General features: G+C 44.0%; 1 protein-coding gene across 2 annotated transcripts; it reads left to right on the top strand.

Moving 5' to 3' along the window:
• The first annotated feature begins 37095 nt into the window (after window positions 1-37095).
• On the top strand, window positions 37096-94272 carry LOC112240277 (high affinity cationic amino acid transporter 1). Of its 2 annotated transcripts, none has more exons than XM_042309531.1 (11): window positions 37096-37241; window positions 46160-46402; window positions 57726-57908; window positions 60468-60626; window positions 60755-60920; window positions 61216-61349; window positions 68149-68371; window positions 87122-87330; window positions 87689-87840; window positions 91754-91862; window positions 92213-94272. In XM_042309531.1, exons 2-11 carry the CDS (start codon window positions 46216-46218, stop codon window positions 92407-92409), a joined length of 1719 nt encoding a protein of 572 aa, XP_042165465.1. In that variant the 5' UTR covers window positions 37096-37241; window positions 46160-46215; the 3' UTR covers window positions 92410-94272. The 2 variants fall into 2 exon arrangements, with proteins under 2 accessions (XP_042165465.1, XP_042165464.1); XM_042309530.1 differs by having other exon boundaries at window positions 46215-46402.
• Window positions 94273-112770: the final 18498 nt, after the last annotated feature.

Raw genomic sequence — 112770 nt, forward strand, 5'->3', positions numbered from 1 at the left:
GGAAGTCTATACACTACTCTCAGCTCTACAGAGATGAATACCCAACAGGAAGTCTAAACGCTACTCTCAGCTCTATAGAGATGAATACCCAACAGGAAGTCTATACGCTACTCTCAGCTCTATAGAGATGAATACCCAACAGGAAGTCTATACGCTACTCTCAGCTCTATAGAGATGAATACCCAACAGGAAGTCTATACGCTACTCTCAGCTCTATAGAGATGAATACCCAACAGGAAGTCTATACGCTACTCTCAGCTCTATAGAGATGAATACCCAACAGGAAGTCTATACGCTACTCTCAGCTCTATAGAGATGAATACCCAACAGGAAGTCTATACACTACTCTCAGCTCTATAGAGATGAATACCCAACAGGAAGTCTATACGCTACTCTCAGCTCTATAGAGATGAATACCTAACAGGAAGTCTATACACTACTCTCAGCTCTACAGAGATGAATACCCAACAGGAAGTCTATACACTACTCTCAGCTTTATAGAGATGAATACCCAACAGGAAGTCTATACACTACTCTCAGCTCTATAGAGATGAATACCCAACAGGAAGTCTGTACTCTACTCTCAGCTCTATAGAGATGAATACCCAACAGGAAGTCTATACACTACTCTCAGCTCTATAGAGATGAATACCCAACAGGAAGTCTATAAGCTACTCTCAGCTCTATAGAGATGAATACCCAACAGGAAGTCTATACACTACTCTCAGCTCTATAGAGATGAATACCCAACAGGAAGTCTATACGCTACTCTCAGCTCTATAGAGATGAATACCCAACAGGAAGTCTATACACTACTCTCAGCTTTATAGAGATGAATACCCAACAGGAAGTCTATACACTACTCTCAGCTCTATAGAGATGAATACCCAACAGGAAGTCTGTACTCTACTCTCAGCTCTATAGAGATGAATACCCAACAGGAAGTCTATACGCTACTCTCAGCTCTATAGAGATGAATACCCAACAGGAAGTCTATACACTACTCTCAGCTTTATAGAGATGAATACCCAACAGGAAGTCTATACACTACTCTCAGCTCTATAGAGATGAATACCCAACAGGAAGTCTATACGCTGAATACTCTCAGCTCTATAGAGATGAATACCCAACAGGAAGTCTATACACTACTCTCAGCTTTATAGAGATGAATACCCAACAGGAAGTCTATACACTACTCTCAGCTCTATAGAGATGAATACCCAACAGGAAGTCTGTACTCTACTCTCAGCTCTATAGAGATGAATACCCAACAGGAAGTCTATACGCTACTCTCAGCTCTATAGAGATGAATACCCAACAGGAAGTCTATACGCTACTCTCAGCTCTATAGAGATGAATACCCAACAGGAAGTCTAAACATGCAAACACACACACAATATAATTAAATTGATCCATTTCAAATTATACGTGCCTATAAATATTGACTTGCTGTAAATCAAATCACCAATCCCTCTGTTTCCCGCTATAGATCTAATGCATAAATAAAACACAGCCCCCTCTGGTGGTTATAGTGCGTGTGTGTCTCAGTCGTTTGAAATGGTACCAGACTGTCATTTTGTGGTTCTGAAGGTCACAGAACAGAGTGTAACCCTCACCAAGGGCCCCACTGGACTGAGGGGCAGCTCCGGACTGAGGGACAGCTCGGGACTGAGGTAGCTCGGGACTGAGGGGTAGCTCGGGACTGAGGGGATGCTCGGGACTGAGGGGAAGCTCGCTCAGGACTGAGAGGAAGCTCAGGCAGGTTGATGGCTCTGGCAGATCCTGGCTGGCTGGTGGTACTGGCAGATCCTGGCTGACTGGCGGATCTGCAAGATCCTGGCTGACTGTCGTATCCTGGCAGACTGGCGGCTCTGGCTGCTCCATGCTGACTGGCGGCTCTGGCTGCTCCATGCTGACTGGCGGCACTGGCTGCTCCATGCTGACTGGCGGCTCTGGCTGCTCCATGGTGACTGGCGGCTCTGGCTGCTCCATGCAGACTGGCGGCTTTGGCTGCTCCATGCAGACTGGCGGCTCTGGCTGCTCCATGCAGACTGGCAGCTCTGGTGGCTCGTTGCAGACTGGCAGCTCTGGCAGCTCCTTGCAGACTGGCAGCTCTGGCTGCTCCTTGCAGACTAGCAGCTCTGGCAGCGCTGGACAGGCGGGAGACTCCGGCAGCGTTGGAGAGGAGGAAGGCTCTGGCAGCGCTGGACAGGCGAAGCGCACTATAGGCCTGGTGCGTGGTGCTGGCACTGGTGGTACTGGGCCGAGGACATGCACAGGAAGCCTGGTGCGGGGAGCTGCCACCAGAGGGCTGGTGCGTGGAGGTGGTACTGGATAGACCGGACCGTGCAGGCGCACTGGAGCTCTTGAGCACCGAGCCTGCCCAACCTTACCTGGTTGAATGCTCCCGGTCACCCTGCCAGTGCAGCGAGGTGGAATAGCCCGCACTGGGCTATGCAGGCGAACCGGGGACACCATGCGCAAGGCTGGTGCCATGTAAGCCGGCCCAAGGAGATGCACTGGAGACCAGATGCGTAGAGCCGGCTTCATGACACTTGGCTCGATGCTTAATCTAGCCCGGCCGATACGAGGAGCTGGTATGTACCGCACCAGGCTATGCACCCGCACTGGAGACACCGTGCGCTCCACAGCATAACACGGTGCCTGCCCGGTCTCTCTAGCCCCCCGGTAAGCACAGGAAGTTGACGCAGGTATCCTACCATACTCCCTGTGTGGCCCCCCAAGACATTTTTGGGGCTGACTCTCGGGCTTCCATCCGCGTCGCCGTGCTGCCTCCTCATACCAGCGCCTCTCCGCCTTCGCCGCCTCCAGCTCTTCTATGGGGCGGTGATATTCTCCAGGCTGAGTCCAGGGTCCTTTACCATCCAATATCTCCTCCCATGTCCAGAAATCTGGATTACGCTACTCCTGCTGCCGCTGCCTGTCACCACGCCGCTTGGTCCTGTTGTGGTGGGTGATTCTGTTAGGGATTTCCTCCTCTTCTTCAAAATACTAAGACCAGGGCGTGACAGTTAAAATGTTTTAATCCCACAGTTTGTAGTACAAACATTCTGTAACTGTAGTTGAGAACCATTAAGAGGTGTTCAACTAGCTAGTAAAACATGTCAAACAAGTAGTCCCAGTCTTGACCAGAACCAAAGTCCATTTTTGTAAATAATATAAAATGAACCTACATTTCGTTAAGAAGTTACCTGCCGATCGAGCTTGTCAAGGACATCTTCCATCTCCTGTCGAAGAGCTCCCCTTCTGGCTCTGTATAGTTTGAGGTGAGAGGTGAGTGGTGAGAGGTGAGAGGTGAGAGGTGAGAGGTGAGAGGTGAGTGGTGAGAGGTGAGTGGTGAGAGGTGAGAGGTGAGAGGTGAGAGATGAGAGGTGAGTGGTGAGAGGTGAGAGGTGAGTGGTGAGTGGTGAGAGGTGAGTGGTGAGAGGTGAGAGGTGAGTGGTGAGAGGTGAGTGGTGAGAGGTGAGTGGTGAGAGGTGAGAGGTGAGAGGTGAGAGGTGAGTGGTGAGAGGTGAGAGGTGAGTGGTGAGAGGTGAGTGGTGAGAGGTGAGAGATGAGAGGTGAGTGGTGAGAGGTGAGAGGTGAGAGGTGAGTGGTGAGAGGTGAGTGGTGAGAGGTGAGAGATGAGAGGTGAGTGGTGAGAGGTGAGAGGTGAGAGGTGAGTGGTGAGAGGTGAGTGGTGAGAGGTGAGAGATGAGAGGTGAGTGGTGAGAGGTGAGAGATGAGAGGTGATAGGTGATAGGTGAGAGGTGAGAGGTGAGAGGTGAGTGGTGAGTTGTTGATGCGCTTAAACTCAGAGATCTGTTGATGAAAACAAATCAAAAAGTATTTGTTAGTAATGTTTTATCAGTAACTCTTTGAACAGGACCATCGGCAATCTGTATGTTTCGTTTAGCAAGTATCTTTGATATTTCGAAGCATATGAAATTTGTTACTGTGCAAAATATCTTGAAATTCTTCAATTATGTTCAGTGTTGCACTTTTAGAAACTTGTAAAATGGTTTGCATACATAAAAACAGAGATGTTCAAGTATTTCACCATCTACCTTCTCTCTGCTCCTCTCCTCTGACTTGAATCAGACCAGGAAGTCCCTGCCTCTAGATCAGCGGTCAATGTTGTTTGACAGTTTCTGCTGTTATAGATGTTCGAAAATCTATAAGTCTGTGAATTGTTATGGTTTCTAATTCTATGACAGCTGAAGCTTGAACATAAAGGCGAGACCCAGATACAAACACAGGAGGCTTCACTGCAGCCGACGTGAGTAAAACATTTAAATGTGTTAACCCTCGCAAGGTTGCAGGCCCAGACTTCAGGAAACAGCAGCCTCTTCAACCTCAGGAGGCCGAAGAAATTCGGCTTGTCACCAAAAGCACTCACAAATGTTTACAGATGCTCAATCGAGATCATCCTGTAGGGCTGTATCACCGCCTGGTACGGCAACTGCTCTGCCCACAACCGTAAGGCTCTCCAGAGGGTAGTGAGGTCTGCACAACGCATCACCGGGGGCAAACTACCTGCCCTCCAAGACACCTACACCACCCGATGTCACAGGAAGGCCATAAAGATCATCAAGGACAACAACCACCCGAGCCACTGCCTGATCACCCCGCTATCATCCAGAAGGCGAGGTCAGTACAGGTGCATCAAAGCTGGGACCGAGAGACTGAAAAACAGCTTCTATCTCAAGGCCATCAGACTGTTAAACAGCCATCACTAACATTGAGTGGCTGCTGCCAACACACTGACTCAACTCCAGCCACTTTAATAATGGAAAGATTGATGTAATAAATGTATCACTAGTCACTTTAAACAATGCCACTTTATATAATGTTTACACACCCTACATTACTCATCTCATATGTATATACTGTACTCTATATCATCTACTGCATCTTTATGTAATACATGTATCACTATCCACTTTAAACTATGCCACTTTGTTTACATACCCTACATTACTCATCTCATATGTATATACTGTACTCGATATCATCTACTGTATCTTGCCTATGCTGCTCTGTACCATCACTCATTCATATATCTTTATGTACATATTCTTTATCCCTTTACACTTGTGTGTATAAGGTAGTAGTTGTGGAATTGTTAGGTTAGATTACTCGTTGGTTATTACAGCATTGTCGGAACTAGAAGCACAATCATTTCGCTACACTCACATTAACATCTGCTAACCATGTGTATGTGACAAATAAATTTGATTTGATGGTTAGAGTCAAAGATGTTTATTAACAATCCAAAAGGGGAAGGCAAGAGAATGGTCGTGGAAAGGCAAAAGGTCAAAACCAGTTCAGAGTTTGAGGTACAGAATGGCAGGCAGGCTCAAGGTCAGGGCAGGGCAGGCAGAATGGTCAGGCAGGATCGAGGTCAAGGCAGGGCAGGCAGAATGGTCAGGCAGGCTCGAGGTCAGGGCAGGGCAGTCAGAATGGTCAGGCAGGCTCGAGGTCAGGGCAGGGCAGGCAGAATGGTCAGGTCAGGGCAGGCAGAATGGTCAGGCAGGCTCGAGGTCAGGGCAGGCAGAATGGTCAGGTCAGGGCAGGCAGAATGGTCAGGCAGGCTCGAGGTCAGGTCAGGGCAGGCAGAATGGTCAGGTCAGAGCAGGCAGAATGGTCAGGTCAGAGCAGGCAGAATGGTTAGGCAGGCTCGAGGTCAGGTCAGAGCAGGCAGAATGGTCAGGCAGGCTCGAGGTCAGGGCAGGGCAGGCAGAATGGTCAGGCATGCTCGAGGTCAGGGCAGGGCAGGCAGAATGGTCAGGCAGGCTCGAGGTCAGGGCAGGGCAGGCAGAATGGTCAGGCAGGCTCGAGGTCAGGGCAGGGCAGGCAGAATGGTCAGGCAGGCTCGAGGTCAGGGCAGGGCAGGCAGAATGGTCAGGCAGGTGGGAATGGAGTCCAGAAAACAGACAAAGGTCAAAACCGGGAGGACTAGTAAAAGAGAATAGAAAAGCAGGCGCACGGGAAAAACACACTGGTTGACTTGAAGACAGACTGGCACAGAGACACAGGAAACACAGGGATAAATACGCTGGGGAAAATAAGCAACACCTGGAGGGGGTGGAGACAATCACAGGGACAGGTTTAAACAGATCAGGGTGTGACATTGAAAGCTTGTTTATTTAAACTCATATGCTCGAAAATGGCACCACCTGTCAAGCCCTGACCATAGTAAGCTGTTTATTCTCTGTGTTGGTTGGGGCGTGATTATGACTTGGGTGGGTCATCTAGGTGTTTTGTATTTCTATGGTAGCCTGGTATGGTAGCCTGGTATGCTAGCCTGGTATGGTAGCATGGTATGGTAGCCTGGTTTGCTAGCCTGGTATGGTAGCCTGGTATGGTTCCCAATCAGAGACAACTGTTTATCGTTGTCTCCGATTGGGGATTATATTTAGGCAGCCATTGTACACTGGTCTACTGTATTCTGTTCTACTGTACTCTGGTCTACTGTACTCTGTTCTACTGTACTCTGGTCTACTGTACTCTGTTCTACTGTACTCTGGTCTACTGTACTCTGGTCTACTGTACTCTGGTCTAATGTACTCTGGTCTACTGTACTCTGTTATACTCTACTCTGTTATACTCTACTCTGGTCTACTGTACTCTGGTCTACTGTACTCTGGGCTAATGTACTCTGGTCTACTGTACTCTGTTCTACTGTACTCTGGCCTAATGTACTCTGGTCTACTGTACTCTGGTCTAATGTACTCTGGTCTACTGTACTCTGGTCTACTGTACTCTGGTCTAATGTACTCTGTTCTACTGTACTCTGGTCTACTGTACTCTGGTCTACTGTACTCTGTTCTACTGTACTCTGGCCTAATGTACTCTGGTCTACTGTACTCTGGTCTAATGTACTCTGTTCTACTGTACTCTGGTCTACTGTACTCTGGTCTAATGTACTCTGTTCTACTGTACTCTGGTCTACTGTACTCTGGTCTACTGTACTCTGGCCTAATGTACTCTGGTCTACTGTACTCTGTTCTACTGTACTCTGGTCAAAAAAGGAATAAGGCCACAACACACATGCCAGAAACAGACATGAGACAGAGAGAGGGAGGGGAAGTGTGTTTATAGTAATGTGCATTTTCTCATTACTTTGTTTGTCTGTCAGAAAACTTTGAGAGGGAGAGAGAGAGGGATAAATGAATACCAGTTGACCTTATGGTAATAGCAAAATATTTTACTGTTTTGGACAACATATTTTGCATTCGGAAAGTTTTCAGACCCCTAGACTTTTTCAACCAAAAAATATGTTACAGCCTTATTCTAAAATTGATTAAATAGTTTTTTCCTCTCATTAATCTACACACAATACACCATAATGACAAAGCAAAAACAGGTTTTTGGCAATAAAAAATAGAAATCTCAAATGTGCATAAGTATTCAGACCCTTTACTCAGTACTTTGTTGAAGCACCTTTGGCAGTGATTACAGCATCGAGTCTTCTTGGATATGACGCTACACACCTACATTTGAGGAGTTTCTCCCATTCTTCTCTGCTGATGCTCTCAAGCTCTGGAGCAGGTTTTCATCAAGGATCTCTCTGTACTTTGCTCTGTTAATCTTTCCTTCAATTCTGACTAGTGTCCCGGTCCTTGCAGCTGAAAAACATGCCCATAGTATGATGCTGCCATGAACATGCTTCACCGTAGGGATGGTGCCAGGTTTCCTCCAGACGTGATGCTGCCACCACCATGCTTCACCGTAGGGATGGTGCCAGGTTTCCTCCAGACGTGATGCTGCCACCTCCATGCTTCACCGTAGGGATGATGCCAGGTTTCCTCCAGACGTGATGCTGCCACCTCCATGCTTCACCGTAGGGATGATGCCAGGTTTCCTCCAGACGTGATGCTGCCACCTCCATGCTTCACCGTAGGGATGGTGCCAGGTTTCCTCCAGACGTGACGCTTGGCATTCAGGCCAAAGAGTTACATTTTGGTTTCATCAGACTAGACAATCTTGTTTCTCATGGTCTGAGAGTCCTTTAAGTGCCGTTTGGCAAGCTCTATGCCTTTAACTGAGGAGTGGTTTCCGTCTGGCCACTCTACCATAAAGGCCTGATTGGTGGATTACTGCAGAGATGGTTGACCTTCTGGAAGGTTCTCCCATCTCCACAGAGGAACTCTGGAGCTCTGACAGAGTGACCACCGGGTTCTTGGTCACCTCCCTGACCAAGGCCCTTCTCCCCCGATTGCTCAGTTTGGCCGGGCGGACAGCTCTAGGAAGAGTCTTCTTCCATTTAAAATTTAATTATGGCTGCCATTGTGTTCTTGGGGACCATTAATGCTGCAGCAATGTTTTGTCTATCCTTCCCCAGATCTGTGCCTTGACACAATACTGTATCAGAGCTCTTCGGACAATTCCTTCGACCTCATGTCTTAGTTTTTGCTCTGACATGCACTGTCAACTATAGACAGGTGTGTGCCTTTCCAAATCATGTCCAATCAATTTAAATTACCCTAGCTTGTCTCCAATCAAGAGAGGGAGAGAGCGAGAGAGACGGAGACAGATTTGTTGATCCTGCGGTAATACCAACGTTTTTGACTGTTTTGATCAAGCTACGTTAATTCATGTATAATTCCAATCTATAATTCTCTACCAAGGGGTCACATCAGCGACCTTGTTATCAATGATTTACTCTGTGCTCCCTCATGTAAAAAACATGAATGAGTGAGATGGGGGTGCAGAGAGAGAGAAAGGGCAGGTGTATAAAAAGAGGGAGATGAATAAAGACAGACAAAAAGAGAGGGATTGAAATAGAGACAGAGAGAGACAGGGATAAATCCTAGTTGACCCTGTGATAATACCAACATATTGAACTGATTAGGAAAACCAGGCAATGATGACCAATGCCAATCTACCAATGGACCACCAATTCAGAGACCTTTACAAACACAATCACTTAATTGGGTGTTGAAGGAATTTTGTCAATAATGACTAAATAATGTATACATTTGGCATAGAGTTATAACTAACAGAGTTATATGTTGTCTGTTAAATAATATGTTGGTACATAGGCCAAGAGGAAGGGTCAACAGACAACTCGTGATCACAGTGAAACTAATAACAGGAAATATGTCTTGTCCCCAACCAGGGAGGGGAGAAACCCGTTGGGTGTGTAGTAGATTGTAGAACATATGGTAGCAGAAGATAAGCAATGTGTTGGAATGGAATTGAAAAACGGCGTTGTCATGGTCCAGGAGGAGGAGGGACATTTTCGCAAGACATGACGCAATGTGTGTTAGATAAACTAACTGTACTTTGTGATTATGTTCAGTACACGCGAGAATAAACGCTATTAATTGATTTTGAGACTGGTCTCTGTCCATTTTATGCAAATAAGTATCTTATAAATTCTTATAAATGGACAGAGTGTTAGGAGTAGGAGTTAACACTGGACCTCTTATACATGTATATTATATATGTGGTGTTCTGGTCCACTGGACCCCCCTATACATTTATATTATATATGTGGTGTTCTGGTCCACTGGACCCCCTTTACATTTATATTATATATGTGGTGTTCTGGTCCACTGGACCCCCCTATACAGTTATATTATATATGTGGTGTTCTGGTCTGGACCCCCTATACATTTATATTATATATGTGGTGTTCTGGTCCACTGGACCCCCTATACATTTATATTATATATGTGGTGTTCTGGTCTGGACCCCCTATACATTTATATTATATATGTGGTGTTCTGGTCCACTGGACCCCCTATACATTTATATTATATATGTGGTGTTCTGGTCCACTGGACCCCCTATACATTTATATTATATATGTGGTGTTCTGGTCCACTGGACCCCCTATACATTTATACTATATATGTGGTGTTCTGGTCCACTGGACCCCCTATACATTTATATTATATATGTGGTGTTCTGGTCCACTGGACCCCCTATACATTTATATTATATATGTGGTGTTCTGGTCCACTGGACCCCCTTTACATTTATATTATATATGTGGTGTTCTGGTCCACTGGACCCCCTATACAGTTATATTATATATGTGGTGTTCTGGTCTGGACCCCTATAATATATTAATATATTAATGTTATATATGTGGTGTTCTGGTCTGGACCCCTATACATTAATATTATATATGTGGTGTTCTGGTCTGGACCCCCTATACATTTATATTATATATGTGGTGTTATGGTCTGGACCCCCATATAATATATTATATATGTGGTGTTCTGGTCTGGACCCCCTATACATTTATATTATATATGTGGTGTTCTGGTCTGGACCCCCTATACATTTATATTATATATGTGGTGTTCTGTTCTGGACCCCCTATACATTTGTATTATATATGTGGTGTTCTGGTCTGGACCCCCTATACATTTATATTATATATGTGGTGTTCTGGTCTGGACCCCCTATACATTAATATTATATATGTGGTGTTCTGGTCTGGACCCCCTATACATTTACATTATATATATGGTGTTCTGGTCCACTGGACCCCCTATACATTTATATTATATATGTGGTGTTCTGGTCTGGACCCCCTATACATTAATATTACATATGTGGTGTTCTGGTCTGGACCCCCTATACATTTATATTATATATGTGGTGTTCTGGTCTGGACCCCCCTATACATTTATATTATATATGTGGTGTTATGGTCCACTGGACCCCCTATACATTTATATTATATATGTGGTGTTCTGGTCCACTGGACCCCCCTATACATTTATATTATATATGTGGTGTTCTGGTCCACTGGACCCCCTTTACATTTATATTATATATGTGGTGTTCTGGTCCACTGGACCCCCCTATACATTTATATTATATATGTGGTGTTCTGGTCTGGACCCCCCTATAATATATTAATATATTAATGTTATATATGTGGTGTTCTGGTCTGGACCCCCTATACATTAATATTACATATGTGGTGTTCTGGTCTGGACCCCCTATACATTTATATTATATATGTGGTGTTCTGGTCTGGACCCTCCTATACATTTATATTATATATGTGGTGTTCTGGTCTGGACCCCCCTATACATTTATATTATATATGTGGTGTTATGGTCCACTGGACCCCCTATACATTTATATTATATATGTGGTGTTCTGGTCCACTGGACCCCTATACATTTATATTATATATGTGGTGTTCTGGTCCACTGGACCCCTTTACATTTATATTATATATGTGGTGTTCTGGTCCACTGGACCCCTATACATTTATATTATATATGTGGTGTTCTGGTCTGGACCCCCTATAATATATTAATATATTAATGTTATATATGTGGTGTTCTGGTCTGGACCCCCTATACATTAATATTACATATGTGGTGTTCTGGTCTGGACCCCTATACATTTATATTATATATGTGGTGTTCTGGTCTGGACCCCTATACATTTATATTATATATGTGGTGTTCTGGTCTGGACCCCTATACATTTATATTATATATGTGGTGTTCTGGTCTGGACCCCTATACATTTATATTATATATGTGGTGTTCTGGTCCACTGGACCCCTTATACATTTATACTATATATGTGGTGTTCTGGTCCACTGGACCCCCTATACATTTATATTATATATGTGGTGTTCTGGTCCACTGGACCCCCTTTACATTTATATTATATATGTGGTGTTCTGGTCCACTGGACCCCTATACATTTATATTATATAGGTGGTGTTCTGGTCTGGACCCCTATAATATATTAATATATTAATGTTATATATGTGGTGTTCTGGTCTGGACCCCTATACATTAATATTATATATGTGGTGTTCTGGTCTGGACCCCTATACATTTATATTATATATGTGGTGTTATGGTCTGGACCCCCATATAATATATTATATATGTGGTGTTCTGGTCTGGACCCCCTATACATTTATATTATATATGTGGTGTTCTGGTCTGGACCCCCTATACATTTACATTATATATGTGGTGTTCTGGTCTGGACCCCCTATACATTTATATTATATATGTGGTGTTCTGGTCTGCACCCCCTATACATTTATATTATATATGTGGTGTTCTGGTCTGGACCCCCCTATACATTTATATTATATATGTGGTGTTCTGGTCTGGACCCCCCTATACATTAATATTATATATGTGGTGTTCTGGTCTGGACCCCCCTATACATTTACATTATATATGTGGTGTTCTGGTCCACTGGACCCCCCTATACATTTATATTATATATGTGGTGTTCTGGTCTGGACCCCCCATACATTTATATTATATATGTGGTGTTCTGGTCTGGACGCCCCTATAATATATTAATATATTAGCCTATACATTTATATTATATATGTGGTGTTCTGGTCTGGACCCCCCTATACATTTATATTATATATGTGGTGTTCTGGTCTGGACCCCCTATACATTTATATTATATATGTGGTGTTCTGGTCTGGACCCCTATACATTTATATTATATATGTGGTGTTCTGGTCTGGACCCCCTATACATTTATATTATATATGTGGTGTTCTGGTCTGGACCCCCTATACATTTATATTATATATGTGGTGTTCTGGTCTGGACCCCCTATACATTTATATTATATATGTGGTGTTCTGGTCCACTGGACCCCTATACATTTATGTTATATATGTGGTGTTCTGGTCCACTGGACCCCTATACATTTATATTATATATGTGGTGTTCTGGTCCACTGGACCCCCTTTACATTTATATTATATATGTGGTGTTCTGGTCCACTGGACCCCCTATACATTTATATTATATATGTGGTGTTCTGGTCTGGACCCCCTATAATATATTAATATATTAATGTTATATATGTGGTGTTCTGGTCTGGACCCCTATACATTAATATTACATATGTGGTGTTCTGGTCTGGACCCCTATACATTTATATTATATATGTGGTGTTCTGGTCTGGACCCCTATACATTTATATTATATATGTGGTGTTCTGGTCCACTGGACCCCTATACATTTATACTATATATGTGGTGTTCTGGTCCACTGGACCCCTATACATTTATATTATATATGTGGTGTTCTGGTCCACTGGACCCCCTTACATTTATATTATATATGTGGTGTTCTGGTCCACTGGACCCCCTATACATTTATATTATATATGTGGTGTTCTGTTCTGGACCCCCTATAATATATTAATATATTAATGTTATATATGTGGTGTTCTGGTCTGGACCCCCTATACATTAATATTATATATGTGGTGTTCTGGTCTGGACCCCCTATACATTTATATTATATATGTGGTGTTCTGGTCTGGACCCCTATACATTTATATTATATATGTGGTGTTCTGGTCTGGACCCCCTATACATTTATATTATATATGTGGTGTTCTGGTCTGGACCCCCTATACATTTATATTATATATGTGGTGTTATGGTCCACTGGACCCCCTATACATTTATATTATATATGTGGTGTTCTGGTCCACTGGACCCCCTATACATTTATATTATATATGTGGTGTTCTGGTCCACTGGACCCCTTTACATTTATATTATATATGTGGTGTTCTGGTCCACTGGACCCCTATACATTTATATTATATATGTGGTGTTCTGGTCTGGACCCCCTATAATATATTAATATATTAATGTTATATATGTGGTGTTCTGGTCTGGACCCCCTATACATTAATATTACATATGTGGTGTTCTGGTCTGGACCCCTATACATTTATATTATATATGTGGTGTTCTGGTCTGGACCCCCTATACATTTATATTATATATGTGGTGTTCTGGTCTGGACCCCCTATACATTTATATTATATATGTGGTGTTCTGGTCTGGACCCCCCTATACATTTATATTATATATGTGGTGTTCTGGTCCACTGGACCCCCTATACATTTATACTATATATGTGGTGTTCTGGTCCACTGGACCCCCCTATACATTTATATTATATATGTGGTGTTCTGGTCCACTGGACCCCCTTTACATTTATATTATATATGTGGTGTTCTGGTCCACTGGACCCCCCTATACATTTATATTATATAGGTGGTGTTCTGGTCTGGACCCCCCTATAATATATTAATATATTAATGTTATATATGTGGTGTTCTGGTCTGGACCCCCTATACATTAATATTATATATGTGGTGTTCTGGTCTGGACCCCCTATACATTTATATTATATATGTGGTGTTATGGTCTGGACCCCCATATAATATATTATATATGTGGTGTTCTGGTCTGGACCCCCTATACATTTATATTATATATGTGGTGTTCTGGTCTGGACCCCCTATACATTTACATTATATATGTGGTGTTCTGGTCTGGACCCCTATACATTTATATTATATATGTGGTGTTCTGGTCTGCACCCCTATACATTTATATTATATATGTGGTGTTCTGGTCTGGACCCCCTATACATTTATATTATATATGTGGTGTTCTGGTCTGGACCCCCTATACATTAATATTATATATGTGGTGTTCTGGTCTGGACCCCTATACATTTATATTATATATGTGGTGTTCTGGTCCACTGGACCCCCTATACATTTATATTATATATGTGGTGTTCTGGTCTGGACCCCCATACATTTATATTATATATGTGGTGTTCTGGTCTGGACCCCCTATAATATATTAATATATTAGCCTATACATTTATATTATATATGTGGTGTTCTGGTCTGGACCCCTATACATTTATATTATATATGTGGTGTTCTGGTCCACTGGACCCCTATACATTTATATTATATATGTGGTGTTCTGGTCTGGACCCCCTATACATTTATATTATATATGTGGTGTTCTGGTCTGGACCCCTATACATTTATATTATATATGTGGTGTTCTGGTCTGGACCCCCTATACATTTATATTATATATGTGGTGTTCTGGTCTGGACCCCCCTATACATTTATATTATATATGTGGTGTTCTGGTCCACTGGACCCCTTATACCTTTATATTATATATGTGGTGTTCTGGTCCACTGGACCCCCCTATACATTTATATTATATATGTGGTGTTCTGGTCCACTGGACCCCCTTTACATGTATATTATATATGTGGTGTTCTGGTCCACTGTACCCCCCTATACATGTATATTATATATGTGGTGTTCTGGTCTGGACCCCCCTATAATATATTAATATATTAATGTTATATATGTGGTGTTCTGGTCTGGACCCCTATACATTAATATTACATATGTGGTGTTCTGGTCTGGACCCCTATACATTTATATTATATATGTGGTGTTCTGGTCTGGACCCCTATACATTTATATTATATATGTGGTGTTCTGGTCCACTGGACCCCGCTATACATTTATATTATATATGTGGTGTTCTGGTCCACTGGACCCCTATTACATTTATATTATATATGTGGTGTTCTGGTCCACTGGACCCCTATACATTTATATTATATATGTGGTGTTCTGGTCCACTGGACCCCCTATACATTTATATTATATATGTGGTGTTCTGGTCCACTGGACCCCCTACATTTATATTATATATGTGGTGTTCTGGTCCACTGGACCCCTATACATTTATATTATATATGTGGTGTTCTGGTCTGGACCCCCTATAATATATTAATATATTAATGTTATATATGTGGTGTTCTGGTCTGGACCCCTATACATTAATATTATATATGTGGTGTTCTGGTCTGGACCCCCTATACATTTATATTATATATGTGGTGTTATGGTCTGGACCCCCATATAATATATTATATATGTGGTGTTCTGGTCTGGACCCCCTATACATTTATATTATATATGTGGTGTTCTGGTCTGGACCCCTATACATTTATATTATATATGTGGTGTTCTGGTCTGGACCCCCTATACATTTATATTATATATGTGGTGTTCTGGTCTGCACCCCCCTATACATTTATATTATATATGTGGTGTTCTGGTCTGGACCCCCCTATACATTTATATTATATATGTGGTGTTCTGGTCTGGACCCCTATACATTAATATTATATATGTGGTGTTCTGGTCTGGACCCCCTATACATTTACATTATATATGTGGTGTTCTGGTCCACTGGACCCCCTATACATTTATATTATATATGTGGTGTTCTGGTCTGGACCCCCATACATTTATATTATATATGTGGTGTTCTGGTCTGGACCCCCTATAATATATTAATATATTAGCCTATACATTTATATTATATATGTGGTGTTCTGGTCTGGACCCCCTATACATTTATATTATATATGTGGTGTTCTGGTCCACTGGACCCCTATACATTTATATTATATATGTGGTGTTCTGGTCTGGACCCCTATACATTTATATTATATATGTGGTGTTCTGGTCTGGACCCCTATACATTTATATTATATATGTGGTGTTCTGGTCTGGACCCCTATACATTTATATTATATATGTGGTGTTCTGGTCTGGACCCCCTATACATTTATATTATATATGTGGTGTTCTGGTCCACTGGACCCCTATACATTTATATTATATATGTGGTGTTCTGGTCCACTGGACCCCCTATACATTTATATTATATATGTGGTGTTCTGGTCCACTGGACCCCCTTTACATTTATATTATATATGTGGTGTTCTGGTCCACTGGACCCCTATACATTTATATTATATATGTGGTGTTCTGGTCTGGACCCCCTATAATATATTAATATATTAATGTTATATATGTGGTGTTCTGGTCTGGACCCCTATACATTAATATTACATATGTGGTGTTCTGGTCTGGACCCCTATACATTTATATTATATATGTGGTGTTCTGGTCTGGACCCCCTATACATTTATATTATATATGTGGTGTTCTGGTCCACTGGACCCCTATATACATTTATATTATATATGTGGTGTTCTGGTCCACTGGACCCCCTTACATTTATATTATATATGTGGTGTTCTGGTCCACTGGACCCCCTTATACATGTATATTATATATGTGGTGTTCTGGTCTGGACCCCCCTATACATTTATATTATATATGTGGTGTTCTGGTCTGGACCCCTATACATTTATATTATATATGTGGTGTTCTGGTCTGGACCCCCTATACATTTATATTATATATGTGGTGTTCTGGTCTGGACCCCTATACATTTATATTATATATGTGGTGTTCTTGTCCACTGGACCCCTATACATTTATATTATATATGTGGTGTTCTGGTCTGGACCCCCTATACATTTATATTATATATGTGGTGTTCTGGTCTGGACCCCTATACATTTATATTATATATGTGGTGTTCTGGTCTGGACCCCCTATACATTTATATTATATATGTGGTGTTCTGGTCTGGACCCCCTATACATTTATATTATATTTGTGGTGTTCTGGTCTGGACCCCCGATACATTTATATTATATATGTGGTGTTCTGGTTTGGATCCCCCTATATATTTATATTATATATGTGGTGTCCTGGTCACTGGACCCCTATACATTTATATTATATATGTGGTGTTCTGGTCTGGACCCCTATACATTTATATTATATATGTGGTGTTCTGGTCTGGACCCCCTATACATTTATATTATATTTGTGGTGTTCTGGTCTGGACCCCCTATACATTTATATTATATATGTGGTGTTCTGGTTTGGATCCCCCTATATATTTATATTATATATGTGGTGTCCTGGTACACTGGACCCCCTATACATTTATATTATATATGTGGTGTTCTGGTCTGGACCACCCTATACATTTATATTATATATGTGGTGTTCTGGTCTGGACCCCCCTATACATTTATATTATATATGTGGTGTCTGGTACACTGGACCCCTATACATTTATATTATATATGTGGTGTTCTGGTCTGGACCCCCTATACATTTATATTATATATGTGGTGTTCTGGTCTGGACCCCTATACATTTATATTATATATGTGGTGTTCTGGTCTGGACCCCCCTATATATTTATATTATATATGTTGTGTTCTGGTCTGGACACCCTATACATTTATATTATATATGTGGTGTTCTGGTCTGGACCCCTATACATTTATATTATATATGTGGTGTTCTGGTCTGGACCCCCTATACATTTATATTATATATGTGGTGTTCTGGTCTGGACCCCCTATACATTTATATTATATATGTGGTGTTCTGGTCCACTGGACCCCTATACATTTATATTATATGTTGTGTTCTGGTCTGGACACCCTTACATTTATATTATATATGTGGTGTTCTGGTCCACTGGACCCCTATACATTTATATTATATATGTGGTGTTCTGGTCTGGACCCCCTATAATATATTAATATATTAATGTTATATATGTGGTGTTCTGGTCTGGACCCCTATACATTAATATTACATATGTGGTGTTCTGGTCTGGACCCCTATACATTTATATTATATATGTGGTGTTCTGGTCTGGACCCCCTATACATTTATATTATATATGTGGTGTTCTGGTCTGGACCCCTATACATTTATATTATATATGTGGTGTTCTGGTCTGGACCCCCTATACATTTATATTATATATGTGGTGTTCTGGTCCACTGGACCCCTTATACATTTATATATATATGTGGTGTTCTGGTCCACTGGACCCCCTATACATTTATATTATATATGTGGTGTTCTGGTCCACTGGACCCCTTTACATTTATATTATATATGTGGTGTTCTGGTCCACTGGACCCCCTATACATTTATATTATATAGGTGGTGTTCTGGTCTGGACCCCTATACATTTAATATATATGTTATATATGTGGTGTTCTGGTCTGGACCCCTATACATTAATATTATATATGTGGTGTTCTGGTCTGGACCCCCTATACATTTATATTATATATGTGGTGTTATGGTCTGGACCCCCATATACATATATTATATATGTGGTGTTCTGGTCTGGACCCCTATACATTTATATTATATATGTGGTGTTCTGGTCTGGACCCCCTATACATTTATATTATATATGTGGTGTTCTGGTCTGGACCCCTATACATTTATATTATATATGTGGTGTTCTGGTCTGGACCCCTATACATTTATATTATATATGTGGTGTTCTGGTCTGGACCCCTATACATTTATATTATATATGTGGTGTTCTGGTCTGGACCCCTATACATTTATATTATATATGTGGTGTTCTGGTCTGGACCCCCTATACATTTATATTATATATGTGGTGTTCTGGTCTGGACCCCTATACATTAATATTATATATGTGGTGTTCTGGTCTGGACCCCCTATACATTTATATTATATATGTGGTGTTCTGGTCCACTGGACCCCCTATACATTTATATTATATATGTGGTGTTCTGGTCTGGACCCCCATACATTTATATTATATATGTGGTGTTCTGGTCTGGACCCCCTATAATATTTAATATATTAGCCTATACATTTATATTATATATGTGGTGTTCTGGTCTGGACCCCCTATACATTTATATTATATATGTGGTGTTCTGGTCCACTGGACCCCTATACATTTATATTATATATGTGGTGTTCTGGTCTGGACCCCCTATACATTTATATTATATATGTGGTGTTCTGGTCTGGACCCCTATACATTTATATTATATATGTGGTGTTCTGGTCTGGACCCCTATACATTTATATTATATATGTGGTGTTCTGGTCTGGACCCCTATACATTTATATTATATATGTGGTGTTCTGGTCTGGACCCCCTATACATTTATATTATATATGTGGTGTTCTGGTCTGGACCCCCTATACATTTATATTATATATGTGGTGTTCTGGTCCACTGGACCCCTATACATTTATATTATATATGTGGTGTTCTGGTCCACTGGACCCCCTATACATTTATATTATATATGTGGTGTTCTGGTCTGGACCCCTATAATATATTAATATATTAATGTTATATATGTGGTGTTCTGGTCTGGACCCCTATACATTTATATTATATATGTGGTGTTCTGGTCTGGACCCCCTATACATTTATATTATATATGTGGTGTTCTGGTCTGGACCCCCCTATACATTTATATTATATATGTGGTGTTCTGGTCCACTGGACCCCCTATACATTTATATTATATATGTGGTGTTCTGGTCCACTGGACCCCCCTATACATTTATATTATATATGTGGTGTTCTGGTCCACTGGACCCCCTTATACATTTATATTATATATGTGGTGTTCTGGTCTGGACCCCTATACATTTATATTATATATGTGGTGTTCTGGTCTGGACCCCTATACATTTATATTATATATGTGGTGTTCTGGTCTGGACCCCTATACATTTATATTATATATGTGGTGTTCTGGTCTGGACCCCTATACATTTATATTATATATGTGGTGTTCTTGTCCACTGGACCCCTATACATTTATATTATATATGTGGTGTTCTGGTCTGGACCCCCTATACATTTATATTATATATGTGGTGTTCTGGTCTGGACCCCTATACATTTATATTATATATGTGGTGTTCTGGTCTGGACCCCTATACATTTATATTATATATGTGGTGTTCTGGTCTGGACCCCTATACATTTATATTATATTTGTGGTGTTCTGGTCTGGACCCCCTATACATTTATATTATATATGTGGTGTTCTGGTTTGGATCCCCTATATATTTATATTATATATGTGGTGTCCTGGTACACTGGACCCCTATACATTTATATTATATATGTGGTGTTCTGGTCTGGACCCCCTATACATTTATATTATATATGTGGTGTTCTGGTCTGGACCCCCTATACATTTATATTATATTTGTGGTGTTCTGGTCTGGACCCCTATACATTTATATTATATATGTGGTGTTCTGGTTTGGATCCCCCTATATATTTATATTATATATGTGGTGTCCTGGTACACTGGACCCCCTATACATTTATATTATATATGTGGTGTTCTGGTCTGGACCACCCTATACATTTATATTATATATGTGGTGTTCTGGTCTGGACCCCCCTATACATTTATATTATATATGTGGTGTCCTGGTACACTGGACCTCCTATACATTTATATTATATATGTGGTGTTCTGGTCTGGACCCCCTATACATTTATATTATATATGTGGTGTTCTTGTCTGGACCCCTATACATTTATATTATATATGTGGTGTTCTGGTCTGGACCCCCTATATATTTATATTATATATGTTGTGTTCTGGTCTGGACACCCTATACATTTATATTATATATGTGGTGTTCTGGTCTGGACCCCTATACATTTATATTATATATGTGGTGTTCTGGTCTGGACCCCTATACATTTATATTATATATGTGGTGTTCTGGTCTGGACCCCTATACATTCATATTATAATTGTGGTGTTCTGGTCCACTGGACCCCCTATACATTTATATTATATATGTGGTGTTCTGGTCTGGACCCCTATACATTAATATTACATATGTGGTGTTCTGGTCTGGACCCCCCTATAATATATTAATATATTAATATTATATATGTGGTGTTCTGGTCTGGACCACCTATACATTTATATCATATATGTGGTGTTCTGGTCTGGACCCCCTATACATTTATATTATATATGTGGTGTTCTGGTCTGGACCCCCCTATATATTTCTATTATATATGTGGTGTCCTGGTACACTGGACCCCCTATACATTTATATTATATATGTGGTGTTATGGTCTGGACCTCCCTATACATTTATATTATATATGTGGTGTTCTGGTCTGGACCCCCCCATATATTTATATTATATATGTGGTGTTCTGGTCTGGACCCCCTATACATTTATATTATATATGTGGTGTTCTGGTCTGGACCCCCTATACATTTATATTATATATGTGGTGTTCTGGTCTGGACCCCTATACATTTATATTATATATGTGGTGTTCTGGTCTGGACCCCCTATACATTTATATTATATATGTGGTGTTCTGGTCTGGACCCCCTATACATTTATATTATATATGTGGTGTTCTTGTCCACTGGACCCCCTATACATTTATATTATATATGTGGTGTTCTGGTCTGGACCCCTATACATTTATATTATATATGTGGTGTTCTGGTCTGGACCCCCTATACATTTATATTATATATGTGGTGTTCTGGTCTGGACCCCCTATACATTTATATTATATATGTGGTGTTCTGGTCTGGACCCCCTATACATTTATATTATATTTGTGGTGTTCTGGTCTGGACCCCCGATACATTTATATTATATATGTGGTGTTCTGGTTTGGATCCCCCTATATATTTATATTATATATGTGGTGTCCTGGTACACTGGACCCCCTATACATTTATATTATATATGTGGTGTTCTGGTCTGGACCCCCTATACATTTATATTATATATGTGGTGTTCTGGTCTGGACCCCCTATACATTTATATTATATTTGTGGTGTTCTGGTCTGGACCCCCTATACATTTATATTATATATGTGGTGTTCTGGTTTGGATCCCCTATATATTTATATTATATATGTGGTGTCCTGGTCACTGGACCCCCTATACATTTATATTATATATGTGGTGTTCTGGTCTGGACCCCTATACATTTATATTATATATGTGGTGTTCTGGTCTGGACCCCTATACATTTATATTATATATGTGGTGTTCTGGTCACTGGACCCCTATACATTTATATTATATATGTGGTGTTCTGGTCTGGACCCCCTATACATTTATATTATATATGTGGTGTTCTGGTCTGGACCCCTATACATTTATATTATATATGTGGTGTTCTGGTCTGGACCCCTATATATTTATATTATATATGTTGTGTTCTGGTCTGGACCCCTATACATTTATATTATATATGTGGTGTTCTGGTCTGGACCCCCTATACATTTATATTATATATGTGGTGTTCTGGTCTGGACCCCTATACATTTATATTATATATGTGGTGTTCTGGTCTGGACCCCCTATACATTTATATTATAATTGTGGTGTTCTGGTCCACTGGACCCCCTATACATTTATATTATATATGTGGTGTTCTGGTCTGGACCCCCTATACATTTATATTATATATGTGGTGTTCTGGTCCACTGGACCCCCTATACATTTATATTATATATGTGGTGTTCTGGTCTGGACCCCCTATACATTTATATTATATATGTAGGTGTTCTGGTCTGGACCCCCTATACATTTATATTATATATGTGGTGTTCTGGTCCACTGGACCCCCTATACATTTATATTATATATGTGGTGTTCTGTTCCACTGGACACCCCTATAATATATTAATATATTAATATTACATATGTGGTGTTCTGGTCTGGACCCCCTATACATTTATATTATATATGTGGTGTTCTGGTCTGGACCCCTATACATTTATATTATATTTGTGGTGTTCTGGTCACTGGACCCCCTTACATTTATATTATATATGTGGTGTTCTGGTCTGGACCCCCTATACATTTATATTATATATGTGGTGTTCTGGTCTGGACCCCCATTTATATTATATATGTGGTGTTCTATACATTTATATTATATATGTGGTGTTCTGGTCACTGGACCCCTATACATTTATATTATATATGTGGTGTTCTGGTCTGGACCCCTATACATTTATATTATATATGTGGTGTTCTGGTCTGGACCCCTATACATTTATATTATATATGTGGTGTTCTGGTCCACTGGACCCCTATACATTTATATTATATATGTGGTGTTCTGGTCTGGACCCCCTATACATTTATATTATATATGTGGTGTTCTGGTCTGGACCCCCTATACATTTATATTATATATGTGGTGTTCTGGTCTGGACCCCTATACATTTATATTATATATGTGGTGTTCTGGTCTGGACCCCTATACATTTATATTATATATGTGGTGTTCTGGTCTGGACCCCTATACATTTATATTATAATTGTGGTGTTCTGGTCCACTGGACCCCTATACATTTATATTATATATGTGGTGTTCTGGTCTGGACCCCCTATACATTTATATTATATATGTGGTGTTCTGGTCTGGACCCCCTATACATTTATATTATAATTGTGGTGTTCTGGTCCACTGGACCCCTATACATTTATATTATATATGTGGTGTTCTGATCCACTGGACCCCTATACATTTATAGTATATATGTGGTGTTCTGGTCTGGACCCCTATACATTTATATTATATATGTGGTGTTCTGGTCTGGACCCCTATACATTTATATTATATATGTGGTGTTCTGGTCTGGACCCCTATACATTTATATTATATATGTGGTGTTCTGTCCACTGGACCCCCTATACATTTATATTATATATGTGGTGTTCTGGTCTGGACCCCTATAATATATTAATATATTAATGATATATATGTGGTGTTCTGGTCTGGACCCCTATACATTAATATTACATATGTGGTGTTCTGGTCTGGACCCCTATACATTTATATTATATATGTGGTGTTCTGGTCTGGACCCCCTATACATTTATATTATATATGTGGTGTTCTGGTCTGGACCCCTATGCATTTATATTATATATGTGGTGTTCTGGTCTGGACCCCTATACATTTATATTATATATGTGGTGTTCTGGTCCTATGTCTGGACCCCTATACATTTATATTATATATGTGGTGTTCTGGTGTCTGGACCCCTATACATTTATATTATATTTGTGGTGTTCTGGTCTGGACCCCGATACATTTATATTATATATGTGGTGTTCTGGTTTGGTGTCCCCCCCTATACATTTATATTATATATGTGGTGTCCTGGTACACTGGACCCCTATACATTTATATTATATATGTGGTGTTCTGGTCTGGACCCCCTATACATTTATATTATATATGTTGTGTTCTGGTCTGGACCCCTATACATTTATATTATATTTGTGGTGTTCTGGTCTGGACCCCTATACATTTATATTATATATGTGGTGTTCTGGTTTGGATCCCCTATATATTTATATTATATATGTGGTGTCCTGGTACACTGGACCCCCTATACATTTATATTATATATGTGGTGTTCTGGTCTGGACCACCCTATACATTTATATTATATATGTGGTGTTCTGGTCTGGACCCCCTATACATTTATATTATATATGTGGTGTCCTGGTACACTGGACCCCTATACATTTATATTATATATGTGGTGTTCTGGTCTGGACCCCCTATACATTTATATTATATATGTGGTGTTCTGGTCTGGACCCCTATACATTTATATTATATATGTGGTGTTCTGGTCTGGACCCCCTATATATTTATATTATATATGTTGTGTTCTGGTCTGGACCCCTATACATTTATATTATATATGTGGTGTTCTGGTCTGGACCCCCATACATTTATATTATATATGTGGTGTTCTGGTCTGGACCCCCTATACATTTATATTATAATTGTGGTGTTCTGGTCCACTGGACCCCCTATACATTTATATTATATATGTGGTGTTCTGGTCTGGACCCCCTATACATTTATAATATATATCTGGTGTTCTGGTCGGGACCCCTATACATTTATATTATATATGTGGTGTTCTGGTCTGGACCCCTATACATTTATATTATATATGTGGTGTTCTGGTCTGGACCCCCTATACATTTATATTATATATGTGGTGTTCTGGTCCACTGGACCCCCTATACATTTATATTATATATGTGGTGTTCTGGTCTGGACCCACCTATATATTTATATTATATATGTGGTGTTCTGGTCTGGACCCCCTATACATTTATATTATATATGTGGTGTTCTGGTCCACTGGACCCCCTATACATTTATATTATATATGTGGTGTTCTGGTCTGGAATCCCCTATACATTTATATTATATATGTGGTGTTCTGGTCCACTGGACCCCCTATACATTTATATTATATATGTGGTGTTCTGGTCCACTGGACCCCTATACATTTATATTATATATCTGGTGTTCTGGTCTGGACCCCCTATACATTTATATTATATATGTGGTGTTCTGGTCTGGACCCCTATACATTTATATTATATATGTGGTGTTCTGGTCCACTGGACCCCCTATACATTTATATTATATATGTGGTGTTCTGGTCTGGACCCCCTATACATTTATATTATATATGTGGTGTTCTGGTCCACTGGACCCCTATACATTTATAGTATATATGTGGTGTTCTGTTCTGGACCCCTATACATTTATATTATATATGTGGTGTTCTGGACCCCCTATACATTTATATTATATATGTGGTGTTCTGGTCTGGACCCCCTATACATTTATATTATATATGTGGTGTTCTGGTCCACCGGACACCCCTATAATATATTAATATTACATATGTGGTGTTCTGGTCTGGACCCCCCTATAATATATTAATATATTAATATTACATATGTGGTGTTCTGGTCTGGACCCCCTTATACATTTATAATATATATGTGGTGTTCTGGTCGGGACCCCCTATACATTTATATTATATATGTGGTGTTCTGGTCTGGACCCCTATACATTTATCTTATATATGTGGTGTTCTGGTCCACTGGACCCCTATACATTTATATTACATATGTGGTGTTCTGGTCTGGACCCCTATACATTTATATTATATATGTGGTGTTCTGGTCTGGACCCCTATACATTTATATTATATATGTGGTGTTCTGGTCCACTGGACCCCCTATACATTTATATTATATATGTGGTGTTCTGGTCTGGACACCCTATACATTTATATTATATATGTGGTGTTCTGGTCCACTGGACCCCTATACATTTATATTATATATGTGGTGTTCTGGTCTGGACCCCCTATACATTTATATTATATATGTGGTGTTCTGGTCTGGACCCCTATACATTTATATTATATATGTGGTGTTCTGGTCTGGACCCCTATACATTTATATTATAATTGTGGTGTTCTGGTCCACTGGACCCCCTATACATTTATAGTATATATGTGGTGTTCTGGTCTGGACCCCCTATACATTTATATTATATATGTGGTGTTCTGGTCTGGACCCCTATACATTTATATGATATATGTGGTGTTCTGGTCCACTGGACCCCCTATACATTTATATTATATATGTGGTGTTCTGTTCCACTGGACACCCCTATAATATATTAATATATTAATATTACATATGTGGTGTTCTGGTCTGGACCCCCTATACATTTATATTATATATGTGGTGTTCTGGTCTGGACCCCCTATACATTTATATTATATTTGTGGTGTTCTGGTCTGGACCCCCTATACATTTATATTATATATGTGGTGTTCTGGTCTGGACCCCCTATATATTTATATTATATATGTGGTGTCCTGGTACACTGGACCCCTATACATTTATATTATATATGTGGTGTTCTGGTCTGGACCCCCTATACATTTATATTATATATGTGGTGTTCTGGTCTGGACCCCCTATATATTTATATTATATATGTGGTGTCCTGGTACACTGGACCCCCTATACATTTATATTATATATGTGGTGTTCTGGTCTGGACCCCCTATACATTTATATTATATATGTGGTGTTCTGGTCTGGACCCCTATACATTTATATTATATATGTGGTGTGCTGGTCCACTGGACCCCCTATACATTTATATTATATATGTGGTGTCCTGGTACACTGGACCCCCTATATATTTATATTATATATGTGGTGTTCTGGTCTGGACCCCCTATACATTTATATTATATATGTGGTGTTCTGTCTGGACTGTGGTCTGGTCTGGACCCCCTATACATTTATATTATATATGTGGTGTTCTGGTCCACTGGACACCCTACACATTTATATGTGCACATTTTAGACCAGCCCATCAGCAACCAGCCCCAGGACCAGCACGTCAGCAACCAGCCCCAGGACCAGGACCAGCCCCAGGACCAGCCTGTCAGCAACCAGCCCATCAGCAACCAGCCCCAGGACCAGCCGTCAGCCCCAGGACCAGCCCGTCAGCAACAAGCCCCAGGACTAGCCCCAGGACCAGCCCGTCAGCAGCCAGCCCCAGGACCAGCCTGTCAGCAACCAGCCCATCAGCAACCAGCCCCAGGACCAGCCGCCAGGCCCCGGACCAGCCCGTCAGCGACAAGCCTCAGGACTAGCCCCAGGACCAGCCCGTCAGCAGCCAGCCCCAGGACCAGCTCATCAGCAGCCAGCCCCAAGACCAGCCTGTCAGCAACCAGCTCATCAGCAGCCTCCAGGAGGAGAAATATGGATGTGGAATATGGCAGTGGTACTTAATGAATATGATGTCAGTTCGGTTGTCATCTGAGACATTCTCATCAATGATAAGATGACATAAACTCTACAGTGGAAAGTCTACACATCAGAGTTATCGGATTCACATGGACTTGTAAAATGATTTTGGTGTAAAATTCGGTGTCCTGAGTTCATACCATTTCACGTGTGGAGCAAGCTGTCACGTTTCCTGGACTACGTTTCCTTGTTCTAGGTCCCAAGAAACAAAGAGATCTTCTGTTGAATCTGACAATTAATCTTAATGGTTGTACAGTCGTCTCAAATAAAACTGTGAAGGACCTCGGCGTTACTCTGGACCCTGATCTCTCTTTTGAAGAACATATCAAGACCATTTCAAAGACAGCTTTTTTCCATCTACGTAACATTGCAAAAATCAGAAACTTTCTGTCCAAAAATGATGCAGAAAAATGAATCCATGCTTTTGTCACTTCTAGGTTAGACTACTGCAATGCTCTACTTTCCGGCTACCCGGATAAAGCACTAAATAAACTTCAGTTGGTGCTAAATACGGCTGCTAGAATCCTGACTAGAACCAAAAAATTTGATCATATTACTCTAGTGCTAGCCTCTCTACACTGGCTTCCTGTCAAAGCAAGGGCTGATTTCAAGGTTATACTGCTAACCTACAAAGCATTACATGGGCTTGCTCCTACCTATCTCTCTGAATTGGTCCTGCCGTACATACCTACACGTACGCTACGGTCACAAGACGCAGGCCTCCTAATTGTTCCTAGAATTTCTAAGCAAACAGCTGGAGGCAGGGCTTTCTCCTATAGAGCTCCATTTTTATGGAACGGTCTGCCTACCCATGTCAGAGATGCAAACTCGGTCTCAATCTTTAAGTCTTTACTGAAGACTCATCTCTTCAGTGGGTCATATGATTGAGTGTAGTCTGGCCCAGGAGTGGGAAGGTGAACGGAAAGGCTCTGGAGCAACGAACTGCCCTTGCTGTCTCTGCCTGGCCGGTTCCCCTCTTTCCACTGGGATTCTCTGCCTCTAACCCTATTACAGGGGCTGAGTCACTGGCTTAATGGGGCTCACTCATGCCATCCCTGGAAGGGGTGCGTCACCTGAGTGGGTTGATTCACTTATGTGGTCATCCTGTCTGGGTTGGCGCCCCCCCCCCCTTGGGTTGTGCCATGGCGGAGATCTTTGTGGGCTATACTCAGCCTTGTCTCAGGATGGTAAGTTGGTGGTTGAAGTTATCCCTCTAGTGGTGTGGGGGCTGTGCTTTGGCAAAGTGGGTGGGGTTATATCCTTCCTGTTTGGCCCTGTCTGGGGGTGTCCTCGGATGGGGCCACAGTGTCTACTGACCCCTCCTGTCTCAGCGTCCAGTATTTATGCTGCAGTAGTTTATGTGTCGGGGGGCTAGGGACAGTTTGTTATATCTGGAGTACTTCTCCTGTCCTATTCGGTGTCCTGTGTGAATCTAAGTGTGCGTTCTCTAATTCTCTCCTTCTCTCTTTCTTTCTCTCTCTCGGAGGACCTGAGCCCTAGGACCATGCCCCAGGACTACCTGACATGATGACTCCTTGCTGTCCCCAGTCCACCTTGCCGTGCTGCTGCTCCAGTTTCAACTGTTCTGCCTTATTATTATTCGACCATGCTGGTCATTTATGAACATTTGAACATCTTGGCCATGTTCTGTTATAATCTCCACCCGGCACAGCCAGAAGAGGACTGGCCACCCCACATATGCTTTCTCTAATTCTCTCTTTCTTTCTCTCTCTCGGAGGACCTGAGCCCTAGGACCATGCCCCAGGACTACCTGACATGATGACTCCTTGCTTTCCCCAGTCCACCTGACCGTGCTGCTGCTCCAGTTTCAACTGTTCTGCCTTATTATTATTCGACCATGCTGGTCATTTATGAACATTTGAACATCTTGGCCATGTTCTGTTATAATCTCCACCCGGCACAGCCAGAAGAGGACTGGCCACCCCACATAGCCTGGTTCCTCTCTAGGTTTCTTCCTAGGTTTTGGCCTTTCTAGGGAGTTTTTCCTAGCCACCGTGCTTCTACACCTGCATTGCTTGCTGTTTGGGGTTTTAGACATGGGTTTCTGTACAGCACTTTGAGATATCAGCTGATGTACGAAGGGCTATATAAATAAATTTGATTTGATTGATTTGATTTGACTGTAGAGTTGAAATTAGAATGAGCCTTTTTAAACCCTCACGGTATTTGGAACTGAGGTGACTTTTCGTCACGGAGGCTTTTATTCATGAGTGGAAAAGGGGTTGGTTCCTCATGTCTAAACAATGTCTATTCACTTGGGCGTGGCTACTGACTTAGTTAGAATTTACCTTCCATGTAAAGTTTAAGTATGAAGTATTTTTAGGTTAATTGTTATAAAAACCCAATAGTGATGTGGGTCCATCAGAACATTGGGTGAACAAAAAACATGAACACCACAATGGTTAATGGGGGGAGATGTCTGATGTCCTCTGGAAGTGTAAAAACGTAGACGAAGATTCCAAAGTGGTACCAGAAACTGTTCTTGTCACTCCCTGATCTGTTTCACTTGTCTTTGTGCTTGTCTTCACCCCCCTCCAGGTGTCGCCCATCTTCCCCATTATCCCCAATGTATTTATGCCTGTGTTCTCTGTTTGTCTGTTGCCAGTTCGTTTTGTCTGTTAAGCCTACCAGGGGTTTTCCCCTTGCGCCTGTCTTTTCTATGGTTCCTGTTTTCCCGGTTTTTGATCATTCTGCCTGCCCTGACTCTGACCCTGCCTGCCATTCTGTACCTTTTGACTCTGATCTGGATTACTGACCTCTGCCTGCCCTGAGTCTGACCCTGCCCCTGCCTGCCGTTCTGTACCTTTTGACTCTGATCTGGATTACTGACCTCTGCCTGCCCTGACTCTGACCCTGCCTGCCATTCTGTACCTTTTGACTCTGATCTGGATTACTGACCTCTGCCTGCCCTGACCCTGAGCCTGCCTGCCGTTCTGTACCTTTTGACTCTGATCTGGATTACTGACCTCTGCCCGACCTGACCCTGAGCCTGCCTGCCGTTCTTTACCTTATGAACTCTGATCTGGATTACTGACCTCTGCCTGCCCTGACCCTGAGCCTGCCTGCCATTCTGTACCTTATGAACTCTGATCTGGATTACTGACCTCTGCCTGCCCTGACCCTGAGACTGTCTGCCGTTCTGTACTTTTTGACTCTGATCTGGATTACTGACCTCTGCCTGCCCTTGACCTGTCACTCTGCCTGCCCCTTGTTCTAAGTAATACACTTTTGTTATTTCAACACTGTCTGCATCTGGGTCTTCCCTAAAACGTGATAGTTCTACCACTTTGTCGACATTACAGTGGTGAACAGCTTTATCCTGCACAAGAAACGGCACTGGAAAAGAAGAGAAAGCCCCTGAAACAACAGTTGTACGGCGAGAGGACCCCTGCATGCAGCTGGCTGACTGTGATGTGGAGGAGGTGCGTATATTGCTCCGTTGCTTACTGATGATAATGAATTGCCCCTTAGTGATGAATAACGTATTAATCTAGCTCTCTATCCATCTGTTTAGGAGGAAGAGGAGGCTCGTAAAGGATCATTGGCTGCCGTTGCTGAAGAGGTGGACTGCAAACCCCATTACAATCGTGGACCTACTCACCACGGCCTACTTCAAGTCCACCAAGGACAGGCTGTGTGCAGAGGAGAAGAGGAGATATTTTTGAAGTTCAGTGTCGATTTGAAATGTCAGTTTTTCTGTTTCCTTAATAGTAAAACAAGAAACAGTACTTTAGAAACAGAAATATGCAGTGTGTGTGTGTGTGTGTGTGTGTGTCCGCACCTTTGATTGTTGATGTAATCTAGGGCTGAGTGTTGTTGATAGCGGATGTAATCTAGGGCTGAGTGTTGTTGATAGCTGATGTAATCTAGGGCTGAATGTTGTTGATGGCTCTATGTAATCTAGGGCTGAGTGTTGTTGATGGCTGATGTAATCTAGGGCTGAGTGTTGTTGATAGCCGATGTAATCTAGGGCTGAGTGTTATTGATAGCTGATGTAATCTAGGGCTGAGTGTTGTTGATAGTTGATGTAATCTAGGGCTGAGTGTTGTTGATAGCTGATGTAATCTAGGGCTGAGTGTTGTTGATAGCGGATGTAATCTAGGGCTGAGTGTTGTTGATAGCAGATGTAATCTAGGGCTGAGTGTTGTTGATGGCTCTATGTAATCTAGGGCTGAATGTTGTTGATGGCTCTATGTAATCTAGGGCTGAGTGTTGTTGATAGCTGATGTAATCTAGGGCTGAGTGTTGTTGATGGCTCTATGTAATCTAGGGCTGAGTGTTGTTGATGGCTCTATGTAATCTAGGGCTGAGTGTTGTTGATGGCTCTATGTAATCTAGGGCTGAGTGTTGTTGATGGCTCTATGTAATCTAGGGCTGAGTGTTGTTGATGGCTCTATGTAATCTAGGGCTGAGTGTTGTGTATGGCTCTATGTAATCTAGGGCTGAGTGTTGATAGGAATCCATCAGGTCCAATCCCATTGCTGTCTTTCTCCAGGCCGTACATCAGGATTTTGTAATGACCTGAGGGTGCTGCTACCACTCTCACACCTAGCAATATGATTGGACAACAGCAGACCAGCCCCCTTTTCTAGGTTGGGGCTCACACACACACACACACGGAGAGAGACACACACACACACACACACACACACACACACACACACACACACACACACACACACACACACACACACACACACACACACACACACACACACACACACACACACACACACACACACACACACACACAGAGAGGGAGACACACACACACAGTTATGAGTGTTGTTGGGTGATGAACATGTGATGGCCTGCTCTGTACCTCCGTTACTAGGCTCTGACTCACACACCCAGCCATCTGATTGGACCACACTGGACCTGCCCCCTCTCAGACCACAACATGCTTTGGTTTGGGGGTGGGAGGGTGAGCTGGAGGGTTCTGTGGAGGCCTGTGGGAGAATTCAGACCCCATTACTTAATCTCATTCCTCCCCCGTCTCTCCTCCCCCTTCTCCCCTCCCCCATCTCTCCTCCCCCGTCCGTTCTCTCCCCGTCTCTCCTCCCCCGTCGCACCTCCCCCTTCTCTCCTCCCCCGTCGCTCCTCCCCGTCTCTTCTCCCCCTTCTCTCACCCCCTTCTCTCCTCCTCCCTTCTCACCCGATTTCTCTCCACATCTGCTATGCATTTTAACCCCCCACACACACACACACACTCCCACCCCCTCTCCCCATCTCTCGGGGCTGTAGTATATCACTAAGTGTTCTACTTTATCCAAACCAGTGGCAGGTCTCCAGATTCCTGCTTCAACATGTGCCTCTGCCTGTCTCACTGGCCGATATAGACAGACCCTTTAACACAGGAACTAATGCCAAGGCAGCAGCTACTCTTCCTGGGGGTTATTATGGATCCCCATTAGTTCCTGTCAAGACCGCAGCTACTCTTCCTGCAGTTTATTATGGATCCCCAATAGTTCCTGCCAAGGCAGCAGCTACTCTTCCTGGGGTTTATTAGGGATCCCCATTAGTTCCTGTCAAGGCAGCAGCTACTCTTCCTGGGGTTTATTATGGATCCCCATTAGTTCCTGTCAAGGCAGCAGCTACTCTTCCTGGGGGTTATTATGGATCCCCATTAGTTCCTGTCAAGACCGCAGCTACTCTTCCTGGGGTTTATTATGGATCCCCAATAGTTCCTGCCAAGGCAGCAGCTACTCTTCCTGGGGTTTATTATGGATCCCCAATAGTTCCTGCCAAGGCAGCAGCTACTCTTCCTGGGGTTTATTAGGGATCCCCATTAGTTCCTGTCAAGGCAGCAGCTACTCTTCCTGGGGTTTATTATGGATCCCCATTAGTTCCTGTCAAGGCAGCAGCTACTCTTCCTGGGGTTTATTATGGATCCCCGTTAGTTCCTGTCAAGGCAGCAGCTACTCTTTCTGGGGTTTATTATGGATCCCCATTAGTGCCTGTCAAGACAGCAGCTACTCTTCCTGGGGTTTATTATGGATCCCCAATAGTTCCTGCCAAGGCAGCAGCTACTCTTCCTGGGGTTTATTAGGGATCCCCATTAGTTCCTGCCAAGGCAGCAGCTACTCTTCCTGGGGTTTATTATGGATCCCCAATAGTTCCTGCCAAGGCAGCAGCTACTCTTCCTGGGGTTTATTAGGGATCCCCATTAGTTCCTGTCAAGGCAGCAGCTACTCTTCCTGGGGTTTATTATTACATTCACAGATGTCACAACACACTGTGTGCCCTCAGGCCCCTACTCCACCACTACTACTTATCTACAGTACTAAAGCCATGTGTACGTGTGTGTGTAGTGTTTATGTTATCATGTGTGTGTGTGTATGCATGTGTCTGTGCCTATGTGTTGCTTCACAGTCCCCGCTGTTCCATAAGGTGTATTTTAACCCCATCAAACACCTTTGGGATGAATTGGAACGCCGACTGCGAGCCAGGCCTAATCGCCCAACATCAGTGACCAACCTCACTAATGCTCTTGTGGCTCAATGGAAGCAAGTCCCCGTAGCAATGTTCCAACATCTAGTGGAAAGCCTTCCCAGAAGAGTGGAGGCTGTTATAGCAGCAATGTTCCAACATCTAGTGGAAAGCCTTCCCAGAAGAGTGGAGGCTGTTATTACAGCAATGTTCCAACATCTAGTGGAAAGCCTTCCCAGAAGAGTGGAGGCTGTTATAGCAGCAATGTTCCAACATCTAGTGGAAAGCCTTCCCAGAAGAGTGGAGGCTGTTATAGCAGCAATGTTCCAACATCTAGTGGAAAGCCTTCCCAGAAGAGTCAAACGTCTATGAATCAAACGTCTATGAATCAAACGTCTATGACGGATGCCAAGGGAACCCAGACCCCCCCCCCTCCTCCCCCAAAAAACAAAAAAATTACCAAGACAAAAATATGCAAAATAATCTCTCTTTGTGTTTCATAAATGTCCTTCATTTTTCAAGAAGCTGAATGTATCTCACCGGAGAAAACATCTGATGAACAAAACAGCGTCTGTCTATCCGTATCTATCCAATGCTGTCTGGTCAGAAAAGAGTATGACGTTGTTGCCCCATGTAGCATTGAATGGAAGGGAAGCCAGTGAGCATTTGACCTCCTAAAAAAAAGGGTAAAATAATAGCCAATCAGCATTGAGATATACTGTGTGAGCTCAGCTGTGATTGGTCCTGGCGCACCAAAAAAAATTGTCAAGGGAAGCCGGTTTGGATTTGGCTTCACACCACTCACATCACATCAGAAGCCAAACGTCATTGACAGAAAACAACTTGAATTGTTGCATCTCGTTGTGTTGTCCTCCGGTGGCTAACTAGCTAGCTAAAATCGTCCCTTGCCTAAATTAACCACGGATGAGGATGAGGATTTGTGGTTTTGCTTAATTCTCTGTACTGGCTAATGATTATAACAGCGATTCTGATCCAACCATTAATTCGTACATAGTTTTGTCCCTGGTCTGAGAGGATGGAAGTTCAATGTAGCTAGACGTAGAAGGCTAATGTTAACCAGCTGGCCTGGTGTATCATTTCCCATGAAGGGAAGACAGGCTAACGAGCAAGTATTTTATCCAGGTAGCCTAGGACAACAAAAACTAAAAGTGTGTACTGTATGACGGAGTCATAGACCGTTTGGTCAACATGAAAGAGAGGAGGATGGATTGGCGTTCCTCTACAAGTAGGGTGAGTCAACATGTTTTCTCTACTTGCACGCACACACACGCACACACACACACACACACACACACACACACACACACACACACACACACACACACACACACACACACACACACACACACACACACACACACACACACACACACGCACAGATAAGTCAGTACCATGGACAACCATGTCATATTGTTGATTGGACTAAATCATTTTCGGTATAATTTAGTTATCTCTGTATGAGACTAAACATACAGTAGGTGATTTGATGATGTTGAAATGTTCAAGTTGAAAGTGGAGGCAGCTCCTGTTGTGGAAATGGTGCTGGAATAGTGGAGGCAGCTCCTGTTTTCTCTGGGACTTGCAGGAAATCTCTGTAGTTCTAAATCAATAGTTGTTTAGTAGTCATTAACATTAACTTACTTGACCATGCTATAGGTCATGTCTGTTACATGCAGTATGCTTAGTGGACTTCACCGTACAGAGGTTGCTCTCTGGTTCTGTGGACTTCACCGTACAGAGGTTGCTCTCTGGTTCTGTGGACTTCACCAGACAGAGGTTGCTCTCTGGTTCTGTGGACTTCACCAGACAGAGGTTGCTCTCTGGTTCTGTGGACTTCACCAGACAGAGGTTGCTCTCTGGTTCTGTGGACTTCACCAGACAGAGGTTGCTCTCTGGTTCTGTGGACTTCACCAGACAGAGGTTGCTGTCTGGTTCTGTGGACTTCACCTCTCCGGTTCTGTGGACTTCACCAGGCAGATGTTTCTCTCCCCTTTCTTGCATTTTATACCGACTGGCATGAGGGTTTGTGCATCGCAGCGTTAGTTGTTTGTCACAGCCTTCCAGAGGGATTGGGACGTGTAGAAAACACTGATGATAGCACACAGCATGTTCGTGGGAGATTTGTGTGTATGTACTTTTGTTTCCGTGAGTCTAGGAAATGTGGGTCAGTGGGTGAGTAGTCAGTGTAGCTGTCTGTGTGTGTGTGCTCCTACATGTGAGCATGTGCCTATATGCCTCTTTCTGTCTGTGTGTTAGACAGTGTTAGAGTGGGGAGGAGCAGTAGCCTTACAGTCAGAGGAGCTAGCTGCCTGGAATAGCTGTGCTGCCATGTGATTCCTCATGGTTCTATTTTAGAACAGCACTGGTCTCTACACCACAAGCACTCCAACTGGAGGAGTTAACAGATATACCTACTAATCAATCTACTATGCTCTCTGTCCGTCTCTCTTCCTTTCTCTCTCTCTCTCTCTCCGTCCTCTCTTTCAAGTATAACTCCTGGCGGTTGGTTGTGAGTGAGTAAATGCTTCCCTTCTGTTAATCTGTGTTTTAAGGAACTTGTTCTGTTAATCTGTGTGTTAAGGAACTTGTTCTGCTAACCTGTGTGTTTAGGAACTTCAGAATAGTCACTACATAGCTGTAGTCCATGGTGTGACAGAGCTGTAGTCCATGGTGTGACAGAGCTGTAGTCCATGGTGTGACAGAGCTGTAGTCCATGGTGTGACAGAGCTGTAGTCCATGGTGTGACAGAGCTGTAGTCCATGGTGTGACAGAGCTGTAGTCCATGGTGTGACAGAGCTGTAGTCCATGGTGTGACAGAGCTGTAGTCCATGGCGTGACAGAGCTGTAGTCCATGGTGTGATAGAGCTGTAGTCCATGGTGTGACAGAGCTGTAGTCCATGGTGTGACAGAGCTGTAGTCCATGGTGTGACAGAGCTGTAGTCCATGGTGTGACAGAGCTGTCATCCATGGTGTGACAGAGCTGTAGTCTATGGTGTGACAGAGCTGTAGTCCATGGTGTGACAGAGCTGTAGTCCATGGTGTGACAGAGCTGTAGTCCATGGTGTGACAGAGCTGTAGTCCATGGTGTGACAGAGCTGTAGTCCATGGTGTGACAGAGCTGTAGTCCATGGTGTGACAGAGCTGTAGTCCATGGTGTGACAGAGCTGTAGTCCATGGTGTGACAGAGCTGTAGTCCATGGTGTGACAGAGCTGTAGTCCATGGTGTGACAGAGCTGTAGTCCATGGTGTGACAGAGCTGTTGTCCATGGCGTGACAGAGCTGTAGTCCATGGTGTGACAGAGCTGTAGTCCATGGTGTGACAGAGCTGTAGTCCAAGTCCATGGTGTGACAGAGGTGTAGTCCATGGTGTGACAGAGCTGTAGTCCATGGTGTGACAGAGCTGTCGTCCATGGTGTGACAGAGCTGTAGTCCATGGTGTGACAGAGCTGTGGTCCATGGTGTGACAGAGCTGTAGTCCAAGTCCATGGTGTGACAGAGCTGTAGTCCATGGTGTGACAGAGCTGTAGTCCATGGTGTGACAGAGCTGTCATCCATGGTGTGACAGAGCTGTAGTCTATGGTGTGACAGAGCTGTAGTCCATGGTGTGACAGAGCTGTCGTCCATGGTGTGAAAGAGCTGTAGTCCATGGTGTGACAGAGCTGTAGTCCATGGTGTGACAGAGCTGTCGTCCATGGTGTGACAGAGCTGTAGTCCATGGTGTGACAGAGCTGTAGTCCATGGTGTGACAGAGCTGTAGTCCATGGTGTGACAGAGCTGTAGTCCATGGTGTGACAGAGCTGTATTCCATGGTATGACAGAGCTGTAGTCCATGGTATGACAGATCTGTAGTCCATGGTATGACAGAGCTGTAGTCCATGGTGTGACAGAGCTGTAATCCATGGTGTGACAGATCTGTAGTCCATGATGTGAAAGCTGTCATAATATAACATGTGTTAGGTTGTGGTCCTGGTGATAGCTGTTTACTCGGGGTAAGGTCGTTCAGTTCATATTCAACAAACGCGTGTTTGTGTGTGTATGTGTGTGTTTGTGTGTGTGTGTGTGTGTGTGTGTGTGTGTGTGTGTGTGCGTGGTATACTGTAAGAGTTTTGTGATTACTAATACTTGGTATTTTAATATCTATTATGGGTGTAATCTGTTTTTAATGGTCTTTAAAGATGAGTAGAACCCCGGTTTCAGCTTGCACATGATAATCACACAACCACGTGACCTCTGCACTTACATTCAAGTGATTGGTTGTCTAGCATTCACACTCTATGTAGGGTGTGTGTGGTGGGGTGTGTGTTTTGAGTACTGTATGTAGGGTGTGTATGGTGGGGTGTGTGTAATGGGTACTGTATGTAGGGTGTGTGTGGTGGGGTGTGTGTAGTGGGTACAGTATGTAGGGATGTATTGGGTACAGTATGTAGGGTGTGTAGTGGGTACAGTATGTAGGGTGTGTAGTGGGTACAGTATGTAGGGGGTGTAGTGGCTACTTTATGTAGGGTGTGTAGTGGGTACAGTATGTAGGGGGTGTAGTGGGTACAGTATGTAGGGTGTGTAGTGAGTACAGTATGTAGGGTGTGTAGTGGGTACAGTATGTAGGGGGTGTATTTTGGGGACAGTATGTAGGGTGTGTAGTGGGTACAGTATGTAGGGTGTGTAGTGGGTACAGTATGTAGGGATGTATTGGGTACAGTATGTAGGGTGTGTAGTGGGTACAGTATGTAGGGTGTGTAGTGGGTACAGTATGTAGGGTGTGTAGTGGGTACAGTATGTAGGGATGTATTGGGTACAGTTTGTAGGGTGTGTAGTGGGTACAGTATGTAGGGATGTATTGGGTACAGTATGTGGGGGTGTAGTGGGTACAGTATGTAGGGTGTGTAGTGGGTACAGTATGTAGGGGGTGTAGTGGCTACTTTATGTAGGGTGTGTAGTGGGTACAGTATGTAGGGGGTGTATTGGGTACAGTATGTAGGGTGTGTAGTGGGTACAGTATGTAGGGGTGTAGTGGGTACAGTATGTAGGGTGTGTAGTGGGTACAGTATGTAGGGGGTGTAGTGGGTACAGTATGTAGGGTGTGTAGTGGGTTCAGTATGTAGGGGCTGTAGTGGGTACAGTATGTAGGGATGTATTGGGGACAGTATGTAGGGTGTGTAGTGGGTACAGTATGTAGGGTGTGTAGTGGGTACAGTATTTAGGGTGTGTAGTGGGTACAGTATGTAGGGATGTATTGGGTACCGTATGTAGGGTGTGTAGTGGGTACAGTATGTAGGGTGTGTAGTGGGTACAGTATGTAGGGGTGTATTTTGGGGACAGTATGTAGGGTGTAAAGTGGGTACAGTATGTAGGGTGTGTAGTGGGTACAGTATGTAGGGATGTATTGGGTACAGTATGTAGGGTGTGTAGTGTGTACAGTATGTAGGGTGTGTAGTGGGTACAGTATGTAGGGATGTATTGGGTACAGTATGTAGGGTGTGTAGTGGGTACAGTATGTAGGGTGTGTAGTGGGTACAGTATGTAGGGGTGTAGTGGCTACTTTATGTAGGGTGTGTAGTGGGTACAGTATGTAGGGGTGTATTGGGTACAGGTTGTAGGGTGTGTAGTGGGTACAGTATGTAGGGGGGTGTAGTGGGTACAGTATGTAGGGTGTGTAGTGGGTACAGTATGTAGGGGTGTAGTGGGTACAGTATGTAGGGTGTGTAGTGGGTACAGTATGTAGGGGGTGTATTGGGTACAGGTTGTAGGGTGTGTAGTGGGTTCAGTATGTAGGGGTGTAGTGGGTGCAGTATGTAGGATGTGTATTGGGTACAGTATGTAGGGTGTGTATTGGGTACAGGATGTAGGGTTTGTAGTGGGTAAAGTATGTAGGGTGTGTAGTGGGTTCAGTATGTAGGGGTGTAGTGGGTACAGTATGTAGGGTGTGTAGTGGGTTCAGTATGTAGGGTGTGTAGTGGGTACAGTATGTAGGGTGTGTAGTGGGTACGTATGTAGGGTGTGTAGTGTGTACAGTATGTAGGGGGTGTATTTTGGGTAGGTACAGTATGTAGGGGTGTGTAGTGGGTGCAGTATGTAGGATGTGTATTGGGTACAGGATGTAGGGTCTGTAGTGGGTACAGTATGTAGGGGTGTGTAGTGGGTGCAGTATGTAGGATGTGTATTGGGTACAGGATGTAGGGTCTGTAGTGGGTACAGTATGTAGGATGTGTATTGGGTACAGGATGTAGGGGTGTGTCGTGGGTACAGTATTTAGGGGGTGTAGTGGGTACAGGATGTAGGGGTGTGTAGTGGGTACAGGATGTAGGGTGTGTTTGGGTACAGTGTGTACCCACTACAACCCCTACATACTGTACCCACTACACCCCCTACATACTGTACCCCCTACACACCCTACATACTGTACCCACTACACACCCTCATACTTTACCCACTACACCCCTACATTCTGTACCCACTAGACCCCTACATACTGTACCCACTACACACCCTACATACTGTACCCTATACACCCCTACATACTGTACCCACTACACACCCCACATACAGTACCCACTACACATCCATACCTACTGTACCCACTACACCCCTACATACAGTACCAACTACACACCTCTACATACTGTACCCACTACACCCCTACATACTGTACCCACTACAACCCCTACATACTGTACCCCCTACACACCCTACATACTGTACCCACTACACCCCTACATACTGTACCCACTACACCCCCTACATAGTTTACCCACTACACCCCTACATACTGTATCCACTACACACCCTACATACTGTACCTTATACACCCCTACATACTTTACCCACTACACACCCCACATACTGTACCCACTACACACCCGTACATACTGTACCCACTACACACCCTACATGCTGTACCCACTACACACCCTGCATACTGTACCCACTACACACCCTACATACTGTACCCACTAGACACCCTACATACTTTACCCACTACACCCCTACATACTGTACCCACTACACACCCCACATACAGTACCCACTACACATCCATACCTACTGTACCCACTACACCCCCTACATACAGTACCAACTACACACCTCTACATACTGTACCCACTACACCCCTACATACTGTACCCACTACACCCCCTACATACTGTACCCACTACACCCCCTACATACAGTACCAACTACACACCTCTACATACTGTACCCACTACACCCCTACATACACTACCCACTACACACGCCTACATACTGTACCCAATACATCCCCTACATACTGTACCCAATACACACCTACATACTGTACCCACTACACACCCTACATACTGTACCCAATACACCCCTACATACTGTACAAAATACACACCCTACATACTGTAGCCAATACACACCCTACATACTGTACCCACTACACACCATACATACTGTACCCACTACAAACCCTACATACTGTACCCAATACACACCCTACATGCTGTACCCACTACACACCCTAAATACTGTACCCACTACACACCCCTACATACTGTACCCACTACACACCCTACATACTGTACCCACTACACACCCTACATACTGTACCACTACACACCCTACATACTGTACCCACTACACCCCTACATACTGTACCCACTACACACCCTACATACTGTACCCACTACACACCCTACATACTGTACCCACTACACACCCTACATACTGTACCCAATACATCCCTACATACTGTACCCACTACACACCCTACATACTGTACCCACTACACCCCTACATACTGTACCCACTACACCCCTACATACTGTACCCACTACACACCCTACATACTGTACCCACTACACACCCTACATACTGTACCCACTACACACCCTACATACTGTACCCACTACACACCCTACATACTGTACCCACTACACACCCTACATACTGTACCCACTACACACCACATACTGTACTCACTACACACCCTACATACTGTACTCACTACACACCCTACATACTGTGCCCACTACACACCCTACATACTGTACCCACTACACACCCTACATACTGTACCCACTACACATCCTACATACTGTACCCACTACACATCCTACATACTGTACCCACTACACACCCTACATACCACAGGAGGTTGGTGGCATCTTCATTTGGGAGGACGGGCTCGTGGTAATGGCTGGAGCGGAATAGGTGGAATGGTCTCAAATACATCAGACACTCCTTTCCAGTCGTTATTATGAGTCGTCCTCCCCCACCAGCCTCCACTACTACATACAGTACCCATTACACCCACCCCACCATACACACCCTACATACAGTACCCAATACACACACCCCACCATACACACCCTACATACAGTACCCAATACACACACTCCACCATACACACCCTACATAAAGTACCCATTACACCCACCCCACCATACACACCCTATATATAGTACCCAATACACACACCCCACCACACACACCCTACATACAGTACCCAATACACACACCCCACCATACACACCCTACATACAGTACCCAATACACACACTCCACCATACACACCCTACATAAAGTACCCATTACACCCACCCCACCATACACACCCTATATATAGTACCCAATACACACACCCCACCACACACACCCTACATACAGTACCCAATACACACACCCCACCATACACACCCTACATACAGTACCCAATACACACACTCCACCATACACACCCTACATAAAGTACCCATTACACCCACCCCACCATACACACCCTACCCAATACACACACCCCACCACACACACCCTACATACAGTACCCAATACACACACCCCACCATACACACCCTACATACCAGTACCCAATACACACCCTACATACAGTACCCAATACACACACCCCACCATACACACCCTACATACCAGTACCCATTACACATCCTACATACAGTACCCAATACACACACCCCACCACACACACCCTGCATACAGTATGTCTGCTAGACAACCAATCACTTGAATGTAAGTGCAGAGGTCACGTTGTTGTGTAATTATCATGTGCAAGCTGAAACCGGGGTTCTACTCATCTTAAAGACCATTAAAACAGATTACACCCATAATACATATTAAGGTACCAAGTATTAGTAATCACAAAACTCTTATAACACACACACACACACACGTTTGTTGTATATGAACTGAACGACCTTACCCCGAGTAAACAGCTATCACCAGGACCACAGCCTAACACATGTTATATTATGACAGCTTTCACACCATGGACTACAGCTCTGTCACACCATGGACTTGGACTACAGCTCTATCACACATGGACTACAGCTCTATCACACATGGACTACAAGCTCTGTCACACCATGGACTACAGCTCTGTCACACCATGGACTTGGACTTCAGCTCTGTCACACCATTGACTACAGCTCTGTCACACCATTGACTACAACTCTGTCACACCATGGACTACAGCTCTGTCACACCATGGACTACAGCTCTGTCACACCATGGACTACAAGCTCTGTCACACCATGGACTACAGCTCTGAGTTGTGTTATTATTACCAGTTTAAATGAGTTGTGTTAATAATATCAGTTTAAATGAGTTGTGTTATTATTACCAGTTTAAATGAGTTGTGTTATTATTACCAGTTTAAATTAGTTGTGTTGCTGTGTTATTATTACCAGTTTAAATTAGTTGTGTTGTTGTGTTATTAATACCAGTTTAAATGAGCTGTGTTATTATTACCAGTTTAAATGAGTTGTGTTATTATTACCAGTTTAAATGAGTTGTGTTATTATTACCCGTTTAAATGAGCTGTGTTATTATTACCAGTTTAAATGAGTTGTGTAATTATTACCAGTTTAAATTAGTTGTGTTATTGTGTAATTATTACCAGTTTAAATGAGCTGTGTTGTTCTGTTATTATTACCAGTTCATTGTGTGGCGCACAGTTGGCCTCTCGTCGTCTGGGTTAGTGGGAGGGTTTTGCCGGGGTATGTCGTCATTGTAAAATAAGAATTTGTTCTTAAGTTACATGCCTAGCTAAATAAAGGTAAAACAGAGGGCCTGTGTTGTTGTGTAATTATTACCAGTTTAAATGAGTTGTGCTGTTGTGACCTGGAGACATCATTCTGGTGGACTGTCTCTTGTCCCTATAAAGGGTCTCCTGCTGTCTTCATCACTCTAGGGACAGGAAATCCCTGACTAGCCCACCTACCAACCACTCAACACAAACTTTATGTAAACATTGGACACAGAGAAGTGAAACACAGAAACATACGGACGTACACACAACAACGTACACAACACAACAACAACACAACAACAACACATCACAACAACACATAACAACACATCAAAACACAGCACAACACATCACACCACAACACACCACAACACATCATAACGCAACACAATGCTCGAAAAACACACAACACCGGGAGCAGGCATATAAACAACTTGCACAAGTCCTATTTAAAGTAGTTTTTCTCAGATTTGACTGGATGCCAAGTGCCTCCACTTATATCAGGAGATCATAACAACATGACCGTTCTGAAGCTGCTGTACGTTGTCCTGTGACTTCCTCTTCCTCTCTGTTTACATCTGTACGTTGTCCTGTGACTTCCTCTTCCTCTCTGTTTACATCTGTACATTGTCCTGTCACTTCCTCTCTGTTTACATCTGTAAGTTGTCCTGTCACTTCCTCTTCCTCTCTGTTTACATCTGTATGTTGTCCTGTCACTTCCTCTTCCTCTCTGTTTACATCTGTATGTTGTCCTGTCACTTCCTCTTCCTCTCTGTTTACATCTGTACGTTGTCCTGTCACTTCCTCTTCCTCTAGGTTTACATCTGTACGTTGTCCTGTCACTTCCTTTTCCTCTCTGTTTGCCTACTGTTGCCTCAGTGAATACCAATATATAGTATGTTTAGTGTCTGTCTCAGTCCTACATGATACTGTCCTGTATAGTATTGCAGTGGAAGAGAGAGGAGAGAGGGGTAAAGGGGGGTAGGGAGAAAGAGAGGAGAGAGGGGTTAAGGGGTAGGGAGAAAGAGAGGAGAGGGAGGGAAATGTGGGTAGGGAGAAAGAGAGGAGAGAGGTGGAAAGGTGGTAGGGAGAAAGAGGGGAGAGAGGTGGAAAGGTGGTAGGGAGAAAGGGGAGAGAGGTGGAAAGGGGGTAGGGAGAAAGAGAGGAGAAAGGGGGTAGAGAGAAAGAGGGGAGAGAGGTGGAACGGGGGTAGGGAGAAAGAGGGGAGAGAGGTGGAAGGGGGTAGGAGAAAGAGGGGAGAGGGTAGGGAGAAAGAGGGATTAGAGGTGGAAGGGGGGGAGTGACAGGAGGAGCATATAAACAGTCCCTACCTTGGAGGGCTGCAGTTCTGCTACTGTGTTCTTATCAGCATTCTAATGTGTTATATCTGTCCCATCCTCTTTCTCGCCCTCTCTCTCCCTCAAGTGTATGTGACCTCTCCCCTCTGACCTTTGACCTCCGTCTTACTGTGACCCCTCAGCATGGCCCTGGAGAAGTTGCTAGGCTTTGGGAAGCAGCTGCTGCGTGTCAAGGTTGTGGACTGTAACAGTGAAGATTCCCGTCTGTCCCGATGTCTCAACACCTTCGACCTGGTGGCTTTGGGGGTGGGCAGTACTCTGGGAGCTGGGGTCTACGTCCTGGCTGGGGCCGTGGCCAGAGAGAATGCAGGTAATGTACTGTAGTATAGTAGTAGTAGTATTGTAGTAGAGTGTAGTATAGTATAGTAGTAGTAGTAGTAGTAATAGGAGTTTTAGTAGTTGTAATAGTAGTTGTAGTAGTAGTTGTAGTAGTGGTAGTAGTGGTAGTAGTACTAGTAGTAGCAAAATAGTTGTAGTAGTAGTAGTGTAATTTTATAGTAGTAGTACTACAGTAGTAGTAGTAGTAGTATAGTGTACTATAATAGTAGTAGTAGTAGTAGTAGTAGTAGTACTGTAGAAGTGGTAGTAGTAGTTTAATAGTAGTAGTATAGTAGTACTAGAATAGCAGTAGTATAATAGTAGTAGTATAGTGGTAGTATAATAGTAGTAGTATAGTAGTCATAGTATAGTAGTAGTACAATAGCAGTAGTATAATAGTAGTATAATAGTAGTAGTATAATAGCAGTAGTGTAATAGTAGTATAATAGTAGTAGTATAGTGGTAGTATAAACGTAGTAGTATAGCAGTAGTATGGTGGTAGTATAATCGTAGTAGTATAGTAGTAGTATAATAGTAGTAGTACCATATTAGTGTAGAGTAGTATAGTGGTAGTGTAATTGTAGTAGCGGAGAGTAGTATAACGGTAGTATAGTAGTAGTACTGTAGTAGTTTAGAGTAGTATAGTGGTAGTATAATAGTAGTAGTACTGTAGTAGTGTAGAGTAGTATAGTGGTAGTATAATAGTAGTAGTACTGTAGTAGTGTATAGTGGTATAGTGGTAGTATAATAGTAGTGGTGCTGCAGTAGTGTGGCGTAATATAGTAGTAGTATAGTAGTAGTATAGTCGTAAAATCGTAGTAGTATAGTAGTAGTATAATAGTAGTAGTATAGTAGTATAGTGGTAATATAATAGTAGTATACCTTGTTACGGGTAACAATCCTTCATTGAAGTGCTTATATTATTATGTGTATTATTTGTCAATTGTGGGAATAAATGAAGATAATCAAGATTTGTATTTTTTAATAGCTAGATGGAGTACAACTGAGGTGAAGTAAGTAGGACAAAACACACATCACGACAAGAGACAACACAAAACTACGTAAAGAGAGACCTAAGACAACAACATAGAGTAATTGGAAATATTTTTGTTCTATTAATAATGTAAAATGATCATCTGTAGAGAAAAACTCATGTGAAGGCCAAAATACAGAGGAACCTCTTGATGCAATTAAAATCTTTAAGTCCTGGAAAACTCCAGGGCTGGATGTCATAGCAGTTGATCAAACCTTTTTGTGCTCATGTTTTAACCACTCCTATAAAATGGCAGACTATCAGATACTCAGCAAGAAGAACAGTAACAGGACCCAGGTGGTAAATATAAAGATCCAGTCCATTTAAAAAAAAACTGGGGACCCCTTACACATCAGTGTAGTGATGCAAAAATTCTTGCAAAATGTAGAAAACATTGAATTAAAAAGGTATTGTCAGATATTATTTACCTTATCCTTATCAGGCAGTTTTTTTTTACATGGACGATACATTGGAGATAATATAAGTGGGGCGGTAGACTAGTGGTTAGAGCATTGGGCCAGTAATCAGCAGGTAGACTAGTGGTTAGAGCGTTGGGCCAGTAATCAGGAGGTAGACTAGTGTTTAGAGCGTTGGGCCAGTAACCAGCAGGTAGCCTAGTGGTTAGAGCATTGGGCCAGTAGCCTAGTGGTTTAGAGCGTTGGGCAGCAGGTAGCCTAGTGGTTAGAGCGTTGGGCCAGTAACCAGCAGGTAGCCTAGTGGTTAGAGCATTGGGCCAGTAATCAGCAGGTAGCCTAGTGGTTAGAGCATTGGGCCAGTAATCAGCAGGTAGCCTAGTGGTTAGAGCGTTGGGCCAGTAACCAGCAGGTAGCCTAGTGGTTAGAGCATTGGGCCAGTAATCAGCAGGTAGCCTAGTGGTTAGAGCATTGGGCCAGTAATCAGCAGCAGTGGTTAGAGCGTTGGGCTAGTGGTTAGAGCATTGGGCCAGTAATCAGCAGGTAGCCTAGTGGTTAGAGCGGGCCAGTAATGGGCCAGTAATCAGCAGGTAGCCTAGTGGTTAGAGCATTGGGCCAGTAATCAGCAGGTAGCCTAGTGGTTAGAGCATTGGGCCAGTAATCAGCAGGTAGCCTAGTGGTTAGAGCATTGGGCCAGTAATCAGCAGGTAGCCTAGTGGTTAGAGCATTGGGCCAGTAATCAGCAGGTAGCCTAGTGGTTAGAGCATTGGGCCAGTAATCAGCAGGTAGCCTAGTGGTTAGAGCGTTGGGCCAGTAACAGCAGGTAGCAGTGGTAGCCTAGTGGTTAGAGCATTGGGCCAGTAATCAGCAGCAGGTAGCCTAGTGGTTAGAGCGTTGGGCCAGTAATCAGCAGGTAGCCTAGTGGTTAGAGCATTGGGCCAGTAATCAGCAGGTAGCCTAGTGGTTAGAGCATTGGGCCAGTAACCAGCAGGTAGCCTAGTGGTTAGAGCATTGGGCCAGTAATCAGCAGGTAGCCTAGTGGTTAGAGCGCTGGACCAGTAACCAGCAGGTAGCCTAGTGGTTATAGCATTGGGCCAGTAATCAGCAGGTAGCCTAGTGGTTAGAGCATTGGGCCAGTAATCAGCAGGTAGCCTAGTGGTTAGAGCATTGGGCCAGTAATTAGCAGGTAGCCTAGTGGTTAGAGCATTTGTTCTTAACTTGTCTAGTAACATAAAGGTTCAATTAAATTATTGGAAACCATAGAACACTATGAACAATCTGGGAAACGAGGCCTGGTGTTCATAGATTACTTTGAAAAGGCCTTTAATAAAGTAGGACTGGAGTTTATATATACGTAACTGCCTGGAATACTTTGATTTTGGAGAATCTCTTACACAATGGGGTAAAGTTATGTACAGTAACCACAAAATGTGTCAAATAGTGGCTACTTCTCAGAATGTATTAAACTGTCAAGAGGAGTAAAAACAAGGTTGTTCACTTTTAGCATATTTATTTACCATGGCCATCAAAATGTTAACTGTTAAATTAGATCCAACAGTAGCATCAATGGGCTTAAAAACAAAGGTGTTGACGATTGATGTTTTCCCTTAAATCCTCAATTTGGATCCCTCCACAGCCTCATAGAGGATCTAGATAATTTTTCTAACCTCTCTGGATTACAACCCAAAGTATATATTACTTATATATATCAGTATATATTGTACCATATTACATATTGATTCACAAAAAAATACAAGTGGACAAACTCAGTATTCATATCCAAAAATAAGTGAAATAATATCACTACAATATATTTTAATAGAAAATTAGCCAAATTAGATCAAATCTTGCAACCGTGGAAAGGACAACACCTGTCTATTTGTGGAGAAACATCACCCTGATTAATTCTATAGTCATGTCACAGTTAACCTATTTACTTATGGCCCTGCCTACACCTAACGATTAGTTTTAATAATTTTATGAGCAAAGAATATTCCACTTTATTTGGAACAGCAAGCCAGACAAAATTAAACTGGCCTATTTATATAGTGAATACGAATTCGGAGGGCAGAAATGATTAAATATTAAAGCATTGGACCTCTCACTAAAGGCTTCAGTCTTTCAAAAAAAAATATTTAATCCGACTGGTTCTGTAGCAGATTAGTAAGAATGGCTTACCCCATGTTTTCCCTTTATTCAGATAACAACCTCTCACTTTGAGTTATTTTAAAATAAAAACATCTCCAAAATATCGCAATTTTTAAAACAAGCGATAGAAAGTTGGTTGCAATTTCAGTTTAATCCACCAGAAAAGACAGAACAAATATTACCACAAATATTGTGGTTCAACTCAAATATACTAATTGATCAAAATAAAACAATCATTGTATAATGTATAAATATGTAAATGATATAACCAATAGGAATGGTGGACTTATCTCACACAAGCAGCTAACAAAAATATATGGAAATATCTGCTCTATCCAAAAGTAAAACCGACTGATTGCAGAATTACAGGCAAGTGGGACTAGGTAAGGAACTTGTCTGTTGGCATTAAAGAGTAAAACTGGCTAAAGAAAATTGTGATAAATAAAAAAGTATACCAGTTTAATTTAAGGACCCAAAAACAGCTGGTCCATACAGGTTGACTGCTGTTGCATACAGGTTGACAGCTGTTCCATACAGGTTGACAGCTGGTCCATACAGGTTGACAGCTGGTCCATACAGGTTGACAGCTGTTCCATACAGGTTGACAGCTGGTCCATACAGGTTGACAGCTGTTCCATACAGGTTGACTGCTGTTCCATACAGGTTGACAGCTGGTCCATACAGGTTGACAGCTGTTCCATACAGGTTGACAGCTGGTCCATACAGGTTGACAGCTGTTCCATACAGGTTGACAGCTGGTCCATACAGGTTGACAGCTGGTCCATACAGGTTGACAGCTGTTCCATACAGGTTGACTGCTGTTCCATACAAGTTGACAGCTGGTCCATACAGCTGGTCCATACAGGTTGACAGCTGTTCCATACAGGTTGACAGCTGGTCCATACAGGTTGACAGCTGGTCCATACAGGTTGACAGCTGGTCCATACAGGTTGACAGCTGTTCCATACAGGTTGACTGCTGTTCCACAGGTTGACAGCTGGTCCATACAGGTTGACAGCTGTTCCATACAGGTTGACAGCTGGTCCATACAGGTTGACAGCTGTTCCATACAGGTTGACAGCTGTTCCATACAGGTTGACAGCTGGTCCATACAGGTTGACTGCTGTTCCATACAGGTTGACAGCTGTTCCATTCAGGTTGACAGCTGTTCCATACAGGTTGACAGCTGTTCCATACAGGATGACTGCTGTTCCATACAGGTTGACAGGTTGGTCCATACAGGTTGACAGCTGTTCCAAACAGTTTGACAGCTGGTCCATACAGGTTGACAGCTGGTCCATACAGGTTGACAGCTGTGCCATACAGATTGACAGCTGGTCCATACAGGTTGACAGCTGGTCCATACAGGTTGACAGCTGGTCCATACAGGTTGACAGCTGGTCCATACATCTGGTCCATACAGGTTGACAGCTGGTCCATACAGGTTGACAGCTGTTCCATACAGGTTGACAGCTGGTCCATACAGGTTGACAGCTGTTCCATACAGGTTGACAGCTGTTCCATACAGGTTGACAGCTGGTCCATACAGCTGGTCCATACAGGTTGACTGCTGTTCCATACAAGTTGACAGCTGGTCCATACAGGTTGACTGCTGTTCCATACAGGTTGGCAGCTGTTCCATACAGGTTGACAGCTGGTCCATACAGGTTGACAGCTGTTCCATACAGGTTGACAGCTGGTCCATACAGGTTGACAGCTGTTCCATACAGGTTGACAGCTGGTCCATACAGGTTGACAGCTGTTCCATACAGGTTGACAGCTGGTCCATACAGGTTGACTGCTGTTCCATACAGGTTGACAGCTGTTCCATACAGGTTGACAGCTGGTCCATACAGGTTGACAGCTGGTCCATACAGGTTGACAGCTGTTCCATACAGGTTGACAGCTGGGCCATACAGGTTGACAGCTGTTCCATACAGGTTGACATCTGTTCCATACAGGTTGACTGCTGTTCCATACAGGTTGACAGCTGGTCCATACAGGTTGACAGCTGGTCCATACAGGTTGACAGCTGGTCCATACAGGTTGACAGCTGGTCCATACAGGTTGACAGCTGGTCCATACAGGTTGACAGCTGGTCCATACAGGTTGACAGCTGTTCCATACAGGTTGACAGCTGGTCCATACAGGTTGACTGCTGTTCCATACAGGTTGACAGCTGTTCCATACAGGTTGACAGCTGGTCCATACAGGTTGACAGCTGTTCCATACAGGTTGACAGCTGTTCCATACAGGTTGACAGCTGTTCCATACAGGTTGACAGCTGTTCCATACAGGTTGACTGCTGTTCCATACAGGTTGACAGCTGTTCCATACAGGTTGACAGCTGGTCCATACAGGTTGACAGCTGTTCCATACAGGTTGACAGCTGTTCCATACAGGTTGACTGCTGTTCCATACAGGTTGACAGCTGTTCCATACAGGTTGACAGCTGGTCCATACAGGTTGACAGGTTGGTCCATACAGGTTGACAGCTGGTCCATACAGGTTGACAGCTGTTCCATACAGGTTGACTGCTGTTCCATACAGGTTGACAGCTGTTCCATACAGCTGTTCCATACAGGTTGACAGCTGTTCCATACAGGTTGCCAGCTGGTCCATACAGGTTGACAGCTGGTCCATACAGGTTGAAAGCTGTTCTACAGGTTGACAGCTGGTCCATACAGGTTGACAGCTGTTCCATACAGGTTGACAGCTGGTCCATACAGGTTGACAGGTTGGTCCATACAGGTTGACTGCTGGTCCATACAGGTTGACAGCTGGTCCATACAGGTTGACAGCTGTTCCATACAGGTTGACAGCTATTCCATACAGGTTGCCAGCTGGGCCATACAGGTTGACAGCTGTTCCATACAGGTTGACAGCTGGTCCATACAGGTTGACAGGTTGGTCCATACAGGTTGACTGCTGGTCCATACAGGTTGACAGCTGGTCCATACAGGTTGACAGCTGTTCCATACAGGTTGACAGCTATTCCATACAGGTTGCTAGCTGGGCCATACAGGTTGACAGCTGTTCCATACAGGTTGACATCTGTTCCATACAGGTTGACAGCTGTGCCATACAAGGGTTTTCTATATTTCTACATTTTTCTACATTGTAGAATAATGGTGAAGACATCACAAGTATGAAATAACACATATGGAATCATGTAGTAACCAAAAAAGAAAAAACATGTAGGTGAGTAGGTGTGTCCAAACTTCTCTATATGGGGGATACAACCTTTCCAGCTCTGCCTATTTTGTTGTGAAGAGACATAATCACTAGATAATTTGTTTTGGTACCGTCCTTATGTAGCTAGTTTTTGGATCGATGTTCAGGAATGGCTGAAGATTTGTAATATTTACCTGGAGCTAACTCTGCAGATAACACTGCTGGGTGTCTTGAAAATCAATAATATAATAATACACTTTCTAAATTAAATATAGTTTTTGATATCTGAAGAAACTATTAGAATAGAAATGTTCAGAACGTGTGTGAAACATCACAGCACAGTGGAAAAATACATGACAGCTAGAGATAGATGGGAGGGGCTGAGGGTTAGCTGTAGAGTTAGTAGTAGTAGTGGTAGTATGGTTTATTGCAGTAGTAGTAGTACTGTATTAGTATAGTAGTAGTAGTAGTAGTAGTAGTAGTACTAATAGTAGTAGTAGTAGTAGTGGAATAGTGTTGTATAGTAGTAGTAGTAGTAGTAGTATGGTTTATTGTAGCAGTAGTAGTAGTACTGTATTAGTATAGTAGTAGTAGTATAGTAGTACTAGTACTAATCTTAGTAGTTTAAGTAGTAGTGGTATAGTATTGTAAAGTAGTAGTAATACCCTATTAGTATAGCAGTAGTAGTAGTAGTGTAGTATAGTAACAGTAGTAGTAGTGGTAGTGTGTTTTAGTATAGTAGTAGTAGTAGTAGTAGTAGTGTAGTATAGAAACAGTAGTGGTAGTGGTATAGTGTTGTATAGTAGTAATAATAATATATTAGTATAGCAGTAGTAGTAGTAGTGTAGTATAGTAACAGTAGTGGTAGTGGTAGTGGTAGTGCGGTTTAGTAGTATAATAGTAGTAGTAGTGGTAGGGTGGTTTAGTATAGTAGTAGTAGTAGTAGTAGTAGTAGTAGTGGTAGTGTCGTTTAGTATAGTAGTAGAAGTAGTAGTAGTAATCAAATCAAATCAAATCAAATTTTATTTGTCACATACACATGGTTAGCAGATGTTAATGCGAGTGTAGCGAAATGCTTGTGCTTCTAGTTCCGACAATGCAGTAATAAAAAGCAAGTAATCTAACTAACAATTCCAAAAAAAACTACTGTCTTATACACAGTGTAAGGGGATAAAGAATATGTACATAAGGATATATGAATGAGTGATGGTACAGAGCAGCATAGGCAAGATACAGTAGATGATATCGAGTACAGTATATACATATGAGATAAGTATGTAAACCAAGTGGCATAGTTAAAGTGGCTAGTGATACATGTATTACATAAGGATGCAGTCGATGATATAGAGTACAGTATCAACGTATGCATATGAGATGAACAATGTAGGGTAAGTAACATTATATAAGGTAGCATTGTTTAAAGTGGCTAGTGATATATTTACATCATTTCCCATCAATTCCCATGATTAAAGTGGCTGGAGTAGAGTCAGTGTCATTGACAGTGTGTTGGCAGTAGCCACTCAATGTTAGTGGTGGCTGTTTAACAGTCTGATGGCCTTGAGATAGAAGCTGTTTTTCAGTCTCTCGGTCCCAGCTTTGATGCACCTGTACTGACCTCGCCTTCTGGATGACAGCGGGGTGAACAGGCAGTGGCTCGGGTGGTTGATGTCCTTGATGATCTTTATGGCCTTCCTGTAGCATCGGGTGGTGTAGGTGTCCTGGAGGGCAGGTAGTTTGCCCCCGGTGATGCGTTGTGCAGACCTCACTACCCTCTGGAGAGCCTTACGGTTGAGGGCGGTGCAGTTGCCATACCAGGCGGTGATACAGCCCGCCAGGATGCTCTCGATTGTGCATCTGTAGAAGTTTGTGAGTGCTTTTGGTGACAAGCCGAATTTCTTCAGCCTCCTGAGGTTGAAGAGGCGCTGCTGCGCCTTCCTCACGATGCTGTCTGTGTGAGTGGACCAATTCAGTTTGTGGTGGTAGCAGTACTGTATTAATATAGTCATAGTATAGTAGTATTATAGTAGTAGTACCGCATTGGTGTAGTAGTAGTAGTAGTAGCAGTAGTAGTAGTAGTAGTGGTAGCAGTACTGCATTAACATAGTAGTAGCATAGTAGCAGTATAGTAGTCGTAGTACCGCATTAGTGTAGTAGTAGTAGTAGTAGTAGTAGTAGTAGTAGTAGTAGCAGTGGTAGCAGTACTGTATTAATATAGTAGTAGTATAGTAGTAGTATAAAAGTATTATAGGAGTAGTAGTACTGCATTAATGTAGTAGTGGTAGTAGTGGTAGTAGTGGTAGTGGTAGTGTGATTTAGTATAGTAGTAGTAGTGGTAGTAGTAGTAGTACGGTATTAATATAGTAGCAGTATTATAGTAGTAGTAGTACCGCATTAGTCTTGTAGTAGTAGTATAGTGTAGTATAGTAGAAGTAGTACTGCATTAGTATAGTAATAGTATTATAGTGTAGCATAGTAGTAGTAGTGATGTATTAGTATAGCAGTAGTACTGGTGGTAGTAAAGTGTAGTATAGTAGCACAGTAGTACTGTATTAGTATAATATTAGTATAGTAGTACTATTTTGGTGGTGGGCGGTTCTCTGGGAGTTGGGATTTAAGTCCTGGCAGGAGCCGTGGCCAGAGAAAATGGAGGTAATGCACGATAGTAGTATATTAGTAATATATTAGTAATATAGTAGTAATATATTAGTAATATAGTAGTAATATAGTAATAATATAGTAGTAATATAGTGGTAATATATTAGTAATAGAGTAGTAATATATTAGTAATATTGTAGTAATATAGTAGTAATATAGTGGTAATATAGTAGTAATATAGTGGTAATATGGTAGTAATTTATTAGTAATATAGTGGTAATATAGTGGTCATATAGTAGTAATATAGTAGTAATATAGTAGTAATATAGTAGTAATATAGTAATAATAATGTATTAGTATAGCAGTAGTAGTAGTAGTAGTAGTAGTAGTGTAGTATAGTAACAGTAGTGGTAGTTGTAGTGGTAGTGTGGTTTAGTATTGTAGTAGTAGTAGTAGTGGTAGTGTGGTTTAGTATAGTAGTAGAAGTAGTAGTAGTAGTGGTAGCAGTATGGTACTAATATAGTCATAGTATAGAAGTAGTATAGTAGTATTATAGTAGTAGCACCGCATTGGTGTAGTAGTAGTAGTCGTAGTAGTAGTAGTGGTAGCAGTACTGCATTAACATAGTAGTAGTATAGTAGTCGTAGTACCGCATTAGTGTAGTAGTAGTACTAGTAGTAGTAGTAGTAGTAGTAGTAGTAGTAGTGGTAGCAGTACTGTATTAATATAGTAGTAGTATAGTAGTAGTATAAAAGTATTATAGGAGTAGTAGTACCGCATTAATGTAGTAGTGGTAGTAGTGGTAGTGTGATTTAGTATAGTAGTAGTAGTGGTAGTAGTAGTAGTAGTACGGTATTAATATAGTAGCAGTATTATAGTAGTAGTAGTACCGCATTAGTCTTGTAGTAGTAGTATAGTGTAGTATAGTAGAAGTAGTACTGCATTAGTATAGTAATAGTATTATAGTGTAGCGTAGTAGTAGTGATGTATTAGTATAGTGGTAGTACTGGTGGTAGTATAGTGTAGTATAGTAGTACAGTAGTACTGTATTAGTATAATATTAGTATAGTAGTACTATTTTGGTGGTGGGCGGTTCTCTGGGAGTTGGGATTTAAGTCCTGGCTGGAGCCGTGGCCAGAGAAAATGGAGGTAATGCACGGTAGTAGTATATTAGTAATATAGTAGTAATATAATAGTAATATATTAGTAATATAGTAGTAATATAGTAATAATATATTAGTAATATAGTAGTAATATAGTGGTAATATATTAGTAATATAGTAGTAATATAGTAATAATATAGTGGTAATATAGTGGTAATATATTAGTAATATAGTAGTAATATAGTAGTAATATATTAGTAATATAGTAGTAATATAGTGGTAATATATTAATAATATAGTAGTAATATATTAGTAATATAGTAGTAATATAGTAGTAATATATTAGTAATATAGTAGTAATATAGTAGTAATATAGTAGTAATATATTAGTAATATAGTAGTAATATAGTACTAATATATTAGTAATATAGTAGTAATATAGTAGTAATATTGTAGTAATATAGTAGTAATATTGTAGTAATATAGTAGTAATATAGTAGTAATATATAGTAATATAGTAGTAATATAGTAGTAATATAATATATTAGTAATATAGTAGTAATATAGTAGTAATATTGTAGTAATATAGTAGTAATATTGTAGTAATATAGTAGTAATATAGTAGTAATATAGTAGTAATATATTAGTAATATAGTAGTAATATAGTACTAATATAGTAGTAATATAGTAGTAATATAGTAGTAATATTGTAGTAATATAGTAGTAATATTGTAGTAATATAGTAGTAATATAGTGGTAATACCCTGGGGGTATTACTCTGGAAGCTGGAGAGTATTTACAGGATTTGACTAAATCTGATGATCATCCGAACCCTCTCCCTGTCCCCAGGTCCTGCCATTGTCCTATCCTTCTTCATCGCAGCGCTGGCCTCTGTGATGGCTGGTCTGTGTTATGCTGAGTTTGGGGCCCGCGTCCCCAAGACGGGCTCAGCCTACCTGTACAGCTACGTCACAGTGGGAGAACTCTGGGCCTTCATCACGGGATGGAACCTCATCCTCTCTTACGTTATCGGTGAGACAGGCAGACATTGGTATTATTAAAAGGTAGACTAAGCAAAATGCATGCACAAAGTAAACACAAAGTGGATTAATTTCCACAACAACTAAGAGTGTTGAAGAGCGAGGCTAAACTTGACCTCTGTTTTCATTCCGTCCTGTAGCAGCATGAAGCTCACCACAGACACCGTATGAAGGAATGTGGAAGTCTTGCATCAAGCTGATCTCAATATCTGTGGTGCTTTGTGTCCGTCTACCTCTATTTTAACCAGATTTGAAAATGTTTATCAGCTACTAGCTGGGCGATGAAACTCAAATCAAATGTATTTATATAGCCCTTCGTACATCAGCTGATATCTCAAAGTGCTGTACAGAAACCCAGCCTAAAACCCCAAACAGCAAGCAATGCAGGTGTAGAAGCACGGTGGCTAGGAAAAACTCCCTAGAAAGGCCAAAACCTAGGAAGAAACCTAGAGAGGAACCAGGCTATGTGGGGTGGCCAGTCCTCTTCTGGCTGTGCCAGGTGGAGATTATAACAGAACATGGCCAAGATGTTCAAATGTTCATAAATGACCAGCATGGTCCAATAATAATAAGGCAGAACAGTTGAAACTGGAGCAGCAGCACGACCAGGTGGACTGGGGACAGCAAGGAGTCATCATGTCAGGTAGTCCTGAGGCATGGTCCTAGGGCTCAGGTCCTCCGAGAGAGAGAAAAAAGAGAGAAAGAGAGAATTAGAGAGAGCATACTTAAATTCACACAGGACACCGGATAGGACAAGAGAAACTAAAGAATACTCTGAGTGTACAAAGCATTAAAAACATCTTCCTAATATATTCATCGGGGCATGGACTATACAAGGTGTGGAAAGCCTTCCACAGAGATGCTGGCCCATGTTGACTCCAATGCTTCCCACAGTTGTGTCATGTTGGCTGGATGTTCTTTGGCTGGTGGGTCATTCTTGATACACACAGGAAACTGTTGAACATGAAACGCCCAGCAGAGTTGTAGTTCCTGACACAAACCGGTGCACCTGGCACCTACTACCATACCCTGTTCAAAGTCCCTTTTATAGTCTTGCCCAGTCACCCTATGAATGGCACACATACACGATCCATGTTTAAATTCTATCAAGACTTTACAATCCTTCTTTAACCTGTCTCCTCCCTTTCATCTACACTGATTTAAGGGGATGTATCAATAAGGGATCATAGATTTCACCTGCATTCACCTGGTCAGTCTATGTCATGGTGCTCCTAATGCTTTGTATACTCAGTGTAAAGACAGAGCTTTTATTGTTAGATCACTAACTTGCTTCATATGTGGTGAGAGTTGGGTAGAGAGTTAGGTAGAGAGTTGGGTAGAGAGTTGGGTAGAGAGTTGGGTAGAGAGTTGGGTAGAGAGTTGGGTAGAGTGTTGGGTAGAGAGTTGGGTAGAGAGTTGGGTAGAGTGTTGGGTAGAGAGTTGGGTAGAGAGTTGGGTAGAGAGTTGGGTAGAGAGTTGGGTAGAGTTGGGTAGAGTGTTGGGTAGAGAGTTGGGTAGAGTGTTGGGTAGAGTGTTGGGTAGAGAGTTGGGTAGAGTGTTGGGTAGAGAGTTGGGTAGAGTGTTGGGTAGAGAGTTGGGTAGAGTGTTGGGTAGAGAGTTGGGTAGAGAGTTGGGTAGAGTGTTGGGTAGAGAGTTGGGTAGAGTGTTGGGTAGAGTGTTGGGTAGAGAGTTGGGTAGAGAGTTGGGTAGAGAGTTGGGTAGAGTGTTGGGTAGAGAGTTGGGTAGAGAGTTGGGTAGAGAGTTGGGTAGAGTGTTGGGTAGAGAGTTGGGTAGAGTGTTGGGTAGAGAGTTGGGTAGAGAGTTGGGTAGAGAGTTGGGTAGAGAGTTGGGTAGAGTGTTGGGTAGAGTGTTAGGTAGAGTGTTAGGTAGAGTGTTGGGTAGAGTGTTAGGTAGAGTGTTGGGTAGAGAGTTGGGTAGAGAGTTGGGTAGAGAGTTGGGTAGAGTGTTGGGTAGAGAGTTGGGTAGAGAGTTGGGTAGAGAGTTGGGTAGAGTGTTGGGTAGAGAGTTGGGTAGAGTTTAAATTGGGTATTATATTGGGTATTGCAAATTGTTTGGGTAGAGAGTTGGGTAGAGAGTTGGGTAGAGAGTTGGGTCATCTTGGGTGTGTTGGGTCTAGAGTTGGGTCTTGGTTAGAGAGTTGGGTAGAGTGTTAGGTAGAGAGTTGGGTAGAGTGTTGGGTAGAGTGTTGGGTAGAGAGTTGGGTAGTTTAGAATGGGCTAGGGGTTGAGTTGGTTCTTTAAATAAATTATATATGCAAATGTTTGGTACATACCTTTCACTCTCTTTTCATCTCTCTGTCTCTCCCTCTATCTGTCTCTGTCTCTCTCTCTCTCTCTCCCTCTCTGTCTCTATCTGTCTCTGTCTCTCCCTCTGTCTGTCTCTCTCTCCCTCTATCTGTCTCTGTCTCTCCCTCTGTCTGTCTCTGTCTCTCCCTCTATCTGTCTCTGTCTCTCCCTCTCTGTCTCTCCCTCTCTGTCTCTCCCTCTATCTGTCTCTCTGTTTGTCTCTGTGTCTGTCCCTCCCTCCCCAGGTACCTCCAGTGTAGCACGGGCATGGAGCGCTACGTTTGATGAGTTGACAGGGAAACATATAGAGGCGTTCTGCAGACAGTACATGACCATGAAAGCACCTGGGATACTGGCAGAGTACCCTGACATGTTCGCTGTGCTCATCATCATCACCCTCACAGGTACACACACACACACACACACACTCACACACACACACACACACACCTTCACCCGTCTTTCAGCTCTAATCTTCAACTCTCTCTTCTTCCCTTTTTCCTATTTTATAATAAACGTTCTCTCTCTGTAGGTCTGTTGTCGTTTGGAGTGAAGGAGTCAGCTGTTGTCAACAAGGTGTTTACGTGTATCAACGTCCTGGTGTTGTTATTTATGGTGGTCTCTGGACTGGTCAAAGGAACCCTGAAGAACTGGCATCTGGACCCTGATGTCATCTTACACAACAACTCCAGCCAAAAGTAAACACACACACACACACACGTATGTAGTTGCCTAGTTAAATGAAGGTTAAATAAAATAATAAATAATAAATAAAACCAGTTCTGTCCTTTTTCTGTTCTTGTCTATTAATGTTCTGTATGATGTTTTGTGTTTTATGTCTTGTGTGAACCCCAGGAAGAGTGGACGTGGCTTTCTCTAAATGGGATCGTAATAAAATTCCAATTACACACACACACACACACACACACACACACACACACACACACACACACAGTATACTAGTGTGTATTTAATGATCTATCTTTCTCTCAGCATGACAGAGCCCTTGCTGTCGGCGGAGAGTCTAGGAGTGGGCGGGTTCATGCCATTTGGCTTCACCGGTGTCCTATCAGGCGCTGCCACCTGTTTCTACGCCTTCGTGGGATTCGACTGTATCGCCACGACAGGTCAGTGTGGGAGGCGCCAACTTACATCACCAGTGGAGGTACTGAAACACACGTCGCTGGTGAAACCTCCACGGTCTTCAAATTACATCTAAAAGGGATTGTTTTTTACTATCAATCTACACAACTTACTCAACCTTTTCAAAAGAGAAATAAAACGCTGTGAACATTTTCTACATTTCTAAGACATGTAAAATGAAGATGAATTGATTGCATATGTCTTCACCCCCCTGAGGTATTACTTGGTGGAAAAACCTTCGGCAGCCATTACAGCTGGGAATCATTTGGAATATAATTCTACCAACTTGAATCAACTCTTAGGGAGACATTCAGTCTCTTCAGAACGTATTCTACCAACCTGAATCAACTCTTAGGGACACATTCAGTCTCTTCAGAATGTATTCTACCAACCTGAATCAACTCTTAGGGAGACATTCAGTCTCTTCAGAATGTATTCTACCAACCTGAATCAACTCTTAGGGACACATTCAGTCTCTTCAGAATGTATTCTACCAACCTGAATCAACTCTTAGGGAGACATTCCGTCTCTTCAGAACATATTCTACCAACCTGAATCAACTCTTAGGGAGACATTCAGTCTCTTCAGAACGTATTCTACCAACCTGAATCAACTCTTAGGGAGACATTCAGTCTCTTCAGAATGTATTCTACCAACCTGAATCAACTCTTAGAGAGACATTCAGTCTCTTCAGAATGTATTCTACCAACCTGAATCAACTCTTAGGGAGACATTCAGTCTCTTCAGAATGTATTCTACCAACCTGAATCAACTCTTAGGGAGACATTCAGTCTCTTCAGAATGTATTCTACCAACCTGAATCAACTCTTAGGGACACATTCAGTCTCTTCAGAACGTATTCTACCAACCTGAATTAACTCTTAGGGAGACATTCAGTCTCTTCAGAATGTATTCTACCAACCTGAATCAACTCTTAGGGAGACATTCAGTCTCTTCAGAATGTATTCTACCAACCTGAATCAACTCTTAGGGAGACATTCAGTCTCTTCAGAACGTATTCTACCAACCTGAATCAACTCTTAGGGAGACATTCAGTCTCTTCAGAACGTATTCTACCAACCTGAATCAACTCTTAGGGAGACATTCAGTCTCTTCAGAACGTATTCTACCAACCTGAATCAACTCTTAGGGAGACATTCAGTCTCTTCAGAATGTATTCTACCAACCTGAATCAACTCTTAGGGAGACATTCAGTCTCTTCAGAACGTATTCTACCAACCTGAATCAACTCTTAGGGAGACATTCAGTCTCTTCAGAATGTATTCTACCAACCTGAATCAACTCTTAGGGAGACATTCAGTCTCTTCAGAACATATTCTACCAACCTGAATCAACTCTTAGGGAGACATTCAGTCTCTTCAGAACGTATTCTACCAACCTGAATCAACTCTTAGGGAGACATTCAGTCTCTTCAGAAAGAATTCACACCCCTTCACATTTTCTACAGTTTGTTGAGTTACAGCCTGAATTTAAAACATTGAGAGTTGTTGTGACTGAGCTCCACACAATACCCCATTATGTCAAAGTGGAATTATATTTTCTAAACATTACCAAATTAATTAAAAAAATAAAATCTGAAATGTCTTGAGTCAACTATTCAACCTCTTTGTTGTTATGGCACGCCTAAATAAGTCAGACAGTCACAGGGTTTAGGGTTAAGGTTAGGGATAGGGTTTAGGGTTAGGAGGTTCTACAGGGGTCAGAGGTCATTGAGGTCATGGGGTAAGCTGCTGTCCAGTCAGACAGTCACAGGGTTTAGGGTTAGGGTTAAGGTTAGGGATAGGGTTTAGGGTTAGGAGGTTCTACAGGGGTCAGAGGTCATTGAGGACATGGGCTAAGCTGCTGTCCAGTCAGACAGTCACTACACATTTCCACTGCCTCTAAATCAGTGAACCAGGCTGTTTTACCTGTGGACAGTGTATAGGGAAAGTAAAAGGTTTTTAGATTTTTTTGCAAAAGTATATACATTTTTTTATCTATCACATTTACATAAGGATTCAGACCCTTTACTCAGTACTCTGTGCCTCGACACAATCCTGTCTCGGAGCACTATGGACAATCCCTTCAACCTAATAGCTTGGTTTTTGCTCTGACATGCACTGTCAACTGTAGGACCTTATATAGAGAGGTGTGGGACTTTCCAAATCATGTCCAATCAATTGAATTTACCACATGTGGACTCCAATCAAGTATTTTTTTATTTCACCTTTATTTAACCAGGTAGGCCAGTTGAGAACAAGTTCTCATTTACAACTGCGACCTGGCCAAGATAAAGCAAAGCAGTTCGACACATACAACAACACAGAGTTACACATAAACAAACATACAGTCAATAATACAATAGAACAATCTATATACAGTGTGTGCAAATTAGGTAAGAGTAGGGAGGTAAGCAATAAATAGGCAATAGAGGATAATAATAATTACAATTTAGTAAATTAAACACTGGAGTGATAGATGTGCAGATGATGATGTGCAAGTAGAGATAGTGAAGATAAATAACAATATGGGGATGAGGTAGTTGGATGGGCTATTTACAGATGGGCTGTGTACAGGTACAATGATCGGTAAGCTGCTCTGACAACTGGTGCTTAAAGTTAGAGAGGGAGATATAAGTCTTCAGCTTCAGTGATTTTTGCAATTTGTTCCAATCATTGGCAGCAGAGAACTGGAAGGAAAGGGGGCCAAGGCCTTTGGGGAAGACCAGTCAAATATACCTGCCGGAGAATGTGCTACAGGTGGGTGTTGCTATGGTGACCAGTGAAATATACCTGTTGGAGAACGTGCTACAGGTGGGTGTTACTATGGTGACCAGTGAGATATACCTGCTGGAGAGCATGCTACAGGTGGGTGTTACTATGGTGACCAGTGAAATATACCTGCTAGAGAACGTGCTACAGGTGGGTGTTATACCTGCTGGAGAATGTGCTACAGGTGGGTGTTACTATGGTGACCAGTGAGATATACCTGCTGGAGAGCATGATACAGGTGGGCGTTGCTATGGTTACCAGTGAAATATACCTGCTGGAGAACGTGCTAGAGGTGGGTGTTGCTATGGTGACCAGTGAAATATACCTGCTGGAGAACGTGCTACAGGTGGGTGTTGCTATGGTGACCAGTGAAATATACCTGCTGGAGAGCATGCTACAGGTGGGTGTTGCTATGGTGACCAGTGAAATATACCTGCTGGAGAGCATGCTACAGGTGGGTGTTGCTATGGTGACCAGTGAAATATACCTGCTGGAGAGCCAGCTACAGGTGGGTGTTACTATGGTGACCAGTGAAATATACCTGCTAGAGAACGTGCTACAGGTGGGTGTTATACCTGCTGGAGAATGGGCTACAGGTGGGTGTTACTATGGTGACCAGTGAAATATACCTGCTGGAGAACGTGCTAGAGGTGGGTGTTACTATGGTGACCAGTGAAATATACCTGCTGGAGAACGTGCTAGAGGTGGGTGTTACTATGGTGACCAGTGAAATATACCTGCTGGAGAGCGTGCTACAGGTGGGTGTTGCTATGGTGACACGTGAGCTGAGATAAGGCAGGGCTTTACCTAGCAGAGACTTATAGATGACCTGGAGCCAGTGGGTTTGGTGACAAATATGTGGTGAAGGCCAGTCAACGAGAGCATACAGGTCGCAGTGGGGGGGTTATTGGTTCCTAACTGACTGAGTAAATTGGTTCCTGACTCGCAGGGGCTATTTGATGCTAATGCAGTACGCCACAGGATGTTTTTGTGCTGGTCGAGGGCAGTCAAGTCTGGGGTGAACCAAGGGCTAAATCTGTTCTTAGTTCTATTTTTTGAATGGGCCATGCTTATTTAAGATGGTGAGGAAAGCACTTTTAAAGAGCAACCAGGCATCTTCTACTGATGGAATGAGGTCAATATCCTTCCAGGATAGCCGGGACAGGTCGATTAGAAAGGCCTGCTCGCTGAAGTGTTTTAGGGAGCGTTTGACAGTGATGAGGGGTGGTCGTTTGACCGTGGATCCATTATGCACGCAGGCAATGAGGCAGTGATCGCTGAGATCCTGGTTGAAGACAGCAGAGGTGTATTTAGAGGGAAAGTTGGTCAGGATGATATCTAAGAGGGTGCCCATGGTTACGGATTTAGGGTTCTACCTGGTAGGTTCCTTGATCATTTGTGTGAGATTGAGGCTATCTAGCTTAGATAGTAGGACGGCCAGGGTGTTAAGCATGTCCCAGTTTAGGTTACCTAACAGGACGACCTCTGTATATAGAGAGGGGGCAATCAATTCACATATTGTGTCCAGGGAACAGCTGTGAGCTGAAGGGGGTTAATAACAAGCGTCAACGGTGAGAGACTTGTTTCTGGAAAGGTGGATTTTTAAAAGTTAAAGCTCGAACTGTTTGGGCACAGACCTGGATAGTATGACAGAACTCTGCAGGCTATCTCTGCAGCAGATTGCAACTCTGCCCCCTTTGGCATTTCTATCTTGTCGGAAAATGTTATAGTTAGGGATGGAAATGTCAGGATTTTTGGTGGCCTTCCTAAGGCAGGATTGAGACACGGCTAGGAAATCCGGGTTGATGGAGTGTGCTAAAGCAGTGGATAAAACAAACTTAGGGAGGTGGCTTCTAATGTCAACATGCATGAAACCAAGGCTTTTACAGTTTCAGAAGTCAACAAAAAAGAGCACCTGGGGAATAGAAGTGGTGCTGGGGGCTGCAGGGCCTGGATTAACCTCTTCATTACCAGGGGAACAGAGGAGGAGTAGGATAAGAACACGGCTAAAGGCTGTAAGAACTGGTCGTCTAGTGCGCTCGGAACAGAGAGTAAAAAGAGCAGAATTCTCGACACGGAAGAATAGATTCAAGGCATAATGTTTAGACAAGGCTATGGAAGGATATAAGTACAGTGGAGGTAAACCTAAGCATTGAGTGACAATGAGAGAGGTTTTGTCTCTAGAGGCACCAGTTAAGCCAGGTGAGGTCACGCATGATTGGGGGGTGGAATTAAAGGGCTAGCCAAGGCATATTGGGCAGGGCTGGAGGCTCTACAGTAAAATAAGACAATCACTAACTAAAACAGTTATGGACAATGTAGTGCACTAATAATAATCAGTAACCAAAACAGCAATAGGCATACTGGCATTAGGGCGAGGCATGTGTAGCCGAGTGATCATAGGGTCCAGTGAGTAGCAATAGCTGAGTCAGGGAGCCAATTCAGTAGTATGCTAGGCGAGCTGGAGACACAGCGATTCAGACAGCGGGCAGATGGGCATCCAGTGATGGAAGAGTTTAAACCACCTCGAATGGTCGGCAGACCAGCTGCAGTGTGTGCAAACCTGGTCAAGAACTACAGGAAACGTATGATCTCTGTAATTGCATACAAAGGTTTCTGTACCAAATATTACGTTCTGCCTTTCTGAAGTATCAAATACTTATGTCATGCAATAAAATGAAAATTAATTACTTAAAAATCATACAATGTGATCTTCTGGATTTTTGTTTTAGATTCCGTCTCTCACAGTTGAAGTGTACCTATGATAGAAATGACAGACCTCTACATGCTTTGTAAGTAGGAAAACCTGCAAATCGGCAGTGTATCAAATACTTGTTCTCCCCACTGTATGATGAAACGAAATATACACGGGACGGGACAAGACCAAGACTTCTACGCCATCTTGGAATCTAAAGTCATAGAAACATCTCAAGGATGCACCTGAGCTCAATTTCAAGTCTTATAGCAAAGGGTCTGAAAATGTAAATAAGGTATCTGTTTTTTATTTTTAATAAATGTGCAATCAATTATCCAAACCGGTTTTCGCTTTGTTATTATGGGGTATTGTGTGTAGATTGCTGAGGATAAAAATATATATATGTTAGAATAAGGCTGTAATGTAACAAAACGTGGAATGAATCAATAGGTCTGAATACTTTCTGAATATTATTCAACACGACAACCTGGGGTTCAATCCCAAGCTGTGTCATTACTGGCCGTGACCAGCAGTCCCATTGGGCGGTGCACAATTGGCCCAGCATCGTCCGGTTTAGGGGAGGGTTTGGCCCAGCGTCGTCCGGGTTAGGGGAGGGTTTGGCCCAGCATCGTCCGGGTTAGGGGAGGGTTTGGGCCAGCATCGTCCGGTTTAGGGGAGGGTTTGGCCGGAGGGGCTTTACGTGGCTCATGGAATGGAAGAAATTAGTTATGAATCTCTACATTTATATTATGAAATCACAAGGTAAATTATCAAATCCTACTGCGATTTTACTACATATTAAAAACTACACGTTTTACACTTCACTAGAATTGTCTACTTGGAGGGCTGTTAGATTGTTTTTTTTTTTTTAGCGACTCCTTGGGTTGGCTGGGAAAGTGCAGGCTGACTTCGGTCGTCAGTTAAACGGTGCTTCCTCCGACACATTGGTGCAGCTTCCTGGTTAAGCGGATGGGTGATATTAAGAAGTACGGTTTGGTCATGTTTCGGAGAACGCATGACTCGACATACGCCTCTCCCGAGCACATTGGGGAGTTGCAGAGATGAGACAAGATCGGAATCACAAAATTAGATACATATTTTTTGAATATTATTCAAAATGATTGACAGCTATTATGGCTGCCCAAGGTTCTCCACCAATAATGAATTCTGGGGTGTGAAGACCTACGCAACGAAGACGTCTTCATTCATTTAGAACATTAACTTTCTTTCTCTTTGAAATAGGTTGTGTAGATCTTGAGGAACCTTTGACATCTAACCCCTGACATCTGACCTCTAACCTCTGACATCTGCCCCCAGGTGAGGAGGTGAAGAACCCTCAGAAGGCCATTCCCATAGGCATCGTGTCGTCTCTCCTCATCTGCTTCGTGGCCTACTTCGGAGTGTCTGCTGCTCTCACCATGATGATGCCCTACTACCTCCTAGACAACAACAGTCCTCTGCCCGCAGCCTTTAAATATGTAGGCTGGGAGGGAGCCACTTACGCTGTGGCTGTAGGGTCACTGTGTGCTCTGTCCACCAGGTTAGTACACATGCTGTACATCTATGTATAGAAGGTGATTCAACACACACACCTAGCCTCACCTAGACAAACTAACCTGTATGTACACACACACCCTGCTGATGTGATCAGTGAGTTTAGCTCACACCACCAGGTGTGTGCGTGTGTGTGTCTCTTAGTGAGTATATATTTAACCATGGGGGTATTTGATTCCCCAGCTGTCTATTAATATCAGTAGAGAGATCTGTCATATTGTCCCATAAATCTAACAGGTATATCATGTTCATTATAAACTGGGTGGTTCGAGCCCTGAATGCTGATTGGCTAACAGACGTGGTATATCAAATCAATCAATCAAATGTATTTATAAAGCCCTTCTTACATCAGCTGATGTCACAAAGTGTTGTACAGAAACCCAGCCTAAAACCCCAAACAGCAAGCAATGCAGGTGTAGAAGCACGTTGGCTAGGAAAAACTCCCTGGAAAGGCCAGAACCTAGGAAGAAACCTAGAGAGGAACCAGGCTATGTGGGGTGGCCAGTCTCTTCTGGCTGTGCCGGGTGGAGATTATAACAGAACATGGCCAAGATGTTCAAATGTTCATAAATGACCAGCAGGGTCAAATAATAATAATCACAGGCAGAACAGTTGAAACTGGAGCAGCAGCACGGCCAGGTGGACTGGGGACAGCAAGGAGTCATCATGGCAGGTAGTCCTGAGGCATGGCTCAGGTCCTCCAAGAAAGAGAGAGAGAATTAGAGAGAGCATACTTAAATTCACACAGGACACCGAATAAGACAGGAGAAGTACTCCAGATATAACAAACTGACCCTAGCCCCCATAACACAAACTATTGCAGCATGAATACTGGAGGCTGAGACAGGAGGGGTCAGGAGACACTGTGGCCCCGTCTGATGACACCCCCGGATAGGGCCAAACAGGCAGGATATACTGTATATCAGACCGTATACTACGGATATGACAAAACATGTAGTTTTCCTGCTCTAATTTCGTTGATAACCAGTTTATAATAGCAATAAGGCTCTCGGGGGGTTGTGATATGTTGCCAATATACCACTTGCCCGTTAGCGTTTCTAAAGGCATTGAGTTGTAGACTTCTAATTTGATTCCCAGACGTTAGGAAAAAAAGTGTTTCAAAAGGGTTCTTCGGCTGTCCCCGTCGGATAACCCTTGTTGGTTCCAGGAAGAACCAGTTTGGGTACCATGTAAAATGCTGTGTGAAAAGGATTCTACATTGAAGCCAAAACAGCTCTACTTAAAACCAAAAAGGTTCTACCTGGAACCAACAAGGGTTCTTCAAAGGGTTCTTCAATGGGGACAGTCGAATAACCCTATTAGGTTCTAGAGGGCACCTTTTTTTCCTGAGGGTGTAGTTCCATTCCGTGTCTGTGATAAGATGTCTAAATGATTAGCGTCTTCTGATATTCCAAAATGAAATGTGTTTTATTTCAACCTTGATCTCTCTGTCTGAATTGCCTGTTTCATGATTTTGAATTTGTCCCACATGGCATCCTATTCTAATTATAGTGCACTACATTACACCAGGGTCCATAGGGCTTTATAGTGCACTACATTGCACCAGGGTCCATAGGGCTTTATAGTGCACTACATTACACCAGGGTTCATAGGGCTTTATAGTGCACTACATTACACCAGGGTTCATAGGGCTTTATAGTGCACTACATTGCACTAGGGTCCATAGGGCTTTATAGTGCACTACATTGCACCAGGGTCCATAGGGCTTTATAGTGCACTACATTGCACTAGGGTCCAAAGGAACTTTATAGTGCACTACATTACACCAGGGTCCATAGGGGTCTTGTCTAAAGAAGTGAGCAATATAGGGAGTACGATGCCGTTTGGGATGGAGCCTCTAACTCTGTGTTTATGCATGAAGGAATATTAACTATTTAAAATGGTAATTGCTCTCACTAACACCCTTCATCACTATCGTAACCCCTGCCTGCTAACACTTTCAGTCCTGTGATTGGATGCCCCAGCCTTCAGTCAAATCTCATCACCCTGCTCATACATCGTAAGTGCAGGAAAATCACACCCCTTTGGAAATAAAAGTCCAATCAAACCAAAATGTTCAAATGATACTGTCTTTCCAAAACTCCATCCATGGACCTTCAATCACTTGCAACAAATCAACATTAAAAAAATCTACTCAAACATTCCAAATGAACATAAGCCTAAAACAATTACAAAATATGTATATTTATCTACTATTTTGAATCAATTGAATGTGTTAGCTGCTCTGTGATTAACTCCCAATGTGACTGGCCTGCGTGGCATTGCCTGTATTCTGTCTGTATGTGTCCGGCTGTCCAGCTGTGTGTGTGTGTCAGTTTGTGCATGCGTCTGTGTGATCGTCCATCTTGTGCCTGTATGTGTCTGTGTGTGTGCACCTGACAACATGGTTATCACAAACAACATGGTTATCACTAACAACATGGCTATCACTAACGCCATGGTTATTGCTAACAGCATGGTTATCACTAACAACATGGTTATCACTAACAACAAGGTTATCGCTAACAACAAGGTTATCACTAACAACATGGTTATCGCTAACAGCATGCTTACCGCTAACAACATGCTTATCACTAATGACATGGTATAGCTAACAATATGGTTATCACTAACACGATGGTTATTGTTAACAACATGGTTATCGCTAACAACATGGTTATCGTTAGCAACAAGGTTATCGTTAACAGCATGGTTATCGCTAGCTACAAGGTTATCGCTGACGCCATGGTTATCGCTTGCGGCAAGGTTATCGCTAACAGCATGGTTATCGCTAGCAACAAGGTTATCGCTAACAACATGGTTATCGATAAATACACGGTTAACGCTAACGGCAAGGGTATCGCTAACAACAAGGTTATCGCTAGCGCTATGGTTATCACTAACGACTAGGTTATCGCTAACAACAAGGTTATCGCTAACAACCTGCTTATCGCTAACGACATGGTTATCGCTAACGACATGGTTGTCGCTGACAACAAGGTTGTCGCTAACAACATGGTTGTCGCTAACAACAAGGTTGTCACTAACAACATGGTTATCGCTAACAACATGGTTATCAATAACAACATGGTTGTCGCTAACAACATGGTTATCGCTAGCAACATGGTTATCGCTAACAACAAGGTGGTACCCAGACAGAGGGACATCAAGAGGTTAATGTTGGAAGGGTCAGGTCTAGTAAGGGAGCAACATTACAACTACATTACAGGGAGGAACATTACAGCTACGTTACAGGGAGATACATTACAGGGAGCTACGTTACATGGAACTACATTACAGCTACATTACAGGGAGCTACATTATAGCTACATTACAGGGAGCTACATTACAGCTACATTACAGGGAGCTACATTACATGGAGCAACATTACAGCTACATTACAGGGAGCTACATTACATGGAGCAACATTACAGGGAGCTACATTACAGCTACATTACAGGGAGCTACATTACAGGGAGCTACATTACGGGGAGCTACATTACAGGGAGCTACTTTACAGGGAGCTACTTTACAGGGAGCTACGTTACAGGGAACAACATTACAAGGAGCTACGTTAAAGCTACATTACATGGAGCTACATTACAGGGAGCAACATTACAGGGAGGTACATTAGAGCTACATTACAGGGAGCTACATTACAGCTACATTACAGGGAGCAACATTACAGGGAGCAACATTACAGGGAGCTATGTTACAGCTACATTACAGGGAGCTATGTTACAGGGAGATACATTTCAGGGAGCAACATTACAGGAAGCTACATTACAGTTACATTACAGGGCTAGCTACAGTTACAGGGAGCTACATTACAGGGAGCTACATTACAGCTACATTACAGGGAGCTACATGACAGGGAGCTACATTACAGGGAGTTACATTACAGCTACATTACAGGGAGCTACATTACAGCAACATTACAGGGAGCTACATTACAGGGAGCTACATTACAGGGAGCTATATTACAGCTACATTACAGGGAGCTACATTAGAGGGGAGCTACATTAAAGCAGCATTACTGGGAGCTACATTACAGGGAGCTACATTACAGCTACATTACAGGAGCTATATTACAGGGAGCTACATTACAGGGAGTTACATTGCAGCTACATTACAGGGAGCTACATTACAGCAACATTACAGGGAGCTACATTACAGGGAGTTACATTACAGCTACATTACAGCTACATTACAGGGAGCTACATTACAGGGAGCTACATTACGGGGAGCTACATTACAGGGAGCTACTTTACAGGGAGCTACTTTACAGGGAGCTACATTAAAGCTACATTACATGGAGCTACATTACAGGGAGCAACATTACAGGGAGCTACGTTAAAGCTACATTACATGGAGCTACATTACAGGGAGCAACATTACAGGGAGGTACATTAGAGCTACATTACAGGGAGCTACATTACAGCTACATTACAGTGAGCAACATTACAGGGAGCAACATTACAGGGAGCTATGTTACAGCTACATTACAGGGAGCTATGTTACAGGGAGATACATTTCAGGGAGCAACATTACAGGAAGCTACGTTACAGTTACATTACAGGGAGCTACGTTACAGCTACATTACAGGGAGCTACATTACAGCTACATTACAGGGAGCTACATTACAGGGAGCTACATTACAGGGAGCTACATTACAGGGAGCTATGTTACAGGGAGCTACATTACAGCTACATTACAGGGAGCTACAATAGATGGAGCTACATTACAGATACATTACAGGGAGAGACATTACAGCAACATTACAGGGAGCTACATTACAGGGAGCTACATTACAGGGAGTTACATTACAGCAACATTACAGGGAGCTACATTACAGGGAGCTACAATAGAGGGAGTTACATTGCAGCTACATTACTCGGAGTTACATTACAGCAACATTACAGGGAGCTACATTACAGCTACATTACAGGGAGCTACATTACATGGAGCTACATTACAGCTACATTACAGGGAGAGACATTACAGCAACATTACAGGGAGCTACATTGCAGGGAGCTACATTACAGCAACATTACAGGGAGCTACATTACAGGGAGTTACATTGCAGCTACATTACAGGGAGCTACATTACTGGGAGTTACATTGCAGGGAGCTACATTACAGGGAGTTACATTGCAGCTACATTACAGGGAGCCACATTACAGCAACATTACAGGGAGCTACATTACAGGGAGCTACATTACAGGGAGTTACATTACAGCAACATTACAGGGAGCTACATTACAGGGAGCTACATTACAGGGAGCTACATTACAGGGAGCTACATTACAGCTACATTACAGGGAGCTATATTACAGGGAGCTACATTACAGGGAGTTACATTGCAGCTACATTACAGGGAGCTACATTACAGGGAGCTACAATAGATGGAGTTACATTGCAGCTACATTACAGGGAGCTACATTACAGCAACATTACAGGGAGCTACATTACAGCTACATTACAGGGAGCTACATTACAGGGAGCTACATTACAGCTACATTACAGGGAGAGACATTACAGCAACATTACAGGGAGCTACATTACAGGGAGCTACATTACAGCTACATTACAGGGAGCTACATTACAGCAACATTACAGGGAGCTACATTACAGCAGCATTACAGGTAGCTACATTACAGCAACATTACAGGGAGCTACATTACAGCAGGGGAGCTACATTACAGGGAGCTACATTACAGGGACAGCTACATTACAGCTACATTACAGGGAGCTACATTACTGCAACATTACAGGGAGCTACATTACAGGGAGCTACGTTACAGCTACATTACAGGGAGTTACATTACAGCAACATTGCAGGGAGCCACATTACAGCAACATTACAGGGAGCTACATTACAGGGAGCTACATTACAGGGAGCTACGTTACAGCTACATGACAGGGAGCTACATTACAGGGAGTTACATTACAGCTACATTACAGGGAGCATTACATTACAGGGAGCTACATTACAGGGAGCTACATTACAGGGAGCTACATTACAGGGAGCTACAGCTTACAGGGAGCTACATTACAGGGAGTTACATTACAGCTTACATTACAGGTAGCTACATTACAGGTAGCTACATTACAGGGAGCTACATTACAGGGAGCTACGTTACAGCTACATTACAGGGAGACACATTACAGCTACATTACAGCTACATTACAGGGAGCTACATTACAGGGAGCTACATTACAGCAACATTACAGGGAGCTACATTACAGGGAGCTACATTACAGGGAGCTACATTACAGCTACATTACAGCTACATTACAGGGAGCTACATTACAGCAACATTACAGGGAGCTACATTACAGGGAGCTACGTTACAGCTACATTACAGGGAGCTACATTAGAGGGAGCTACATTACAGCAGCATTACTGGGAGCTTCATTACAGGGAGCTACATTACAGCTACATTACAGGGAGCTACATTACAGGGAGCTACATTACAGGGAGCTACATTACAGCTACATTACAGGGAGCTACATTACAGGGAGCTATGTTACAGCTACATTACAGTGAGCTACATTACAGGCAGCTACATTACAGCAGCATTACAGGGAGCTACATTACAGGTAGCTACATTACAGGTACATTACAGGGAGCTACATTACAGGTAGCTACATTACAGGTAGCTACATTACAGGGAGCTACATTACAGGGAGCTACGTTACAGCTACATTACAGGGAGACACATTACAGCTACATTACAGCTACATTACAGGGAGCTACATTACAGGGAGCTACATTACAGTGAGCTACATTACAGCTACATTACAGCTACATTACAGGGAGTTACATTGCAGCTACATTACAGGGAGCTTACACATTACAGGGAGCTACATTACAGGGAGCTACGTTACAGGGAGCAACATTACAGGGAGCTACATTACAGGGAGCTACATTACAGGGAGCAACATTACAGGGAGCTATGTTCCAGCTACATTACAGGGAGCTACGTTACAGGGAGCTACATTACAGGGAGCTACGTTACAGGGAGCAACATTACAGGGAGCTACGTTCCAGCTACATTACAGGGAGACACATTACAGCTACATTACAGCTACATTACAGGGAGCTACATTACAGTGAGCTACATTACAGCTACATTACAGGGAGCTACGCTACAGCTACCTTACAGGGAGCTACATTATAGGGAGCTACATTACAGCAACATTTCAGGGAGCTACATTACAGGGAGCTACGCTACAGCTACATTACAGGGAGCTACATTATAGGGAGCTACATTACAGTAACATTTCAGGGAGCTACATTACAGGGAGCTACGTTACAGCTACATTACAGGGAGCTACATTACAGGGAGCTACATTACAGGGAGCTACGTTACAGCAACATTCCTGGGAGCTATGTTACAGGGAGCTACGTTACAGGGAGCTATGTTACAGCTACATTAGAGGGAGCTACATTACAGCTACATTACAGTGAGCTATATTACAGGTAGCTACATTACAGGGAGCTACGTTACAGGGAGCTACGTTACAGGGAGCTACATTACAGCTACATTACAGGGTGGATTTTGTTGTTTGACTCCTTGTCTCTTCCTTCTCTATACTAGTTTGACCCTCTATTAAGCCGTCACCCTCCTCCTCCCTTGATTGTCACTTCATCCTCTCTCCTATCGAATATCTCCCTCTCAACCCTTCCTCCTCCCCTCCTCCCCTCCTCTCCTCTATCAAGTCTCTCTTCTCTCAACCCTTCCTCCCCCTCAATCCTTCCTCCTCCCCTCTATCAAATCTCTTCTCTCAACCCTTCCTCCTCCCTATCAAGTCTCAACCCCCCTTCCTCCTCCTCTATCAGTCCCCAGCCCCTCAATCTCTCCCCCCTCAACTCTTCCTCCCCCCCTCAACCCTTCCTCCTCTCATCTATCAGTCCCCAGCCCCTCAATCCTTCCTCCTCCCCTCCCCTCAACTCTTCCTATTCCCCTCAACCCTTCCTCCTCTCATCTATCAAGTCTCTCACCCCTCAACCCTTCCTCCTTCCCACAACCCTTCCTCCTCTCCTCAACCCTTCTTCCTCTTCTCTACCAAATTCTTCTCCCCTGTTCCCCCACTTTACCCTCACCCCTCTTATACCTACCGTTCTACCAAAATCTCCCTTTCTCATCCCTTTCCTCTCCCTCCCTTCCTCCCCCCAGTCTCCTTGGCTTTATGCTCCCTCTCTCCTCAACCCTCTCCCCTCCCTCCCTTCCTCCCCCAGTCTCCTGGGCTTTATGTTCCCTCTCTCTCCTCAACCCTCTCCCTCCCTTATTCCTTCCTCCCCCAGCCCTTCCTCCCCCAGTCTCCTGGGCTCAATGTTCCCTCTCTCCTCAACCCTCTCCCCTCCCTCCCTTCCTCCCCCCAGTCTCCTGGGCTCGATGTTCCCTCTCCCTCGTATAATATTTGCCATGTCTCGAGACGGCCTCCTCTTCTCCTTCTTGGCCCGCATCAGTGAGAGGAAGACACCCATCATGTCCACCATGGCTGCTGGAGTCATGTCTGGTAAGCAGCGTCAGGGGTTAGGGTTTAGAGGTTAGAGGTTAGGGAAGACACCCATCATGTCCACCATGGCCGCTGGGGTCATGTCTGGTAAGCAGCGTCAGGGGTTAGAGGTTAGAGAAGACACCCATCATGTCCACCATGGCTGCTGGGATCATGTCTGGTAAGCAGCATCAGGGGTTAAATTACAAGAGTTAGAGGTGGGAAGACAGTGGTAGAGCGAGCAGCTGCATGGTGTCGTTGTTTACCTAGCTGTCATCTCCTCGAAGAGAGAGGTTAAAGTTAATAAATACATAATAATAAATCAACCTGGTGTTCAGAGTGCTGTGACCCAGTTAGTCACCTGAGGATCTACAGTCAGATTGGACCCCAGCTCTGTGGATGATGTGGCCAAACTGTTCTGTGTTTGAACCACACATCATCAGTTTGTAGTATTGTTGTCACTCTTTCAGAAGTCTCGGCCCAGTGTTATTTACTTATCTGACAACTATTATCAAGCATACGAATGAAAAGAGTTGAGGGAGAGGAGAGAGAGTAGGGAAATGAGAGAGTAGAGAGAGTAGGGAGAGGAGAGAGAGTAGGGGGAGGAGAGAGAGTAGGGAAATGAGAGAGTAGAGAGAGTAGGGAGAGGAGAGAGAGTAGGGGGAGGAGGAGAGGGGGAGGAGAGAGAGTAGGGGGGAGAGAGAGTAGGGGAGGAGAGAGAGTAGGGAGAGGAGAGAGAGAGTAGGGTAGGGGAGAGAGTAGGAGGAGGAGAGAGAGTAGGGGGAGGAGAGATTGTAGGGGGAGGAGAGATTGTAGGGGGAGGAGAGAGAGTAGGGGGAGGAGAGATTGTAGGGGGAGGAGAGAGTAGAGAGAGTAGGGAGAGGAGAGAGAGTAGGGGAGGAGGAGAGAGAGTAGGGGGAGGAGAGAGAGGAGAGAGAGTAGGGAGAGTAGAGAGAGATAGGGAGAGGAGAGAGAGTAGGGGGGGGAGAGATTGTAGGAGGAGAGAGAGAGTAGGGGGAGGAGAGATTGTAGGGGAGGGGAGAGATTGTAGGGGGAGGAGAGAGAGTAGGGAGAGGAGAGAGAGTAGGGAGAGGAGAGAGAGTAGGGAGAAGCAGGAGAAAGTAGGGAGAGGAGTTAGAGATAGAGGGGTAAGTGTAGACAGAGGAGATAGAGGGGTTAGTGTAGACAGAGGAGATAGATGGGTTAGTGTAGATAGAGGAGATAGAGGGGTTAGTGTAGACAGAGGAGATAGATGGGTTAGTGTAGATAGAGGAGATAGAGGGGTTAGTGTAGATAGAGGGGTTAGTGTAGATAGAGGGGTTAGTGTAGACAGAGGAGATAGAGGGGTTAGTGTAGACAGAGGAGATGAGATAGAGGGGTTAGTGTAGACAGAGGAGATAGAGAGGTTAGTGTAGATGGAGGAGATAGAGGGGTTAGTGTAGATAGAGGAGATAGAGGGGTTAGTGTAGATAGAGGGGTTAGTGTAGATAGAGGGTTAGTGTAGACAGAGGAGATAGAGGGGTTAGTGTAGACAGAGGAGATGAGATAGAGGGGTTAGTGTAGACAGAGGAGATAGAGAGGTTAGTGTAGATGGAGGAGATAGAGGGGTTAGTGTAGATAGAGGGGTTAGTGTAGATAGAGGGGTTAGTGTAGACAGAGAAGATAGATGGGTTAGTGTAGACAGAGGTGATAGTGGGGTTATTGTAGACAGAGGAGATAGAGGGGTTAGTGTTGACAGAGGAGATAGAGGAGATAGAGGGGTTAGTGTTGACAGAGGAGATAGAGGAGATAGAGGGGTTAGTGTAGACAGAGGAGATAGAGGAGATAGAGGGGTTAGTGTAGACTGAGGAGATAGAGGAGATAGAGGGGTTAGTGTAGACTGAGGAGATAGAGGGGTTAGAGGGGTTAGTGTCGATAGAGGGGTTAGTGTAGACAGAGGAGATAGAGGGGTTAGTGTAGATAGAGGAGATAGAGGAGATAGAGGGGTTAGTGTAGACTGAGGAGATAGAGGGGTTAGAGGGGTTAGTGTCGATAGAGGGGTTAGTGTAGACAGAGGAGATAGAGGGGTTAGTGTAGATAGAGGAGATAGAGGAGATAGAGGGGTTAGTGTAGACTGAGGAGATAGAGGGGTTAGAGGGGTTAGTGTCGATAGAGGGGTTAGTGTAGACAGAGGAGATAGAGGGGTTAGTGTAGATAGAGGAGATAGAGGGGACTTATGGCCTTTCTGTCTCTCCCCCAGCTATCATGGCCTTTCTGTCTCTCCTCCAGCTATCATTGCCTTATGGCCTTTCTGTCTCTCCCCCAGCTATCATGGCCTTTCTGTCTCTCCCCCAGCTATCATGGCCTTTCTGTCTCTCCTCCAGCTATCATTGCCTTTCTGTCTCTCCTCCAGCTATCATAGCCTTTCTGTCTCTCCCCCAGCTATCATGGCCTTTCTGTCTCTCCTCCAGCTATCATGGCCTTTCTGTCTCTCCTCCAGCTATCATGGCCTTTCTGTCTCTCCTCCAGCTATCATAGCCTTTCTGTCTCTCCTCCAGCTATCATGGCCTTTCTGTCTCTCCCCAGCTATCATGGCCTTTCTGTCTCTCCCCAGCTATCATGGCCTTTCTGTCTCTCCCCCAGCTATCATGGCCTTTCTGTCTCTCCTCCAGCTATCATGGCCTTTCTGTCTCTCCCCAGCTATCATGGCCTTTCTGTCTCTCCTCCAGCTATCATGGCCTTTCTGTCTCTCCTCCAGCTATCCTTTCTGTCTCTCCTCCAGCTATCATGCCTTTCTGTCTCTCCTCCAGCTATCATGGCCTTTCTGTCTCTCCCCAGCTATCATGCCTTTCTGTCTCTCCTCCAGCTATCATGGCCTTTCTCTCCCTCTCCAGCTATCATGGCCTTTCTGTCTCTCCCCAGCTATCATAGCCTTTCTGTCTCTATCATGGCCTTTCTGTCTCTCCCCAGCTATCATGGCCTTTCTGTCTCTCCCCAGCTATCATGGCCTTTCTGTCTCTCCTCCAGCTATCATGGCCTTTCTGTCTCTCCTCCAGCTATCATGGCCTTTCTGTCTCTCCTCAGCTATCATGGCCTTTCTGTCTCTCCTCCAGCTATCATGGCCTTTCTGTCTCTCCTCCAGCTATCATGGCCTTTGCTTCTGTCTCTCCCCCAGCTATCATCTGTCTCTCCTCCAGCTCCTTTCTGTCTCTCCTGCTATCATGGCCTTTCTGTCTCTCCTCCAGCTATCATGGCCTTATGGCCTTTCTCTCCTCCAGCTATCATCTATCCCCCAGCTATCATGCCTTTCTGTCTCATGGCCTTTCTGTCTCTCCTCAGCTATCATGGCCTGAACCCAGCTGGTTTAGCCTGTCTCTCTCCAGCTATCAGCTTAGTATTTCTGTCTCTCCCCCAGCTATCATGGCCTTTCTGTCTCTTAGCTATCATGGCCTTTCTGTCTCTCCTCCAGCTATCATGGCCTTGTTGGCCTGTGTCTCTCCTCCAGCTATCATCCTGAACCCTGTCTCTCCCTGTGCTATCATGGCCTTTCTACCCTAAACCCTGTGTTCTGGTACTCAGGTTAGTATCCTGAACCCTGGTGTTAGCCTGTGTTCTGGTACTCAGGTTAGTATCCTGAACCCTGGTGTTAGCCTGTGTTCTGGTACTCAGGTTAGTATCCTGAACCCTAAACCCTGTGTTCTGGTACTCAGGTTAGTATCCTGATCCCTGGTGTTAGCCTGTGTTCTGGTACTCAGGTTAGTATCCTGAACCCTGGTGTTAGCCTGTGTTCTGGTACTCAGGTTAGTATCCTGAACCCTGGTGTTAGCCTGTGTTCTGGTACTCAGGTTAGTATCCTGAACCCTACACCCTGTGTTCTGGTACTCAGGTTAGTATCCTGAACCCTGGTGTTAGCCTGTGTTCTGGTACTCAGGTTAGTATCCTGAACCCTGGTGTTAGCCTGTGTTCTGGTACTCAGGTTAGTATCCTGAACCCTGGTGTTAGCCTGTGTTCTGGTACTTAGGTTAGTATCCTGAACCCTGGTGTTAGCCTGTGTTCTGGTACTCAGGTTATTATCCTGAACCCTAAACCCTGTGTTCTGGTACTCAGGTTAGTATCCTGAACCCTGGTGTTAGCCTGTGTTCTGGTACTCAGGTTAGTATCCTGAACCCTGGTGTTAGCCTGTGTTCTGGTACTCAGGTTAGTATCCTGAACCCTAAACCCTGTGTTCTGGTACTCAGGTTAGAGGACAATCATATCTATCAACAGATGACGCCCATTAAAAAAGGGTTATCTCCATCTGTAATGGTCTGCCTGTGTCCTCTAACCCTAAGAGATTGATCCTCGTTCTGCCTGTGTCCTCTAACCCTAAGAGATTGATCCTCGTTCTGACTGTGTCCTCTAACCCTAAGAGATTGATCCTCGTTCTGACTGTGTCCTCTAACCCTAAGAGATTGATCCTCGTTCTGACTGTGTCCTCTAACCCTAAGAGATTGATCCTCGTTCTGACTGTGTCCTCTAACCCTAAGAGATTGATCCTCGTTCTGACTGTGTCCTCTAACCCTAAGAGACTGATCCTCGTTCTGACTGTGTCCTCTAACCCTAAGAGACTGATCCTCGTTCTGACTGTGTCCTCTAACCCTAAGAGACTGATCCTCGTTCTGACTGTGTCCTCTAACCCTAAGAGACTGATCCTCGTTCTGACTGTGTCCTCTAACCCTAAGAGACTGATCCTCGTTCTGACTGTGTCCTCTAACCCTAAGAGATTGATCATCGTTCTGCCTGTGTCCTCTAACCCTAAGAGATTGATCCTCGTTCTGACTGTGTCCTCTAACCCTAAGAGATTGATCCTCATTCTGACTGTGTCCTCTAACCCTAAGAGATTGATCATCGTTCTGCCTGTGTCCTCTAACCCTAAGAGATTGATCCTCGTTCTGCCTGTGTCCTCTAACCCTAAGAGATTGATCCTCGTTCTGACTGTGTCCTCTAAACCTAAGAGATTGATCCTCGTTCTGACTGTGTCCTCTAACCCTAAGAGATTGATCCTCGTTCTGACTGTGTCCTCTAACCCTAAGAGATTGATCCTCGTTCTGACTGTGTCCTCTAACCCTAAGAGATTGATCCTCGTTCTGACTGTGTCCTCTAACCCTAAGAGATTGATCCTCGTTCTGCCTGTGTCCTCTAACCCTAAGAGATTGATCCTCGTTCTGACTGTGTCCTCTAACCCTAAGAGATTGATCCTCGTTCTGCCTGTGTCCTCTAACCCTAAGAGACTGATCCTCGTTCTGACTGTGTCCTCTAACCCTAAGAGATTGATCCTCGTTCTGACTGTGTCCTCTAACCCTAAGAGATTGATCCTCGTTCTGCCTGTGTCCTCTAACCCTAAGAGATTGATCCCCGTTCTGACTGTGTCCTCTAACCCTAAGAGATTGATCCTCGTTCTGACTGTGTCCTCTAACCCTAAGAGATTGATCCTCGTTCTGACTGTGTCCTCTAACCCTAAGAGATTGATCCTCGTTCTGACTGTGTCCTCTAACCCTAAGAGATTGATCCTCATTCTGCATGTGTCCTCTAACCCTAAGAGATTGATCCTCGTTCTGACTGTGTCCTCTAACCCTAAGAGATTGATCCTCGTTCTGACTGTGTCCTCTAACCCTAAGAGATTGATCCTCGTTCTGACTGTGTCCTCTAACCCTAAGAGATTGATCCTCGTTCTGCCTGTGTCCTCTAACCCTAAGAGATTGATCCTCGTTCTGACTGTGTCCTCTAAACCTAAGAGATTGAATGAGGATCAGACTATGTCCTCTAACCTTAAGAGTACTGGCGTGGTAATACTGATGGTCTGTTAACAGAGCAAGTTAAGAGAACTAACGAGGCAGGTTAGGAGAACTAACGCGGCAGGTTAGGAGAACTAACACAGCAGGCTAGGAGAACTAACGTGGCAGGTTAGGAGAACTAACACAGCAGGCTAGGAGAACTAAGACAGCAGGTTAGGAGAACTAACACAGCAGGTTAGGAGAACTAACACAGCAGGTTAGGATAATTAAATTGGCAGACTAGGAGAACTAATTTAGCAGTTTAGCTGAATTAATTTAGCAGGTTAGAAGGATGAGGTTTAATGTTAGGAAAAAGGTTCGGTTTTGCTACAATGATAAAGTGAATTGTTGTCCCCAATGTCACTACTAGATAGAGCACTACTAGATAGCCAGAAACGTAAACAAACCATCTGTGGCAACAAATCATCAGTATCATAACACCAGAACAAAGAGCTCCACCCTCTCTCTTTGCAAGTTACGGGCAAGTCTATGAGCCTCCCCTTCCGAAATGTGAAAGATACAAAATCACGTTTTATCCAAAGCACTGCTGCTTGTTATCTCATATGCATCTCGTTGTATCATGACGGATCAACGCTACCATTTATGTTTACATAGTCTGTCCACCAGATTACCTACATAGTGTTTCTCAAACCTTTCCTCTGGAACCCCCCAGCGGTTCCATGTATTTAATATATTCCAGAACTAAGACACCTGATTCAACTTAACAATGAATCATCATCGCTTTATGTCTCTCTCAAATGTCAAAATGCCTTGTATACAGTTGTTTAGGATAGTTATCATTGTTTTAGTTTACTGTGGAGCCCCTAGTCCCAATCAACATGCCTCAGATACCTCCTTTGTCCCACCCCCACACATGCGGTGACCTCACCCAGTATAACCAGCATGTCCAGAGACGCAACCTCTCTTATCATCACCCAGTGCCTGGGCTTACCTCCGCTGTACCCGCACCCCACCATACCCCTGTCTGCACATTAAGCCCTGAATCTATTCTACCACGTCCAGAAATCTGCTCCTTTTATTCTCTGTCCTCAACGCTGATGACCAGATGACCAGTCTTGACAGCCTTTAGCCGTACCCTCATCCTACTCCCCCTCTGTTCCTCGGGTGATGTGGAGATTAACCCAGGCCCTGCGTGTCCCCAGGTGCTCTCATTTGCTGAATTCTGTAACCAAAAAAGCCTTGGTTTCATGCATGTTAACATCAGAAGCCTCCTCCCTAAGTTTGTTTTACTCACTGCCTTAGCACACTCCGCCAACCCTGATGTCCTTGCCATTTCTGAATCCTGGTTTAGGAAGGCCGCCACAAATTCTGAGATTTCCATACACAACTACAACATTTTCCATCAAGACAGAACTGCCAAAGGGGGAGGAGTTGCAATCTACTGCAGAGATAGCCTGCAAAGTTCTGTCATACTTTCCAGGTCTGTGCCCAAACAGTTCGAGCTGCTCATTTTAAAAATGAATCTCTCTAGAAATAAGTCTCTCACTGTTGCTGACCCCCTCAGCTCCCAGCTACAATCTAAGCTAGATGCCCTCAATCTCACACAAATTATCAAGGAACCCACCAGGTATAACCCTATATCCTTAAAGATGGGGACTCTCATAGATATTATCCTGGCCAACTTGCCCTCCAAATACACCTCTGCTGTTTTCAATCAGGATCTCAGCGATCACTGCCTCATTGCCTCAATGTGTCTGCGGTCAAACCTGATCACTGTCAAACACTCCCTAAAACACTTCTGCAAGCAGCAGGCCTTTCTAATCGACCTGTCCCAGGTATTCTGGAAGGATATTGACCTCATCCTGTCAGTAGAGGATGCATTGTTGTTCTTTAAACGTAATTACCTCACCATCATAAATAAGTAAGTAATAAATAAGCATACCCTTTCAAAAAATGTAGAACTAAGAAAATATATAGTCATTGGTTCACTCCAGACCTGACTGCCCTTGACCAGCACAAAAACATCCTGTGGCGGACTGCACTAGCATCGAATAGTCCCGGCGATATGCAACTCTTCAGGGAAGTCAGGAACCACTACAAGCAGTCAGTCAGGAAAGCAAAGACTAGCTATTTCAAGTAGAAATTTGCATCCTTTAACTCCAAAAAGCTCTGGGACACTGTAAAGTCCATGGAGAATAAGATCATCTCCTCCCAGTTGCCCACTGCACTGAGGCTAGGAAACATTGTCACCACCGATATATCATCATTATACACGATAATCGAGAATTTCAAGAAGCATTTTTCTACAGCTGGCCATGCTTTCCTCCTGGCTACCCCAACCTCGGCCAACAGCTCCGCACCCCCCGCAGCCTCTTGCCCAAGCCTCCCCAGCTTCCCAGCTTCTCCTTCACCCAAATCCAGACAGCAGATGTTCTGAAAGAGCTGCAAAAACCAGGACCTGTACAAATCAGCCAGGCTAGACAATCTGGACCCTCTCTTTCTAAAATTATCCGCCACCATTGTTGCAACCCCTATTACCAGTCTGTTCAACCTCTATTCCGTATTGTCCGAGATCCCTAAACATTGGAAAGCTGCCGCGGTCATCCCCCTCTTCAAAGGGGGTGACACTCTAGACCCAAACTGTTACAGACCGATTTCCATCCTGCCCTGCCTTTCTAAAATCTTCGAAAGCCAAGTCAATAAACAGATCACTGACCATTTTGAATCCCACCGTACCTTCTCCGCTGTGCAATCCAGTTTCCGAGCTGATCACGGGTGCACCTCAGCCACACTCAAGGTACTAAATGATATCATAACCGCCATTGATAAAAGACATTACAGTGCAGCCGTATTCATCCACCTGGCCAAGGCTTTTTTTTCACCGTATTCTTATCGGCAGACTCAATAGCCTTCGTTTCTCAAACGACTGCCTCGCCTGGTTCAGCAACTACTTCTCAGACAGAGTTCAATGTGTCAAATCGGAGGGTCTGTTGTCCTGACCTCTGGCAGTCTATGGGGGTACCACAGGGTTCAATTCTCGGGGCGACTCTTTTCTCTGTATATATCAACGACGTCGCTCTTGCTGCATGTAATTCTGGCCCTTCATTGGACACTGTGTTAACTAACCTCCAAACGAGCTTCAATGCCATACAACACTCCTTCCATGGTTTCCGACTGCTCTTAAACACTAGTAAAACCAAATGCATGTTAATGCAACCGTTCGCTGCCCACACCCGCCTGCCCGACTAGCATCACTACTCTGGACGGCTCTAACTTAGAATAAGTGGACAACTACAAATACCTAGGTGTCTGGCTAGACTGTAAACTCTCCTTCCAGACTCATATTAAACATCTCCAATCCAAAATTAAATCTAGAATTGGCTTCCTATTTCGCAACAAGCCGCCTTCACTCACGCAGCCAAACATACCCTTGTAAAACTGACTATCCTACCGATCCGCGACTTCGGCAATGTCATTTACAAAATAGCTTCCAATACTCTACTCAGCAAACTAGATACAGTCTATCACAGTGCCATCCATTTTGTTATCAAAGCCCCATATACTACCCACCCCTGTGACCTCTATGCTCTCGTTGGCTGGCCCTCACTACATATCTGTCGCCAAACCCGCTGGCTCCAGGTCATCTATAAGTCTTTGCTAGGTAAAGCTCCGCCTTATCTCAGCTCACTGGTCACCATAGCAACACCCACCTGTAGCACGTGCTCTAGCAGGTATATTTCAAAGCCAACTTGTCCTTTGGTCGCCTTTCCTTCCAGTTCTCTGCTGCCAATGACTGGAACAAATTGCAAAAATTGCTGAAGCTGGAGACTTTTATTTCCCTCACTACCTTTTAACATCAGCTATCTGAGCAGCTAACTGATCGCTGCATCTGTACATAGCCCATCTGCAAATAGCGCACCCATTCTACCTCATCCCCATATTGTTTTTATTTGACTTTTCTGCTCCTTTGCACACTAGTATTTCTACTTGCACATCATCATCTGCTCATCTATCACTCCAGTGTTAATTTGCTAAATTGTAATTACTTCGCTATTATGACCTATTTATTGCCTTACCTCCTCACGCCATTCGCACACACTGTATATAGACTTATTTTTTTTCTATTGTGCTATTGACTGTATGGTTGTTTATTCCATGTGTAACTCTGTGTTGTTGTTTGTGTCGCACTGCTTTATCTTGGCCAGGTAGCAGTTGTAAATGGGAACTTGTTCTCAACTGGCCTACCTGGTTAAATAAAGGTGTTCTCAACCAGCCTACCCGGTTAAATAAAGGTGAAATAAATAAAAAATCAAATCAAAACTTTGACCGTTCAGAGCTACAACAAAATCATGAAACATCTGGGATTTCGCAAGGAGAAGGGTTGAGAAACACTGCAATATGGAAATAGCAGGTTAGGAGAACTAACACAGTAGGTTAGGAGAACATTTGGGACACAGTAAAACTCCTCTCTGTTCCAGGTACCAACCAGAGCATCCCAGCTCCTTGGCCTATCAGATGGCCAGTACCGTGGAGGAGATGGAGCTAAGTGATGGTATCTCCGCCCCCAGTATGGGCATCCTGCCTGGTGTGAAGGAGCACTTCAGCCTGAAGACTGTCCTGTTCCCTGACAACACTGAACCCTCAGCCCTGTCCGGCTTCACTGTCAACATCACTGTCAGCCTCATGGGTAAAGGGGGGTACAGGAAGACTACAGATTAGCTACACAGAGACACACACACACACACACCCCTCCTCCCATCCTTCTCCGTCGTCTCCTCCCTTCTCATCCCTTTCTATCTCTCCTCTGTCATCTATTGCCTGCCCTCCCCTCTCCTCCATTGCCTGCCCTCCTCTCCTCCCTCCTCCTCCCTCTCCTCCTCTCCTCCCCTCTTCCACCTCCTCTCCTCCCTCCCTCCCTCCCTCTCCTCCCGCCTCCCAGTAGTGTGGAACATGTAGCTCTGACCGTCATCTTCATGGTGTGTGTTTTCCTCCTCTCCTCCCTCTCTTCCCCTCTTCCTCTCCTCCTCCTCCTCCTCCCCCTATAGGCCTTCTGATCCTGGTGTTCAGTATACTAGCAGTACAGGGTGGATTTGCAGTGTGGAACATCGTAGCTCTGACCGTCATCTTCATGGTGTGTGTTCTCCTCACCTTTATAATCTGGAGACAACCAGAGAGCAAGACCAAGCTGTCCTTTAAGGTGGGTATACAATACCTAACCCCACCAAGACCCCAACACCAAGACCCCAACACCCTAACACCAAGACCCCAACACCAAGACCCCGACACCCTAACACCAAGACCCTAACACCAAGACCCCAACACCAACACCCCAACACCAAGACCCCAACACCAAGACCCCAACACCCTAACACCAAGATCCCAACACCAAGACCCCAACACCAAGACCCCAACACCCTAACACCAAGACCCTAACACCAAGACCCCAACACCAAGACCCCAACACCAAGACCCTAACACCAAGACCCCAATACCAAGACCAATCCACCCCATACTAAAACCTCTCACCCCAACAAGATAAAGCACATTGGACCAAATAACCTCCTAGCTGTTACCTTTCTGCCAATCTAGCCTGCTTTGAAGGGTCCTGCCCATTCCACAAACTCCCAATCACCCTCTTGACACGCCCCCTCTCCTACCAACTAGTCACACCTGAACTCACTGTGATAATCACCTCTCCTGAACTCACTGTGATAATCACCTCTCCTGGACTCACTGTGATAATCACCTCTCCTGCCAACTAGTCACACCTGAACTCACTGTGATAATCACAGACATAACTTGGCAGATCTGCTGTACTGACTTCAGACTGTAAAGCAAAACGTAGAACACCATCGTGTTTGTTAGAGTCTCATCTTTCCATAGATAGGTCATAATAGTTTATAGGCCTAACCATTCGGATGCTATGAACAATTTTGCGAGAATAACGATTTTTGGGATGTCTCATGGTCTGACAAACACCTCCAACACCCCATCTTCATGTCTCATGGTCTGACAAACACCTCCAACACCCCATCTTCATGTCTCATGGTCTGACAAACACCTCCAACACCCCATCTTCATGTCTCATGGTCTGACAAACACCTCCAACACCCCATCTTCATGTTTCATGGTCTGACAAACACCTCCAACACCCCATCTTCATGTCTCATGGTCTGACAAACACCTCCAACACCCCATCTTCATGTCTCATGGTCTGACAAACACCTCCAACACCCCATCTTCATGTCTCATGGTCTGACAAACACCTCCAACACCCCATCTTCATGTCTCATGGTCTGAGTAGGTAGGTTAGAGTAGGTAGCCTAGTGGTTAGGGCAGGTAGCCTAGTGGTTAGGGCAGGTAGCCTAGTGGTTAGGGCAGATAGCCTAGTGGTTAGGGCAGGTAGCCTAGTGGTTAGGCAGATAGCCTAGTGGTTAGGGCAGGTAGCCTAGTGGTTAGGTAGGTAGCCTAGTGGTTAGGGCAGGTAGCCTAGTGGTTAGGGCAGGTAGCCTAGTGGTTAGAGCAAATTGCCTAGTGGTTAGGGCAGGTAGCCTAGTGGTTAGAGCAGGTAGCCTAGTGCTTAGGGCAGGTAGCCTAGTGCTTAGGGCAGGTAGCCTAGTGGTTAGGGCAGGTAGCCTAGTGGTTAGAGCAGATAGCCTAGTGGTTAGGGCAGGTAGCCTAGTGGTTAGGGCAGGTAGCCTAGTGGTTAGGGCAGGTAGCCTAGTGGTTAGGGCAGGTAGCCTAGTGGTTAGGGCAGGTAGCCTAGTGGTTAGAGCAGGTAGCCTAGTGGTTAGAGTGTTGGACTAGTGTCCTAAAGGTTGCAAGATCTAATCCCCGAGCTGACAAGGTACAAATCTGTTGTTCTGCCCCTGAACAAGGCAATTAGCCCACTGTTCCTAGACCAGTTAACCCACTGTTCCTAGACCAGTTAACCCACTGTTCCTAGACCAGTTAACCCACTGTTCCTAGACCAGTTAACCCACTGTTCCACCCACTGTTCCTAGACCAGTTAACTCACTGTTCCTAAACCGTCATTATAAATAAGACTTGCCTAGTTAAATTAAGGTTAAATAAAATGCCCCTTGTGATGTCCTAGCAGCCATGTGAATGACTGCTAGCTAGCTAACGACCGGAACATTAAGCTAGCCAAGAACAACAACACAAACCAACAGACTATATACAGTGGGGAGAACAAGTATTTGACACACTGCTGATTTTGCAGGTTTTCCTACTTACAAAGCATGTAGAGGTCTGTAATGTTTTATCATAGGTACACTTCAACTGTGAGAGACAGAATCTAAAATACAAATCCAGAAAATCACATTGTATGATTTTTAAGTAATTAATTTGCATTTTATTGACATAAGTATTTGACATAAGTATTTGATCACCTACCAACCAGTAAGAATTCCGGCTCTCACAGACCTGTTAGTTTTTCTTTAAGAAGCCCTCCTGTTCTCCACTCATTACCTGTATAAAAGACACCTGTCCACACACTCAATCAAACAGACTCCAACCTCTCCACAATGGCCAAGACCAGAGAGCTGTGTAAGGACATCAGCGATAAAATTGTAGACCTGCACAAGGCTGGGATGGGCTACAGGACAATAGGCAAGCAGCTTGGTGAGAAGGCAACAACTGTTGGCACAATTATTAGAAAATGGAAGAAGTTCAAGATAACAGTCAATCACCCTCGGTCTGGGGCTCCATGCAAGATCTCACCTCGTGGGGCATCAATGATCATGAGGAAGGTGAGGGATCAGCCCAGGACTACACGGCAGGACATGGTCAATGACCTGAAGAGAGCTGGGACCACAGTCTCAAAGAAAACCATTAGTAACACACTACGCCGTCATGGATTAAAATCCTTCAGCACACGCAAGGTCCACCTGCTCAAGCCAGCGCATGTCCAGGTCCGTCTGAAGTTTGCCAATGACCATCTGGATCATCCAGCGGAGGAATGGGAGAAGGTCATGTGGTCTGATGAGACAAAAATAAAGCTTTTTGGTCTAAGCTCCACTCGCCGTGTTTGGAGGAAGAAGAAGGATGAGTACAACCCCAAGAACACCATCTCAACCATGAAGCATGGAGGTGGAAACATCATTCTTTGGGGATGCTTTTCTGCAAAGGGGACAGGACGACTGCACCGTATTGAGGGGGTGGATGGAAGGGGCCATGTATCGCGAGATCTTGGCCAACAACCTCCTTCCCTCAGTAAGAGCATTGAAGATGGGTCGTGGCTGGGTCTTCCAGCATGACAATGACCCGAAACACACAGCCAGGGCAACTAAGGAGTGGCTCCGTAAGAAGCATCTCAAGGTCCTGGAGTGGCCTGGCTAGTCTCCAGACCTGAACCCAATAGTAAATCTCTGGAGGGAGCTGAAAGTCCGAATTGCCCAGTGACAGTCCCGAAACCTGAAGGATCTGGAGAAGGTCTGTATGGAGGAGTGCACCAAAATCCCTGCTGCAGTGTGTGCAAACCTGGTCAAGAACTACAGGAAACGTATGATCTCTGTAATTGCAAACAAAGGTTTCTGTGCCAAATATTAAGCTATGCTTTTCTGATGTATCAGATACTTATGTCATGCATAAATCGTACAATGTGATTTTCTAGAATTTTGTGTACCTATGATAAAAATTACAGACCTCTACATGCTTTGTAAGTAGGAAAACCTGCAAAATCAGCAGTGTATCAAATACTTGTCTTCCCCACTGTAGCTACAAATAGTGAGTGGAGTTACTAACAGACTAAACAAGTTAAATGTCTTTGATTAAATGTTTTCCACACACATACCTTCGTGTGTCTTGCTTGGACACCGTCTCCCACACTGAATAGACTCTTCTCACAGGCTCTATATATCCCTACGTGGGAGTAGGTTGGGATATTTGACATTTATTTTTGACCTGAACAACAATATATTTTTGTCATGTTTTGTTATTTCTGTATAATAGAAAAGCTCTTTTACACAATATTTGTTTTCTCCAATTTGTGGGCCGAGGAGTCAAGGTCGAGGAGAATTTCTTATTTTAAGGTGAATATCGACTTGGATTACGCCTCTTGTTTCTGGCTCACTGACCTCTGCATGATCTTTGTATTTTACCTCCTTAAGGTGCCCCTGTTGCCGTTCATCCCAGTGGTCAGCATGTTTGTCAACGTCTACCTAATGATGCAACTGGACAGAGGCACGTGGATACGCTTCGCTGTCTGGATGGCTATAGGTAAGAAACTATTTTCTATAACAATGTCATCTCTATAGAGATATCCTCTTCCAAGACATTATCAAAATATTATCAGCTCCTCTATAGAGATATACCGCTGTTGGCTTGGCTCTGAAGCTAAGCAGCGTTGGTCCTGGTCAGTCCCTGGATGGGAGACCAGATGCTGCTGGCTTGGCTCTGAAGCTAAGCAGGGTTGGTCCTGGTCAGTCCCTGGATGGGAGACCAGATGCTGCAGGTTTTGGAGGCACTCTGTCCTCTGGTCTAAAAACATATCCCAGGGTTCAATCAAAAATAAAATAAATATATCCTCCTCCAAGACATTCCATTATTAACCTGTCTGTTTATTGCAGGGTTTGTGATCTACTTTGGCTACGGGATCCACCACAGTGCTGAGGCGGCTCTGGACCGCTCGTCTCCTGGGTCTGATGTAGAGCTGAACGGCTACATAGCCAGCCACTCACACAACATGGAGCCCATGTCTCCTGAGAAAGAGGCGTTTCTACATAATGGTCTGGAGGCCCGGGGAGAGGAGGACCGAGACCTGTAGAGTGCTAGGACCCAGCTGACAACTGCCACAGCCTGCCCTGACCACCCTACATACCACACCTTATCATGCCCCTTTGGAACTTTTGTCTGTCTGGAACCTTTATCAAACAGGATAGAACCCTCTTGGAATGAACTGTCTCATTTTGGGATGTAACATGCCATTTTTTAACAGAGTCCTGGATTTAGACTTTAGTCTAACATCTCACAGTGGTGTATGCACATGTAGCTTCTCGCAGGTGTTTCTGGGTAGGGGAAATACAATTCTAATGCAGAAATTAAAGGAGTAGAGAAAAAGAAGGAAGAGAGGATAGACTGCTGTTTGCTCCTGAGGGCGTATTGTAAGCTCACAGGGGGTTTCCTACTACAGACAGGAGAACCATATCAACCCAGGGAAACCTAGAGAAACTGAGCAGACATCTTGGATCTTGTCCTCCTCCATTTTAGGGAGAGTGTGGGTTGATGTGGTGGGAGTGGGGTAGTGGTGGGAGTGGGGTAATGTTGCTGTTGAGGACTGGGTTTGATTGGACCCACTGGTTGAATCAACGTTGTTTCCAAATCATTTCAATTGTTACGTTGAACTAACGCTGAATAGACGTTGAATTGACGTCTGTGTGCAGTGAGGATACTCAACTAGCTGGCACACGGTTCTCTCACAGCTCAGGAAGGACTATCTGTTGGTTAACATCCTAATGGATTAGTTAGGGTTAAGGTTGTGCATTAGGGTTCAGAGATGTCAGAAAACATCACCGGATCACTCAGATGACTTTTGTAACTGCTAGCCATGGAAACTCTGTCGGGTAATCTTCAAGATAATCATACTGTTTGAGGCAAATCTATACTCAACATTTTCAGATGATTGTCAACCTGTCTAGAAGGGTAAACACCAGACATGGTGTTAAATAATTAATATCTAGTATAATAATTAATAATAATTAATAACTAACTACTAATATCCTCTACCTTTAGATCTACTAAAACCATGGATGAGCTATATATGTGTGTTTCCTCTGAAACAATGTATTTTCTAGTCTCAACTGTTACAACCTCCCCTAGCAGGATATAGGCTACCTTGTAAACTTCCGTTATCCCCCTGTGATGTAGTGGCTGTGGCTCACCACTAGAGGTCACTGTGTATCACACAACGTCAGTAGACCTTTCACATCAAATGAAATAAAATTGTGTTCAACACCTGCGCCGAATACATCAGGCGTAGACTTTCCCGTGAAATGATTACTTACAAGCCCTTAACCTTACAAGCCCTTAACCTTACAAGCCTTTAACCGATATTGCAGTTCAAGAAAGAGTTCAGGAAATATTTACTAAATATACTAACGTGAAAAAATTCAATATCAAAAAGTAACACAAGAAAATGACAAAACATTAATGAGGCTATATTCAGGTGATACCGAGTCAATTTGGGGGGGGTGGGGGGTGTACCGGTACTGAGTCAATGTGCAGAGGGCACAGGTTTCTCAAAGTAATTTGTAAAGTGGCTATGCATATATAGGTAACAGCGAATAGTAGCAGTGTAAAAACAGAGAGGGTGTCAATGTAAATACTCTGGTTGGCAATTTGATACATTTTTCAGCAGTCTTATGGCTTGGGGGTAGAAGATGTTAATTAAGGAGCCTTTTGGTCCAAGTCTTGGCGCTTCGGTACCGCTTGCAGTGTGGTAGCAGAGAGAAAAGTCTATGATTTGGGTGAATGGCGTCTTCTACAATGTTTGGAGCCTTCTTCTGACAACACCTAGTATAGGTCCTGGATGTCAGGAAGCTCTCGAGTGGCGCAGCGGTCTAAGGCACTGCATCTCAGAGACGTCACTACAGACCCTGGTTCAATTCCAGGCTGTATCACAACCGGTCGTGATTGGCAGTCCCATAGGGTTGCGCACAATTAGCCCAGCGTCATCCGGGTTAGGGTTTGGCTACCAGTCAACCAGTGCTCTCGATGGTTGCGGCTGTATAACTTTTTGAGGATCTGGGGACCCATTCAGTCTCCTGAGTAAATATGGTCACCAAGGAACTTGAAACTCTCTACCTCTCATCCACTTCAGCTCAGTCGATGTTAATGGAGGCCTGTTCAGCCCTACTTTTCCTATAGTCCACGATCAGATCCTTTATCTTTCTCACTTTCCTCCTCCCTACAGGCTGTCTCATCGTTGAGGGAGAGGTTGTTGTCCTGGCACCACACTGCCAGCTCTCTGACCTCCTCCCTACAGGCTGTCTCCTGGCACCACACTGCCAGTTCTCTGAGGGCTGTCTCATCGTTGAGGTTGTTGTCCTGTGCCAGCTGGGCTGTCTCACCCTGGCACCACTGCCAGCTCCTCTGACCTGTCCTCACCACACTGCCAGCAGGCTGTCTCATCACCACACTCCAGCTCTCTGACCTGGGCTGATCAGGGTGATCAGGTCTACCACCTTTGTTGCAAACTGAGTAATGATGTTGGTTGTGGTGAACATAAAAGAGCATAAAAGAGCATTAAAGGCATTTAGCTCCTCTGGTAGGCTCGCGTCTGGCCCCGCGGCCTCGAGTCTTCTTGGGTATGACGCTACAAGCTCGGCACATGGATGGGGAGCATCGCTGCACAGCTATTTTCAGATCTCTCCATATATGTTAGAGTGGGTTCAAGTCTGGGCTCTGGCCGGGCCACTCAAGGATATTCAGAGACTTGTCCCGAAGCCACTCCTGCGTTGTCTTGGCTGTGTGCTTAGGGTTGTTGTCCTGTTGGAAGGTGAACCTTCGTCCCAGACCGAGGTCCTGAGCACTCTGGAGCAGGTTTCATCAAGGATCTCTTTGTACTTTGCTCAGTTCATCTTTCCCTTGATCCTGACTAGTCTCCCAGACCCTGTCGCTGAAAAAACATCCCCAGAGCATGATGCTGCCACGACCATGCTTCACCATAGGGATGGTGCCAGGTTTCATCCAGACGTGACACTTGGCATTCAGGCCAAAGAGTTCAACCTGGGTTTCATCAAACCAGATCAGACTCTCATGGTCTGAGAGTCTTTAGGTGCCTTTTGAAAGCAAGCTGAAAGAAAGCTGTCATGTGCCTTTTACGTAACAAAATGTGGAAAAAGTCAAGGGCCCTGAATACTTTGTGAAAGTTTGTGGATACCCCTTCAAATGAGTGGATTTATTTCAGGAACACCTGCTGAGAGGTGTTTAAAATTGAGCACACAGCCATGCAATGTCCTTAGACAAACAATATCAGTACAATGGCCTTACTGAAGAGCTCACTGGCCTTCAATGTGTCACTGTCATAGGATGCCACCTTTCCAATAAGTCAGTTCATCAAATTTCCTCCCTGGCAGAGCTGCCCCGGTCAACTGTAAGTGCTGTTATGTGGAAATGTCTAAGAAATGTCTAAGAGCAACAACTTCTCAGCCAGTAAAATAGTCTTAGTTGCAACAATCACTACCGAGTTCCAAACTGCCTGTGGAAGCAACATCAGCACAATAACTGTTTATGGGGAGCTTCATGAAATGGGTTTCCATGGCCGAGCAGCCGCACACAAGCCTAAGTTCGCCGCCATTGGACTCTGGAGCAGTGGAAAAGTGTTGTCTGAAATTACGAATCACGCTGTCCACAGACGAATCTGGGTTTGGTGGATGCCATGAGATTGATACCTGCCTGAAAGCATAGTGCCAACTGTAAAGTCTGGGGTTGTTTTTCATGGTTCGGGCTAGGCCCTTTTGTTCCAGTGAAGGGAAATCTTAACGATGCAGCATTGAATGACATTCTAGATGATTCTGTGCTTCCAACTTTGTGGCAACAGTTTGGGGAATGCCCTTTCCTGTTTCAGCATGACAATGCTGCACAACGCGAGATCCAGTTAGAGCAGACAAACTCCAAGTCAGTGGCCGTGATTTTGGAAGTTCGCCGGACAGATGTCCACATACTTAAGTCAATGTGTTATTAATTTAGATATAGGGAATGGATAAATGTTTTTAAATGCTATGTTTTCTAGAGGCGAGAATATGAATAGCAGAGATACTTTATGTATACCTGTTGTAATATGCTCAATGCATTTTCTGCATGTAACATATTGTATATATTTCTTGCAGTAAATTATTTGTAAATTACCAAAAATGTGCTTTTAAATGTTTTTTTGCCAAAGTGCATGGGTTTGTGTGTCCGATCCTGCTACACTGAATGTTTTATCACATAGTCTATGAGTTTATGTGTCTGAATGTTTTGGGCGTAGAGCGAATGTATTTGACATACCATAAAACTTCAATTAAACGCTGTCTCAGAAAGCAGTCCCTTTTAATAGCCGGGCAAAGACACATATTTCAGCAAATAAACATCTGTTTCAAATCAATTAATTGTTTGAGGTTATCGTTAATTACTATGAATTATTCACAAGGTTTAATGTTTGATTTGTTGCATAAAATAATTCAGTAATGACTTGAAAAAATGACGTCAATCGTCCGTTTTTATCGCCAGTAAGAAACTGCTAGCCGTTGACTGCTAACAGCTGAGAACCGACAGCATAAAAAGTAAACTTTATCAAATCAAATCAAATCAAATTTTATTTGTCACATACACATGGTTAGCAGATGTTAATGCGAGTGTAGCGAAATGCTTGTGCTTCTAGTTCCGACAATGCAGTAATAACCAACAAGTAATCTAACTAACAATTCCAAAACTACTGTCTTATACACAGTGTAAGGGGATAAAGAATATGTACATAAGGATATATGAATGGGTGATGGTACAGAGCAGCATAGGCAAGATACAGTAGATGGTATCGAGTACAGTATATACATATGAGATGAGTATGTAAACAAAGTGGCATAGTTAAAGTGGCTAGTGATACATGTATTACAAAAGGATGCAGTCGATGATATAGAGTACAGTATATACGTATGCATATGAGATTCATAATGTAGGGTAAGTAACATTATATAGGGTAGCATTGTTTAAAGTGGCTAGTGATATATTTACATCATTTCCCATCAATTCCCATTATTAAAGTGGCTGGAGTTGAGTCAGTGTCAGTGTGTTGGCAGCAGCCACTCAATGTTAGTGGTGGCTGTTTAACAGTCTGATGGCCTTGAGATAGAAGCTGTTTTTCAGTCTCTCGGTCCCAGCTTTGATGCACCTGTACTGACCTCGCCTTCTGGATGATAGCGGGGTGAACAGGCAGTGGCTCGGGTGGTTGATGTCCTTGATGATCTTTATGGCCTTCCTATAACATCGGGTGGTGTAGGTGTCCTGGAGGGCAGGTAGTTTGCCCCCGGTGATGCGTTGTGCAGACCTCACTACCCTCTGGAGAGCCTTACGGTTGAGGGCGGTGCAGTTGCCATACCAGGCGGTGATACAGCCCGCCAGGATGCTCTCGATTGTGCATCTGTAGAAGTTTGTGAGTGCTTTTGGTGACAAGCCGAATTTCTTCAGCCTCCTGAGGTTGAAGAGGCGCTGCTGCGCCTTCTTCACGATGCTGTCTGTGTGAGTGGGCCAATTCAGTTTGTCTGTGATGTGTATGCCGAGGAACTTAAAACTTGCTACCCTCTCCATTACTGTTCCATCGATGTGGATAGGGGGTGTTCCCTCTGCTGTTTCCTGAAGTCCACAATCATCTCCTTAGTTTTGTTGACGTTGAGTGTGAGGTTATTTTCCTGACACCACACTCCGAGGGCCCTCACCTCCTCCCTGTAGGCCGTCTCGTCGTTGTTGGTAATCAAGCCTACCACTGTTGTGTCGTCCGCAAACTTGATGATTGAGTTGGAGGCGTGCGTGGCCACACAGTCGTGGGTGAACAGGGAGTACATTGTATTCAGTCATGTCACCAGACACCTTGCCCTGATTAAAAGCAGTGGTTCGCGCTTTCAGTTTCACACGAATGCTGCCATCAATCCACGGTTTCTGGTTAGGGAATGTTTTAATCGTTGCTATGGGAACGACATCTTCAACGCACGTTCTAATGAACTCGCACACCGAATCAGCGTATTCGTCAATGTTGTTGTCTGACGCAATACGAAACATCTCCCAGTCCACGTGATGGAAGCAGTCTTGGAGTGTGGAGTCAGCTTGGTCGGACCAGCGTTGGACAGACCTCAGCGTGGGAGCTTCTTGTTTCAGTTTCTGTCTGTAGGCAGGGATCAACAAAATGCAGTCGTGGTCAGCTTTTCCGAAAGGGGGCGGGGCAGGGCCTTATATGCGTCGCGGAAGTTAGAGTAACAATGATCCAGGGTCTTTCCACCCCTGGTTGCGCAATCGATATGCTGATAAAATTTAGGGAGTCTTGTTTTCAGATTAGCCTTGTTAAAATCCCCAGCTACAATGAATGCAGCCTCCGGATAAATCGTTTCCACTTTGCAGAGAGTTAAATAAAGTTTGTTCAGAGCCATCGATGTGTCTGCTTGGGGGATATATACGGCTGTGATTATAATCGAAGAGAATTCTCTTGGTAGATAATGCGGTCTACATTTGATTGTGAGGAATTCTAAATCAGGTGAACAGAAGGATTTGAGTTCCTGTATGTTTCTTTCATCACACCATGTCACGTTAGTCATAAGGCATACGCCCCCGCCCGTCTTCTTACCAGAAAGATGTTTGTTTCTGTCGGCGCGATGCGTGGAGAAACCCGCTGGCTGCACCACTTCGGATTGCGTCGTTCCAGTGAGCCATGTTTCCGTGAAGCACAGAACGTTACAGTCTCTGATGTCCCTCTGGAATGCTACCCTTGCTCGGATTTCATCAACCTTGTTGTCAAGAGACTGGACATTGGCAAGAAGAATGCTAGGGAGTGGTGCACGGTGTGCCCGTCTCCGGAGTCTGACCAGAAGACCGCCTCGTTTCCCTCTTTTTCGGAGTCGTTTTTTTGGGTCGCTGCATGGAATCCACTCCGTTGTCCTTTAGGAGCACAAACACCCAGAAATCGGCCGAAAATGCACAATCAAAGAGGAGAAATATTTCCCTTGACAGAATAGTCAATGTCACTTTTTTTATTGAGGCATATTAAGAGAAAATAAATTTGACAGTGTGAAAATGATAACAAATGTTTTAAAAATGCAGGAAGTGAAATTAAACAATTAACTTAATAAGAGCAAAAGCTGTGTGCATTAAGAAAAGAAGATGCTCAAATAGAAGCCTGTCTTTAATAAGCGGCTGTTGTGTTCAGTTATTTCAGCTAACAAACGCCTCTGGATATTAAAGCTTTACAATATGTTAACTTGATTCGATTCAATCAGATCCGCTTCAGCTGAAATCAACATAGTTGATGTTTCGATGGTTGTCACTGGTGTAGAGAGGAGTAGTAGGCAGGAGGCATTCGCAGGTTTAGAGCTACAGAATTTATTTAAACACCATAGAACAAAGCTGGACGAAACACAAACACTGTTGTTCTAAAAATATATCTTCATAAACAAAAAAGCACAGGGCGAACCCAAAGTAGAACCCTACTACTACATTTGGATGATAGATGTAATCTACTCCTCCATTAGGATGATAGATGTAATTTACAATGACCTAATTAGGATGATAGATGTAATCTACTCCTACATTAGGATGATAGATGTAATCTACTCCACATTAGGATGATAGATGTAATCTAGTCCTACATTAGGATGATAGATGTAATCTACTCCTACATTAGGATGATAGATGTAATCTACTCCTACATTAGGATGATAGATGTAATCTACTCCTCCATTAGGATGATAGATGTAATCTACTCCTCCATTAGGATGATAGATGTAATCTACGTTCCATTAGGATGATAGATGTAATCTACTCCTCCATTAGGATGATAGATGTAATCTACTCCTCCATTAGGATGATAGATGTAATCTACTCCTCCATTAGGATGATAGATGTAATCTACTCCTACATTAGGATGATAGATGTAATCTACTCCTCCATTAGGATGATAGATGTAATCTACACCTCCATTAGGATGATAGATGTAATCTACTCCTCCATTAGGATGATAGATGTAATCTACTCCTCCATTAGGATGATAGATGTGATCTGCTCCTCCATTAGGATGATAGATGTAATCTACTCCTCCATTAGGATGATAGATGTAATCTACTCCTCCATTAGGATGATAGATGTAATCTACTCCTCCATTAGGATGATAGATGTAATCTACTCCTACATTAGGATGATAGATGTAATCTACTCCTACATTAGGATGATAGATGTAATCTACTCCTACATTAGGATGATAGATGTAATCTACTCCTACATTAGGATGATAGATGTAATCTACTCCTCCATTAGGATGACAGATGTAATCTACAGGATGATAGATGTAATCTACTCCTCCATTAGGATGATAGATGTAATCTACTCCTCCATTAGGATGATAGATGTAATCTACACCTCCATTAGGATGATAGATGTGATCTACTCCTCCATTAGGATGATAGATGTAATCTACTCCTACATTAGGATGATAGATGTATTCTACAGGATTACTTTACATAACAGCTCCATTCTCATTATATTCACAATCTCTCATTATAATCCCCTATAGTGTAGTATAGTCTTAATCTCTCATTATATATCCCCTATAGAATAGAATAGTCTTAATCTCTCATTATAATCCCCTATAGTGTAGAATAGTCTTAATCTCTCATTATATATCCCCTATAGAATAGAATAGTCTTAATCTCTCATTATAATCCCCTATAGTGTAGAATAGTCTTAATCTCTCATTATAATCCCCTATAGTGTAGAATAGTCTTAATATCTCATTATAATCCCCTATAGTGTAGAATAGTCTTAATCTCTCATTATAATCCCCTATAGTGTAGAATAGTCTTAATCCCCCATTATAATCCCCTATAGTGTAGAATAGTCTTAATCTCTCATTATAATCCCCTATAGTGTAGAATAGTCTTAATCTCCCATTATAATCCCCTATAGTGTAGAATAGTCCTAATCTCTCATTATAATCCCCAATCATGTAGAATAGTCTTAATCTCCCTTTATAATCCCCTATAGTGTAGAATAGTCTTAATCCCCCATTATAATCCCCTATAGTGTAGAATAGTCTTAATCTCTCATTATAATCCCCTATAGTGTAGAATAGTCTTAATCACTCATTATAATCCCCTATAGTGTAGAATAGTCCTAATCTCTCATTATAATATCCTGTAGTGTAGAATAGTCCTAATCTCCCATTACAATCCCCTATATTGTAGAATAGTCTTAATCTCTCATTATAATCCCCTATAGTGTAGAATAGTCCTAATCTCTCATTATAATCCCCTATAGTGTAGAATAGTCCTAATCTCTCATTATAATCCCCTATAGTGTAGAATAGTCCTAATCTCTCATTATAATCCCCTATAGTGTAGAATAGTCTTAATCTCTCATTATAATCCCCTGTAGTGTAGAATAGTCCTAATCTCCCATTATAATCCCCTATAGTGTAGATTAATGAACTCCCTTGCGTTTTTTGCACTTACACTTTTCTTAGCTACTTTAATGAGGGAACATGTATTTAATATGACTGCGACACGTTGGTGGATGCACTAAATGTAATTTCATTTGACTAAAATGTAATTGTAATATAAAATATGCATATTTAATCTAATGTTCTTGATTGAAGATTGTGTCATCTGTCTGTCAAAATGTGGAGTAACATTTCAACATTGCACGTTGACATGTTTACATATATTTACAAACTAAGGTGACAATTTTTTGTAATCATTGAATTAATAAATCATGCCACTGTTTGGCCCTGTCCGGGGGTGTCATCGGATGGGGCCACAGCCCTCTGATCTGGAGGACTCACTAAACAGAGAACATCCCTGGTCATCCCTACTGCCTCTGATCTGGAGGACTCACTAAACAGAGAACATCCCTGGTCATCCCTACTGCCTCTGATCTGGAGGACTCACTAAACAGAGAACATCCCTGGTCATCCCTACTGCCTCTGATCTGGAGGACTCACAAAACAGAGAACATCCCTGGTCATCCCTACTGCCTCTGATCTGGAGGACTCACTAAACAGAGAACATCCCTGGTCGTCCCTACTGCCTCTGATCTGGAGGAATCACTAAACAGAGAACATCCCTACTGCCTCTGATCTGGAGGACTCACTAAACAGAGAACATCCCTGGTCGTCCCTACTGCCTCTGATCTGGAGGACTTACTAAACAGAGAACATCCGTGGTCATCCCTACTGCCTCTGATCTGGAGGACTCACTAAACAGAGAACATCCCTGGTCATCCCTACTGCCTCTGATCGGGAGGACTCACTAAACAGAGAACATCCCTGGTCATCCCTACTGCCTCTGATCTGGAGGACTCACTAAACACAGAACATCCCTGGTCATCCCTACTGCCTCTGATCTGGAGGACTCACTAAACAGAGAACATCCCTGGTCATCCCTACTGCCTCTGATCTGGAGGACTCACTAAACACAGAACATCCCTGGTCGTCCCTACTGCCTCTGATCTGGAGGACTCACTAAACAGAGAACATCCCTGGTCATCCCTACTGCCTCTGATCTGGAGGACTCACTAAACAGAGAACATCCCTGGTCATCCCTACTGCCTCTGATCTGGAGGACTCACTAAACAGAGAACATCCCTGGTCATCCCTACTGCCTCTGATCTGGAGGACTCACTAAACAGAGAACATCCCTGGTCATCCCTACTGCCTCTGATCGGGAGGACTCACTAAACAGAGAACATCCCTGGTCATCCGTACTGCCTCTGATCTGGAGGACTCACTAAACAGAGAACATCCCTGGTCATCCCTACTGCCTCTGATCTGGAGGACTCACTAAACAGGAACATCCCTGGTCATCCCTACTGCCTCTGATCTGGAGGACTCACTAAACAGAGAACATCCCTGGTCGTCCCTACTGCCTCTGATCTGGAGGACTCACTAAACAGAGAACATCCCTGGTCATCCCTACTGCCTCTGATCTGGAGGACTCACTAAACAGAGAACATCCCTGGTCGTCCCTACTGCCTCTGATCTGGAGGAATCACTAAACAGAGAACATCACTGGTCATCCCTACTGCCTCTAATCTGGAGGACCCACTAAACAGAGAACATCCCTGGTCGTCCCTACTGCCTCTGATCTGGAGGACTCACTAAACAGAGAACATCCCTGGTCGTCCCTACTGCCTCTGGTCTGATGGACTCACTAAACAGAGAACATCCCTGGTCGTCCCTACTGCCTCTGATCTGGAGGAATCACTAAACAGAGAACATCCCTACTGCCTCTGATCTGGAGGACTCACTAAACAGAGAACATCCCTGGTCATCCCTACTGCCTCTGATCTGGAGGACTCACTAAACACAGAACATCCCTGGTCGTCCCTACTGCCTCTGATCTGGAGGACTCACTAAACAGAGAACATCCCTGGTCATCCCTACTGCCTCTGATCTGGAGGACTCACTAAACAGAGAACATCCCTGGTCATCCCTACTGCCTCTGATCTGGAGGACTCACTAAACAGAGAACATCCCTGGTCATCCCTACTGCCTCTGATCTGGAGGACTCACTAAACAGAGAACATCCCTGGTCATCCCTACTGCCTCTGATCTGGAGGACTCACTAAACAGAGAACATCCCTGGTCATCCATACTGCCTCTGATCTGGAGGACTCACTAAACAGAGAACATCCCTGGTCATCCCTACTGCCTCTGATCTGGAGGACTCACTAAACAGAGAACATCCCTGGTCGTCCCTACTGCCTCTGATCTGGAGGACTCACTAAACAGAGAACATCCCTGGTCATCCCTACTTCCTCTGATCTGGAGGACTCACTAAACAGAGAACATCCCTGGTCATCCCTACTGCCTCTGATCTGGAGGACCCACTAAACAGAGAACATCCCTGGTCATCCCTACTGCCTCTGATCTGGAGGACTCACTAAACAGAGAACATCCCTGGTCATCCCTACTGCCTCTGATCTGGAGGACTCACTAAACAGAGAACATCCCTGGTCATCCCTACTGCCTCTGATCTGGAGGACCCACTAAACAGAGAACATCCCTGGTCATCCACACTGCCTCTGATCTGGATGACTCACTAAACAGAGAACATCCCTGGTCATCCACACTGCTTATGATCTGGAGGACTCACTAAACAGAGAACATCCCTGGTCATCCACACTGCTTCTGATCTGGAGGACTCACTAAACAGAGAACATCCCTGGTCATCCACACTGCCTCTGATCTGGTGGACTCACTAAACAGAGAACATCCCTGGTCATCCACACTGCCTCTGATCTGGAGGACTCACTAAACAGAGAACATCCCTGGTCATCCCTACTGCCTCTGATCTGGAGGACTCACTAAACAGAGAACATCCCTGGTCATCCCTACTTCCTCTGATCTGGAGGACTCACTAAACAGAGAACATCCCTGGTCATCCCTACTGCCTCTGATCTGGAGGACCCACTAAACAGAGAACATCCCTGGTCATCCCTACAGCCTCTGATCTGGGGGACTCACTAAACAGAGAACATCCCTGGTCATCCCTACTGCCTCTGATCTGGAGGACTCACTAAACAGAGAACATCCCTGGTCAACCCTACTGCCTCTGATCTGGAGGACCCACTAAACAGAGAACATCCCTGGTCATCCCTACAGCCTCTGATCTGGAGGACTCACTGAACAGAGAACATCCCTGGTCATCCCTACTGCCTCTGATCTGGAGGACTCACTAAACAGAGAACATCCCTGGTCATCCCTACTGCCTCTGATCTGGAGGACTCACTAAACAGAGAACATCCCTGGTCATCCCTACTGCCTCTGATCGGGAGGACTCACTAAACAGAGAACATCCCTGGTCATCCGTACTGCCTCTGATCTGGAGGACTCACTAAACAGAGAACATCCTGGTCATCCCTACTGCCTCTGATCTGGAGGACTCACTAAACAGGGAACATCCCTGGTCATCCCTACTGCCTCTGATCTGGAGGACTCACTAAACAGAGAACATCCCTGGTCGTCCCTACTGCCTCTGATCTGGAGGACTCACTAAACAGAGAACATCCCTGGTCATCCCTACTGCCTCTGATCTGGAGGACTCACTAAACAGAGAACATCCCTGGTCGTCCCTACTGCCTCTGATCTGGAGGAATCACTAAACAGAGAACATCACTGGTCATCCCTACTGCCTCTAATCTGGAGGACCCACTAAACAGAGAACATCCCTGGTCGTCCCTACTGCCTCTGATCTGGAGGACTCACTAAACAGAGAACATCCCTGGTCGTCCCTACTGCCTCTGGTCTGATGGACTCACTAAACAGAGAACATCCCTGGTCGTCCCTACTGCCTCTGATCTGGAGGAATCACTAAACAGAGAACATCCCTACTGCCTCTGATCTGGAGGACTCACTAAACAGAGAACATCCCTGGTCATCCCTACTGCCTCTGATCTGGAGGACTCACTAAACACAGAACATCCCTGGTCGTCCCTACTGCCTCTGATCTGGAGGACTCACTAAACAGAGAACATCCCTGGTCATCCCTACTGCCTCTGATCTGGAGGACTCACTAAACAGAGAACATCCCTGGTCATCCCTACTGCCTCTGATCTGGAGGACTCACTAAACAGAGAACATCCCTGGTCATCCCTACTGCCTCTGATCTGGAGGACTCACTAAACAGAGAACATCCCTGGTCATCCCTACTGCCTCTGATCTGGAGGACTCACTAAACAGAGAACATCCCTGGTCATCCATACTGCCTCTGATCTGGAGGACTCACTAAACAGAGAACATCCCTGGTCATCCCTACTGCCTCTGATCTGGAGGACTCACTAAACAGAGAACATCCCTGGTCGTCCCTACTGCCTCTGATCTGGAGGACTCACTAAACAGAGAACATCCCTGGTCATCCCTACTTCCTCTGATCTGGAGGACTCACTAAACAGAGAACATCCCTGGTCATCCCTACTGCCTCTGATCTGGAGGACCCACTAAACAGAGAACATCCCTGGTCATCCCTACTGCCTCTGATCTGGAGGACTCACTAAACAGAGAACATCCCTGGTCATCCCTACTGCCTCTGATCTGGAGGACTCACTAAACAGAGAACATCCCTGGTCATCCCTACTGCCTCTGATCTGGAGGACCCACTAAACAGAGAACATCCCTGGTCATCCACACTGCCTCTGATCTGGATGACTCACTAAACAGAGAACATCCCTGGTCATCCACACTGCTTATGATCTGGAGGACTCACTAAACAGAGAACATCCCTGGTCATCCACACTGCTTCTGATCTGGAGGACTCACTAAACAGAGAACATCCCTGGTCATCCACACTGCCTCTGATCTGGTGGACTCACTAAACAGAGAACATCCCTGGTCATCCACACTGCCTCTGATCTGGAGGACTCACTAAACAGAGAACATCCCTGGTCATCCCTACTGCCTCTGATCTGGAGGACTCACTAAACAGAGAACATCCCTGGTCATCCCTACTTCCTCTGATCTGGAGGACTCACTAAACAGAGAACATCCCTGGTCATCCCTACTGCCTCTGATCTGGAGGACCCACTAAACAGAGAACATCCCTGGTCATCCCTACAGCCTCTGATCTGGGGACTCACTAAACAGAGAACATCCCTGGTCATCCCTACTGCCTCTGATCTGGAGGACTCACTAAACAGAGAACATCCCTGGTCAACCCTACTGCCTCTGATCTGGAGGACCCACTAAACAGAGAACATCCCTGGTCATCCCTACAGCCTCTGATCTGGAGGACTCACTGAACAGAGAACATCCCTGGTCATCCCTACTGCCTCTGATCTGGAGGACTCACTAAACAGAGAACATCCCTGGTCATCCCTACTGCCTCTGATCTGGAGGACCCACTAAACAGAGAACATCCCTGGTCATCCCTGCTGCCTCTAATCTGGAGGACTCACTAAACAGAGAACATCCCTGGTCATCCACACTGCCTCTGATCTGGATGACTCACTAAACAGAGAACATCCCTGGTCATCCACACTGCTTATGATCTGGAGGACTCACTAAACAGAGAACATCCCTGGTCATCTACACTGCTTCTGATCTGGAGGACTCACTAAACAGAGAACATCCCTGGTCATCCACACTGCCTCTGATCTGGTGGACTCACTAAACAGAGAACATCCCTGGTCATCCACACTGCCTCTGATCTGGAGGACTCACTAAACAGAGAACATCCCTGGTCATCCCTACTGCCTCTGATCTGGAGGACTCACTAAACAGAGAACATCCCTGGTCATCCCTACTGCCTCTGATCTGGAGGACTCACTAAACAGAGAACATCCCTGGTCATCCCTACTGCCTCTGATCTGGAGGACTCACTAAACAGAGAACATCCCTGGTCATCCCTACTGCCTCTGATCTGGAGGACTCACTAAACAGAGAACATCCCTGGTCATCCCTACTGCCTCTGATCTGGAGGACTCACTAAACAGAGAACATCCCTGGTCATCCCTACTGCCTCTGATCTGGAGGACTCACTAAACAGAGAACATCCCTGGTCATCCCTACTGCCTCTGATCTGGAGGACTCACTAAACAGAGAACATCCCTGGTCGTCCCTACTGCCTCTGATCTGGAGGACTCACTAAACAGAGAACATCCCTGGTCATCCCTACTTCCTCTGATCTGGAGGACTCACTAAACAGAGAACATCCCTGGTCATCCCTACTGCCTCTGATCTGGAGGACTCACTAAACAGAGAACATCCCTGGTCATCCCTACTGCCTCTGATCTGGAGGACCCACTAAACAGAGAACATCCCTGGTCATCCCTGCTGCCTCTAATCTGGAGGACTCACTAAACAGAGAACATCCCTGGTCATCCACACTGCCTCTGATCTGGATGACTCACTAAACAGAGAACATCCCTGGTCATCCACACTGCTTATGATCTGGAGGACTCACTAAACAGAGAACATCCCTGGTCATCCACACTGCTTCTGATCTGGAGGACTCACTAAACAGAGAACATCCCTGGTCATCCACACTGCCTCTGATCTGGTGGACTCACTAAACAGAGAACATCCCTGGTCATCCACACTGCCTCTGACTTGAGGACTCACAAAACAGAGAACATCCCTGGTCATCCCTACTGCCTCTGATCTGGAGGACTCACTAAACAGAGAACATCCCTGGTCATCCCTACTTCCTCTGATCTGGTGGACTCACTAAACAGAGAACATCCCTGGTCATCCACACTGCCTCTGACTTGAGGACTCACAAAACAGAGAACATCCCTGGTCATCCCTACTGCCTCTGATCTGGAGGACTCACTAAACAGAGAACATCCCTGGTCATCCCTACTTCCTCTGATCTGGAGGACTCACTAAACAGAGAACATCCCTGGTCATCCCTACTGCCTCTGATCTGGAGGACCCACTAAACAGAGAACATCCCTGGTCATCCCTACTGCCTCTGATCTGGAGGACTCACTAAACAGAGAACATCCCTGGTCATCCCTACTGCCTCTGATCTGGAGGACTCACTAAACAGAGAACATCCCTGGTCATCCCTACTGCCTCTGATCTGGAGGACCCACTAAACAGAGAACATCCTGGTCATCCCTGCTGCCTCTAATCTGGAGGACTCACTAAACAGAGAACATCCCTGGTCATCCACACTGCCTCTGATCTGGATGACTCACTAAACAGAGAACATCCCTGGTCATCCACACTGCTTATGATCTGGAGGACTCACTAAACAGAGAACATCCCTGGTCATCCACACTGCTTCTGATCTGGAGGACTCACTAAACAGAGAACATCCCTGGTCATCCACACTGCCTCTGATCTGGTGGACTCACTAAACAGAGAACATCCCTGGTCATCCACACTGTCTCTGATCTGGAGGACTCACTAAACAGAGAACATCCCTGGTCATCCACACTGCCTCTGATCTGGTGGACTCACTAAACAGAGAACATCCCTGGTCATCCACACTGTCTCTGATCTGGAGGACTCACTAAACAGAGAACATCCCTGGTCATCCCTACTGCCTCTGATCTGGAGGACTCACTAAACAGAGAACATCCCTGGTCATCCCTACTGTCTCTGATCTGGAGGACTTACTAAACAGAGAACATCCGTGGTCATCCCTACTGCCTCTGATCTGGAGGACTCACTAAACAGAGAACATCCCTGGTCGTCCCTACTGCCTCTGATCTGGAGGAATCACTAAACAGAGAACATCCCTACTGCCTCTGATCTGGAGGACTCACTAAACAGAGAACATCCCTGGTCATCCCTACTGCCTCTGATCTGGAGGACTCACTAAACACAGAACATCCCTGGTCATCCCTGCTGCCTCTAATCTGGAGGACTCACTAAACAGAGAACATCCCTGGTCATCCACACTGCCTCTGATCTGGATGACTCACTAAACAGAGAACATCCCTGGTCATCCACACTGCTTATGATCTGGAGGACTCACTAAACAGAGAACATCCCTGGTCATCCACACTGCCTCTGATCTGGATGACTCACTAAACAGAGAACATCCCTGGTCATCCACACTGCCTCTGATCTGGTGGACTCACTAAACAGAGAACATCCCTGGTCATCCACACTGCCTCTGATCTGGAGGACTCACTAAACAGAGAACATCCCTGGTCATCCATACTGCCTCTGATCTGGAGGACTCACTAAACAGAGAACATCCCTGGTCATCCCTACTGTCTCTGATCTGGAGGACTCACTAAACAGAGAACATCCCTGGTCATCCCTACTGCCTCTGATCTGGAGGACTCACAAACAGAGAACATCCCTGGTCATCCCTACTGCCTCTGATCTGGAGGACTCACAAAACAGAGAACATCCCTGGTCATCCCTACTGTCTCTGATCTGGAGGACTCACTAAACAGAGAACATCCCTGGTCATCCCTACTGCCTCTGATCTGGAGGACTCACTAAACAGAGAACATCCCTGGTCATCCCTACTGTCTCTGATCTGGAGGACTCACTAAACAGAGAACATCCCTGGTCATCCCTATTGCCTCTGATCTGGAGGACTCATTAAACAGAGAACATCCCTGGTCATCCCTACTGTCTCTGATCTGGGGGACACAATGAACAGATATCATCCCTGGTCATCCCTACTGCCTCTGATCTGGAGGACTCACTAAACAGAGAACACCCCTGGTCATCTCTACTGCCTCTGATCTGGAGGACTCACTAAACAGAGAACCTCCCTGGTCATCTCTACTGCCTCTGATCTGGAGGACTCACTAAACAGAGAACATCCCTGGTCCTCCCTACTGCCTCTGATCTGGTGGACTCACTAAACAGAGAACATCCCTGGTCCTCCCTACTGCCTCTGATCTGGTGGACTCACTAAACAGAGAACATCCCTACCCTGCCTCTGATCTGGTGGACTCACTAAACAGAGAACATCCCTACTGCCTCTGATCTGGTGGACTCACTAAACAGAGAACATCCCTACTGCCTCTGATCTGGTGGACTCACTAAACAGAGAACATCCCTACTGCCTCTGATCTGATGGACTCACTAAACAGAGAACATCCCTACTGCCTCTGATCTGGAGGACTCACTAAACAGAGAACATCCCTACTGCCTCTGATCTGGTGGACTCACTAAACAGAGAACATCCCTACTGCCTCTGATCTGGTGGACTCACTAAACAGAGAACGTCCCTACTGCCTCTGATCTGGAGGACTCACTAAACAGAGAACATCCCTACTGCCTCTGATCTGGTGGACTCACTAAACAGAGAACATCCCTACTGCCTCTGATCTGGTGGACTCACTAAACAGAGAACATCCCTACTGCCTCTGATCTGGAGGACTCACTAAACAGAGAACATCCCTACTGCCTCTGATCTGGAGGACTCACTAAACAGAGAACATCCCTGGTCATCCATACTGCCTCTGATCTGGAGGACTCACTAAACAGAGAACATCCCTACTGCCTCTGATCTGGAGGACTCACTAAACAGAGAACATCCCTGGTCATCCATACTGCCTCTGATCTGGAGGACTCACTAAACACAAATGCTTCATTTGTAAATTATGTTGTGTGTCCCTGGCTATCGTCAAAAAGAAGAAATAAATGGTGCCGTCTGGTTTAATATACAGAATTTTAAATGATTTATACTTTTACTCAAGTTTGACAATGTAGTACTTTCTCCACCATTGGATGTGGCTGGGGGTTACAGCGTTTCTAACACATGACCCATCAATTTAGACAAGTGTGTCTGGGTAAGTGTCTAATATTTATTAAAACAATTATCTGGACACTGTTAACCTGGAATTGTTCCTTATTGTAGGCTACTACCACTTTTAGTCTTAATCTACACTACACTACTCACTGGTTAGCACATGACCTCACATGTGAATCCTTAATGAGATGATGGGTGGGGCTGAGGCTTAAGAGGGTGTGAACGATGCTGAATGAGTGTAGACATAGAAGAGCTCTCCAGTAGGTGCCAAAATGTTCAAAGGCCATTTTCTCAAAAGTGAGGTTACAAATTTATCAACTTTAAAAGCAAAATTACTTTCACATTTTTCCTCAACTCTAGTGTACGATATACAATTTTCTAGCTCTGAGTCTCTACTTATCCAATGTAAAAATAAAAAAAACATTTCAAATCTTGCTACAATTTGAGCTGGTCAGTCACAGGTTTGCCTTTCTTTGGCACGTAGGACACTAGGAATGTGTCAGCAGTGAACACAAACTTAGAGGAATTGACAGGTCTGTTCCGTGTATTCAGCTGAGGTGGGATCTCTGGTTTGTTTTTTCGTACTGTTCCTACCATCATCAGCTTCCTCTTGAGGAGCACCTGTCTCAGCTTGTGTGAAGTAAAAAAGTTATCACGTGATGTTGTGGCCACGGAGTCTCTGAGTCACGTCCAGGACAAGCCACATCCCTTGGTTCTTCTCAGGGGCTCCTTCATCTGGCTTCCCCATATACACTTGCAAGTTCCACGCTCATGATGAAGCAGAATCACAGGCAGCCCAGATCTTCATTACATATTTTGCTGACACATTCCTAGTGTACTAGGTCAGTGCAGAGAGACAAGCTAGCTGCAATCAGATCAGTGCAGAGAGACAAGCTAGCTGCTCATCAACAGTAACTTTGGGCACAGGGTTGTAAAACAGGGGAAGGAGTTCCACCCACTAGTCCCACAATGACCTGATTGCAGGTAGCTTGTCTCTCTACACTGATCTGATTGCAGCTAGCTTGTCTCTCTGCACTGACCTGATTGCAGCTAGCTTGTCTCTCTGCACTGACCTGATAGCAGCTAGCTTGTCTCTCTGCACTGACCTGATTACAGCTAGCTTGTCTCTCTGCACTGATCTGATTGCAGCTAGCTTGTCTCTCTGCACTGACCTGATTACAGCTAGCTTGTCTCTCTGCATTGATCTGATTGCAGCTAGCTTGTCTCTC

Source organism: Oncorhynchus tshawytscha, linkage group LG30 (assembly GCF_018296145.1).
Source record: "Oncorhynchus tshawytscha isolate Ot180627B linkage group LG30, Otsh_v2.0, whole genome shotgun sequence".
NCBI classification, from domain to species: domain Eukaryota; kingdom Metazoa; phylum Chordata; class Actinopteri; order Salmoniformes; family Salmonidae; genus Oncorhynchus; species Oncorhynchus tshawytscha.

Coding starts and splice junctions, on each gene's coding strand:
- LOC112240277 (XM_042309531.1), top strand. CDS start 46,216: ATGGCCCTGGAGAAGTTGCTAGGCTTTGGGAAGCAGCTGCTGCGTGTC. Junction 46,403..57,725: donor CGTGGCCAGAGAGAATGCAG/GTAATGTACTGT, acceptor CCCTGTCCCCAG/GTCCTGCCATTGTCCTATCC. Junction 91,863..92,212: donor CGCTGTCTGGATGGCTATAG/GTAAGAAACTAT, acceptor TGTTTATTGCAG/GGTTTGTGATCTACTTTGGC.